The following is a 144179-nucleotide window of genomic DNA, read 5'->3' as shown; positions in this document are numbered from 1 at the left end:
CTTCTCTCTCTTAGAGGATATCTCCGTTCCGGAGCTTCGGTAACCGGTTCTTTCGATTCTTCTTCATCCGAATCCATTTCGGGATCGGGGCCGGTTCCGGTATCATTTTCATCTTCCTCGGCCGGTTCTCTTTCTTCACCGTCTTCGGCCGGATCCTCGAGTGCTAACCGGTCCCTTGCCGGTCGGGACTGCTCCTCGTAGAGTTTATCCTCACCGGTCGACTTGGAGCTCTTCATCTTCTTCTCCGACTCCAAGTCGGCGAGTGTCTTGTCCTCCATGAAGATGATGTCTCGACTCCTGAATATCTTCTTGTCGACCGGGTCCCATACTCGGTAGCCGAACTCGTCGTCGCCGTAACCGAGGAATATGCATGGCCGGGTCTTTGGATCTAGCTTCCCTCTCCGGTCCTTTGCCACATGCACGTATGCGAGACACCCGAACACCTTCAGATGCCGGTAGGATACTTCCCTACCGGTCCACACTCTCTGCGGCGTGTCTCCGTCCAAAGGTACTGAGGGTGATCTGTTTATCACATATGTCGCCGTCGACATTGCCTCAGCCCAAAATCCCTTGGGTAATTTCGCATGCGCCAGCATACTCCGGACCCTCTCCATTATGGTCCGGTTCATCCTCTCGGCCAGCCCGTTCAGTTCCGGCGTCTTCGGCACAGTAAACTCGAGCCGGATTCCCTTCGAGCGACAGTACTCCTGGAACTGCCCCCGGTATTCCCCTCCGTTATCCGCTCGTATCGCTTTCAGCTTCTTGCCGGATTCCCTTTCCACTCTCGCGTGGAGTTCTTTGAAGACGGACAGTACTTGGTCCTTTGTCTTCAACGGTGCCGTCCACAGCTTCCGGCTGTGGTCATCAATGAATGTCACGAAGTACTGGGCTCCGCCATGTGACTTCGTTTCTACTTGACACACGTCTGTGTGCACCAGCTCCAATGGTCCGCTACGTCTCGTCGGTGGCCTTGAGTGGAAGGAGGTCCGGTTTTGCTTACCGGCCAGACAGTCGGTGCACTTCTCCAGGTGCACATGCTTCACTGGAATAAGGTTGTCTTCTGCAAGCCTCTTCATCCCCTTCTCACTCATGTGGCACAGTCTCTTGTGCCACAGCTCACCGGCAGCGTCGGCTGCCACGTTCAGCTCCTCCGGACATAGCCGGGAATTCATCAGGTACAGTGTGTTGACCTTCCGGGCCCGAGCCACTATCAGGCTCCCTTTGCTGAACTTCATGACACCGTTCCGGATGCTACCCGTGTAGCCTTCATCGTCTAGCCTCCCGGCCGAAATCAGGTTCAATCGAACCTCCGGAACGTGTCGCACATCCTTCAACAGCATCTTGCATCTGGTTGATGTCATCAGCCACACGTCTCCTATGCCGGCTATCCGGCACGTACCTTCATTTCCCATCCGGACAAAGCCGTGCTCACCGGCTGTGTAGGATGAGAAGTATTTCTTCTCCGGGGTCAGGTGGAACGACGCTCCGGAATCGACCACCCAGGTCATCTCTACGCCGGCAATGTTCAGCTCCCTCTCTTCGGTAATGAGCATTATCTCTTCTTCACTTGCCGCGAGTGCCGTCGTTCCTTTCCGGTCCTGCCCTCACCGATCAGGACCTCTCCGGTCCGTGGCTCCCCGGTATGCGCCGTTTCTCTCCGGTGACTTCTTCGAATCAGTGTCGTCGGCTCCGTTGTCCTTTCGGTAATGCCGACAATTCTTCCGGAAGTGCCCCGGCTTCCCACAGTGGAAGCATGTGGGTCTTCCTCTTGACTGCGACCGGGTCCCCGACTTCTCCCGTCTTTGCGGACTCCGGTTCCATTGTCTTCCCCGTTCCGATTCGGTAAGCAGCGCCTTCGAGTCGGAGACCGGTTCTTTATCTCTCCGACGCGCTTCTTCGTTCAAAATACTTGTCTTTACCGTTTGTAGGGACAAGTTATCTTCGGCGCAGGAGGTGCTGAGAGTCACCACCAAGTTCTCCCAGCTGTCCGGCAATGTACACATCAGGATGATGGCTTGCATTGCATCCTCCAACGGGAACTTGATCGCCGCAAGCTGGTTCACGAATCCCATGAACGTGCTTACGTGTTCCACCATACTCTCGCCGTCCCGGTACTTGAGGTTCACTATCTTTCTCATCAGGGAGGTCCGGTTCAACGCATTCTTCCTCTCATAGAGGCCCGACAGCTTCTTCCACATCTCATAGGCGTTCGTATCGTTTGCCACATGTTGCAGGACACTTACATCGACATATTGCCGGATCGTCGCTACGGCTTTCCGGTTCAGGAGCTTCCACTCCGACTCTATTACCCCCTTGGGTATCTCGGCATTGTCGATCGGTTCGTACAGGTCTCGGACGATGAGAAGGTCTTCCATCTTTATCTTCCAGTCGGCGTAGTTCTGTGAGTTCAACACCATCATGCCCGGAGGCCCACTGCCGCCGCCTTCCATTTTCTGTGTTAACTCGCTCTGATACCAGTTTGTCGGACCAGTGCTCGGCCACAACCGAGGAATGGGATTAACTCACAGAAAACAGGAAATAGAAAAAGCACAAAACAATAGAGAGAAAGGTACACTGGATGTTTTACGTGGAAAACCCTAAATGGGAAAAACCACGGGAGTCCTCAACCTCCAACTATCACTATGAACAGGGATGTACAATGGTGAAGCTACAAGGCAACAACCTTGAGCTCACTGTCCTCGCCACAGGCGGCGGTAATACACAGAGGCAACGACCTCTTCGTCTCTCTCTCTCTCTCTCTCTCTCGGCTGCTCTCACTTCTCATGAAAAATAAGCAACAACATAAAACTGTTTGCCCTAAGTCATATTTATACATATATGACTTTCGGGATATTTACAAATATAGCCTCAAGGGCTCTTAGCAAACATATTCACAAATATGTCCCTGCATCCGGATCTCTCTCCGGGTACATTCGTCATCCGGCTCCGTAGCCGGGGTCTTCATCATCCGGATCCGTATCCGGGTACTCTTCATCCGGCTTCATGCCGGGTACTCTTCATCATCCGGTTCCGTAACCGCAACCGGGCTTGCCGTCATTCATCTCCGGACATCCCATCCGGAGGGACCGTAATCCCAACAACCTCATTATAATGAAATTGATAAATTGAAAATGAGTAGTTACGCCTCCCCCAAAGGACAATAATATACTTCAAGTACAACATTGCATCTTTGACCATGCATAATATGATATCTTTTTTTTCCCAAAAAAACATTGCTTCTTAGCAAACAAAATACAACAAACTTCAAACATTAAGATCCACAAGGCCTAAACTTAGAGGGATCGAAATATCCAACAACTCCAAAAACAGCAATAAATTCAACAAAACTCACGTTGTCCCAACAAAATTATCCCACCTACTCTTTTACAACAAAGTTATGCGGGTACTACAACTATGGTAACTTACTTGTATCGCAACGATACATATTTACGTCTCATGTCCACTAATGGGAGCCATTGGCAGAAACAATCACCTGAGTGCTTGGTAGTTCCATTAAGCTGTTGTCGAAGATTTGACCATCATAGGAAAACCACCCCATTTCAGTAGAAATTTGACCTTGCCATTTTTGCTTCGTCTGATCCCCCCTAAATCGAATCATACCATCCATGCAACCAGTATACCAGCTCGAACCAGATATTTACCAACACCTCACCACTTGGGAGCTTTTGCTGCTGAAAAACAAACTTACAACGCTTGGTCCAAATGTACTAGACCGATAAGCACACTACCATCATCCATATCTCCTCAAAAAATGCAAAGTTTGTGCCAAGTTTCACCCCAACATATTGGAACACGTTGCCACCCTACACTATAAATCCGTGACCTTGTGGGTTTAACTGTTCCGCCCAGCCTTCCCTTGTTAACTTTAGAAAGAGAAGATCAATTGCGATTGTTCTCAAAACTCATTAAATTTTTCCATAAAAAATATCCTCCATTGGTATTAAACTTAAAGTGGTCAAAGGCAATATACAAAACAATCCACTATTAAATATTTAACTAGAAAACTATTGAACACTCATGTAGCTTCAGCAATCCAGCCACATTTAGCATCCATATCAAGCAAGGAATTACCAACAACAGCACTGGGTGCAAAAAAACCCCTCTTTTTACAAGCTAATATGGATTTTTCGTCTTTATAATTGGATTCTATGCCACTGCAAAACTCATTAAATTACTAACCTTGGTGGTGTGAATGTGTGATCTTTCATAGAATGAGTGCATATACCATGCAACTCCATTGTAATTTGAACATGGCTAGTGTTGCTTAAGGTAGAGGGAGAATATTTACGTACAAGAATTTTTTAATCCTTTTAAAGTTTAGATGTATACATTTTGGGCTTTTTCTTAATATTTATGACATGTGGATTTTATTTTTTATAAGTACATACTATATGTATTTTTTGTTTCAATACATCAAGTACAACATTGAAAAAATAATGTGTATTTTGTCATGGCGACATTAATCAATAGTTCGTATAACACCATGCATGAGGTATACTATATACCTAAACATTAAATGTGCATACTTAAATAACCTAGCCTTACGCAACACAGAACCAAACTCATACATGGTTTTACTCCTCGGACCTCCGTCCATGAGTGGAATAAACAATAAAGATCATTTGGAGTAAAAAAGTTTGGGAGCATTGAGGAAAATAAGGTGTACGGGTGTTTTGGAGTTTTACAATAATAGGCTCAATTCACATATAACTATTGGCTTAAACATTTTAAAAGAAACTAGTGCATACTTTATCCTTCAAAACAACAAAGTTCATCCTGGAAATTAAGTTTTTAAGTTTATCTTATAAATCAGTCTATATGTGAGAACTAGGCACTAGCTAGTAGCAAATTAACACATTGTAAACTAGAAATAAAAATTACCCACATTTTGTTCCTCCCCAATATCAATGTCCTCAATATCTTCATGATTTGTTGTTACCCATGGTGCGAAACAATCTCTCCATTGATGAAGAGCTCCAATATCACAATAAGCGTTTAAATGGCTAATGCTTGTAGTTCCATGAACAATTCACCTTACCCTTTCTATTATGGACGAAGAGAGATATTTTAAATGTCCATGATAGACCAATTGTGATCTATTACGGCCTAACCCATGGTTAGAATCGAGCTTAGGTTCTCTCAAATTTATGTCTTTGACAATTTAAACCACCAAGCCAAAAGGTAAGGAGAAAATGTATGAGCAACATGTGTATGAGCTAAAACCCCCGCTTATGTATGATCTTCCAATGGAATAGTACAAAAGAAACATGTGCCAAATCCCAATCTTCTCTTTCTTACGGTTGAACCTAAATATATCCTCCCAATCATCACTCTTCAAATAAATACCTTTGTACAAAATGGTAATTGGGAATGCCAATTACGCTGTAACATTTTCCACCACCCCGAATTGAACTTTCATGCATTCCACTCCACATATCCTTTGAGATAAAAGACAGTGAAACCATGCAATGATTAACAATCGACAACTATTCGGTTTGAACCAAACCGAACCACGAAATCATGGCTTAACGGTTTCAACGGTTTGGTTTGGTTTCAACAGTTAGAAACCGCAATTTCAACAGTTTAAAAATTAAATATTAAAATTTTGAATTTGACCTAAGTTGAAAACCGAAACCGAACCACGAAACCACGGTTTAACGGGTTGAAAAATGTTTTAACGATTTCGTGGTTTGGTTTGATTTGATTCAGGTTCATGTTCCAAAATATTTTAACGGTTCAGTTCCAAACCAGTTTGGAGTCTCTCAAACCGAACCGAACCGTTGCCAATTGTTAGCAATGATGATAAAATATCTTCAGTCTCAATAAAGATACATACAATAAAGTTATGCTTGGCAATTATTCACAAACAAACCCATAAATTGGGGGAAGATACAATGAACTTTTAACATCTTCAAATCCAAAGAACCTTTGACATTTAGAATCAACCACATCACCCAACTCTATCACCTTTAATCGAAACATATGAATGACTTGAGATCTCAATTTCTTTTTTCCTTGCTACATTAAAGATACATGCAATAAAGTTCTATTATGAAATTATTCGCTTATAAACCCTTAATTGGTAGAAGATACAATGAACTTTTAGCATCTTCAAATTCTAAGAACCATTGGGATTACATCAACCACATCCCACAACAATATCACCCCTAATCAAAACAAACAATTGAATTGAGATGTCAATTTCTCTTTCTTTGCAAGTATAACAATCTAAGAGAAACAAGTAAGTCCTTTTGTGATGAATTATGTTGTTGACAGCTATTTGATGGTGGTCATTCAAAATATGACAAAGCTTCTTGCTAAGATCTTACTAACTATTGAGACATAGAATGTCGAATGGAGTTAATGCATATATTAGGATGTTGAAAGGCATTCTTATATAGCATTGTTGAGTGTTGAAGTATGCAAAGATTGTTTCTTGAAGTACATATTCAAGTTTTTTATGGTTTTAGAGGATGTCCCTCTACCTTCATAAAAAGAGTTAAACTATTGTAATTGTGATGTTTTTTTCATGCAATGAATATAATTGTATGCATTACTAAGATTTTATTATCATTATGGGAGTCAAATATGACCTATAGGACTAATGGGAAATATTTCCAAGTAGTCCATGTCAAGTTGATAAACGACTTTAGATGCTCACAAATTTTAGCAATGAATTTTGTAATGGACAATGCACATTATCGCCAATGGACAATGCACATGTGAATGTTTAGGATTCAAGGTTTTAAATGTTTAGGGCTTAAGGTAAAAAATGTGAGCAAATGTAGCTCAAATACAATCAAGACCACAGTATTGGAATATAGTGTGATAGACTTGTGAAGTTATTGGGGGAGAAACATGCATAGTCAATGAGCCTCATTCTCGTTGCCCTAATACCATGACTTTAAGGAGTGGTATGGACTATGGACAGAGGGATGGGATCTCACGTGTTTTGCTTAATGAAATTTAATTTTAAGGAGAAGAGGATCAAATTGTCATTTGTTGCAACATATGCAATATAAAGTGCAAAGTGTGAGCCTTAGATCTCTCCCAAGCCATGATATAGGAATTATACCCAAATGACTTTTTCTACGTTAGAATATTGTTTATTTGATTTAAATCTCCCACTTCATATAAATGTTTGATCCAATTTGTTCTTCAATTGTGGGGCACGTCATGTTACTATGCATGAAAAACATGCTTGGTCTCTTTGAAATTTATCACATGTACGTGTTTTTCCTTGGTCTAAAATTTAAATATCACAACTTAAAGTAGGGGTTAAATGCATGACCTTTTGGTGTTCATTGGATAACCTTACCAATTGAGCTACATTCATTGGGCTCTTTCCCTCCCCTCTTTACGTGTTTACAAACCTAACCCCAAGCAAGACTACATTGAATGTGGTGTGTGTTGTCGTGTATCAAGTATGCGAGCTTGCATGGAATATATTGAATGCCTAAACATGTAGGATCAAGTGGTAGGGGTAGGATTAACTTACACTAGATTTAACTACAAAATGGCATTAACAATGTATGAGTGCACAAAAACACATGCATATTCTCATGTGTTTATCACTAATCATATGTGGTTTTCCTATCCTCAACTCCCTTGCCAGTTCTAAAAGGGGTATTGTACCCCTCAAAATATCCACCCTCAAATAGGTTTGATTCCTTCTCATGAAGGGCGCGTGTAAATGTTTGGTGAGTCTATCCATCTTCAAAACTCCTTGTTAGTTTTTATTTACCTTTCTTGCCTATTTATTAGATTTCCCTCCCATCTCTTTCCTTGCTAACTATATTATGCTTTTGAGCAAACCCAATGTGAATTGTGTGCTATCAAGTTGCATATTAAATAAATCTCTAGAGCAACTGATTTGATGCGGAACCAATCAAACAATTACTTAAAGTGAAAAGAAAACACTATCAAAGCAATACAAAGAAGTCTTGATTCTAGTGGTATAAACCAACCTACAAAAGCGGATAACAACATGATGTATTGCTTAAAGAAAGGAAGCAAAAGAAAAATTGCCCCATTTTAAGAGTAATATGAGAAATACCCAATTAACTTTGAAAATATCGAATTTATCCTTACCACCTTGGTAAAAAGCTAAAGTAATTAGAAATAATCTCACATTGATGGATCAAATTTCTCAATCTCCATCTCCGTCTCTGTCTCTCTCTCAATGTATGTACACATATTGGTGGAATTGCATCAAAATAAGTGTTTGACTGAATGTCGAGGATGATACCCTCGAAAACAAAACCGTATGATGGAAGGCATAACTCTTATTTCAATCGGCTATTCATATATGTAAAGAGAGTTGAGAGGAAATGTTTGAATAGAAAGAAAGATAAGAAACAACGACATTCGCACCCATATTTGTGAAATGCCATGGTGATAAAAGACAAACTCAATGTGAAATGTTGTTGTCAATGTTTACTCTTGTGAACTAGACTTTGCTATGACATATGAGTATATACTATAGACCGAAGTATCTTAATTGTTTGTTTAGTGTTTCTTGGCCAATTGTTGCCACATTCGATCTTCACACTTATGTGTAACAACTATTCCCCCTTGGTGCTCGTGCGACCAACCAATTGGGGCAATATAATCCTGTGCATTATTCTAAGCTTTTGACAAACTAAATTGTATGAAAGTTGAAAGATTACCATGATATTTATAAGGTTTCGTGTATATTAATATACATGCACACACATATGTACATACATCATATGGATATATATAGTTCACTCAATCATTTAAACTTGCCAAGTCCTTCATAGTACATATCTCTTCACAATTTGGGCATCATACATTTCGTACTCAATGCTTTCATGAGTATTGTTAGACTTCACATTTTGCGTGTCAAACTTTCATTATATTTGAGTGTTTTTGTGTAGCCAAATTATGTCAGTTTCCTGCTTCAAATAGAAAATCACTCTCAATAAGGTCTAAAATAAGTCCACCACAATTCATGAGGTAGTGGCATGGACCTTTGAATCTAATGTACACAACTATGTCATCTGATTCCCGATGGTGCTAGAGAGAGAATGTATCTTTCACGTGTTGTAGCTTTCACGTTCAATATTGGTACAACCATTCAATTTTCAAACTTTACTCATCCTACCAGCTGTAGTGGAAAAGGCAAGGGAACTTCAAATTTACATCCTTGCTTAGTCTCACCATGCATAAATGTTACATTGCATTGGATCCTTTCAAAAGAACATGTAATAGAAACACAAAACGAGATACCATCACGTGCGGCGCTAGAGACATGCATCTATGTACCCGCAAAAGCAAATGTTGGGAAAACTACCCTTTCAAGCTCGACATTGTTCAACATACTAATGTTGAGAGCCTTCTTGTTGCATATACGTAAGATAGATTTTGAACTATGAAATGCTAGCTTCTCTAGTTTGTGTATACCTCTTTGTTCAAATGAATCACTCTAGATATTATCTACAATGCGTTTCTTCTTCCTTTAATAACTCATGGCATCGTTAATGTATTAACTATGAATGGTTCACACCTTGGTCCTCCTTAATTGAGAGGGCCCCATCAACAACTGATTGGACATCCATGCTTTTCATACGAGAGATTCTATTTGAATTGACTAAGCTTTCGAATAAAGAAATCCTTTTAAAATGAACTTACGTTGAGTGGTGTGACATACAACTTGGTTGGTTGCTTTTCCGTACGAGCTCCGTTCAGGTGTGAAATAAGGACCCCTCCGCCCTCCCTCCTAGGCATGTGTGAGTGAGCTTTCCAGTGAAGCGTGAAAACAAGACACATGGTTTCGTTCAATTGAGCTTCGGTCGAGCTTCATGGGCAAGAGATACGAGCGAGAGAGGGAAAACAAAGCACGAGGCTGTCGAGCATAGTGCAAATGAAAAAAGTGAGAAGAGGGCATGAGCTTGGTTTAGAGGAGGTACTGATAGGTGTGGACATATGGACAAGCAAGCTGGGACAAAATGAACTAAGAGGGCGTCCTGGAGCTTGACGAGTAGCATGTGGAATAATGGACCCCATGGCACTCAACCAATCTTTCGAGGTAGAGATACAGAGATGCTCCAAAACCTTAGTGAATAAGGTGAGATAGAGATATGATATATATGTACATACATACATACATGATACATACATGATACATACATACATACATACATACATGCTCACATACATACATATATCTTCCTTCTCTTACTAAAGGAAGAAAAATAAGGAAAAAAGGAACCCTCTCTGAAACCACACACACTCACACACGCACATTTCTTTTTTCTTTTGGAGCTTTTCAAGCTATGGAAGATCGTTGCAGGCCAACAACAATGGGATCAAACCCTCCCCATCCCTGAATAATCTCTTGTTTTCTTTCTTTCAGAAATTAGGGTTTTTTCTTTCGCACCCATTTGCTGGTATTGTAAGAGATCAGGGCGGAGGAAGGAAAGCATCGAATCAAGCAATGGTGGGCTTACAGTGGAAATGAAGAAGAAGAAGAAGAAGAAGAAGAAGAAGAAGAAGAGGTAAGTGAACAGATCGAAGACATATATTTGTTTTCATTTCAATACAAAACAGGAGAGAGAAAGAGACAGAAAGAGGGAGGGGAGAGGAGACAGAGGAAAAAAGAGAGATCGAGAGAGGATGGATGGAGATAATAGAAGTGATAGAGTGAAGGAATGGGAAGATGGTTTACCTAGTGTAGCAGAGCTAACCCCTCTATCACAGTGCCTCATATCCCCACAGCTTGCCTCAGCTTTTAGTATAACCTCAGACATACCTCCTTACCATATCCTTGCAGATGTAAACAAAGCTTCCCAGTCCATTGTTGCCATCCTCAGAGGCACCCACACCTCAGAAAGCCCTAACCCTAACAATCCAAATAACCATCCTTTTAACCTCAACCCTAGAAACCCTTCTAACTCTAACCCGAATAGCCTTGGCCCTAATTACCCTGTTAACCCCAATTTCCCAAAATCTAGAAACCCTAATCCCAACCATCCTGTAATAACGTCTGGTGATGTCAATGATGGTGAGTCCCGATACCCCTTCGATAGGGGTGTTCAGATGGGCATCAACCCCGGACATGACCAAGACCGAGACCGAGACCAAGATAGAGACCGAGACCGAGACCACGATCCCCAACCGGAGGAGGTGGATTCTTCAGTGCCCGAGGAAGCAAATCCAAATGATGACTCGTCGGCCCGGACACTCAAGCGGCCTCGTCTAGTGTGGACACCCGAGCTTCACAAACGGTTCATAGAGGCGGTCGGCCATCTCGGCATCCACAACGCCGTCCCGAAGACCATCATGCAGCTCATGAATGTGGAAGGGTTAACCCGAGAGAATGTCGCGAGTCATCTTCAAAAGTATAGGTTATATCTCAAAAGGATGCAAGGCCTCTCTAGTGAAGGCCCTTCATCTTCGGATTACATCTTTGCATCGGCACCAATGCCCCCCGGGTACTATGCTGGTATGGAAGATGTTGTGAAAGCTTCAATTAAGACATTAGCACCACCACAAGGGCCTCTTCCTATGGTTCGGGGTTCGAACCCTACCACACCCGCCATTGAGCCTTACCCTTACAATGTATTTGCCCCTCCACCACAAAGATTCATTCACCCCGACCCTCATCATATGCACGGTGCCACCAGACAACAACTTCAGAACCACCCGAATCCTCATCAAGTTCTTCGCTCATTCCCAACAGGAAAGTGAAAAATTTCCCTTTTTTTTTCTTTCTTTATCGCGTATTCATCGTATCGATGCATACATTCCGAGGTATCAATGGAATGGATAACTAAATAAAAGCAAAATTTGTTACTTGGGCTTCCAAATATATAGACTCAAAAAAGAAAGGTATATCAGGATTAGCTGGTTAGAGCCTCTTTTGAGTATTGTTATTATTATTGTAATGATAATAATTTTTTGAATAAAATGCTGACAAAAACATATCTTTATTCTGGTATCTTGCCCTCTCCTGAGATAGGATGGGCTTCAGCTCACTTCAAATTTGTTAGATTCATTGCTACACGACAGTGTTATCAAGGTTTGAAGAGAAGGCTTTTGTGCTCAAATCTGGTTTAGTCTGGATCAAGTTAGAAATATTTTGTTAGGAACAGAAGCTATGCAAAACTGGAGAGTGAATTTTGCTTTCATTGTGGGAATGGATCTAAAAGAATTGGGGTTAAACAAACCAAGCATTCAACTAAATGATTGAAACCGTTGTGGATTTATTGAAATTCAAGTGACTTGGTGATTCTATTCTCATGATAGGACTATGGTGGGAATTCCATACAGGTTTTATGTCAGAAATCTGCTTGTTGATTAGTTTTTCATGGCATTTTATAATCACTGATGAGTTTTACTTAGTATTAGTCATATATACGAGAATTTTCAATATGTAAGACCTAATATTTCCATCCCTTAATACCACAACTAGAGAGTGAGTGAATTAGAGAAAAAGAGAGAGGGAGAGACCAAAGAGGTCTTAATTAGTTCCTGTGGTTGCTTGGTAGACAATGAAGATAATATGCAATCTTCCTCTACATTCAGCATGTTCACATAGTTATATTATTGGGATTTGATCTCACGTTTCAAGTTCATTGCAATACAATGTAGTAGGCCATGGTATTAGTGAGAAAATTGATAAGATTTGAACGTGGAATCTATAAATGAATCAAACTAAACCTTAGGATTTATCACTTGAATGCATAAAAAATGAATAAAGAAAGTTCTTTTGTAAAATATGCACATGTTTGAGGAGTTCCTTGGGTACCCACCACTAAGCAAATGATAACATACCAAAGGGAAGGAAGTTAGTGTTGGAAAGAGAGACATGAGCCTTTCCATACCCTTGGTTTTCTTGTTTTAATCCAACAGCATAAACATCTCCATTGTTAGTGACAATGGAAGTGAAGAAAATCCAACAATAACATGTACAACCTTCACTCCCACTCCCACTATTGTAATCATTGAAACATGAACCGGGCCACTAGTAGCTGCTTGAACCAAGAAAGATGGGGTTGAAGATTACATCTTTAGAGTTTGTTAAAGTTGAAATTGAAGTTGAATTTAACAATGCCACCGAAGTCGACTTTGAGTTATTTTGTATTCAAGCACTCAAGCATTGTATTCTTCTACAACAATGAGCACTATTGTCCCCATGCAATAATGCTCTATCGCAAGCACTATTTGTTGTGACCCCTTTCCCCTCAACTATTATGCAAAAGTATGGCAGAACCCTCTAATTCTATCACGGATGACTAGCCATGATGAGATGGGTGTGTGTTCACACAATGACGAGCTCACCATGAGAGAATTCTTTAACCTCTCTCGTGCGGAGCTCAACACGTACTCATCACAAGAGCTCAACATAAGGTTTACATGAAGCAAGCATCACCCAACAAAAGGGGATTGGATTCGTAGATCTACAAATGCAGGTTCAAATCCGACAGCTTGCCAAATTTTGATAATAACCTGTCTTTATATAATTGTAGAAATTTACTACCTTCTTGTGGGTTTTGCACAATGAACATATCATTGGTTGGTTCTATAAGTTAATCTGATGTGCTTCTTTTGTAGACAATCCCATTTGTCACAACCATTGTGAGATTTGTTAATGTTGATGTATAAATCACCCAAATACCTTTGAATATGTGAGAGTATATAATATATTGGCAAGTTTTTCCATGTTTCCAACATACACAAGATTATTTATTTGAAAAACTTCAACATCCTAGGAGACGTTGATATTCTTTGTCGTGATCAACTAGGGAAACAAGTTGCTACAATGTTATTTAACTATATATCCTTACAATGTGATTTAACTATACATCCTCAACATTCTGTAGAAAATATTGGTCTTCTTGGGCATTATGACTATGTTTAGAAAGGCAAGTTGTGACATGTTTCATATTCTTAATGAAGAAAATTAACAATATATAATGTGATTAGCTAAGAAATCTTCCATCAAAGAGAAATGTTCTTTAAGTTCTTTGTCATTATGGCCTAATCTCAAGTTTGTAACCCACTTTATATTATTCCTTAACAAATTAGCAAAAAGTAATACAAATTGATTCAACAAGATAATTGAACATATGATGACATTTTAATTTCTCTCCCTATTTGATATGAAGTTCAAATACGACCATCCCAACAATGCTATAATCATAGTGTGATTGACAATGGTATACACAAACTTGAATATATCCCACATCAATACAATATTCCCACAACTTCTTGCAACTTCCAAAACCGACTTAAACAAATTAGTGCAATGTGTCTTGAAATATACCTTCTCAACATTATGCATGTGTATCATTTAAACATAAATCATATCATATATCTTTGTTCAAATTTTACGTGCAATCAAGTTCAAATACATATATGTGTACATAATACATACATATAAATGCACGCTTACACATACCTCAAAACATTCATCCATCCATACACACATACACAAATACACGTTATGTGTTCATGAATATTTACATGTATGCATGCTTTGTTTTTTGTATATGTATTTATGTATATGAACAACTACAAGAGCTTGAACTCAACAATGAACATCATTCTAAATCGATAATCATGAAAGTAAAGGAATGTACACATGGCTATGTAAGAACTCTCAAGTTCGATTCTGAGGGAGGAGGTCTACAAAAAGATCCATCCATCCAGATCGAGGGGAACATGCCATTCAGGAGGGCAATCTTGATGAATCACTGGCAAGAAGATGTTTGTGTAATAATTCGATAAACAGTCAGAGGGGGTTGATTCTAACTCATGTTGGGACTAAGGTTGGGATGTTCAACCAAGGGCTATTCTGAAATACTAGTAATTTGGGACCCTTTGTAATGGACATGGCGTGATCCTTATGCGGGTCAAGGAAGCAAAGTCATCCCTTTCTTCCAATTCACGACTAGATTGGGTCGCCACATTCTAGCCGCTCAAACCGCTCGAGAGTCGGCTGCTGCAAAGGTCTGGCACACATATCATGTTCCTCACACAATTATCACCATGTTTTGGCAGAAAATCTGGAAACAAGAACACACAAGGTGAATTACTACATTCCAATGGCTATTAATACATAAGCCACTACCGGTTGGAGTGTGGCAACCTTAGCTCTCCTAATTGTGTAGCGTACCCAAATGCAACAAAATCAATCCGACACGCTCTTTGGGATTGCCCAGAGACCAATCGAATATAGCGGGGGGTTGGCCGCCTATTGCAATTATGCTAGGTGCAAAGCGCAATCAAGTGGGAAAATGTATGTTGGTTATCATGGCAAGCCCCAATTGATAGGTACGAACATCAGGAGGAGGAGATGACTTTGGTGATAAGAACAAGAGGTTCTTTTTTCCACCATCGGCACTATCCACTCAGCTCTTATTAATGCCGAATCTCAAGTTGTGTTGGAATTGGTCAACCCAATAACTCTCTAGATTCTATGGAAACAATAGTGTAGACAGTTCTTCTCCAACCAAACCATGCATCCAATAATGTTAATGCAAGAGATATGGAGTGAAGTTGTAACCACTCTAAAGAGCCAATATGATAGCCTTAAAGGTGGCTCCAATGGAGTTAAAAGACAACGACTAGCCTTTATCCAACAACGGTCATCCTCTCCCTTTCTTGAGTCTGTGGGTATCCACATAAGATGGAACTATCGTGTCCCTACAGGGATTTGTATATAATACTCTCATCTGTAATATTTTATAAAATAATGGAAGAAGGTTTTTTTGGAAAAAGAAAAGAAAAGAAAAGGAATGTCCATATGTACATATGAGTGTATAATAGTATATAAAATATCGATATATTTGTGTATTTCCAATAAAACTTCATTCGTCTTCTAATTCCAACTCTAATATACATTTCCATTTGTAATTAGCCAAACTTATAGGAGAATGGTTTTTTAATTGTGGGTGTTCTTCTACCTACCTAGCCCTATGTAATGTGATAATGGTATGCGGCCTCTATTTATGAATAAATAAGTGTACCTCAACGACAGATAATTATGTGTATAATTCATGTGATTTTGAACAAGGCAAAAAGTTTTTTTTTCACCATTGTGTCCATGTCGAAAAGCGTACAAGTCATGATCTACATCAATCAGTTACAGCTCAAACATGTGAATCAAACAAAAGTTCTCAACTTATGCGAGTATGCCTACTGGGCTCTTCGATTTTCTCAAATCATGTTTGCATAATTGGCCCAAGTGAATTTTCACTTATTTTTAATAGCAAATATACATAGATAATTTGGCTATCACCCTTGGAGGCCAGATATGACTTATGGACCTGAAAGGAAACATTTCATGTGGTGTGTTGTATGATTTGATTAGTGACTCTCATGGCTCAACAATTTTATAAATGAACGTGGCAAATCGTGAGTGCAAATCGAGAGATATGTGTAGGGATAGGTTTGAGTTGACAACGTTGGGAAGCAATACCGAATATTATCAAAGGTGGAATGTTGTTGTAGAGAGTGATGCTCACACTTACAAACCTGTTTAGGACCCTCTATGCAAATTCAACGAACTTCCTCACTTGTGTGAGTTACATGTATTAAATGTTGGCAACGGTGGACAAAAGAGTATGGTTTTATAGGTTGGTACAATAAATATGCATATAATCTATATTAAGCATGAGCATCCCCATCTCTTTGAAGTTGTGACACATTGGTGTTACAAAAACAACCTTATTCATCGGTAAATATATTGAAATGATTGTAATACATCCCATTTTCCAAACCATTTCCTCGCATATTGTATCCGCCCATAACTTCATATTTTGCTTTTGTATGCCGTAAAAAGTTGCAAACATTAATTACTTCCTATGAAATTTAAGCAAGGGAATATGCGTTTTATCTTTTAAAAAATCTTAAGCATGTACATTATCTTAACGTAAAGTGATCTACTCTTGAGAAGTAGGAGAATGTACGTATGTCATCTATATATTGACCCGAAGAAACATCATAAGAAATCAGTTTTAGACATTTTCAAATTTGTTCTAAGTGGTGTTACATATGTTACCATCCCATACTTTACGCCATAAAAAGGCATTGATGTCACCAATATAACAAAGAGATATTTGTGGAGAACATATCATTCAATTGTCTTCCATTGCATATGTTCTCAAATGCACACCTAGCCAACCCTCCTTTGAGCTTCCAAGCAATGAGTAACACATTTATTTGATCTATGATTGGATGGAAGGTATTTGAAGCATTCTAATAATTCAAGTACTCCCTCATAATCAATGCATGATTTGTCCTTATTTTTTGTTTTCACAAGGATAACCTTAGTTGTATATCTATCGAGAGTCAACTAACTATGCATGCACAAGATTTCCAAGTCACCCATACGCTTTTGTGCATCTCTTTGGAGTGTTTGTTAAAAGCACCACATCAATCTAGTTGTAGCAAATGCATTGTAACTTTATTCCCAATGGCAGCCTATTTAGAGCCCTTTTTTGTGTAAAACCATTTGTTCCAATTTAATAGTTAAAAAATCAAAGAGAAATAATATAAATGCGAACGCTTTTAAAAGGTCAACCTAAGATACCAAACTAGAGTTACAAGAAAAACTATTGAAAGGAATGGGAATGGGGATAGTCTATTCCATATCCTACACTAAATCCAAAAGATTTTCAACAAGGACATTGTTTGCCACACACAAACATGGGCTGAATTCCAAGAACATGCACCAAGATGCACGCCCAACTAATTCTGAAATTGTTAGACCAACACATCTATCATGCCTTCAATTTGCATGGGCCATGCAGGGGTGCAAGCGTCCAAGAGTTGCAAGATGAAATGTTCGGCCCGTTGATGCGACGGGCCTGAAAGAATGCTCCCTTGCATGCATGCAATGCCATATATGTATACCCAATCTTCTGCACCACCCATCCTACACTTACTATGAGCAAATGGAATGGAACCGTTACAAAAAGCACACAGATCATTACCCCCAAATATAATTGCGTAGACCCATTAACAAGCAGCATCCGGTCCGGTCCGACGATTAGCATGTCATCCACATACAACAACAGTATCAGGAAATTGCCTTCGTCAAATTTCTTCACGAACACGCAGTGGTCGGCCTGTGTCTTGTGGTATCCTTGGTCTGTCATGATGGAGTCGACCTTTCGGTACCATTGTTGGGGAGCTTCCTTCAGTCCGTATAAGCTCTTCTTCAACCAACATACCAGGTGATCCTGACGAAACAAGGTATAAGGCACGAGAGTAGTAGATCAGATGCCCACTGGAACGTTTCTTTATTTCTGTGTGAATGCCCTTGGGGCCTTTTTTTCCATGGCCTTCGATGGTATTGTGCTATGTAGAGCGCTTTGGTAGCTCACATGATCTGCTCTGATACACCACACACACACACATTAGTTTTTTAGTTTCCTCCATTTTGTTTCATTATATGTGGATACACACATATACATAGACACATACATAGACACATACATAGACACATACATAGACACATACATAGACATATACATATACATATACATATACATATACATATACATATACATATACATATACATATACATATACATATACATACACATACACATACACATACACATACACATACACATACACATACACATACACATACACATACATACACAGATACATATACATATACATATACATACATACACATAATAACTCAGATAAAAAACAATGTAAAGAAAGAAGGGGATTCCTGTCTTCTCTTGTAAACCATCCTCCTCCCTCCTTCACACTCTGTTCCTCTGTTCCTTCCTCTGTTTCTTTCCTCTTTGAATCAATGGAAGCAGAGATTCATCATCACCACCACCACCACCACCATCAGCACCCACGTTCCCTCGAAGAGATTTTCAGAGATTTCAAAGGCCGTCGATCTGCTCTGCTCTCCGCTCTCACCAATGGTAACCAATTTTTTTTTTACAACTTAACTCTCTCTTTCTGTCTGTCTGTCTGTCTGTCTGTCTGTCTGTCTGTTTTCATCCCCACCTCTACTCTGTTTTTCTTTTCCCATTGTTTCGTTTTAATTCATCTCCTTCTCTCTTCTTCTCTGCAGATGTCGACGATTTCGTCAAGCAATGTGATCCAGGTGGGTGCTCTCTTCTCTTCTTCGTTTCCCCTGCGGAATTGGATCCTTATCCATCTTTTCCCTCAAGAATTTGTGTTCTCGATGTGGATTTCTCTTTTTCCTTTCTGGAGGATTTAGCTTGCCTGCTGATTGGGTTCTCTTTCTGTGGGATTTGAAAAGGGAGTGAGCAAGAAAGAGAACTTCATGGGTATATAGTAGCTCAGCTGGGAAGATTTTGCGGTGGAGGGAGGAAGGGGTTACGTGTTCAAGAATCAAAACCCTAAGTTTTGGATGTGTTGTCTGGTGAAATTGGTTTGTGGTTTGAGCTTTGAACCCCAGGTCTATGGTTTCATAAAGGATATGGCTTCTTTAGCCCTAGGGTACAACCCTTAAGAGCGAAAGGTGGTAATGGTGATGTATTCTCGTCCTCAAAACACCGGTAGAGCATGACCCTGTCTGTGTGTTTGAGAGAGAGAGATATATATAGATTTGTCCAAAGCAGTTGTAGCACGGTTGATAAGGTTATCTGGCAGAGCCTAGGTCATGTGTCAAAGCCCTGGCATTCCACAGTGGCTTGTGGTAGTTTGTCAGTTATTTATTTGATTTGGGAAATTGATATAACTCCGTCACACAGATTCTTTATCCTCTCTGCTGGACCAAGGAGCTGTTGTGTACATGAAGGTCATGCATTCAAAGCCTATGCTTTTTGCATTGTCATCTTGTAAAGTAGTGCTTTTAGTGAGATTTGAATATTGTAGATACCCTGATAGTTGAGAGAGAGAGAGAGAACGAGACCACACTTTGACAATAATGAATCAAGACAGACAACACTGCAATGAGAAGGTTATCATATGGTGACCCGAATGTCATGTGTTCAGCCTTCACATCGGTCAATGACATCTGGTAAAGTAGTACAAGGATAGTGAGATTTGAACCCAGGTGTATGCATTCATAGAAACTTCTTGGCTTACCACTAGGGTGTAGCCCTAATAAAAACTGGCTTATTACAAGGGTATATCCTAAGAGAGACAGAACGTACACGCTTGATTCACCACATTTTACTTCATTCATGTGTTTTTTTTGCAGGGAGAGAGAATTTATGCCTGTATGGTTTCCCAGATGCAAAATGGGTGGTGACTTTACCAGTAGAGGAGGTGCCCTCGGAGCTTCCAGAGCCTGTGTTAGGTATCAACTTCTCGCGTGATGGCATGGATCGACATGATTGGCTCTCACTTGTTGCAGTTCATAGTGATTCATGGCTCCTTGCAGTAGCCTTTTTCTATGCTGCAAGGTTTGACAAGGTTGAAAGGTATGTTGTGACAATTTTTCAAACTGTGGAGTTCTTATCGTTATGTCGTATCATGAGAAAGCTTGATCTAGTTCAATGATATCCAATAATCTAGTCATGTGTAATGATTTATTCATATGTAAACAATCAGATGAAAAGCAACTATCTAGCGGGAATGGTGAAATCACGACTTTTGATGTGTTTGGAAACAGGAAAAAGCTATTTGGGCTGATAAGTGATCTTCCCACGCTATATGATGTGATGATGGAACGGAAACCAGTTCGAGGCATGAGCAACACCAACAAGGCAAAGAGCTCCTCGGCGGTAAAACCGGTAATAAGATATATTTCTATGTTCTCACTACATTGCCCAATAGAAATGTTATCTGGTCAAAAGGTATCACATTCTCTTAATTACATGATTAACCTAATAAACATGGTTATAAGAATCTCATCATCAGACCAGGCCCATAACCAAACAAGTACTTAGTATTATTGTCGGAATTGCAGCAAAAGCCGATTCGACAACCTCCTCCGCCATCATCGAGAAAGACTGAAGAACCAGAAGAGGAAGAAGAAGAAGAAGAGGAGGAGGAAGAAGATGAGCATGAGAATGCCCTCTGTGGGAAATGTGGTGAGAATTATGCTTCAGATGAATTTTGGATATGTTGTGACGTTTGTGAGCAATGGTTCCATGGGAAATGTGTGAAGATAACGCCAGCAAGAGCTGAGCTCATCAAGCAATATAAGTGTCCATCATGCAGTACCAAAAAGCTGCGATTATGAAATGGGCTACTGTAGGTTTGAACATGTCCTATGAGGGTATAAGGTACACAGACCAAAGGTAGAAGAAAAACCCTAAAAAAGTATACACATCCCTTAGATCTTGGAGATTGAGAGAAAACAGATGGGTTTGCAAAAGGACTGGGACTGAAAGTGAAATTTCATGAAAGTGTGGAATGTCACCCAAAAAGGTTCACATTCACACATTTAGCCTTTTGGTCCTTTGGGATGAAACACAGTATGGTTAGTTGAAATGTATGGCTCTTTCTTTTACTCTTTTCTTCTTTCTTTCATATCACTTACATTGTTAACCAAGAGATGCTGGTGTATGTCCAATGATTGAAATTTCAAAGGATTTGTCAACAAAACAATAGTGCATTTGTGTTACAGGTATAATATACACATGTTTATATCCTTGTGCTGTGGTTAGTAATTGATAGCTTGGATAGTATGTCAGTTTTTCGAAGGGTAATAGAGGATTCAAAGTTATCTTTATGATGGCCTAATGATCTTAATCTTAGTTCTGATATTTTACTACCTGTTGCACTGATCTAGGTTTGTCACCTTAGCCAAAGTCTAGGATTGATTGCGCCATCAAAAGGATTTTGGTTTTTTTATGTATGGACTAAATGTTATCTCATGCATAGCCAAATTTGATTTATGAGAAGTAATATTGTTGAAATGGTTAGAAGGTAATAACACACACAATACTGTTAGATGATGTGATGTATACCCTCTTCAGTCTGTCTGAAGAATCATACATTCAAATATAGTGCTCTATATTGCAAATGCCTTAAATGTGATTGCTCATGTTTCACGATAATACATCAAATGAAATGCGATGAAAGTTTTACTTAATGATGTATTGGAAGAACGCGTGTGAAGTTTGAGAGATACTTTGGATATGCTTGAGCAAGTCAATTGCACATGGCAGAATAAAGGTTAGTAAGTGCAAAGTAATATGTATCTCAAAGTTTTTGAAAAGAGGAGCAGAAATATTATTTGGTGCTATAGACAAAGTGATTCTTGTGAGTTGACACCTTCCCTTGGAATTGGAATATTTTAGAACATCATGCAATATCATAGATTTAGAGGCTATATGGATAATGTTAAATAAGCTGATTGTACACCACCATAAGCGAGAGACAATTATAGTAATGCCAAACAAATGAGAGGAAACGATGGGAAATACATGGGTTTGACACTTCACTGAATGTTAAGGCCTCACACTTTAGGTTCTAGCTATATCACCTGTGGGTTCAGGTTTTCCCTCATTTCTTGCACCTTGACAATATCACTTAAAGACGAGAAAGAAAAAAGGTAAATGGAAGTAGAAGCTTTACTCTGCTCATGACTTTCTCCTTCGGCTTGTACCATTGATTTGCGCAATCTTTGATATAAAAATTTGATACATCATAATATCCTCTCCCTATCCCTTGGCACGTGACTTTGGCAAAGTTTTGTTCAACTATATGTAACTAGCCCACCAAACTTTCTTTGACTTTATTGAACTTTCAACTTGCTATAACTATTTTGCCCTCTCGGTGATGTTAGTATTATTTTCCAAGGGTTAGCACGCGACTCTTAGTATTCCTTTTCTATGGACTTCTTTTTACTCAAGATCCTTATAGGAGCTTTTTTTTGCGTTCAAATGTTTTCAAGACTCGAACCAATTTGATATAATAAATCCAACCTAGCACATAAGATCACATATGTTGATTGATTTATGGTAGACCTTGATCATCCCTTCTTTATGTGGTTATTCTTGCCTACTCTAAAGAGTCCAGGAGATTGCATTCCCCTTCTGTTAGTTGTGTATGTTCTCTGATGGGCCATAGTAGTTTTTAAAATAACTAAGTGTTGTGGTGGGAATAAGGGGCCATATTGCATCTCTATCTACTACTAATTTGTAATAGAGCAACTTTGTGTGCCCATAGTTGGTTACTTGAATTGTCGATTAAGTTTCAATGTTGCATAGTAAACTTTCTTTGCAACTACATCACAACTATTACGACAATATTTTTTATATTATTCTATGGTTTTTCAAAGACCATAGTATTGCATATATAGCGAGTTGTTCAATACATCCATGTAATGAGTTGTAGTTAATTGTTTACATAATGTTGTAATGATGATCTTGTAAGATTAACATTCTTTCCAATTGCATCAAAATGGTTAGGTTCATACTCGAATAAAATCACTTGATAATGTTATCTTATTGAATGTTTTGGATAATTCGAAAATGGTCCCATTATAAATTCAAAAAAGCTAGAAACATTCAAAAAACAATGTTCATTTTAACATGTTATATATACATCTGACATATTTGTGACACAGAAATATGGAGTTCCATTACATGGCATGTATATGTAATATCAATGAGTCTCTTGGAGGTTTTAACTACATTAAGCCAATACATTAAGACATGGTAAAGTTTTCTTTTCACAAATTATTGCCTGTATCCTCAAAAGATGGAATATTAACCATGATAACATGGTGGTCAAGTTTGTGCTTTGTAATTGAAGGATTGTGACTTCAAACCTCGATCAATGGGTTCAATATCATACATGTTATAGAATATTGTTACAAGTTTGGGTTGATATCAAGCAACTCCTTGTTTCTTTATTTCAAATTTTGCTCACAAAAAATGGCTTCACAACTTTGGAATTGTCACATTTTCAACATTAAAATGAGTAAAAACCATTGCATGGCCCTCTAAACAAAAATGCCTATATCGATAGAAATGGCTTAATACTACAATATGTATCCATCATGTTTCCAATTGAACGGAAATATGTTGAAGATGATATTGTGATAGTGGTTTAAAGGGTATGCACAGAGTAGCACCCATATTGGAACAAGACAAGTCGTTCAATGCTCTCCACCTTGTTTTATTATTGCAAAGATGGGATCCAAAAGACATAAGCAATAACCTGTTCAAAAGGAGGAGTACCTGTTCAAAAGGAGTATGGGTCCTTCTTGTTTCCTTTGGACTTCCATTGTTTTAATATATTGCTTCATATTATCAATTACCATGCTTGTTAGAACATATGATTTTGTTTGAATGTGTCACATGATTGTAACATATGTAGCATACCATACATCTATCATATGTGTTGGATCTTGACGTCTCTTTACACACTTTTATTACACCTTTGTGCCAAAGTGCACATTTAATTCAAGGGCTCGCTAGCAAAGTTCTTGAAATACTTTGATCAAATATATTGAGAAAGCATGGAGACTATGATGGCGAAGATAGATCACAATGCAAGTTGCAAAAAATCAAAGAAAAAGAAGCAAAAAGAGGAGGATTTAGACGGTTGTCTTGCCAAGAAAATGCCAATTATATTTTTTTCCCATCTTAAATATAAACCTACAAAAATGGGTCCAATATTTTGTTACTATACAAATGCAGTACTACAATATCAAATACGTGTGAGTATTAGAAATCCTTTTTAAATAACTATAATGTGGCATTAGTCATCAATTTTAGGTTCTTAATACTTACTAATTACATATATTTACAATTCAAAATTAAGGGTCTAGTGTATGGTCTTTTTAAAGTAGAGATGTGATAAAAATATCAAAATATGTTTGTACGCGACAACAATTTAAACTATCAAGTGTCTACGGACCATGACTATTTGGAACCTCTCTATTGACGTGATAAGAATAAGGTACATTGAGATTCAAAGCATTGCTAGTTTCTTGTGCCATTTACCTAGTCTTTGTACACTATTATATTTACGTAACTATCATATTATTTTAATAGTCAAACATACATATAATATGTAGTTAGTGCGAGGTTTAGTGTTTTTTTTTTCCAAAATAAAGCTACTTTCCCATTAGTTAGGAAGGATTATTACAAGGAGACTATACAAGGAAGCTTATACACAAAACGGGGAATCTCCCTCCGATCAAGATCAAGAAAATGAGACTACTTACATAGTATTTCAAACCGACGACCTAAAGTAAGTAGATACCTATAACTAAAAGCAGTGGCCTTTAGTGTCGGTCAGTATGAACAGACTCCATGAGGGCAATTGGACAAGGTTTACAACCACTCCAATGACGTGGCCACTGCCCGTTTGCGCTTTTGGCAAAAATGGCAGAACACACCTATGGTGATGCTAGGAGGAAGTGGCCAAAGGTGGAACTACCAACCCCCACGTTGGTTGTTTCCTTCTCACAGTGTGAGGTTTAGTGTTATTTTGTTAGGGTATACCGTATACCCATGGTTGTCAAAAACTTCTTGTTGTTTTTTTAAGTATTTATAATCGGGGAATTTGAATAGGTTACTAATTTGTCATGAACATTTGTGATGCCTTATATAAACCCATTCCAAATCAAAATGAAGCACACACAATGATGATGCTCAAGCCAGTATCATGGTAATTTTGTAATCTTTATCATCTTATTCTATTAAAGCCATGTTACATAGAGTGCACTTAGTCCTCCAGAATCATACAAAATTTGTGCCTTTTGTATATGCATCCAAATAACATACTCTTGTATCTGCAAATGAGATTCTTAGCACTTCCATTTGCATGTACTTGTCTACTGACCTCAAACACTATATCTCCTCGTGTGTTGATCTCCGTGGAGTGGGCCTCTATATCCTTCTTGAATTTTGACAACATAAATATCCTTTTACAATATACATTACATGAAGCACATGAGATAATCTAATTGTTAAGGAGTTTATCATGTTGTTCTACATTTGTAATTGTTTATATGCTTCTTTCTTTATATTGTTTGTTACCATTGGTTTATGCATCGTAATATTTTCAACCCTTGGGTCATGAAAAAAGTAAGTCCAGACCCAAGTTCGTAAAAGCAAACATTTGTGGGGATGTTGATAATATCTTACATTATGATTTAACACGTGATATCTTATTATATTCAATATTGCCACATCGTTCTTGCATACAATTGTCGTTATGTATCCAAGTTTTTGCATGGAAAATTACTCATTAAGGTGAAAATTAGTTCGTTTTCAATGTTTCATTAATCATTTTTAATATGAAATCCTTGTAACCGATTTAAGAGAAAAGCTCTTAGATACTTGAAGTACCAATTTGGCCAATTTAATGTGTTTGTATCTTTAGGATCTCATAAAAAAATGTTAGTGGTTTCTTCTCATTGATATAATGTAATCGCAAGCGTGTCAGTGTGAATGCATTTCAACTATACTAAAGAGCTCTACTTGGCCTTGAGCCTTGTTACAAGAAATAATGTCATTTTCTTTAGTTTTAACAAACCTTATATGGATTAATATTTCCAATATAAATTGGTCATGGACCAAATGAAGAGAAGAAACATGGTCATATTATAAAGAGCATTGCGATTTGAGATGGGGCGTTGGGGCACAAGTGATGAAAGTGGTTGACTATGCACACTTTGTGCTAAACAAGTTCAAGAGTTTGAGCATCACACTTTGATACAATTCTTTGCCTTTGATCATATTCGACCATGCTTTCCACACATCTTCGACCAAGCCCAATCCTTGCACAAATTTCTCTCACAATCACAATGTGCACTCTCGATTGCAACATTCATTTGTAAAGTTCTTGAACATTGAGAGTCGCGACTCACTTTCACACTTATCACATGAAATGTAATATTTTTGGTCTCATAGGTCATATTTTACCTCTGAAGACAATAAAATAATCTATCTATCTATATCTCAATACAAGTAAAAAATGTCAAAACATATCCAATCACACCTCACTACTCCCTTGACCCTTGGCTATGAAAGAGCCTTAACACTACTCCGAACTAGCTCGTGCAAGTTAGGTGTTCAGGTACGATCATGGCATCAACATGCAAACATGAAGGTATGGAATGAAAACCTAATGGAAGATGAATACAACTTAGTTATCGCATGCTCATCATATAAGTTAATTCGTGAAATATATGATGACTTGTTAAATGGGCATGATAATGTGAGTGTCATACTCAAACTTCCCCCAAGAATGGTGAGCACATAAGTCCATGCATTATTTTCACATGGAGATATTTTACTATATAGTCAAGATTCACATATAAGATGATATGTTGATTTGGTCCCATAGGTCAAATTTGACCTCATCATGGACGATAAAATTTCTATTCTATTATACTCTCTCTCTCTCTCTCAATCATTTTCCTAATTATAAGTTAAGACCCTAGTCATTGTATTATCAACAACTTGTAATTAACATTGCACTAATGAAAAATTACGTAAGTTGATAATTTTTTATTCCTTTGTTCTTTAACCCTTGTGTTCATTTTCTTGTTTTCTTCATCTTGCTAATTAGTCACAAGTCGTGATCTACTATTTTTATAATTCAAGAGTATAACGTTAATTCTAACCATGACTATTGATTAGTATTAGTTGGTAATTCAGGGTATTAACAATATTCTCTTCCCAACACAATCTAGTCCTTGGACAAAAAATATCAGTACGATTACGAGGCTCTAAGTGTACATTCCAAGGATTACAGTTTTAGGCTTGTTGAGAATCAAGCTCAACTTGGTCTAGTGTGTGAACTCACCTTAAGAGTGAATAGACACTCCAACGGTCAAGCGTCACCATTATGTCACCTCTTTGTATTCTAGCATTTAGTATGAGTCATAGAATCATATTCTATGACACATAACTTATGAGCTTTCACATTCCCCATGCTCCATGAATCTTGTAGTTAATGAAGAGAGAGGGTGACTATATAAAGCACCCTCCTCCCACCTTGTATTGTGTCAAGTCTTTCTCCTTTGTTAATATAATCTACCTTGCGTATACTCTGTGTCTCACTCCTTCTCTCTCTCTCTCTCTCTCTCTCTCTCTCTCTCTCTCTCTCTCTCTCATACACACAATTCACACCTATTCCGCTACACAAGAATCACACCCGATTCTTTACATGGTATTAGAGCGATTTGGTAGCTCGATCTAGCCCATTCGCCTCATCGTGATCGTGTGTTGTGTTCCATGCCGATGACCAAGAACTGGCTCATCGCTATAGTAGCTTCGCTACATAGCTCGCATTCAAAGAGAGAAGAAGAAGAAGAAGAAGAAGAATCGACATAATGAATACTCAAATGGGGAGCGCTCTCCCTACCGAGAAGTTGGATCGAACCAACTTCGCATCTTGGGAGTACAAGATGCACCAATACCTTGTTGGACAAGGCTATTGGAGCTACATCAAAGGAGCGCATGAAGATCGGCCCGCCGAAGCGGCTCCCGGATACGCGACATGGGAGCAAGCCGCAAGCTGTGTGATGTATTGCTTGGCGACATGTGTTCATGATCACATGCTCGGCTACATTCGCGGAGCCAAGACGTCGAAGGAGGCATGGGAGAATCTCCCTCCTTCTTCGAGCTCCAATCAATGCTATTGGTCGAAGAAAACCACGTGCGTACAATGAGCAATGAGTCGGAAGGCTACATGCTCTACACGCATTCGAACGGAGGAAGAGGACGCGGACGAGCGAGAGGCCAATTCGGCCAAGGACAAGGCGGACGAGATCCGACCTACGACAACAACTCCCAATTTCGGCCGCAAAATGGAAGCCAATGAGGAACCTTCGCAAGAAGGGGGAGCTTCCACTCCGGCCCGAGCCGTCAAAACGCAACTGAATGCGGATATTGCGGAAAGCTCGGCCACCACGAAGAAGAGTGCCGAAAGAAGATGCACGAATCGACTTCCACAAGCCGACAACTCACAAATTACACGCACAATTCCGACTACGAAGAGTATAGTGGAATGTACGGGCACAACTCTGACTATGAAGATCGTGGCGGAATGTATGCACGCAACTCCGACCGTGGCGGAATGTACGCGCACAATTCCGACTATGAAGAGTATAGCGGAATGTACGGGAACAACTCCGACTACGAAGATCGTGGCGGAATGTATGCACACAACTTCGACCGTGGCGGAATGTTCATAATGAAACCTCAACTAGTGCCCTCAATCCGGAGGACGTATGGTTTGTTGACTCCGGAGCCTCAAACCATATGACATCTGATAAAGAATGGTTTCTCGAACTTCGAGAGCCGGAGTGACCCAGTTATGTCGAAACCGGAGATGACACTACGCACCCGATTCGGCACATCGACAATGTTCCGTTTGGAAAAGAAGGTAAGCAAAATTACATTAAAAATGTCGGCCAAATTGTAGAGCAAGGGATGTAAGTTCGATTTAATCAAGTCGGTTGCTTCATCGAAAAAGAGGGCCGACTCATCGCACGCGGACGAAGAGAGGGCCGGATGTTCATTCTCGATTCACGCGAGATGAAGTCCGATCACGACCCGAATGAGCGGACCACAAGAGCCTTTGAGCAATTAAAGCACATCACGGCCTAGCCCGAAGATGGACAAAGGCAAGTCGAAAATGGCGGAATATGCAGACGATCACTTCGACGAGGATGAGTCGACTCAGTCATTCGACAGTGAGTTTGGCGGTTTCGAGGTACCAATCGGAGCTAAGAAAGCCCTCATCTCTGCAAATGAAGAGCTTCGCCGATCCACCCGTGAAAAGAACCCCGTAAGGAGATTCGGCTACAACGATTATATGGCGTACCATTACGCCTTTATGATGAAGGTAGCAACAGTACGAGAGCCGGAAACCTGTTCCGAAGCAGCCAAGGATTCGCGATGGATCGAAGCCATGAACAAGGAGATGCAGGCACTACGCAAGAACGAGACGTGGGATCTCGTTCCCACCTCACCACACAAAAAGGCGATCAGATGCAGATGGATATACAAAGTGAAGTACAACGCCTACAGCTCCGTCAACCGCTACAAAGCGCGTCTCGTAGTGAAAGGCTACACCAAATCGCACGGAGTTGACTACGAGGAGACCTTTGCTCACGAGCCGATTCGGCTACAACGATTATATGGCGTACCATTACGCCTTTATTATGAAGGTAGCAACAATACGGGAGCTGGAAACATTCTCCGAAGCAGCCAAGGATCCGCGATGGATCGAAGCCATGAACGATGAGATGCAGGTACTACGCAAGAACGAGACGTGGGATCTCGTTCCCATCTCACCACACAAAAAGGCGATCGGATGCAGATGGATCTACAAGGTGAAGTATAACGCCGATGGCTTCGTAAACCGCTACAAAACTCGACTCGTAGCGAAAGGATACGCTCAGACACATGGCGTTGACTACGAAGAAACCTGGTCCCCAGTGGCAAAGATGACGACGGTGTGGACCGTAATTGCGCTTGCCGCGGCGAAAGGGTGGCACCTCCATCAAATGGACGTCAAAGACGCCTTTCTACAAGGCGAATTAGAAGAAAAGGTGTACATGATACAACCACCCGGCTTCAACTCAAGCACCCTTCCGAAAGCTGTATGCCGACTCAAGAAGCCCCCCTACGGCCTCAAGCAAGCACCACGTGCTTGGCATTCGAAGATAACACAATATCTTCATCAAATCTATCTGGCTCGAAACCCGGTGTTCCACCCGCGGACAAAGCACATCGAAGTGCACTATCACTTGATCCGAGAGTGCATTCTAGCTGGCGATGTCGACCTACAACACATTAGCACAAATCTTCAAACGACCGACATCTTCACTAAAGCCTTAGGAGCTGACAAGTTGTGGCAATTCATGACCGATCTTGGATTGACGATCCTTGACCTGCCAAGCTTGAGGGGGAGTAGTGAAGACATTACACAATAACACGTGGATTCCGCAAGCCACGCACAATATGCAAGAACGCGTGGATTACGCAACCACGCAACGAAGCCGCGAAGAGCCGATCTACCGTGCAAAGCCGCGAAGAAAGACGCAAGCCGAAGCACAGACTTCGCAACTACGCACAACGCAAGCTGGAGCATGGTTTTAGCAACTCCGCATAAATGCGAGTCGACGCGGACTCTGGAACGCTAGTCAAAGCGGATTACGGATACAGTCTGAAACCGACCCGACTTGAGCTTGAGGGGGCATGTTGAGAATCAAGCTCAACTTGGTCTAGTGTGTGAACTCACCTTGAGAGTGAATAGACACTCCAACGGTCAAGAGTCACCCATTATGTCACCTCTTTGTATTCTAGCATTTAGTATGAGTCATAGAATCATATTCTATGACACATAACTTATGAGCTTTCACATTCCCCATGCTCCATGAGTCTTGTAGTTAATGAAGAGAGAGGGTGACTATATAAAGCACCGTCCTCCCACCTTGTATTGTGTCGAGTCTTTTTCCTTTGTTAATATAATCTACCTTGTGTATACTCTGTGTCTCACTCCTTGTCTCTCTCTCTCTCTCTCTCTCATACACACAGTTCACACCTATTCCGCTACACAAGAATCACACCCGATTCTTTACAAGGCCCTTCAAGGTTTTGGCAAGGACAAACATATAAAGATTGTGTTCAGGCTAAAAACCTTGACAAAAACCATATACCTCACAAGAGACCATCATTTTCAGGTTTTAAACCTCAATCGGAGCCATCATGTAAAGCTCACAATAAACCATTGTATTGAGGTTTTACATTTCAACACGAACCATCATGTAATGTATACCATCATTGTGTACGTTGTCGCGTTGTTACGCGCGTACGTGTAGAAAGGGGCGGGACCACGGGGGTCTTGGACCGAGGAGCGAGAGAGAGAGAGAGAGAAAGATTCACCAACACGTAGAAGCGAGAAGAGAGAAACAGAACACAACACTTAATTATAATGACAGAGATTACAGACTCTGACGATTACAACCGACAAAGCGGCGACGGGCCCGACACGGGGACCCTACTCACGCACACCGACGACAGTCATCGACTCAAGGAAACAAAGGGGAAGGGGAGCGACTCTGCTGGAAGCGCACGGGCTGTCCACGAAGCAGAGATAGCGACCTCCTGACACCCGTAGGGAGCGACGATTCGAGTCGTAGAGAGAGAGCTCCGCCTTCCGTTCTGCCGCAACCTCCTTCCTTCTGCTCGTGCGCGATATCATCCTTCTCTTCTCCTCTTGCCTTTATTCCCTGTCCCCCCCCCTTGACCGGGATACGCACAATCCCCTCTAATAAATGCGTGCGGCTTAGTAGTTACATCCACCAGTTCGCGTGCAAAGTATCCAGTCACGCGTTCATCCATGTAAGGGCCGGTTTACGCGCTTTCTCTCCAATTCCGCCTATGGCCGGTTTTCTTCACGACATCCACCCCCACCAAACCGCGCATCCACCGGCATGCGCCTACCCTAAACCGGCCTCACTCGTTGCTCTCCGGTTCTCCGCCGGACCCGAACTGATCGTCGTTGTCGCTCCCGCTCGCAGGCTCCGGCTCGTCTTCGAACCGCTTTTTGAAAGCTTTGATCCGCTTTCCGGCCACCAGCACCGCTAACCGTGTCCCGTTGAGTTCCGCGAGGTGGTACGTGCCGTTGCCGTTCGCGCTCGTCACCATGTAGGGCCCGAAGCATCTGCTAGCAAACTTTTGCACCGCCTTGTGCTGATTGTCGAGGCTGCTGTCGTATACCAAGACCTAGTCGCCTTCCTCGATCTTCTTTGGTCGCAATCGATGCGTTCGGTTGAACCGGATCTTGTTCCGCTCCCTTGCCGCTCGCAGCCTTTCGTTCGCCCGTATCACGTCCTCCGGCCTCCGCTCGAGTTGCCGAATCCGCGCTGCCAGCAACTCCTCCCGGCTCATTTCGTCCTTCCAATCTACCATCGCCCACGAAGAAACCATCCGCTCCACCGGCGTGATCGGCCTCTGTCCATACATTAGCTCCGCCGGCATGAACCCTATCACCCAACTGTGCGTAGTCCGGTCCGCCCATAGTGCGTTGTCGTGAAGAAAACCGCCCACAAGAGGAATCGGAGGAACAAGGCGTGGGAAACGGCTCTACACACACACGCGCGCCAAGAAGTACCTAAGGACGAAGTAGGTACATACGAGGATCCTAGGTGGGCAGATTCGGTTGGTATGCAGTTAATGCCAAACGGCCTCTTGACGGGCTATAAAAGGAAGAGGAAGAATAGAAGTCGGACATCTCCCGCGGAGAGGACAAAGTGCTGCCGAACCGATTTCGGAGCTTCTCTCTCACTCCTGCTCTCTCTGTCTTCTGCTCCATCGCGTACCTGTGCAGGTTTCGAGGAGGCTTGCGCTGTTCCGTGGAACGCCCCGAGTGCGTCCTGCAGCACCTCCGACCTGTTTTCCCCTTCTGTGCGTCGCGACATACAGGGGTCGGCAGCTGTTCGCCGCCCTGTTCGTTTCCGTTAGTATCTATTTTGTGCCCCACCGTGGGTTGTAATACTTTAGTCTGTTATTTTCTTGCGTTCATAAGCACATATCTCTCGTTGTTGCGTCCATCTGCGTCGGCGTCTATTTGTGATCTCTGTTTGTTGGGCCGTGTCCCTGTGCAATCGTCGGTTCTGCGCAATCGGATCTTCGGTTCTGTGTAATCGGGTCTCTCTCTCTTACTCCTCTCTCTCTTGCTCTTCGGTTCGAGACCCCCGTGGTCCCTCCTCCTTTCTACACGCAAGGGCGTAGCAACCCCGACATCTTGGTGAACCCGACGTGAAAGAGGCGGCAGAAGAGTAGGAAATGAAGGGGGCGGATCTTGCAGAGGCCATGGCTTCGGCCGTGGATCGGATAGTAAGCGCGCGCGAGGGCACCGGCGCCCTCGATAGAGCTATTGAGGCGGTCGTCGGAACGATCGGTCGATTCACTGGAAAAGATGCCACGAAGTACCTGGCGTCCTACGGTGCGGAAATGTTAATGCGGGACATTCCGGAAGACAGGCGTCTTGCCGGTTTTCCCCGAGTGGCGATGCCGAGCATTCACGCGGAGGTGCTCGAGGTGCGGGCGGAGAGCCGTACCTGGGAGGAGTTCGAAGGTCGGCTCCTGGAGAAATACGGACTGGACGACGCGCTCCGGCTTTCGAAGCGAAGCTTCATGGAGTGGGTGGAGTCTCCCGGGAAAGGAAGGAATGCGTCGGCACTCCTCCGGGAGTTCGAGGAGAACTTCGCGCGCCTTTCGGCGCTTGACAGGATGGTCCTGGATACAAGCCGGGTCCTGCTGTTCGTCAAATCGGTTGACGAGAGGGATCGGAGTCACGTGGGCGCCCTGCTAGAAACCGAAGACGGGCTGACAGCCGACTGGGCGGCGGTCAAGAGAGCCTGCGGCCGTTTCGACAAACGGCGAGAATGGGAGGATGACAGAGCAACCGGTTCGGGCTCAGTCGCGGCGAGGAAACTCGAGCCGGCGCAGCCGGTGCGAAGGGAAGAGACTCGGGAGTGGCTGGAATCCGGTTCAGCTCCGACCGGCGTGATCAGAGGCTCGACTGGAGGAGCTGCGTTGGAGGAACTGACGAGGGCGATAAAAGACCTCCAAATCGCACAGGCCCGCAGAGAAGACGGAGGACCTGCTCGTGACCGACGGCCGGCGGCAGGGAACAGGTGCATGTGGTGCGACGGGGTCGGCCACATCCGAAAAGACTGCGGCGATTTCGCAGAGGCGCTGAGGAACCGGGTGGTGTACCTATGGGAAGGCCGGGTTCACGCCAACGACACGAGAAGGGCCCTAAACCGAAACGACGGGCGAGGCGGAATGAAGAGGTTGATGGAAGAGGCGGCGGCCCGACATGCGGAAACCGTCCACTACTCGGCGTCGGCCGGTATTCGAGTCGGGGGCGGCGAGGCCCGAAAGGAAAGCAAAGCCGGATTCTGGCCGACGATGCTGGGAGGCCTTGCCGGTGCAGGGCTTAAAAGGGAGGAATCGGACCGTGCGGAGAAACGGGTACGGGAGATGACCGGGTGGAGCGACCCGGTCGAGGAAAAGACGGGCTTCGTGGAAGCCGCTTGCCGGAACTACGAGGCTCTGGTAGAAGAGAAGCGGGTGGGGAAACCCGGGACGACCGGGCCCTCACAACGATACGAGACCCGGTCCGGGCCACGACGGGACGAAGCCGGCGGGGCCGGTACGCAAGATAAACCCCAGAAGGGCGGGTACCGTCTGGGGACGGAGATAGAAAGAACCACGGACTTACGAAAGGTCCTGGAGGAACGGATCCTCGACAGCAAGGTGGAGTTGTCGCTACGGGAGGTGCTGGGAATCGCCAAGAAGGAGTTCCACGACTCCATCGTGGACTTGGTGAAACGGAAGAGGCTGTCAACGGAGACAGAACCGGAAAGACCGGTAGAGGTGCGGACGACGCACCTGGACGACATGGCGCTGAAAGACGAGTGGGCGGAGAGCCACTATTCGCGGCCACACTGGGCCCGAGCGACCACGGAAACCCCGGTAAAGATCGGCGATGTCCAGGAACCGGTAGTAGCTTTGGTGGACCACGGATCGGAAATCAACCTGATGTCCATGGACTTCTATAAGAAGGGCAAATGGCCGATCAACACCAAGCACGGGTGGAAGATAAGGGCGGCGACGCGCGCCACCGAGGAACTTCACGGGGCCTGCCCGAATGTACGGGTCAAGATCGGCGATGTCGAGATAGACCAGCACTTCTTCGTGCAGGAGTCGTCATCGCACCCCGTCATACTGGGAGAGCCGTACATCACGGCGGCTCGAATGGAGACCAAGGTGCTGGACAACGGTTCGGCCTATGCGCGGGTCAAGAGCCAGGACGGGCGCCATTCGGTCCAGTTTTTGACGGTTAGGCCGAACCACGAGCGTAACCGCGACTCCCTCGGTTCCGATAACCGAGAGGATTTTTAGAGAGGGCTGCCAAGGCGTGGGGCCGCGACAGTCCGGACACCCCGGGAAAACCCCACACCTGTACGATAAAACCGAAGAAACCTTGTACCATAGGTAGGGAATTTTTGTTCTCCGACAGCGGAGCGTGTACGATAGTCGGCATCGGCGGCCGAGAGAAGACAAAGGCGGAGGGGAGACTTCGAGCGTGCGGAGTTCTCGGCCCTGACGAGGAAATCAACGGAGCCGTGGAGGCGGTCTCATTCGACGACACCTTGGGAATGCTGGGAAAGGTAGTCGAAGAAGGCCTTAACGAAGACCGGACGATACCGGTGTGTTCCGAGGAGATGTACGAAGTCGTCGCGGACTTCGGTCGAGGGCTCGGGTCAGTTCGGACGGCCCACGTAAGCACCAAGTACAAGACTGTGGACCGGAAGGTAAGGCCAGTCGCGGCACCCTTACCGGAGGACAGCGCGTCGAGAATCAAAGGGGTTGCATCGGACCCTAGTCTACGAGATCCGGCCTGCATAGGGCACACCTTCACCGACGAGACGCTCCGAGAGCTCAAAATCGGTGGGGGCGGGTTCCTACTGCCGGCGGAGGAAGACCGGTTTCGGAGAATGCTCGGAAGGCACGGGAAAGCCTTCGCATTCTCGCCGGAGGAAATCGGGTGCGTTGACCCGACGATCGTGGAGCCGATGGTGATTTTCACGGTACCGCATGTACCATGGAATCTCAAGCCAATCCCGGTTCCGAGAGCTCACATCCCGAAGTTGATGGAGCTGCTGAGGCAGAAAGTTGATATGGGAATTCTCGAGCCGTCGAGCGCCCCATATTCGAATCGATGGTTTACCGTACCGAAGAAAAACGGTTCGTTGCGCTTCATCCAGGACCTGCAGCCGGTCAATCGAGTGACCATTCGGAACGCAGGGATCGGGCCGACCATAGACGAGTTCGCGGAGGCCTTCGCCGGAAGGTCAATTTACTCGGTCGGGGATCTATACTCAGGGTACGACCAGTTCCAGCTTGCCGTGGAGAGCAGAGACATTACGACGATGCGAACTCCCCTCGGCCTAGTTCGGATGTGTACACTGCCGCAAGGAGGGACCAACTCGGTGGCCCACATGGTGAATGCGATGAACAAGGTTCTGAGGGACTGCATCCCGGACATCACCATGCCATTTCTGGACGACATCCCGATCAAGGGATGCCCGGTGGAAGAAAAGGACGAGACGATCGGGCCGGACGGATGCCGGCGATTCGTGGCGACGCACATCGACGACTGCGAGAAGGTACTGCAAAGGCTAGAGGATGCGAGACTCACCTTCTCCGGGGAGAAGTCGGCCTTCGGGCAGTCAGAAATCATGGTGGTCGGACACCTGTGCGGACCATATGGCCGGAAACCGTCTCCGGCAAAGGTAGAAGCCATCTCCGCGATGAAGCCCGACTGCAGCTCGGTCACGGAAGTACGGAGATTCCTGGGGGCATGCGCGTTCTATCACATATGGATCCCGCATTACGCACACGTCGCGGAGCCACTGTACGGGTTGCTGAAAAAGGGGCGAAGGTTCGAATGGCTAGACAAGCACGCGGAATCGGTCCGGAAGCTGAAAGAGGCCCTTGCAGCGGCACCGGCACTCCGGAAGGCGGTTTACGGGAAGGGTACCCCGGTATTCATAACGGTGGATACCAGTCCGACCGGGATCGGATGGGTCGTGAACCAGGAAGACGAGGACGGCAATCGGTTTCCGATCCGATTCGGCGCGAAAGTCCTCAGTGAACGGCAGCGAGGGTACGCCCAGGTTAAACGCGAACTCTGGGGTATTGTTTCGGCGGTTAAGGCCGACAAAGACTACCTGATAGGGACGGAAGTGATCATCGAGACGGATTGCCTGCCGATTCTCGGTATGGTTTCCGGATGCGCGACTCCGGACCTGGCGATGCTCAGGTGGATAGCGTACATCAAGTCCCTGGACCCGGAAATACGACACATTTCCGGGAAAGACAACGCCATGGCCGACATGCTTTCGAGGGCGAGGTTCGACGACGAGGGCGGCATGGTTTCGGAAGACGAAGAAGTCGGCGTGGATTTCTTCGAGGCGGCATACATAACGACCGACGGGATGAGCACTCCGGCGCTTAACGAGTTCGACGCGAGCAAGTACGACGGGGAATGGCTGCAGATCGGCGGGTTTTTGAAGACAATGACGCCCGATGCGTCATGGACGAAGGACGAGGCCAACCGGATCCGGAAGAAAGCATATCGATTCCTTCTCCGAGATGGGCATTTGTGGAAGCACCCGAAGAAGAGGAACGGCGTCCCGCTCCGGGTGGTGGCGATGAAGGAAGAACAGGAGGAGCTACTGGCGGCCTACCACGACAGCCCTTGGGCTGGACACCGTGGAACGTGGGCGACGTTTGAGAAGCTGAAGGGGAAGTACTGGTGGCCGGGATTGTACCGGGACGTGCATCGGTTCGTGTCAACTTGCGAGAGTTGTCAGATGCACTCGATAGTCCGACACCGGGACGGGCTTCACCCTACGTACCCTCCGACTATCCACTTCAAATGGATGGTAGATCTGGTGACGATGCCGATGGGGGTAGGACAGATGCGGTATCTGGTCCTAGCGCGGGAAGACCTGACGAACCAGGTGGAAGGCCGAGCCCTTCAGAACAAGACGACCGCGGCCGTGTGTCGGTTCCTAGTCGAGGACGTGATATGCCGGTACGGGTGCGTCGGGAAGATCGTGGCTGACCGAGGGGAGTTGGACGCCGAAGAGGCCGCGGAGCTGTTCGACCGGCTTGGAGTCAAGCTCTCGCTCACCACTGCGTACAATCCGGAGGCGAATGGCAAGGTGGAGCGCGGACACGGACCGATCGTCAAGGCGTTGATTCGGGCATGCGGGGGCCGAGTCGGTAACTGGCCGCGGTTGCTACCTTATGCTTTGTGGGCAGACCGGACCACGCACAGTTCGGTAACCGGGTACATGCCGACGGAGCTCATGTTCGGCCAGAAGCCGATCATGCCGATTGAACGGACGATCTCCTCGTGGGCAACGGTCGACTGGAGGGACGAGATGAGCCGGGAGGAGTTGTTGGCCGCACGTATACGACAGCTCGAGCGGAGACCGGAGGACGTGGCACTGGCTACGGAGAAGCTCCGGGTGGCGAGGACAAAGAACAAAGCCCGGTTCGACCGAACGCACCGGCTACGACCGAAGAAAATCGACGAAGGTGACTGGGTGCTCGTCTACGACAGCAGCCTCGACAACCAGCACCGAGCAACGCGGAAGTTCGCACGGAGATGGTTCGGGCCGTACACGGTACAGAGCGCCAACGACAACGGGACGTATCATCTGGCGGAACTCGACGGAACGAGAATAGCGATACCCGTGGCCGGGAAGAGGATCAAAGCTTTCAAGAAGCGGCACGACGACGAACCTGACCCGATTCTCCTGGATAGCAGCGACGACCGATCCGAGGCCGAGGAAGGGCCGGCAGGCGAAGAGTAAAGGCGGGCCGGTTTTCTCCGTGCCAACTCAATTTGGCGCATGCCGGCGGATGCGCGGTTAGGTGGGGGCGGATGTCGTGAAGAAAACCGCCCACAAGAGGAATCGGAGGAACAAGGCGTGGGAAACGGCTCTACACACACGCGCGCGCCAAGAAGTACCTAAGGACGAAGTAGGTACATACGAGGATCCTAGGTGGGCAGATTCGGTTGGTATGCAGTTAATGCCAAACGGCCTCTTGACGGGCTATAAAAGGAAGAGGAAGAATAGAAGTCGGACATCTCCCGCGGAGAGGACAAAGTGCTGCCGAACCGATTTCGGAGCTTCTCTCTCACTCCTGCTCTCTCTGTCTTCTGCTCCATCGCGTACCTGTGCAGGTTTCGAGGAGGCTTGCGCTGTTCCGTGGAACGCCCCGAGTGCGTCCTGCAGCACCTCCGACCTGTTTTCCCCTTCTGTGCGTCGCGACATACAGGGGTCGGCAGCTGTTCGCCGCCCTGTTCGTTTCCGTTAGTATCTATTTTGTGCCCCACCGTGGGTTGTAATACTTTAGTCTGTTATTTTCTTGCGTTCATAAGCACATATCTCTCGTTGTTGCGTCCATCTGCGTCGGCGTCTATTTGTGATCTCTGTTTGTTGGGCCGTGTCCCTGTGCAATCGTCGGTTCTGCGCAATCGGATCTTCGGTTCTGTGTAATCGGGTCTCTCTCTCTTACTCCTCTCTCTCTTGCTCTTCGGTTCGAGACCCCCGTGGTCCCTCCTCCTTTCTACACGCAAGGGCGTAGCAACCCCGACAGCGTAAGGAAGGAGTCGCGGCCAATTCCCGACCTGCCCACCGCATGCACGCACCAACGCCTTTACAATCGGTCCATGCCCACGTTCCACCTTTCCATTCGCCTCCGGATTGTACACCGTGGTGAGGGAGAGTTTGACGCCTTGCCGGTCGAACAACTCCTCGGCCTCCCGCGCATCCAGCTCTCCTCGGTCCGCCACGATCCTCCCAACGCACCCCCTACCAACACACTACTTCTTCGATTAGGAACCGACATACCGCCGCGGTTGTCTTGCTTTGCAGTGCACGGCCTTCGACCTGGTTCGTTAAGTCTTCCCGTGCAAGCACCAGGCATCACATCTATCCTACCCCCATCGGCATCGTCACCAAGTCCACCATCCACTTGAAATGGACAGTAGGCGGGTAGGTCGGGTGTAGCTTGTCCTAGTGTCGGACTATGGAGTGCACCTAACAGCTTTCGCAGGTCGTTACGAACCGATGCACGTCCTGGTATAGCCCCATCCACCAGTACTTCTCCTTCAGCTTCTCGAACGTGGCCCACGTTCCGCGGTGTCCGGCCCATGGGCTCTCGTGGAATGTCGGTAGTAGTTTCCCCTGTTCTTCTTTCTTTGCCACTACTCAGAGTGGGATGTCGCTTCTCTTCTTTGGGTGTTTCCATATGCACCCGTCCCGCAGGAAGAATCGGTACGCCTTCCTCCGTATCCGGCTCGCCTCCTCTCTCGCTCATGCTGTGTCCGACGTCATCGTCCGTAGGAACTCCCCGTTGTACCTGCTTTCGTCAAATTCGTTAAGCGCCGAAGTGTTCCCTTTCCTTCTTGTCATTACAGTAGCCGACCCGAAGAAGTCCTCACCGACTTCTTCGTCCTCCGAAACCATGCCGTCTTCGTCGTTGAACCTTGCCCTCGACAGCATGTCGGGCATGGCGTTGTCCTTTCTGGAGATGTGTCGTATCTCCGGGTTCAGGGACTTAATGTACGCTATCCACCGGAGCATTGCTAGGTCCGGCGTCGCGCATCCGGAAACCATGCTGAGTATCGGCAGGCAGTCCGTCTCAATAATCACCTTTGTCCCGATCAGATAATCCTTGTCGGCCTTGACTGCCGAAACGACACCCCAAAGTTCGCGCTTAACTTGGGCGTACCCCTGCTGCCGCTCACTCAATACCTTCGCCCCGAACCGGATCGGGAATCGTACCCCGCCCTTGTCCTCCTGACTGATTACCCACCCGATCCCGGTCGGGCTTGTGTCCACCGTTACGCAGATGGGAACATCCTTGCCGTAAACCGCTCTACGGGGAGCTGGCGCTGCCGTAAGTGCCTCCTTTAGTCTCCGAACCGACTCCGCGTGCTCCGTCCTCCACTCAAAGCTACACCCCTTTTTCAATAGTCCGTAGAGGGGTTCCGCGACATGTGCGTAGTGCGGGATCCAGATGTGGTAGAACGCGCATACCCCCAAGAATCTGCAGACCTCCGTGACCGACCCGCAAACGTTCCTCATCGCGGAGATGGCCTCTACCTTTGCCGGAGACGGTTTCCTACCGTAAGGCCCGCACAGGTGTTCGACCACCAAGATCTTTGACTGTCCGAAGGCTGACTTTTCCCCGGAGAAGGTGAGCCTCGCGCGCTCTAGTCTCAGCAGCACCTTCTCGTAGTCATCGATGTGGGACGCCACGAAATTCCAACATCCGTCCGGCCCGATTGCCTCATCCCTTTTATCCATTGGGCATCCCTTGATCGGGATGTCGTCTAAGAACGGGATGTTGATGTCCGAGATACAATCCCTGAGCACTTTGTTCATCGCGTTCACCATGTGAGCCACTGAGTTCGTCCCTCCTTGTGGCAGGGTACACATCCGCACTAGGCCAAGAGGAGTCCGCATCGTCGTAATGTCTCTGCTCTCCACGGCTAGTTGGAACTGATCGTACCCTGAGTACAGATCACCGACAGAATAGATCGACCTTCCAACGAAGGCCTCCACGAACTCGTCTATGGTCGGTCCGATCCCTACATTACGGATGGTCACCTTGTTGACCGGTTGTAGATCCTGGATGAAGCGCAGCGTGCCGTTCTTCTTCGGCACCGTAAACCACCGATTTGAATACGAGGCACTCGACGGTTCGAAGATGCCCATCTCCACCTTTTGCTTTAGGATCTCCATCAACTTCGGGATGTGAGCTCTTGGCACCGGAATCGGCTTGAGATTCCACGGTACATGCGGTACCGTGAAGATCACCATCGGTTCGACAACTGTCGGGTCTACGCACCCGATCTCCTCCGGTGAGAATGCGAAAGCCTTCCCGTGCCTTCCGAGCATTCTCCGAAACCGGTCCTCCTCCGCCGGTAGTAGAAAGCCGCCCCCACCGACCTTGAGCTCCCGTCGCGTTATGTCAATGAATCGGTGCCCTATGCCAGCTGGATTTCGTAAACTTGGGTCCGACGCGACCCCCTTTATCCGCTCCTCGCTGCCCTCCGGCAAGGGTGCCGCGACTGGTCTCACCATCCGGTCCACAGTCTTGTATTTCGTATCCACGCGGGCCGTCCGATCCGACCCGATCCTTTTCCCAAAGTCTGCGATGACTTCGTACATTCCCATCGACCCTATCGGAATGGTCCGGTCTTCTCTAAGGTCTTCATCGATCACCTTTCGTAGTTCGCCCAAGGTGTCGTCAAAAGAGACCGCCTCCATGGCGCCGCTGATGTCTTCGTCAGGGAAGAGGACTCCGCATCCCTTGAGCCGCTCCTCCGCTCGCTTCCTCTCCCGGCCGCTGACGTTGGTTATAGTACAACCTCCGTTGTCGGAGAACCAAAACTTCCTACCCATGGTACAAGTCTTCTTCCGTACTGTACATTTGTGGGGTTGTTCCCGGGAGTCCAGACTATCGCGGCACCACCCCTTGATAGCCCTCTCTTAAAATCCCCTCGGGTTTCGTTGCCGAGGGCCTCGCGGTTACGCTCGTGGTTTGGTCGCACCGTTAGGAACTGGACCGAGTGACGCCCGTCCTGGCTCTTGACTCTTGCATAGGCTGAACCATTGTCCAACACCTTGGTCTCCATTCGTGCCGCCGTGATATATGTCTCTCCTAGTATAACCGGATGCGAGGACGTCTCCTGCACGAAGAAGTGCTGGTCGATCTTGACATTGCCGATTTTCACCCGTACGTTCGGACATGCCCCATGTAGTTCTTCCGTGGCGCGTGTCGCTGCCCGTATCTTCGAGCCGTGCTTGGTGTTGATCGGCCATTTACCCTTCTTGTAGAAATCCATGGACATCAGGTTGATTTCGGATCCATGGTCTACCAATGCCACCACCGGTTCCAGAACGTTGTCGATCCGTACATGGGTTTCCGTAGTCACCCTGGCCCAATGCGGCTTCGTGTAGTGGCTTCTCGCCAACTCATCTTCCAAGGCTCCGTCTTCCAGGTGCGTGGTCCTCACTTCCACCGGCTTCTCCGGTTCCGGCTCTGTCGAGAGCCTCTTCCGCTTCACCAAGTCTACGATAGAGTCATGGAACTCCCTCTTGGCGATTCCCAGCACCTCCCGCAACGACAACTCCACTTTACTGTCGAGGATTCGCTCTTCCAGGACCCTTCGCAGGTCTGTGGTCCTTTTGATCTCTGTGCTCAACCGAAACCCCGCCTGCTTCTTTCCGTCCGGTGCGCTCGGGTTGCCGGCACCGGTCGGTTTCGGTCCGAACCGGGTCTCATACCTCGGGGGGGCGACCCCTCCGGCCTTTCCTACCCGTTTGTCCTCCACCAAAACCTCGTAGTTCTGGTAAGTGGCTTCTACGAAGCCCGTTTTCTCTTCCACCGGATTGTCCCAACCGGTGACCTCCTGGACCCGCTGTTCCGCGCGGTCCGCCTCTTCTTCCCCAGCCAGTTAACGGCTTCGATGTGCCGTGTCACGGCCTCTTCCATTTGTTGGGAGACAGGTCCCTCCGGATGGGAAGAGAGAAGAACAGTGCCGACGAACAGAAACGGTATGAGGAATACCCGGCTACGGAGAGCCGGATGGTGCAGACCCGGTATGAACCGGACGAGGATTACCCGGCTACGGAGAGCCGGATGGTGCAGACCCGGTATGAACCGGATGAGGAGTACCCGGCTACGGAGAGCCGGATGGTGCAGGCCTGGTATGAACCGGATGAGGAGTACCCGGCTACGGAGAGCCGGATGGTGCAGGCTTGGTATGAACCGGATGAGGAGTACCCGGCTACGGAGAACTGGATGGTGCAAGCCCGGTACGAACCGGAGGAAGAGACATATTCGTAAATATGTTTCTGAGAGCCCATCGAGGCTACATTTGTAAATAGCCGAAAAGTCATATTAGTATAAATATGACTTAGGGCAAACTTTTAGTTACTGTTGTTGTTGTTACTTTTCTTGTTGGTGCAAGAAGAAGTGAGAGTACGTAATAGTGTACAGAGAGAGAGAGAGAGAACGAGGTCGTTGCCTCTGTTGTAACCGCCGCCTGTGGCGAAGAGCGTGAGTCCGAGGTCGTTGCCTCTGAGAACTCACTGTTTTGTACATTCATACATAGTGACAGTTTGCAGCATGTGAGCTGCCGTGGTTTTTCCTCCAGTTTGGGGTTTTCCACGTTAACCTCCTGTGTAGTGTGTGTGTATCTTCCTCTCCTTTGTATCGTGTTGTATTTCCCGTTTTTCTGTGTATGAAAAGAATCTCGGTTGTGGCCGAGCATTGCGCATAAGGAACATAGGTTCCCATCACCATCAACCTCTTCATTCCGCCGCGCCCCGTATTCCAGGGCTCTCCAGGTCTCGCTCGCGTGCACCCGCCCGTTCCAGAGGTACACCACGTTGGTCCTGAGCGCGTCGGCGAAATCCGCGCAGTCCTTCCGAATGTGACCGATCGCGTCACACCACATGCACCGTTGCCCAGTCGACAGCCTCCGGTCGCGAGGTTGTTCACTGCTGTGTCTTCGGGCCTGTGCGATCTGCAGGTCGCGCACCATCTGTGATAGCTCCTCCAGAGCCGCTCCTCCGGACGGGCCTCTGACCATGTCATTCGATGCCGACCCCGATTTCGGCTAGATTCGGGTCTCTTCCTTCCTCCCAGCCGGCACCGAAACCGGCTCCTCGAGCCTCCTCCCCGGGACCGGCTCCGACCCCGATGTGCTTCCGTTGCTCCAATCGCGCCGTTTGTCGAAACGGCTGCAAACCCGTTTTACCACGGCCCAATCCGTTGTGAGCCCTTCATCCGTTTCCAGTAGGGGACCCACCTTTTCCCTGTCGAGCGCATCCACCGACTTGACAAACAACAGCACTCGACTCGTCTTGAGCACCGTCCGGTCCAGCGTCGACAGCCGCGCGAACCGTTTTTCGAACTCCTGGAGGAGCACCAACGTGTTCCTCGCTTTTTTGGGGCTTTCCACCCACGCCATGAAGTCCCGCCTCGACAGCCGGAGCGAGTCGTCAAACCCGTACTTCTCGAGGAGCTACAGCTCGAACTCCTCCCATGTCTGGCATCCGGCCAACACCTCGAGCACCTTCGCATGGATGCCCGGCGTCACCACCCGAGGGAATCCGGACAGCCGCCTGTACACTGGGATATCCCTCATGATCATTTCGGCCCGGTAAGCCTCCAAATAACTTGTGGCCGTCTTTCCCTCCGAAACGGCCTATAGAGCCGACGATCGATTCAATGGCTCTGTCGAGGGTACCCGTTCCCTCACGAGCGCTCACCAGCCGGTCGACGGCCACCGCCATTGCCTCTGCTAGCTCCGATCCCCTCATCTTTCGACTCCTTTGCCGCCCTTTCACGTCGGGTTCACGAATATATGTCGCGTTGTTACGCGCGTACGTGTAGAAAGGGGCGGGACCACGAGGGTCTTGGACCGAGGAGCGAGAGAGAGAGAGAGAGAGAGAGAGAGAGAGAGAAAGATTCACCAACACGTAGAAGCGAGAAGAGAGAAACAGAACACAACACTTAATTATAATGACAGAGATTACAGACTCTGACGATTACAACCGACAAAGTGGCGACGGGCCCGACACGAGGACCCTACTCACGCACACCGACTACAGTCAACGACTCAAGGAAACAAAGGGGAAGGGGAGCGACTCTGCTGGAAGCACACGGGTTGTCCACGAATCAGAGGCAGCGACCTCCCGACACCCGCAGGGAGCGACGATTCGAGTCGTAGAGAGAGAGCTCCGCCTTCCGTTCTGCCGCAACCTCCTTCCTTCTCCTCGCGCGCGATATCGTCCTTCTCTTCTCCTCTTGCCTTTATTCCCTGTCCCCCCCCCCCCCCCCAACCGGGATACGCACAATCCCCTCTAATAAATGCGTGCGGCTTAGTAGTTACATCCACCGGTTCGCGTGCAAAGTATCCAGTCACGCGTTCATCCGTGTAAGGGCCGGTTTACGCGCTTTCTCTCCAATTCCGCCTATGGCTGGTTTTCTTCACGACAACGTGTTGAATTTCCAAAATAATGTAGGGGGCCATCAACAACTCTTACCATGGTAAACTATTTTCGTGAGCCATCATGGTGAATTCTCATGATGAGTCATTGCAATGACTAAAAAATAGTGTTCAAGTATGTTTTGCTCAGCTAGTCCTCTCAAAGCTTCATTCTTGATTTCAAAATCAGCACTAAGTGTGTAGAGGAAAGTGATATTTGGTGATAAATATGGAGATGTGATGGCTTTCCACATTGGCTTTTAAATGGCACATTATTATAGTTGACGACATTGTCAATGCCTAAATTATATTTGATGGAGCTCAGACATTTGAGCTTACATCCTTTATGTAAAGAATCGGATATGATTCTTGTGAAGCGGAAGAGATGTGAGTTATGTGTGTGTATGAGAGAGAGAGAGTGAGAGAGAGAGACAAGGAATAACACAGATGTTGGGATTACGGTCCCTTTCGGATGGGATGGTCGGATGTCAGAGATGAATGCCGACAAGCCCGGTTGCGGTTTCGGAACCGGATGATGAAGACCCCGGCTTCGGAGCCGGATGACGAATGTACCCGGTGTCGAGATATTACGCAAGTGCGTGTGGAATAGAGGCGGGACCGCGGGGGTCTCGAACCAAAGAGCAAGCGAGGGAGGAGAAAGAGAGAGAACCGGCTACGCAGGACCGGGGATACACAGGGACACGGCCCTTCAGCACGGAGAACGCGAACAGACACCGACACAGACGGATGCGAATGACTAAATATGTGTATTAACAAAATGGCTAACACGACTACAACCCCCGATGGGGCACAGGTTGGTTGCAACCGAACAGGCCGGCGAACAGATGCCGATGCCTGTTCGCTTCGACGCACAAACGGGGAAATGGGGGGGGGGGTAGCAGGTCGGAGGTGCTGCCGGAAGCACTCGGGCGTTCCTCGAAACAGCGCGAGCCTCCCCGGAACCCTGCACAGAAAGCTTTGGAGCTCAAGAAGGAAGGAAACAGAGAGAGCGAAGCGTCCAGAAACGGTCCGACAGCACTTCGTCCTCTCCGCGCCAGATCCCTGCAACAGCTCTTTCCCGCTCCTTATATAGGCCGACGAACAGGCCGTCGTGTCAGCTTTATTCCCTGTCCCTTTTGGACAGGGATCCGCTCCGTTTTTCACGGATCCGCGTAGTTACGCCGCCGACTCGTACAGTTCGCGCGCGCGACCGAAAAGACTGTTCGCGCGGTCTTTGTCTCCACTTGAGTTAGGGCCCGTTCCTGCCGATTATCCTCTCAATTCGTTTCTATGTACAACTCGGAGCGTGCGCGCGTGAAGAACCGGTTCCCACGCCTTGGTGCGCCGATTCCGCCTATGGACGGTTTTCTTCACGACATCCGCCCCCACCTAACCGCGCATCCTCCGGTATGCGCCAAGAGAGTTGGGACGGAGAAAACCGGCCCGTCTTCATTCCTCGCCCGTCGGTTCTTCTTCATTTTCGGATCGTTCGTCACTGCCGACCAGGAGAGCCGGGTCTGGCTCGTCGTCGTGTCGCTTCTTGAACGCTTTGATCCGCTTCCCTGCAACCGGTATCGCCATTCTCGTGCCGTCAAGTTCCGCCAGGTGATATGTCCCGTTGTCATTGGCGCTCCGTACCACGTAAGGCCCGAACCACCTTCGTGCGAACTTCCGTGTGGCTCGGTGCTGGTTGTCGAGGCTGCTGTCGTAGACGAGCACCCAGTCACCTTCTTCGATTTTCTTCGGTCGTAGCCGGTGCGTTCGGTCGAACCGGGCTTTGTTCTTTGTCCTCGCCACCCGGAGCTTCTCCGTAGCCAGTGCCACGTCCTCCGGCCTCCGCTCGAGCTGTCGTATACGTGCGACCAACAACTCCTCCCGGCTCATCTCGTCCCTCCAGTCGACCGTTGCCCACGAGGAGATCGTCCGTTCAATCGGCATGATCGGCTTCTGGCCGAACATGAGCTCCGTCGGCATGTACCCGGTTACCGAACTGTGCGTGGTCCGGTCTGCCCACAAAGCATAAGGTAGCAGCCGCGGCCAGTTACCGACTTGGCCTCCGCATGCCCGAATCAACGCCTTGACGATCGGTCCGTGTCCGCGCTCCACCTTTCCATTCGCCTCCGGATTGTACGCAGTGGTGAGCGAGAGCTTGACTCCAAGCCGGTCGAACAGCTCCGCGGCCTCTTCGGCGTCCAACTCCCCTCGGTCAGCCACGATCTTCCCGACGCACCCGTACCGGCATATCACGTCCTCGACTAGGAACCGACACACGGCCGCGGTCGTCTTGTTCTGAAGGGCTCGGCCTTCCACCTGGTTCGTCAGGTCTTCCCGCGCTAGGACCAGATACCGCATCTGTCCTACCCCCATCGGCATCGTCACCAGATCTACCATCCATTTGAAGTGGATAGTCGGAGGGTACGTAGGGTGAAGCCCGTCCCGGTGTCGGACTATCGAGTGCATCTGACAACTCTCGCAAGTTGACACGAACCGATGCACGTCCCGGTACAATCCCGGCCACCAGTACTTTCCCTTCAGCTTCTCAAACGTCGCCCACGTTCCACGGTGTCCAGCCCAAGGGCTGTCGTGGTAGGCCGCCAGTAGCTCCTCCTGTTCTTCCTTCATCGCCACCACTCGGAGCGGGACGCCGTCCCTCTTCTTCGGGTGCTTCCATAGATGCCCATCTCGGAGAAAGAATCGATATGCTTTCTTCCGGATCCGGTTGGCCTCGTCCTTCGTCCATGACGCATCGGGCGTCATCGTCTTCAAAAACCCGCCGATCTGCAGCCATTCCCCGTCGGTCGTTATGTATGCCGCCTCGAAGAAATCCACGCCGACTTCTTCGTCTTCCGAAACCATGCCGCCCTCGTCGTCGAACCTCGCCCTCGAAAGCATGTCGGCCATGGCGTTGTCTTTCCCGGAAATGTGTCGTATTTCCGGGTCCAGGGACTTGATGTACGCTATCCACCTGAGCATCGCCAGGTCCGGAGTCGCGCATCCGGAAACCATACCGAGAATCGGCAGGCAATCCGTCTCGATGATCACTTCCGTCCCTATCAGGTAGTCTTTGTCGGCCTTAACCGCCGAAACAATACCCCAGAGTTCGCGTTTAACCTGGGCGTACCCTCGCTGCCGTTCACTGAGGACTTTCGCGCCGAATCGGATCGGAAACCGATTGCCGTCCTCGTCTTCCTGGTTCACGACCCATCCGATCCCGGTCGGACTGGTATCCACCGTTATGAATACCGGGGTACCCTTCCCGTAAACCGCCTTCCGGAGTGCCGGTGCCGCTGCAAGGGCCTCTTTCAGCTTCCGGACCGATTCCGCGTGCTTGTCTAGCCATTCGAACCTTCGCCCCTTTTTCAGCAACCCGTACAGTGGCTCCGCGACGTGTGCGTAATGCGGGATCCATATGTGGTAGAACGCGCATGCCCCCAGGAATCTCCGTACTTCCGTGACCGAGCTGCAGTCGGGCTTCATCGCGGAGATGGCTTCTACCTTCGCCGGAGACGGTTTCCGGCCATATGGTCCGCACAGGTGTCCGACCACCATGATTTCTGACTGCCCGAAGGCCGACTTCTCCCCGGAGAAGGTGAGTCTCGCATCCTCTAGCCTTTGCAGCACCTTCTCGCAGTCGTCGACGTGCGTCGCCACGAATCGCCGGCATCCGTCCGGCCCGATCGTCTCGTCCTTTTCTTCCACCGGGCATCCCTTGATCGGGATGTCGTCCAGAAACGGCATGGTAATGTCCGGGACACAGTCCCTCAGAACCTTGTTCATCGCATTCACCATGTGGGCCACCGAGTTGGTCCCTCCTTGCGGCAGTGTACACATCCGAACTAGGCCGAGGGGAGTTCGCATCGTCGTAAGGTCTCTGCTCTCCACGGCCAGCTGGAACTGGTCGTACCCTGAGTATAGATCCCCGACCGAGTAAATTGACCTTCCGGCGAAGGCCTCCGCGAACTCGTCTATGGTCGGTCCGATTCCTGCGTTCCGAATGGTCACTCGATTGACCGGCTGCAGGTCCTGGATGAAGCGCAGCGAACCGTTTTTCTTCGGTACGGTAAACCATCGATTCGAATATGGGGCGCTCGACGGCTCAAGAATTCCCATATCAACTTTCTGCCTCAGCAGCTCCATCAACTTCGGGATGTGAGCTCTCGGAACCGGGATTGGCTTGAGATTCCATGGTACATGCGGTACCGTGAATATCACCATCGGCTCCACGATCGTCGGGTCAACGCACCCGATTTCCTCCGGCGAGAATGCGAAGGCTTTCCCGTGCCTTCCGAGCATTCTCCGAAACCGGTCTTCCTCCGCCGGCAGTAGGAACCCGCCCCCACCGATTTTGAGCTCTCGGAGCGTCTCGTCAGTGAAGGTGTGCCCTATGCAGGCCGGATCTCGTAGACTAGGGTCTGATGCAACCCCTTTGATTCTCGACGCGCTGTCCTCCGGTAAGGGTGCCGCTACTGGCCTTACCTTCCGGTCCACAGTCTTGTACTTGGTGTTTACGTGGGCCGTCCGAACTGACTCGAGCCCTCGACCGAAGTCCGCGATGACTTCGTACATCTCCTCGGAACACACCGGTATCGTCCGGTCGTCGTTAAGGCCTTCTTCGACTACCTTTCCCAGCATTCCCAAGGTGTCGTCGAATGAGACCGCCTCCACGGCTCCGTTGATTTCCTCGTCCGGGCCGAGAACTCCGCACGCTCGAAGTCTCGCCTCCGTCTTTGTTTTCTCTCGGCCGGCGATGCCGACCATCGCACACGCTCCGTTGTCGGAGAACAAAAATTCCCTACCTATGGTACAAGGTTTCTTCGGTTTTATCGTACAGGTGTGGGGTTTTCCCGGGGTGTCCGGACTGTCGCGGCCCCACGCCTTGGCAGCCCTCTCTAAAAATCCTCTCGGTTATCGGAACCGAGGGAGTCGCGGTTACGCTCGTGGTTCGGCCTAACCGTCAAAAACTGGACCGAATGGCGCCCGTCCTGGCTCTTGACCCGCGCATAGGCCGAACCATTGTCCAGCACCTTGGTCTCCATTCGCGCCGCCGTGATGTACGGCTCTCCCAGTATGACCGGATGCGAAGACGTCTCCTGCACGAAGAAGTGCTGGTCAATCTCGACGTCGCCGATCTTGACTCGCACATTCGGACAGGCCCCGTGCAGTTCCTCGGTGGCGTGCGTTGCTGCCCTTATTTTCCACCCGTGCTTGGTGTTGATCGGCCATTTGCCCTTCTTATAGAAGTCCATGGACATCAAATTGATCTCCGATCCGTGGTCCACCAAAGCTATCACCGGTTCCTGGACATCGCCGATCTTCACCGGGGTTTCCGTGGTCGCTCGGGCCCAGTGCGGTCTCGAATAGTGGCTTTCCGCCCACTCGTCTCCCAGCGCCATGTCGTCTAGGTGCGTCGTCCGCACTTCCACCGGTCTTTCCGGTTCTGTCTCCGTTGACAGCCTCTTCCGTTTCACCAAGTCCACGATGGAGTCGTGGAACTCCTTCTTGGCGATTCCAAGCACCTCCCGTAGCGACAGCTCCACCTTGCTGTCGAGGATCCGTTCCTCCAGGACCTTTCGTAAGTCCGTGGTTCTTTCTATCTCCGTCCCCAGACGGTACCCGCCCTTCTGGGGTTTATCTTGCGTACCGGCCCTGCCGGCTTCGTCCCGTCGTGGCCCGGACCGGGTCTCGTATCGTTGTGAGGGCCCGGTCGTCCCGGGTTTTCCCACCCGCTTCTCTTCTACCAGAGCCTCGTAGTTCCGCCAAGCGGCTTCCACGAAGCCCGTCCTTTCCTCGACCGGGTCGCTCCACCCGGTCATCTCCCGTACCCGTTTCTCCGCACGGTCCGATTCCTCCCTTTTAAGCCCTGCACCGGCAAGGCCTTCCAGCATCGTCGGCCAGAATCCGGCTTTGCTTTCCTTTCGGGCCTCGCCGCCCCCGACTCGAATGCCGGCCGACGCCGAGTAGTGGACGGTTTCCGCGTGTCGGGCCGCCGCCTCTTCCATCAACCTTTTCATACCACCCTTTCCGTCGTTTCGGCTCAGGGCCCTTCGGGTGTCGCTGGCATGCACCCGTCCTTCCCACAGGTACACCACCCGGTCCCTCAGCGCCTCCGCGAAGTCGCCGCAGTCCTTCCGAACGTGGCCGACTTCATCGCACCACATGCACCTGTTTCCTGCCGCCGGCCGTCGGTCACGAGCCGGTTCGCCTCCTTCCCTTCGGGCCTGCGCGATTTGGAGGTCCTTTATCGCCTTCGTCAATTCCTCCAGCGCCGCTCCTCCGGTTGAGCCTCTGACTACGCCGGTCGAAGCCGAACCGGTTTCCAACCACTCCCGGGTCTCTTCCTTGCGCACCTGTGGCGCTGGTTCGAGCTTCCTTGCTGCGACCGAGCCCGACCCAGTCGCCCCGTTATCCGCCCATTCTCGCCGTTTGTCGAAACGGCCACAGACCTTCCTGACAGCCGCCCAGTCGGTAGTGAGCCCGTCTTCGGTTTCCAGCAAGAGGCCCACTTGCTCCCGATCCCGCTCGTCGACCGACTTGACAAACAGCAAGACCCGGCTCGTGTCCAGGATGGTTCGGTCGAGCGCCGAAAGGCGCGCAAAGTTTTCCTCGAACTCCCGGAGGAGTGCCGACGCGTTTCTTCCCTTCCCCGGGGACTCCACCCATTCCATGAACCTTCGCTTCGAAAGCCGGAGCGCGTCGTCCAGCCCGTATTTCTCTAGGAGCCGACCTTCGAACTCCTCCCAGGTACGGCTCTCCGCCCGCACCTCGAGCACCTCCGCATGGATGCTCGGCATTGCCACTCGGGGAAAACCGGCAAGACGCCTTTCTTCCGGAATGTCCCGCATCAACATTTCTGCACCGTAGGACGCCAGATACTTCGTGGCATCCCTCCCATCGAACCGGCCGATCGTGCCGACGACCGCCTCAATAGCTCTGTCGAGGGCACCGGTACCCTCGCGCGCGTTTACGATCCGATCCACGGCCGAAGCCATGGCCTCTGCGAGATCCGACCCCCTCATCTTCTGCTCTTCTGCCGCCTCTTTCACGTCGGGTTCACCAAAGATGTCGAGATATTACGCAAGTGCGTGTGGAATAGAGGCGGGACCGCGGGGGTCTCGAACCAAAGAGCAAGCGAGGGAGGAGAAAGAGAGAGAACCGGCTACGCAGGACCGGGGATACACAGGGACACGGCCCTTCAGCACGGAGAACGCGAACAGACACCGACACAGACGGATGCGAATGACTAAATATGTGTATTAACAAAATGGCTAACACGACTACAACCCCCGATGGGGCACAGGTTGGTTGCAACCGAACAGGCCGGCGAACAGATGCCGATGCCTGTTCGCTTCGACGCACAAACGGGGAAATGGGGGGGGGGTAGCAGGTCGGAGGTGCTGCCGGAAGCACTCGGGCGTTCCTCGAAACAGCGCGAGCCTCCCCGGAACCCTGCACAGAAAGCTTTGGAGCTCAAGAAGGAAGGAAACAGAGAGAGCGAAGCGTCCAGAAACGGTCCGACAGCACTTCGTCCTCTCCGCGCCAGATCCCTGCAACAGCTCTTTCCCGCTCCTTATATAGGCCGACGAACAGGCCGTCGTGTCAGCTTTATTCCCTGTCCCTTTTGGACAGGGATCCGCTCCGTTTTTCACGGATCCGCGTAGTTACGCCGCCGACTCGTACAGTTCGCGCGCGCGACCGAAAAGACTGTTCGCGCGGTCTTTGTCTCCACTTGAGTTAGGGCCCGTTCCTGCCGATTATCCTCTCAATTCGTTTCTATGTACAACTCGGAGCGTGCGCGCGTGAAGAACCGGTTCCCACGCCTTGGTGCGCCGATTCCGCCTATGGACGGTTTTCTTCACGACACCGGAGAGAGATCCGGATGCGGGGACATATCTGTGAATATGTTTGCCAAGGGCCCTTGAGGCTATAGTTGTAAATAGCCCCAAAGTCATATGTGTATAAATATGACTTAGGGCAAACAGTTTTAATGGGGCTACTCATTTTTCTGTTTTTCCACTCAAGAGGAGTGAAGAGAGAGCAGCTGTGAGAGAGATAGAGCGTGAGAGAGGAAGAGGTCGACGCCTCTGTGTATTTCCGCCGCCTGTGGCGAGGACAGCGAGCTCAAGGTCGTCGCTTTGCAGCTCGCCATTGTATACTTCTCTGTGCATAGTTTTGGTTCGGAGTCTTGTACTCCTGTGGTTTTTCCCGTACAGGGTTTTCCACGTTAAATCGTGTGTCCACTTATTTACTTCTACATTTCCCATTTTCTGCAACAACGATTCGTGTGTTTCCTTGGTTGTGGCCGAGAGGTGAAGTTTGGAAAGTGTCGATTGATTTTTTTCATCAATTTGGTATCAGAGCAGGCTGCTGCAGAAAATGGAAGGCGGCGGCAGCAGGCAGTCGGGGATGATGGTGCTGAATGCGCAGAATTACGCCGACTGGAAGATCAAGATGGAGGATCTTTTGATTGTTCGGGACCTGTACGAACCGATTGACAGGTCGGAAATACCGAAGGGAGTACTTTAGTCGGAATGGAGGCTTCTGAACCGGAAAGCCGTTGCAACCATTCGGCAATACGTGGACGTGAGCGTTCTACAACATGTGGCGAACGACACCAACGCATATGAGATGTGGCGGAAGCTGTCGGGCCTCTACGAGAGGAAGAACGCGTTGAACCGGACCTCCCTGATGAGGAAGATAGTGAACCTCAAGTACCGGGACCGCGAGAGTATGGTGGAACACGTAAGCACGTTCATGGGATTCGTGAACCAGCTTGCGGCGATCAAGTTCCCGTTGGAGGATGCAATGCAAGCCATCATTCTGATGTGTACATTGCCGGAAAGCTGGGAGAACTTGGTGGTGACTCTCAGCACCTCCTGCACGGAAGATAACTTGTCCCTACAAACGGTAAAGACAAGTATTTTGAATGAGGAAGCGCGTCGGAGAGATAAAGAACCGGCCTCCGACTCGAAGGCGCTGCTTACCGAATCGGAACGGGGAAGACAATGGAACCGGAGTCCGCAAAGACGGGAGAAGTCGGGGACCCGGTCGCAGTCAAGAGGAAGACCCACATGCTTCCACTGTGGGAAGCCGGGGCACTTCCGGAAGAATTGTCGGCATTACCGAAAGGACAACGGAGCCGACGACACCGATTCGAAGAAGCCACCGGAGAGAAACGGTGCATACCGGGGAGCCACGGACCGGAGAGGTCCGGATCGGCGAGGGCAGGACCGGAAAGGAACGACGGCACTCGCGGCAAGTGAGGAAGAAATCATGCTCATCACCGAAGAAGGTGAACTAAACATTGCCGGCGATGAGACGACCTGGGTGGTCGATTCCGGAGCATCGTTCCACCTGACCCCGGAGAGAAGATACTTCTCATCCTACACAGCCGGTGAGCATGGCTGTGTTCGGATGGGAAATGAAGGTACGTGCCGGATTGCCGGCATAGGAGACGTGTGGGTGACAACCTCGACCGGATGCAAAATGCTGCTGAAGGATGTCAGACACGTTCCGGAGGTTCGATTGAACCTGATTTCGGCCGGGAGGCTAGACGATGAAGGCTACACAGGTAGCATCCGGAACGGCGTAATGAAGTTCAGCAAGGGGAGCCTGATAGTGGCTCGGGCCCGGAAAGTCAACACACTGTACCTTATGAATGCCTGGTTGTGTCCGGAAGAGTTGAACGTGGCAGCCGACACTGCCGGTGAGCTGTGGCACAAGAGACTGTGCCACATGAGTGAGAAGGGGATGAAGAGGCTTGCAGAAGACAACCTTATTCCAGTGAAGCATGTGCACCTGGAGAAGTGCACCGATTGCCTGGCCGGTAAGCAGAACCGAACCTCCTTCCACTCAAGGCCACCGACGAGACGTAGCGCACCATTGGAGTTGGTGCACACTGATGTGTGTCAGGTAGAAACGAAGTCACATGGCGGAGCCCAGTACTTCATAACATTCATTGATGATCACAGCCGGAAGCTGTGGACGGCACCGTTGAAGACAAAGGACCAAGTGTTGTGCGTCTTCAAAGAACTCCACGCGAGAGTGGAAAGGGAATCCGGCAAGAAGCTGAAAGCGATACGAGCGGATAACGGAGGGGAATACCGGGGGCAGTTCGTGGAGTACTGTCGCTCGAAGGGAATCCGGCTCGAGTTTACTGTGCCGAAGACACCGGAACTGAACGGGCTGGCCGAGAGGATGAATCGGACCATAATGGAGAGGGTCCGGAGTATGCTGGCGCATGCGGAATTACCCAAGGGGTTTTGGGCTGAGGCGATGTCGACGGCGACATACGTGATAAACAGATCACCCTCAGTACCTTTGGACGGAGACACGCCGCAGAGAGTGTGGACCGGTAGGGAAGTATCCTACCGGCATCTGAAGGTGTTCGGGTGTCTCGCATACGTGCATGTGGCAAAGGACCGGAGAGGAAAGCTAGATCCAAAGACCCGGCCATGCATATTCCTCGGTTACGGCGATGACGAGTTCGGCTACCGAGTATGGGACCCGGTCGACAAGAAGATATTCCGGAGTCGTGATATCATCTTCATGGAGAACAAGACACTCGCCGACTGGGAGTCGGAGAAGAAGATGAAGAGCTCCAAGTCGACCGGTGAGGATCAACTCTACGAGGAGCAGTCCCGACCGGCAAGGGACCGGTTAGCACTCGAGGATCCGGCCGAAGACGGTGAAGAAACAGAACCGGCCGAAGAAGATGAAAATGATACCGGAACCGGCCCCGATCCCGAAATGGATTCGGATGAAGAAGAATCGGAAGAACCGGTTACCGAAGCTCCGGAACGGAGATATCCTCTAAGAGAGAGAAGGGCCCCCCGGAGATTTCCGGAACCAGAGCACGTGCTGCTAACCGACGAGGGGGAGCCGGAGAGCTTTGAAGAAGCAAAGCATGACACCCAAAGCCGCAGGTGGTTGAGTGCCATGCAGGACGAGATGGATTCCCTGCATGAGAACCACACATATGAACTTGTGGAGTTGCCGAAAGGAAAGCGGGCACTTCGAAACAAGTGGGTGTTCAAGCTGAAACCGGGAGATGCCGGAAACCCCCCGAGATACAAAGCCAGGATCGTGGTGAAGGGGTTTCAGCAGAAGAAGGGCGTCGACTTCGACGAGATATTTGCCCCGGTAGTGAAGATGACCTCCATCCGGACGGTGCTGAGCATAGCGGCAAGCATGGACCTCGAGGTAGAACAGATGGACGTGAAGACGACATTCCTTCACGGTGACCTCGAAGAAGAGATCTACATGCAGCAACCGGAAGGATTTGAGAAGAAAGGGAAGGAGCACCTGGTATGCCGGTTGAAGAAGAGCCTTTACGGACTGAAGCAGGCTCCCCGGCAATGGTACCGGAAGTTCGACTCCTTCATGACCGACGAAGGGTACCTCAAAACGCAGTCCGACCACTGCGTGTTTGTGAAGAAGTTCGAAGGAGGAGACTCTCTAATACTCCTCCTGTACGTGGACGACATGTTGATCGTCGGACGGGACCAGGTCAAGATACGGATGCTGAAGAAGGCTCTTCACCGAACCTTCTCAATGAAGGACTTGGGTCCGGCGAGACAAATACTAGGGATGCACATAATTCGGGACCGGAGCAAGAAGCAGTTGTGGTTGTCACAAGAGAAGTACGTGACAAAGGTGCTTAAACGGTTCAACATGTCGGAAGCAAGACCGGTCGGATCGACCCTCCCGGCAAACTGCAAGTTGTCCAGCAAGCAAAGCCCCAAGACAAAGGCTGAGAAGGAGGACATGATGAAAGTGCCATATGCCTCTGCCGTCGGAAGCTTGATGTACGCAATGGTGTGTACAAGACCGGACATTGGATACGCAGTCGGAGTGGTGAGCCGGTACATGAGCAATCCTGGCAAAGAGCATTGGAACGCGGCCAAGTGGATACTCCGATACCTGAAGGGCACGGCAAACGTGTGCCTCCGATTCGGCTCCGGTAAGCCCGAACTCGACGGCTTTACCGATTCGGATATGTCGGCTGATGCAGATACCAGCCGGTCCACATCAGGGTATGTGATGACGTATGCAGGGGGAGCTGTTTCATGGCAGTCGAGGCTGCAGAAGACGGTTGCGTTGTCAACCACGGAGGCGGATTACATGGCGGCTGTTGAAGCCGGCAAGGAAATAATATGGATGAAGGACTTCATTAGAGAGCTCGGTATCCAGCAGGAGGAGTACCGACTCTACTGCGACAGTCAGAGTGCCATCCACCTTGCGAAGAACGCGGCCTATCACTCCCGGACGAAGCACATCCAGCGAAGATATCACTGGATCCGGGAAAGGATAGAAGACAAGGAGTTCGCGCTGACAAAGGTCCATACGGTCGAGAACGGGTCGGATATGCTGACCAAGGTGCTCACACCCGACAAGCTGGAAGCATGCCGGAAGAGGATCGGATTGGAGAGACATCCCATGCCGAAGTGAAGGGGGAGTTTGTTGGGATTACGGTCCCTTTCGGATGGGATGGTCGGATGTCAGAGATGAATGCCGACAAGCCCGGTTGCGGTTTCGGAACCGGATGATGAAGACCCCGGCTTCGGAGCCGGATGACGAATGTACCCGGAGAGAGATCCGGATGCGGGGACATATCTGTGAATATGTTTGCCAAGGGCCCTTGAGGCTATAGTTGTAAATAGCCCCAAAGTCATATGTGTATAAATATGACTTAGGGCAAACAGTTTTAATGGGGCTACTCATTTTTCTGTTTTTCCACTCAAGAGGAGTGAAGAGAGAGCAGCTATGAGAGAGATAGAGCGTGAGAGAGGAAGAGGTCGACGCCTCTGTGTATTTCCGCCGCCTGTGGCGAGGACAGCGAGCTCAAGGTCGTCGCTTTGCAGCTCGCCATTGTATACTTCTCTGTGCATAGTTTTGGTTCGGAGTCTTGTACTCCCGTGGTTTTTCCCGTACAGGGTTTTCCACGTTAAATCGTGTGTCCACTTATTTACTTCTGCATTTCCCATTTTCTGCAACAACGATTCGTGTGTTTCCTTGGTTGTGGCCGAGAGGTGAAGTTTGGAAAGTGTCGATTGATTTTTTTTCATCAACAGAGAATACGCAAGGTAGATTGTATTAACAAAGGAGAAAGATTCAACTAAATACAAGGTGGGAGGACGGTGCTTTATATAGTCACCCTCTCTCTTCATTAACTACAAGACTCATGGAGCATGGGGAATGTGAAAGCTCATAAGTTATGTGTCATAGAATATGATTCTATGACTCATACTAAATGCTAGAATACAAAGAGGTGACATAATGGTGACTCTTGACCGTTGGAGTGTCTATTCACTCTCAAGGTGAGTTCACACACTAGACCAAGTTGAGCTTGATTCTCAACATGCCCCCTCAAGCTCAAGTCAAGTCGGTTTCAGACGATATCCGAAATCCGCTTCGACTCGCGTTCCGGAGTCCGCGTCAACTCGCATTTATGCGGAGTTGTGGAATCCGTGCTCCAGCTTGCGTTGTGCATAGTTGCGAAGTTTGTGCTTTGGCTTGTGTCTTTCTTCGTGGCTTTGCGTGGTAGATCGGCTCTTCGCGGCTTCGTTGCGTGGTTGCGTAATCCACACATTATTGCGTAGTGTCTTCAGTACTCCCCCTCAAGCTTGGCAAATCAGGGATCATCAATCCGAGATCGGTCATGAAATGCCATAGCTTGTCAGCTCCTAAGGCTTTAGTGAAGATGTCGGCCGTTTGAAGATTGGTGCTAATATGTTGTAGGTCGACATCGCCAACTAGAACGCGCTCTCGGATGAAGTGATAGTGCACTTCGATGTGCTTGTCCCCGCGTGGAACACCGGGTTCCGAGCCAGATAGATATTGCTCATGTTGTCGCAATAAAGGGAAGTCGGATCCTTGATGGGTACGCCCAGATCCTTCAAAATCCTCTTGAGCCATATGGCTTCACACGCAGCTACGGTTGTGCCCCTGTATTCCGCCTCCGTACTCGAAAGAGCGACGGTAGGTTGGTTCTTGCTACTCCAGTATATTGCTCCGATGCCGAGGGAGAAAACAAATACGGAGGCTGATCTTCTATCGGCTTTGTAGCCGGCCCAATCGGCGTCAGTGTACCCCTCGAGTCGTATTGGCATCACGGTCTTGTAGAGGATGTCGTAATCCATTGTGCCACTAATGTACCGTAGAACTCGCTTAGCGCAATCCAAGTGAGTATCACGCGGTGTTTGCATGAATTGACTAAGAAGACCGACCGGATAACTGAGATCGGGTCGAGTGATCGTGAAGTAGATGAGACTCGCGATGAGTTGCCGATACTGAGTTAGCTCACACGCTTTGGTGCCGGAGTTCGCATCTAGTTTGAGATTACGATCGAGCGGGGTTGCCACGGATTTACACTCAGCCATACCGAACTTGTATAACAAGTTGAGGATGTAGTGCCGTTGAGAAGAAATCATGATGACGGCCGGAGTCCGAATTACCTCGATGCCGAGGAAGTAGTGGAGTTCCTCCATGTCCGCCATCTCGAACTTGTCGGAAAGGAGGGATTTGACCTTATTGATTTCGACGAGATGCTCACCTCCAATGACTAGGTCATCCACATATAAGATGATGACGATAGGACTAGCGAAATTGCTTTGTATGTAGAGGGAGTTGTCCGATTTTGACATACGGAAGCCGATTTGATGAAGATATTGCGTTATCTTCGAATGCCAAGCACGCGGTGCTTGCTTAAGGCCGTAGGGGGGCTTCTTGAGTCGGCATACAACTTTCGGAAGGGTGCTTGAGTTGAAGCCGGGTGGTTGTATCATGTACACCTCCTCTTCTAATTCGCCTTGTAGAAAGGCGTTCTTGAAGTCCATTTGATGGAGGTGCCACCCTTTTGCCGCGGCTAGCGCAATTACGGTCCGCACCGTCGTCATCTTTGCCACCGGGGACTAGGTTTCTTCGTAGTCGACGCCATGCGTCTGAGCGTATCCTTTCGCTACGAGTCGAGCTTTGTAGCGGTTTACGAAGCCATCGGCGTTATACTTCACCTTGTAGATCCATCTGCATCCGATCGCCTTTTTGTGTGGTGAGATGAGAACGAGATCCCACGTCTCATTCTTGCGTAGTGCCTGCATCTCCTCGTTCATGGCTTCGATCCATCGCGGATCCTTGGTTGCTTCGGAGAATGTTTCCGGCTCCCGTACTGTTGCTACCTTCATAATAAAGGCGTAATGGTACGCCATATAATCGTTGTAGCCGAATCAGCTTACGAGGTTCTTTTCACAAGTGGATCGGCGGAGCTTTTCATTTGCAAAGATGACGGCTTTCTTAGGTCCGATAGGTACATCGAAGCTGCCGAACTCACTGTCGAGTGAGTGAGTCGATTCATCGTTGTCGAAGCGATCGTCTTCATATTCCGCCATTTTCGCTTTGCCTCTGTCCATCTTCGGGCTAGGCCGTGATGTGCTTTGATCGCTTAAAGGCCCTTGTGGTCCGCTTAGTCGGGTCGTGATCGGACTTTCTTCGATCTTGCGCATAGGGCGATCTTCATCCTCGATCTCTTGTTCGGCAAATTCCGGGTCGAGTGGAGTTGGAGGCGAAGTTGTCTCTGGTGCGTACCAGGATATGGACTCGTCAAAAAAGACGTCTCGACTTACTTGAGATTTTCAAGTTGAGGGGTTGTAGCACTTGTACCCCTTTTGTTCGAGTGAGTATCCTACGAGCATACATTTCTTCGACTTCGGGTGAAGCTTTTGACGCTTCTCGTCGAGGATGTGCACGTACGTTATCACTCAAGACATTTTTAATGTAATTTTGCTTACCTTCTTTTCCGAACGGAACATTGCCGATGTGTCGAATCGGGTGCGTAGTGTCATCTCCGGTTTCGACATAACTGGGTCGCTCCGGCTCTCGAAGTTCGAGAAACCATTCTTTATGAGATGTCATATGGTTTAGGGCATTAGTTGAGGTAGAGGCCGACATAGAGTTTGCTCTATGTTTCATTATGAACATTCCACCACGGTCGGAGTTGCGTGCATACATTCCGCCACGATCTTCGTAGTCGGAGTTGTTCCCGTACATTCCGCTATACATTTCGTAGTCGGAGTAATTCGTGAGTTGTCGGCTTGTGGAAGCCGATTCACGCATCTTCTTTCGGCACTCTTCTTCGTGGTGGCCGAGCTTTCCGCAATATCCGCATTCGGTTGCGTTTTGACGGCTCGGGCCGGAGTGGAAGCTCCCCCTTCTTGCGAAGGTTCTTCGTTGTGTATGGAATGAACAAAGCCGTCAATGCGGAAGAGATCCACAGTATGAATCTGTGAGGAAGAAAATACCTGAGTATGAGAGAGGCAAGAACAAAATACGTACATGGAGAGAGAGAGAGAGAGAGAGAGAGGCAAAAAGCATATATCTATATTCATAAAAGGGCAACCGTTACAACAACGAACAACAACTTTACAAAAGGTTACAAAGTCACTTTATATAGTGACTCACATAGGGCAACTGCCCTTTATGTTATTTACAGAAATAGCCCGAACTTGGGCTCTCTAAGAGAATAGTGTGAATACGTCCATTATAAATTTGTATTCGACACTCCCCCGTAATGGGCGTATACATGGGTTATCTAAAAAATACAGGTATAGGCATAGGTTCTCGAACAGGTCGGTTTTGTTCGAATCGGCCTGATCCGTAGACAGAAGACCGAACTAGTCGGGTCGAAAAAGCTGAAGCCGATCGTCAGTGAACCGATGTCTGTTGTCCGAAACCATCTTGCACTATGTCCGGCTTCAATCAGACCGATATGTTGTTATGCCCATCTGTTGCCGAAGAGACCGGAACCGGTCTGCCGAAAGACACTTGGTCATTCCATCTGCGACATTGTCGGTTGTGGATATCTTCTCTAAACCGATTTTCCCGGAAATGACGCAGTCCCGAACGAAGTGATATTGAACTTCGATATGCTTGGAGGTGTTGTGATGAAACGGATTTTTCGATAAAGCAACAACACTCTGACTGTCGTTGTAGACAACTGGAGCCGAGTCGGAGTCGACTTGTCGAAACGTGTGCGCCAGCCAATCGAGCCATAAAGCTTCTTTCGTTGCGTCGGAGGCAGCTACATATTCTACTTCGGTCGTTGAGGTGGTTGTGCACTCCTGAAGTTTCGACTTCCACGAGATTGCTCCATTGCCGAATTTAAAGCAATATCCGGTTGTTGACTTGCGACTGTCCACACAGCCGGCGAAGTCCGAGTCGGTGTAACCGGCTACGCCTGAAGTTGAGTTCGGACCGAAAAGGATGTCATGGTCTTTTGTGCCAGCTAAATATCTGAACACATGCTTGACTGCGTTCAAGTGCGATCGGCCGGGATTGTGCATAAATCTGCTGATGACTCCTACGACGTGAGAAATATCAGGCCGTGTCGTGACCATCACGTACATCAGAGAGCCTACTGCTGGTGCATACAGTACTGACTTCATGTCTTCCCTCTCCGGACCGGATGTCGAGCAGTCTCGCTGAGAAAGCTGAAGATGAACGGGGAGCGAGGGCGAAGCAGACTTGGCCGATTGCATGTTGAAGCGTTCCAAGACACGTCCGATGTAGTCGGTTTGAGACAGAAAAAGCTATCTTTTGGCGCAATTCCGACTAATCTTCATTCCGAGTATGTGTCTTGCCGGACCGAGGTCCTTCATGGCAAACTTCAATCGCAGTTTCCGAACGAGTTCGGTGAGCTCTCCGGTATGCCGACCGGAGAGTAGCATGTCGTCCACGTAGATGATGAGGAAGACGGGAGAACCGTCTTGAGCTGTTTTGGTGAAGAGGCAGTGGTCCTCATCGCTCTTGGAGAAGCCGACCAGCTGGATGAAATCGTCGAACTTCTTGTACCACTATCGGGGTGCCTGTTTCAGGCCGTAAAGACTCTTCTTGAGTCGGCAGACTAGATGTTCCTGACCGGTGGCCACAAAGCCTTTCGGTTGCTCCATGTAGATTTCCTCCTTTAGATCACCGTGGAGGAATGTCGTTTTCACATCTAGTTGAATCAGCTCCAAATTGTCGGCAACCACAACACCGAGCATGAAACGAAGGGTTGTCATTTTCACCACTGGTGAAAAGATTTCGTCGAACTCGACGCCATATTCCTGTTGAAATCCCTTCGCAACTAATCTGGCCTTGTACTTTGGGGTGGTCGAGTCGGACGTCTCCTTTAGTCTATAGACCCACTTGCAAGGAAGAGCACGTCGATTCTTCGGTAAGTCGACCAGATCCCAAGTCTTGTTGGCGCGGATGGAGTGCATTTCCGACTCCATTACCAGATGCCAGGTGGCTGAATCGGGAGCTGCCGATGCTTCTTCGTAGGACGTCGGTTCGCCGGCGTCGGTGAAGAAAATTCCGGGAGAGTACCTCTCCGGAGGTTGCGACAGTCTCTCGGATCTTCGAGGTATGACTGGACTGGTCGCACCGGGTGGCGATGTCGGATGGTCGGAAGCCGAGCCATTCGGCTGTGCTGAATCTGTGGATTCGGTGTGAGAGACGTCGGTTACCCGTGAAACCGGTCTCATGTTGTGTGTTGGGCCGTCATGAAGGGTTGGCACTTCGGAAAATATTACCCTTCGGACTTCAATAGGCCTTTCGGCCATTTTGTGCATAGTTGACTCGTTGAACACGACGTCCGAACTTCGGACGATTTTCCTGTGCTCGGGGTCCTAGAGTCGGTATCCGATCTCGCCGTCGGGTCCATACCCGAGGAAAACGCATTTCCTTGATCTTGGTTCAAGTTTTCGGCGGTCGTCTTTCGGTATGAGGGCGTATGCCTTGCAACTGAAAATCCTCAGCTTATCATAATTCGGCTTTCTGTTGGTCCATATTTCCTAAGGTATCTTAAGTCCTAGAGGTCTACTTGGCGACATATTGATTATGTGTACTGCCGTGAGTAGAGCCTCTGCCCAGAAGCCATCCGACAGTCCGGAGTGTTGGAGCATGCATACAACGCGTTCTTGAATCGTTCGATTCATGCGTTCTGCTCCGGACTATATGGTGCCGTATATTCACGTCTAATGCCGCGTTCTCGGCAAGATTTGACGAATTCATCATATTTGAACTCACCTCCATTGTCGGTTCGGAGACACTTTAGTTTCCGACCGGTCTGGTTTTCGACCATTGCGAGCCAATTTGAGAAGATTGAGAACACCCGATCTTTGGTTCTGATGGGGTAAGCCCACACCTTCCGAGTCGAGTCGTCAATGAAACTAACGAAGTACGAGGCACCACCGAGTGACTGATGTGGCATCGGGCCACAGACGTCCGAGTGGACCAAATCGAGCAGGCTCGACTCTCTTGGTGTTGATGTCGGGTGTGATGCGGCTACCTGTTTGCCGTATTGGCAATGCTCGCAAAACTGATGGTCCGAGAAGGAGAGTTTCGGGATGTATTCGGCTCTAGATAGGTGCGTGATGCCGGCCTTGCTGAGGTGTCCAAGTCGTCCATGCCATAAGGATGACACAGGGATATCTACCAGAAATAAGTCACCCTCTCTGAGTGTGACATACAAAGGGTACAATGAGTGTACCTTTGGTCCTCTAGCAAGCAGGAGGTTCCCTCTATGGAGTGTCCACCCTCCTGATGAGAAACCAGCACGGATGCCAGCTTCATCAAGTTGTCCGATTGAGATCAAGGGTCGTGAGAGCTCAGGAACGTGTCGGACGTTGTGTAGTACGAGTGTAGAGCCACCCGGAAGGTTGAGCTCTACGGTGCCGATTCCGATGATAGCACAGTGCTGCGAATTTCCGACTTGAACTGAGTCAGAGTGCCGGTCCGAATATTGCCGAAACTGTAATCGGTGAGGTGTCACGTGATACGACGCACCCGAGTCCAGAAGCCATGTGCTCGATTCCTCAGTCGTAAGCAGAACTTCTTATTCGACTGGATTCTCTATGGACAATATGTTCGGGTCGGTCGTCAATATCTCGGCTGAAGAGCCGACGTAGTTGACTACCTCATGCCGGTTACTCCTCTGATCAGCTCTCTGAGCTTTGTCTGTCTTTGACTTGAGTACCCGACAGTCGGCCTTGATGTGTCCTGGTTTCTTGCAGTAGTTGCAGATTCGGGTTTCTCGGGACTTGCTGCGGCTTCGTTGATTTGTCGGCGGTCGGGAAGAACTTCTTCCCCGGTTGTTCGATCGGTCGGTCGAACCTTGTACTAAATAGGCTTCTTCTGTCGAGTCTTTGGTGAAAGACTTTCTCCGAGCTGCTTCAGTCAGGATTGCACTTGTGACTTCGGAGTACTTGATGGCAGTCGTAGAAGCGTTGCACACAGTTGTAACGAAGGTTTCCCAAGAGGAGGGGAGATTGCTCATGAGTATCATAGCTCTGAGTTTATCCTCGATTGTCGTCCCCTGTGACGAGATTTGGGAGCTCAAACTTTCATACTTGTTAAGGTGTGCCTGAACCGAATCGGAGTCTTTCATCCGCAAGTTGTAGAGGCGCCGGATCAAATACATCTTCGTTGAGGCGACCTTTTCGTAGGTTTCCGACAGCTTCTTCCAAAGTTCGAAGGCTATCGTGCACGATAGCACTGTGAAGTACACTGACTCCGACAGGTGCATCCGAATCGTGGCGCAAACGATTCTGTCCAGCTTCTGCCACTCTTTTGCCTTGTATATTTCTGGAGCAGTTTCATTCTCAATCGAATCGATCTGACCCTTGACTATAAGATAGTCCTGCATTTGCTCCTTCCAAAAATTGAAGTTCGAACTCTCGAACCTCCTTAGACTCATTTCCAATGAGCCCGATGTTGATGCCATCAGATTTAGTTTCGGTTGACGAAGCTCGGTTCGGAGTTGACTACGAACCTTGTTGGAGTGTAGCCGGTCGGCTCACCCGATATCGTTCTAGTCGGATTTGAACCCGAGTCGGTTCGGCTTCGGATATATGTATTGTTGAACTTGCTCGAATTGACTCCGGTAACTTGAGGGACAGAACCGACTGGTCTTCCCGAATGTTGCCGAGTCGGAGTGAGCCCGGTTCACTTCCGAATATATATGCCAAATACTGATTATTGAAACCGATTGTCTGGACCGATTCTGCTTCAGGTGACTGCAGCGACGAGAGAGACGGATCCAATTGATCCTCCCGAATGTCAATCAGCCGGATGAAGCACGAATTGGGGTTGTTGTCTTGAGACCGATCTGCACCGAGTGGTTACAACGGGCGGCGAGCAGCGTTCGATGACCTGTTCGGATGCCGTTTAACGGAGTGGAGCACGATTGTGTCAATGTTGCACAGGGGGATTTCACCTCAAGCGGTTACGATCATAAGGAACAGAGTACAGCCGGTTGGCTTACTCCAAGCGAAGATGATCTAACGCGATGAGATGCAAGCCTCGTTTTTCTTCTTCTTCTCTCTTCTCTGTTTCTTCAAATACAAAGCAAAAAGAAACAAAATGTTGTGATCCAAAGATTCGAATGGCAGCCGGCAACGGGATGAAGGACATCCAAGCTCTGATACCAAATGTAGGGAATGAACAAAGCCGTCAGTGCGGAAGAGATCACACAATATGAATCTGTGAGGAAGAAAATACCTGAGTATGAGAGAGGCAAGAACAAAATACGTATATGGAGAGAGAGAGAGAGAGAGGCACAAAGCATATATCTATATTCATAAAAGGGCAACCGTTACAACAATGAACAACAACTTTACAAAAGGTTACAAAGTCACTTTATATAGTGACTCACATAGGGCAACTGCCCTTTATGTTATTTACAGAAATAGCCCGAACTTGGGCTCTCTAAGAGAATAGTGTGAATATGTCCATTATAAATTTGTATTCGACACGTTGGCTTCCGTTTTGCGGCCGAAATTGGGAATTGTTATCATAGGTCGGACCTCGTCCGCCTTGTCCTTAGCCGAATCGGCCTCTCGACTGTCTGTGTCCTCTTCCTCCGTTCGAGTGCTTGTAGAGCATGCGGCCTTCCGACTCATTGCTCCTTGTACGCACGTGGTTTTCTTCAACCAATAACATTGATTGGAGCTCGAAGAAGGAGAGAGATTTCTCCCGTGCTAGAACGGCGGTTCGCATCGCACCGAACTATGGTGCGAGGCCGCAGAGGCATATTTGAACCATCTCATCATCATCGATATTTACGCTTATTGAGCCGAGCGAATCGCAAAGCTCCTTGATCTTCGAGGTGTATGTGGTAATGGACATGTCCCTTTGTTGAATGTGGTTCAACTCTTGGCGGAGTTGAAGCCTTCTTGCGGTTGTGTTCGCCGCGAAAATCTTTCGTAGATTTTCCCATGCCTCCTTCGGCGTCTTGGCTTCGCGGATGTAGCCAAGCATGTGATCGTGAACACATGTCGCCAAGCAATACATCACGCGGCTTGCTCCCATGTCGCGTATCCGGGAGCCGCTTCAGCGGGTCGGTCTTCATGCGCTCCTTTGATGTAGCTCCAATAGCCTTGTCCGACAAGGTATTGGTGCATCTTGTACTCCCATGATACGAAGTTGTTTTGATCCAACTTCTTGGTAGGGAGAGCGCTCCCCATTTGAGTATTCATTATGTCGATTCTTCTTCTTCTTCTTCTCTCTTCGAATGCGAGCTATGTAGCGAAGTTACGATAGTATTGAGCCGGTTCTTAGTCGTCGGCGTGGAGCACAACACACGATCACGATGAGGCGAATGGGCTAGATCGAGCTAACAACCTCGCTCTGATACCATGTAAAGAATCAGATATGATTCTTGTGAAGCGGAAGAGATGTGAGTTATGTGTGTGTATGAGAGAGAGAGAGTGAGAGAGAGAGACAAAGAATAACACAAAGAATACGCAAGGTAGATTGTATTAACAAAGGAGAAAGACTCAACTAAATACAAGGTGGGAGGAGGGTGCTTTATATAGTCACCCTCTCTCTTCAGTAACTACAAGACTCATGGAGCATGGGGAATGTGAAAGCTCATAAGTTATGTGTCATAGAATATGATTCTATGACTCATACTAAATGCTAGAATACAAAGAGGTGACATAATGGTGACTCTTGACCGTTGGAGTGTCTATTCACTCTCAAGGTGAGTTCACACACTAGACTAAGTTGAGCTTGATTCTCAACACTTTAAGAAATGTGTTTTGCATGTACGGAGGCAATGTAACCAAAAATTTGGCCTAAGGTTGGTTTTGAATGTTGTTCACTTCGTGTTGATAATCGGTAGTGCTTGGCTCAATCTTGAACTAAACCATTAGACCATTTTAAACAGTTTGGCAGTCAGGTTTAAACTTGAGTTTCCTTAATTGGTTTGAGATAGGTTTCAGACAGCTCAAGCTAAATCAAACCGGTTAAAGCTTAATCGCTTGGCTAAACCGATTCCTTAAACCTAGTTAGCCTTAACTAGTTTAGGAACAAGTTCTGTTCAAGTTCGGAAACTCCCAAACTGGTTAAAGCTTAACCCGTTGTCGTGAAGAATTTCGGCCAGAGGCGGAAACCGGGAAACATTGGCTACATCGGCGGGGTGCAGCATGTGTGTGCTCACCCTTGTACATTTAGTGTGAATAACGAGGGCGCCTTTATGCGCCGAAGAGTAGTCAAGTCGGGACAGACGATCCCATGTAAGTTGGGATTTATCCCACATTGTAACGCATCCCTCTCCTTGTTCTATAAAAGGAAGGGAGCGCCCTTTGTGAAAGGGTTGCCCATTTTTCGTTAGAGGGTATACCGTTAGATTTAGGGTTAGTTATTCTTCTTCTTCTTCTTCTCCCCCTTCGTGTTCGCTTAGGGTTGGCTTCAGCTCGTCTCCTGCGCAAGACCCCGCTCGGCGCGACAAGCCCGTGAGCTCCCGACCTGCGGCTTGGCAGCCGACGACTACTGTAACCTACCTTGGTCCGGCTCGAAGCCGCGAGTGTATTCCTCCTTTTATATATATACATTTGCGTCTGTCTGTGTATATTGGTGTCTCTGTTGGTGTCGGGCACTTCCCCTTTTCCTGCGTTTCCTGTACATAAGGGCGTGAGTCGGGTCGGCCTGTGTGTGTGTGTGTGTGTGCGCATGAGTCGACGTCAAGTGCGCGCTCCTTCTCTTTCTCTCTCTCCCTTCGGTTGCTTCCGGTGTTCTTCTAGGATGCCCCGGAAACGGTGAAGCCACGACTTCCTACGCACCGTCACTCCCTAGTCCAAGACCCCCGTGGTCCCGCCTTTCTCCACGCACGCGCGTAGTAACACGACATCTTTGGTGAACCCGACGTGAAAGGCGGCAAGGGAGGATGAAGTCGGAAGACGACAACCTCGCGGAGATGGTGGCCGAAGTGGTGTTGGAGTCAGCACGAGTGGTGATGAGGCAAGAAGCAGCGCAACAAGCGATTGAGCGAGTGGTCAAAAGAGTCGGCCATTTCAACGGGGACAAAGTCCCATCTTACTTGGAAGCCTACAACGCGGAAATGGAGGAGCGCGGCGTAGACGAGGCGTTGAGGCTGGAGTTCTTCTATCGGGTCGTAGTTGTTCGGATGCATGCGGAAGTAAAAGAGCTCCGTGAGGCTCATAGTTCGTGGGAGGCCTTCGAAGAGGCGCTCCTGAAGGCATACAGAGACGGCGGAAGAACCGGGGATGACACAACTTCGACCAGCGGGTAGCATCGGTAAAGACCCACCGAGGCGCGACCAAGGCGTTCCGAGAGTTCGAGCGACGGCTTGCTCAGCTCCTGGAGCGGGAACAAGGTTTGGTGGGGGCGGACAAGGTCCTATTGTTCGTCAGGTCGATCGACCGAGCGGAACGGGAGGTCATCGGGATTGAGCTCGAAGACGATGACGAGGCGAATGGGCTTACGAAGGACTGGTCGAAGGTCAGAAGGGTGTGCCAACGGCTAGATGATGAGCGAGCCGAGAAGGCTAAGAGGAAGGCGCGCGATGGCATGCCATCACAGCAGGAAGAGGCGGAACGGCAAAGGGAGTTGGCAAGGGTCAGCGTTGAAGCCCGGATTGCGGAGGCGTACGCAGCTCTCGAGGCGATGCTCGAGGAAGAGGAAAGACCGAGGCCGCAAGCCGAGACTGAGGAGACGGACTTGCCCCACGCGATGGCGGAAGATTGGTACCACGGTACCACGGGAGAGGGTGCAGAACAAAACGCCCTCTCGACTTGCGGAGATAGAACGGCCAAGGACGAGGCTGAGATACAGATCGCGGAACCGGATAGTTGGGGCCAGCGGTTTCGGGCGTGTCAGCCCGAAACCCCGGAAATCGGGGAAGCAAGCCCAGGCGGGGCTTGCACGATCGGTAAGGAGACGACCGCCGACCGCGATCGGTGGCTACGGACAAGGGCGTAAAACGGATGGGCAAATCTTTGCGTCTTCTCACGCTTGCTCCCGAGACGACGACAGTCGGGCCCGAGTGCCCACATAAGTCCCAAGAGGAGGAAAGCGGCCGCGAGAGACCAAGAATCACCGGCGAGACGATACAGGGAAGGAGCGGACGAAAGCCCACGGACCCGATTCCGGAGAACTCGGCATTCGGGCCCGTATGCCCATGTAAGACCGAGGAGATGGATGGCAGTACCGAGGAGTCCTGGCACGATGCCAACGAAGATGGATGGGAGATGGCCAGCGAAAGGGTCGACGAGGAGACCAAGGAACGACCCGACCGGGTACCGAACCACGCGACGCTCCGATACGGGTGGAGCGTGATCCGGTCGTGGATAATTCGATCGGGGCCGGATTCGGCATAAAGGTGCCGATACGGGAGAGGGTGCAGGACGAGCTGCCCTCTTTTACATGGGGAGAAAGACCAACCGGGCGAAGGTCGAGAGTTGGAAGGAGGGTGATCAAAGGTTCGGAAAGAGTCTGGCAAGATCGGCATCAGAGCCGAAACTCCGGACATTGAAGAATCAAGCTCAGGCGGGCTTGATTGATCACAGAGCGGATGCTATCCACCGACACCACAAAAAGGGGCGGTGGCCCGGACGAGTCGTCGAAAGACGTTGTAAAATCGGTTACCCCACGTCCTATCTGGAGACTTTGGCAGTTTGGCCGACGTGGCAACATAAGACCGAGGGAGAGAGATGGAAGATGGAGGCGGGATCGCAACAAGGAGAGCGACGACGAGTTCGGGAGAAGTACAGGAGAATGGAAGCCGGTCCTATGGAGTTCCTTACACCGATCCGGCTGTCGGCCCGAGTGCCGGCGTGAGTCCTATAGGAGAGGTCGGTGGCGACAGGAGATCAAGACCCGGCAATCCGGTGAAGGACGAACGGACCCGGACGAGAACCGGGCGAAACGGACTTCCGGAAAACCGTTCCGGGAGGGAGGGAGAGAGCAGGCCTACGAAGAGGCCGGGAACACGGTACGTCGGTACCACAGGAGAGGGTGTGGGGCGAGCCACCCTCTCGACTTACGAAAGAAGGAAGACCCAGGATAAGGGTCAGAGATATGGCAAGCCCGAGGAGGATCCTTCACACCGGTTCTATAGAAACCGGCGGTCGGCCCGAGAGCCATCGGTCGGCCTAAAGTGACGAACGGTGGCGGCGAGGGGATGAAGGCAAAGGGCTACGGATAGGTGGTCTAGGGAGATCCTCACATCGATCCGACGGTCGGCCCGAGAGTCGACGTGAGTCCTATAGGAAAGGACGGTGGCGGCAGGTGAACGTGACCAACAGGAGAGGATGGCGAAGGCAGAGTGGTGCAGCTGTAACCTTACACACACCGATTCTAGAGACTCCGGCAGCCAACGACAAGAGGAGGCGTGAGACCTAGAGTAAGGAACGGTGGCGGCAGCAATGCGGGCAACCGAAGCCAGAAGGGGAAGTCCCACGAAGACACTCACACCGATCCGGCGATCGGCCCGAGAGCCAGCGTGAGTCCTATAGGGGAGATCGGTGGCGGTAGGAGAACGTGATCGGACGATAGGAGGTGAAAGATGGCAAGGAGGTATGAGGCCGGCAAGGCGGCTACGGACCATGTCAAACCTTCCGGCGGGTTGAGTGGGCGTAAGGAAGTCCGGACCTACGGGATCCCCACACCTAACCAGAGACTCCGGCAGTTCAGCCAACATGGCAACATGAGACCGAGAGAGAAGGTTGGTGGCTGCAGGAAACGGGACCCGACTACGCGGAAGACACGAGGAGAGTCCGGGAGGGACTCAAACAAAAGACACCCGGATTTCGGCAAGTGACGAAACGAAGACCGGTCCTATGGGATCTTCACACCGGTTCCGGATACTTCGGCTGTTCGGCCAACGTGGCAACATAAGACCAAGGGAGAAGGAAGGTGGCGGCAAGGGATGGGACCCGGCATCGACAAAGAAGCCGGTAAGACGGGCGGACGAAGTGCGAAACCCTCACCGGCCGGTTACGGTTTCGGAAGGAGCCGGTAGGGGCAAACACGGGGAGGTGTGTCACGTCGGAAAGGCACACCTGGGACGGAACAAGAGTCTCGCAAGTGGCCATCGCGGGCCAGATCGAAGCACGACTACGGGACGGTGTTCGGCACGGGTGGAGCCGAACAAAGGAAGCGGAAGGCGGCACAAGGGAGGTGCCGGGAACGAGGTGACGAGTGCATAGTGGACTGCACAGGGTCGGAGTCAAGGGATGACAAGGGAGTCCGGAGGAGGATCCTCCACACTCGCTTCGTAGATCTCGGTAGTCAGAGTAGCGAAGATTGACACGGCAAGCCCGAGATGATAAGCTGGTGGGGCGAGGGGATGACGACAAGCGGAAGACTCAGGACCTGATGCAGCAGCGCAAAACGGGAAAGGCAAAGCGGGCCACTACGGGCATTCCTCAAGCGGAGGACATCGGGCATACGACGGAGAGCGGGGCGTTCATATGGCCGAACAAGGGCCAGCGGAAGTACGCGTACTACGGAGATCGCGGTGAAGGACCCATCGACGGGTCGAACGAGCCTACGGGGAGGTAAGCGCAAAGGAAGAACCGAAGCCGACGGACCAAACCGGCAGCGAGCTGGAATGCGGATTACGGAAGACCGGTTTCTCACTGGCCAAAATCTCTCACCCTTCACCGGATTTGGCACGTACCGGTGGACGTGCGGTTTGGTGGGGGGCAGATGTCGTGAAGAATTTCGGCCAGAGGCGGAAACCGGGAAACATTGGCTACATCGGCGGGGGCAGCATGTGTGTGCTCACCCTTGTACATTTAGTGTGAATAACGAGGGCACCTTTATGGCGCCGAAGAGTAGTCAAGTCGGGACAGACGATCCCATGTAGTCGGGATTTATCCCACATTGTAACGCATCCCTCTCCTTGTTCTATAAAAGGAAGGGAGTGCCCTTTGTGAAAGGGTTGCCCATTTTTTGTTAGAGGGTATACCGTTAGATTTAGGGTTAGTTATTCTTCTTCTTCTTCTTCTTCTTCTCCCCCTTCGTGTTCGCTTAGGTTTGGCTTCAGCTCGTCTCCTGCGCAAGACCCCGCTCGGCGCGACAAGCCCGTGAGCTCCCGACCTGCGGCTTGGCAGTCGACGACTACTGTAACCTACCTTGGTCCGGCTCGAAGCCGCGAGTGTATTCCTCCTTTTATATATATACATTTGCGTCTGTCTGTGTATATTGGTGTCTTTGTTGGTGTCGGGTACTTCCCCTTTTCCTACGTTTCCTGTACATAAGGGCGTGAGTCGGGTCGGCCTGTGTGTGTGTGTGTGTGCGTGAGTCGGCGTCAAGCGCGCGCTCCCTCTCTTTCTCTCTCTCCCTTCGGTTGCTTCCGGTGTGCTTCTGGGATGCCCTGGAAACGATGAAGACACGACTTCCTACGCTCTGTCACTCCCTAGTCCAAGACCCCCGTGGTCCCGCCTTTCTCCACGCACGTGCATAATAACGCGACACCGTTTGGTTTGGACAAGGCCAAACGGGTTAAGCTGAAACTGAACTATTGTCAAATCCTACTTCGTGCTACTAGCATGATGAAATCTTCTAAGTGGTATATGCATAAATTGGTATAGGGAATGATAGGGACACTTGTTTTATGCCCCAATAATACTCTCAAAATCATTGGGAAAAACATATAGCATTCTTAACATTGAACTTGCTTATACATTCATAATAGTGTAGTTTGGAGTTCATTAGGTATGCCAAAGTTTTGTCATGTGTTCTCTATAGAGAGAGGGACTTGCAAAAAACAATTAATAATACCCTACATCCTACCACATGACACATGGGTGTTCTTGATCTCATTGTAAATCCAACCTTAGGATTGAAAATTAAAGACAAAGTATTGCCATGTCTATGGCTTACTAGGTCCACCTCCTCATTGGCCATCATTTTAAATATAAAGCTCCACCTCATGCTTCGTTGCCAATGAAACTCATTCACCCACCTCATCAAGAGATGGCTTTCTCTCTTGCTTCGTTGTGAATCCTTCCTTACCCACCTTCAATAAATCATGCACTTCACTAATATATGGTTTTCCTCTTGCTTCATGGTGAATCTACTCTTACCATTCAAAACTAAGTCATTTTATCACAATAGCTTCAACCTATAATTCGATGCCGTCAAATATGCCTTTTCCTCGTAATTGTTTTTGCAATATCTACAACATAGAAATCCACCTTTGCATTATTGGAAATCCAAACACCTCATCATACACTAATTTCCTTCTTGCTTCATTACACATCTAGCCACAATATCAAAACTTCAAACATTTTCTCCCGGCATATATATATGTATATTGTAAGGGACAACTTCCTCCATTTTGATTGTTGTGAATTTGAGTATATCATTGCCAACATGACTTTGCTTTGTGACTTCATTGCTAATCCATCTTTTTTGGCATTTTAAACATCTTTCCACTTGAAATTTTGAGTCCGACCTTAAAATAAAATTTTATGAGGTATTCTCTTACAAAATAATTAGAATACATGTATGTAAGCCCAACTAATCAATTACTAACTTTCCTTCTGTGTGCATGCAAGTCTAACCTTAACAAGGGTCTCCATAAACCTAATTTCAACTTATTGGCATGTGTGCCAATCCAAGTCTTCATATATATATGTAGAGATTTTTAATTAAGCTATTTTTATGGATATAGCTTTGGTTTGTTTTGGAAACACAAAAAAGTTTACCAATTTTGGTTTGAGAAAATATTTTTATCAAACTAAGAATTGAGACAAGATATTGTAGATCTTTCCAAGAGACAAATTGTAAGAGTAAAGTCTCTATTATTATCTAGAAACTCTAGAAGTCTAGATGTCATGTATGAAGATTCAAAAAGTATTTTCATGGACCACCATCTTTTGAATCATTTTTGTGTGTAATTCTCTCTCCCGACTTTGAAAGTTCATGTACCATAATTTCGTCTAATGTTGTCCCTCTAAAGTCTTCTAACTCTTTTCTCGAAGAGTTTCTCTCTATTTACCTCTCTCAATGTGACCACTTAATAATAATATGTTATGTAAGACGTTGGGTGCCAACCAAAAAAACATCTACTCCAAATGAATTGCTTAACCACATTCTCTTTGAGTATAGAGTTTCCCCGGTGATGTTAGATGGATATACGAAAAACCTTAAAAGAAGTCGACTAACATTTGGACGAAGAGGTTGTTTGGTATTGAATTAGACTGTTTCGAAAACAACTCATTATCATCAACTTGAAACAAAATGGATGAATATGGTGACAAGGGAGTTGAGTCGGAAGACTATATTGTGGGCATATATAAACCCAACGAGACTAGAGTTTCCCTAGTGATGTTAGATGGATATACGAAGAACCATAAAAGAAGTCGACTAACATTTGGACGAAGAGGTTGTTTGGTATTGAATTAGACTCTTTTGAAAACAAAATGGATGAATACGGTGACAAAGGAGTCGAGCTGGAAGATTATATTGTGGGCATATATAAACCATGATGGGCAGGGAAATTATAGTTGGCTAAAACCCAAGCCACAAGCCTTACATTAGGATGTGTATGGAGGTGCACGTCCACAACATATATTGCCCGATTCCACATTATCTCCTTTGGTCCCATTGGTTGAATCCCCCCCCCCCTAGAAACAGAAACTCCTCTGTCATCCTTGTATTTTCCCTGATTTTCTAAACACTCTTCATTTTCTCGAATTCTCGATGCTCTCCTGCTAGAGCTCTCTCCGTCTCTGTCTCTCTTTGTGGTTCAAACTTCACATAGTAGACAATAGTGTCCGAAGTCATAGAATCTAGAGAACCTGAGCAACTCTAGTGCTACTTCTACAATTGCAAGTGGTCATCTTACCAAACTGTGCTACATCTTATTGCAAGTGTCCAGACACCTAACCAGCTCTGCACCACGTGGACCCGTGGCCGAGACATGAACATGAACCTTGCATAGAGAGAGACTCTCTCCCTCTCTCTCTCTCTCTCTCACACACACACACACACAACTCTCCAATGCCTTCTTCATCTTCTTCTTTCTTTCTTGTCTTATGATGATGAAGATTAAGGAGGGGAGGAGTTTCATGAAAACCAGCAAAAAGGGTCTTCTTCTGGTTAAATAAATAGATTAAAATCAAATCTTCCTCTTCTCTCTCTTTCTTTCTCTCTCTTTCTTTCTCTCTCTCTCTCTCTGTGCCTTCTTCTTCTTCTTCTTCTTCTTCTTTCTCCTTCATTTCTTCTTCTTCTTCTTCTTCTTCTTCTTCTTTATCCCCACCCCTTCTGTCTGTCTCTTTATCTTTCTGTCTCTCTCCACCTCTCCTTCTTCTTCTCCGACAATCAAGGTGCATTTTTCCCGTCGTTTCCTTTTCCTCGCCATATTCTCTCCGCATTCTGCCTTCGTTGTCATTCATCTTCATCTTCATCGTCATCGTCATCTTCTTCTCTTCTCTTGTTTTCGCGGATCAGATCTACGAAATTCTCATTCAAGCTATATATGCACTAGCGCCGGCGGATCTCTTCCATGATAGAACATAGGTAAGTAATTTTGATCTCACATAATGATACTGATCTCTCCGCTTCTGATGTTCATCATGCCATGGTAACGGTTCTGTGTCCTTAGCTCCCGATCCATTCATTACATCAATTAATGATCATTTTCCAATTCAATTCAAAGTCTGATGTTGCTTCCATTCATTCCTGTATAGGAACGATTCTTTCAAAACTAGCTGATTTTCGTTTTCTTCTATTTAATCCATTTCTTGATCTTTCAATGCATTAAATTTCCATATGGTTCTTGCGTTAAAAAAACAAGCAGTTCCAATTTACTCATAGGAGTTTGTTTCTATTCCATTCGCATTCCGGTTTTTATTTCTTCTTTAGTAAATTTGCTTCCATTTCTTGTTTTTTTTTTTTTGAAATATTAAACTCATGTGCGTCTATGTGGAACCGATTTTTGTAGAGGTTATGATCGTTTTTATTTCAAAGAAAAATTGATATGTGTTCTTTTTCTTCTAATGCAATCTGGTGCTTCATTTTCCTGTATACTATCTAGGACTTAATCCTTGTTTTCCTTAAGAGAACTGGTTTTGAAGGGTTTCTTGAGTGTAATCAGTTCCCATGTCCTCATGTATCCATGTATTGTTTCACATGGAGAATAATGGTATAATTTTATGCTTCGCTTCCATTTCTTCTTCATCTTTACGATGCAGTCTTAATATTGCTTCCATGAATGCCTGTACACTGATATGATTCTTCAAAAACCGTCTTTTTGTGCATGTTTTTAGCATTTACTTTTGATTCTCTCTGTTCTTCATCTTTTTGATGCAATATTGATGTTGATTCTTTTTATTCTTGTTCATTATTTAGATTATTCCATGATTTGATTTCCATCAATTAAAGGTATACAATTGCTTGTTTCTTTACTTTCTTTCCATCTCTTTTTCATGTGTTCAATGCAACCTATAGATTTCTTCCATTAATTTCCTGCACAATAATGTAATACTTTGAAACTGTCTCTTCATAATTCAATTCAAGGCGAAAAATGTGTAATTGTTTCCATCTTTTGTATTTTCCTTCATAACATTAGTCTTTTCTCATCACGACAAAAGTTCCGTAAATTAGTTTCTCATGGAAATCTGATGCTTATATTTTCAGTACTTAAATAAGCTAGGGGTGGGTTGATTTCTAAAACAAACCAGGGCTTCCCTTATCACTAGCAGAAATTTTCTTTTCTTTGTTTTTAATCCATTCTGTGACTTTTCAGTGCAATCTGGTACTCTTATGACTTGTCATAGGAATTAGTGTTTCCTTCTTATTGTCAACACGTTACTCCTCTATTCTCAGGTTTTATTTCTCACAACATCCTTTTTTCTTGTTATAATCAATAAGTTTCCTACTAGGTTGCAATTTATATTATTTTCTTTGATAAACTAAATTGCTAATATTTATATGTTTATGTGGATGTTGTCATTGATACAGATGCTTCTTCCATGTATTATGATTTGTTTGTTTTCTTTAATAAGTGAAAGCTGCTAAATTTCTTTAGTAAGTGGGTTTCACCATTCATGCAGGTGTTTTTTCTTCACATTTGAGAGAGTTTGTTTCCAATCACACTAGACAATGGACACACTTCGTAGGCAAGCAACAAAAATCCGGGACCAAGTAGCCAAGCAACAACAGGTATGGTTGTATTAAAATTCATGTTGTTTTCCATCTCATACCATTATTTTTTACTGATCGATCTTTCTTTTCCATAAACTTTGATGTGAAGAAATACCTCACTATATATTTATGATGAAAAATGCACTCAGATGTAACAATCGGCAACGGTTCGGTTCGTTTTGAGAGGGTCCAAACCGAACTGTTAATTTTTTAAAAAACCTGAACCAAACCGAACCAAACCACAAAACCGTTAAACATTTTTCAAACCGTTAAACCATTAAACCGTAAAAACCGAGGTTTCATGGTTCAGTTTCAGTTTTCCATAGGTCAAATTTTTACTTTTTAATTTTTTTAAATTTTTAAGATGTTCCTAAAATGTGAGAATAAGGTCTAAAAATGAAAAGATTGTTTAAAAATAATTTTAAAGTTTTTTTAGATTTTTTTTAAAAAATTAAAATAAAAAATAAAAAACTGTTAAACCGCGGTTTTTGACTGTGGAAACCGAACCGAACCGTTAATAAAAACCTAAACCTGAACTGAACCGTTAAGTGTTAAACCTGAACCGAACCGTTTAGCGGTTCGGTTCGGTTCAAACCGAACCGTTGCCGATTGTTACTCAGATGCAGATTTTGAACCAGTGTATTTGTTCCATCCAATATGAATGCTTCCTTAGTTGATTCTCTCTCCACAAGCATTGGCATAAAAAAACCCTTGCTATATAAAAAAGGAAAATTTCCTTCAAAATGTGGATTCTGAACCATTTTTGTTCCATCTAATACTCGTAGTTGTTTTTAATTGATCATCTCTTCCTTCAACATTGACATGAAGGGATATCTCACTACATAATGATGGGAAATGCATTTAGATACTTGGTCTGAACCTTTGTTGCTCCATCTAATATTGGTAATTTCATTTGATCAATCTTCTCTTCCACAAACTTTGACATAAAGGACTGCCACATTATAGAAAGATGATAATCAAACTTGCTAGGAAGTATCTATGGGGCTATTACCGTTGACTAGATCTTCCAACCATTTGACAAATTCTTGAGGAAGGTCCCCATCCTAATGAAGTGCATGATGAATCAATGACATGACTACGTGGTTCATAGTTTGGTCTAATGACTACCTTGATTCATAGAGTTCAGGTTGTTCTAATGTCCATGATAGGTATGATGTTTTGTTACCATTCTATCTGCATGATTGTACAATTAGTTCTGCTTCATTTTTTTCCTGGCTAGCTGGATAAACTTTCTTTATATTTTACACATTAAAGCAAGTGTCACAAGGGTAGCTTGAAGCTTGGATGATTCGCAAAATTATAGTCCTTGACCTAATAAACATATGTTGGCATGCTGGGTAACATATGTAATGAGCAGAGATAACATTATGAATGTGCACTTGTAACCCTACAGTAAATTGCAAGGATGGAGGGAAGAATAGCTAATATGTCTACAAAGTCTGTCATAACATTATTATCATCAGACAGACTGTTATCTCTGGATAAGCAGTTACAAGCCTCCTTAACTCAAATAGTTTAAAGTGCTTCAGCAATAGCAGACTAGTATTATCAAACAGACACGTTATCTCTGGATAAACAGTTACAAGCCTCCGTAACTCAAATAGTTTAAAGTGCATCAGCAACAGTGGGCTAAATGGACCATTCTTTTGTATCTTTATATTTCCAAATTTGGTTTATTACAGATTGTCCATAAATTTGTATTCACAATGAGCTTCTATCTTCTTTCTTCTTAAATTGGAACTCATGGAAACATATTCCTTACGAAGAAAGAAGCAAGATTCTGTGTTTTTGGTTCCATTTGAAGTTTGAAGTGTAGTGCGTTGATATGGATCAGCATGGTATGTAAGTTTTTTTATTGTAGGTTGCCTCTATTTATTTGTTGTTTAGAGAAGATACTTTATTTCATCCCAAAATTAAAATAAATTTCACTTTCTCTTGTTTTCCATCTCTTGAAATTATAAATGTGACCAATTATGTACAGAGGATGAATATAAGGTTCCATTAGTACATTATAACATTCTTAAGAAAATCATTACTCTCTAAAACGGTTGCCAGTTTTATCACATTAGTGTATCATAAATGGTTGTGACATATGTAAAGCAAAGAATTATAATTCTCGTGAAGAAAAGATGTTCAAGGTATGCAGATGTATAGCTTCTATCCTTCTTTTGTTTTTAATTCTGACAACTTCCAAAAGAGGTGAAGAGGATGAATTGCTGAAAATAGTAATATTTGCTTGACATGGGGTTGGCCAATGGCATTTGGAGAAATAATAGAAACTCGAGGGAATTTGGGGAAATAAAGAAAGTTCAAAACTATTTGGAGTTGTTTTTTCTCCTCCTTATTTCTTATTTATGTCTCAATATGTAGTGCTATCTATGAAAGTTTGGATTCTACTATCATTTCACCTTTTGTGTTTTCTTGGGGTTTTTACTAAGACTAGAGTTCTTTTTGTCTTCAGGCTGTGTTCAAGCAGTTTTCTGGGCACACAACCTCACAGGATTCTGAAGTCTTTGCAGATGTAGCAGACCTTAAAAGACACCAACAACTAGAAAAACTCTACATATCAACACGAGCTGCAAAGGTATGTATTGCCATTTCACAGATTTAGCTGTTCACGACATTTTGTTCTTGCGTCATTCAGAAGCTAACAGTTCATTTCATTTCTTATTTTTGTTCGTTTTTCTCTTACTTAAGAACTGGAATGTTGCAGCATTTTCAAAAAGATGTCATCAGAGGCATTGACGGTTTCATCGCTTCAGGGACAAAACAACTGGATGTTTGTATGTGGTCACTTGCCTAACGTATTAGCATTTCATTTCCCTTATTCTCATCCCATGTATGCATTGCTGATGTTTGATGTGATCCCTTGGATATCATATTAATCTTTCAAGCCTTATTCTCATTACACGTACGATGGTGATGGTTGCATGCAATTACTTTCCTGTCATATAGGAACTTTATAACTCTTGTTTTTATCACATATATGCAAGATTGATGAAGTTGTATGTTGCCCTTTGCATACCATATTAGGACTCCATACCTCTCGTTTTTATTACATATATGCAGAATGATGAAATTGTAGGTGATCACTTGCCTATCATGTTAGGTCTTCATACCTCTTGTTTTTATCACTTGTATGCAAGATCGGTGAAGTTTGTGTTGTATTCGCTTGCCTATTATATTAATCTTTCATGCCTCATATAGGCTGATGCTTGCAGTAGATCATTTGCCTGTCATATCAGGCTTTCATACTCCTTATTTCTAACACATTTATTCAATGCCTGATATTTTTATATGATCACTTGCCTATTGTAAGGTTATTACTTCTTGTCTTTGTTATATTCGAAAAGCCCACCATCTTTAAATTGCTAGCTAGAGTAGTTCATTCTATTGGGTTTCTTATAATGGCTTTTCTTCAGGCATTAAGCTATCAGAAGACTGCCGCAAATATGCCACTGAAGGACCAAGTTCTACAGGAGCTCTTGCTCGAGCATCAAATATATTTGGCAATGCAATCCAGCAAATGGAGAAGGAAAGAGAGACTTTGCTACGTGCTCTTGGAACTCAGGTTAACTGGATCTGCATACCTTGTTTAAATGTCATGCAATATGCCTTCTCTAGCTTTCATGCAATTTCTATTTTTCTTTTTGTGATGCTTTGCATCATGATCTTATAATTGACTTTACAAACGTTGTGGATCTTCAAATGTTTTTATAAAATATGGCAGATTGAGTTTTTTGTTATTTACATATTAAACCACATATGCCAGGTAGCAGAACCTTTGAGAGCTATGGTGATGGGTGCTCCTCTTGAAGACGCAAGACATTTGTGCCAAAGATATGATCGGCTACGGCAAGAAGCAGAAACTCAGGTTACAATAGATCTAGCTTTGTTATGGCAGTTAGTTCTGTATTGTAATTAATGTTTTCTCTGCAAAGAAGAAGATAAGGGAGCCAGGGAGATCATACAATATAATGAATACAGTTATATAAATAAGAAATAGATGGCAAGAGTAAAAGTCTCATGAAGAGATATTTTACAGTGTCTATATATTATGATGAGTTATGATCAATGAACATCGTCAAGATGTATTACAAGTTGAGAATAGCTCTCATACTGAATATGTGTCACACATGCAGCCATGCAGCCATGCAAGCATACTAAACGTATGATAAAAAATACCTCTAAAGCATAATCATCATCTCATGTATTATATCAGAGTGGAACATATACCCATCTTAACTATAAGCCTGTTGTGACTTCAAATCCTAACAAAACCTTTTATTGATCAAATCAATCAGGCCATTGATGTTTCTAAGAAACAAGTAAAGTCCAAAGAGGTGGTTGGGAATGCAGAGAACATATACAGACTGCAAGTTGCAGAGACAAAGCTAGCAGAGCTTCAAGCAGCTATGTCAACACTTGGAAAGGAGGCAGTAGCTGCCATGGTTGCAGTTGAAGGTCAACAGCAACGTCTTACTCTTCAACGTCTCATTGCAATGGTAAGTATTCAAACTTCCATTACATGCCAGTTTTATGGAATGAGTTTTTGTTGCATTTTCCAGATTTTCCATGTCACATAAATTCCTGCCATTTTGTGGTATGGAAAACTACCAAACTACACCCTCCTCAGTTTTTCTTTATTTCAGCAAATGCCCATTATTTCAATTTTGCGCTGTTTGAACAAGTATATGGTCAATCATCCCCGTTTGCATGTGCCATTTGAGCCTTTATATGGTGAATTCATCTGTCACAAAGGGAGATTAGGGGAATAATGAAAACATATTCACATTTGGGGTTTAAATGCTCGGATATATTGTAGTTTTTCCTTACCAATATTTGAAGGTAACTTGCGCGAAAATTTTCAGCATTGTTGGAATCTATAACACAGTGATATCATGCAGGCATATCATTTTCATCCATCTCCATCAGATGTCTATCTGAGAAACAATAAAAAGATCCACATCCAAGAATTAAATAAAGCAGAAAGAATATATTCCCATCTACAGATCCTCATCCAAGTGTTGGCAAGTTAAGATCATGTTCTAGAAGGGTGCAAGACTTTGTTGATATGCTTGATTTTTCTTTCTTCCGTATTTGTATTTCAGAACATTTATTTCTATGACTAATGAACCTTTCCAGGATATCATGTTATCCTTATAGGGGGAGTGTATATATCTTGATTGGGATCGTATATGATTGATTGTTAACCCTCTGATTTCTTTGTTTTTCTTGTGTACGTAGCCCACATGATGTGAGGGCAAGACACCTTGTCAATTCATTGAAATAATTGAATCCCATTAGTCTGCTCTATGAAGCCAATTATAATTGAACACATCCATATAATGTCTATGGTATGAACAACTTTGCTGCCACATCTAGGCATGGAATTGTTTTGCATTCAGCTTGCGTAAAATGTCTCTTGATTCATTTTGACTTCTTTCCTATCTCTGAATTCATTGTTTAAACCTTAGCTGCTGCTTCTTGATAGAAATTGACCGAGATTCAATTGTAGCCTTTTTATGTAAAACATAGTCTCACCTAGGCATGGAAACGTTTTCTAGTCAGCTTCAGCTTGTGTGTGCACTTATCTTTATTTGGGTTTTCTTCACCTGATCTTTTCTTTCATCTATGGATTCAATTTCACAAACTTTCAGCATGTATGTGCTTAGAAATAATAAAATTAAACAAAGATTGAAATGTAGTTTCTTTATGTTTAATGTATTACCATTGCAAGTCTAAACATGTAGTTTTTATGTGAAACTACAGGTTGAAGCTGAACGTTTATATCATCAGCGAAGTGCAGAAGTTCTCGATCAGTTGCACGCCCAGGTGCCATAGATGCATTACTTGTTTATGAATCCTAGTATATACCAATTATCTGTTGTAGAAAATCCAGAATAGATTTGTCGATGAAAGATAGAAAGAAAGAAAGAAATATTAATGTCTTTTAAGAGATGCTTATAACTACCACCATGTTCTTTTAATGGAATATAGATGGTTGCTGAACGTCAACATAGTGAAGTTACACCATCAATCACTGCATCTGGAGAGTCTTATCTGGCACCACCATCATATGAAGAAATCAAAACAAATGAATCAGAATCTGCCATACAAAATGCTGAAGTGACTGAAACTCAGAAGACAATGTTCTTCTTTGCAGAGGTGATGATATATAACCTTGCTTTTTGATCCTGTACGTGGCAATCAATCCACATAATGTGTACGAGAGTTATTAATGATTTGAACTTCAATCATAAATCACATTTCTGTCATTTACAATTATTAGGCATCAAGCTTTCGTATGTTGTGATTGTGTCATGCATGTAGTTCTGTTATCAATGAAAACCAAAAGAAAAAATGCACAAAAAATGAGTGAAATGTGTTTGTACTCTTTTTAATAAACAAACATCTACATTGTGAAGGATTGTGTGCATGTGAATCTCAAACATCTGTAGGTATGTGAACTTTGATATTTTTTGGGAGTTTATCCAGAATGGTTGGAGCACAACATTTTAGCCTTGTTTTTTTTAAGCTCACATTTTTATTTCAAGCACCTTTCAAGTTAACGATCTATATAAGCATTCAAATAAAAGCATTTGTTTGCCGTAGCATCCCATTTAATTTTAATTTTTATATTCCTGTTATCAATGAAAACCAAAAGAACAAATGCACAAAAAATGAGTGAAATGTGCTTGTACTTTTTTTAATAAACAAACATCTATATTGTAAAGGATTGTGTGCTTGTGAATCTCAAACATCTGTAGGTATGTGAACTTTGACTTTTTTGGGGAGTTTATCCAGAATGGTTGCACAACATTTTAGCTCTGGTTTTTTTAGGTTCACATTTTTATTTCAAGCACCTTTCAAGTTAACAATCTATAAGAGCCATGCAAATAAAAGCATTTGTTTGCCATAGCATCCCTTTTAATTTTACTGTTTATATTCCTACAAATAGGTGCTACATCCATTTGAAGCAGAAGCTCCAGGCGAGATTTCCCTGACGGTAGGCGATTACGTTGTTGTTCGTCAGGTGAGCATTTTCTGTCATTTCTGTTTGTGCTTCAACGTAATTTTTACTTTGCTCCATTTCTATTTAAAGATTATGCAACGGAGGAGAAATTGAATGCTAGGAATTCCATCAAAATATGCATAATGATTTATATATAGCCTTATTAAAAAATGTTTCAATGTATTTTACTGGAATTTATGAAGTTTCAAAAAATGTGTCAGCATATTATGCATGCTGTGTCTTTCTCCATCTTTGCATCATTTTAATGATTTTTTTGTGTTTTATCTATGCTATGCTTGGTACATCATAACATTTTGTCCCCTAGAATTTGATGTTGTGGTTTCCTCCATCTTTGCATCATTTGTAACCAATGATTATCTACATGTGATTTGAGCAGTTATATTGAGCATACAGTGTGATTCACAGGTCTCCCCAAGTGGTTGGTCTGAAGGTGAATGTAAAGGAAACTGTGGATGGTTCCCAACATCACACGTGGAACGTCGGCAACGAGCACCTGCGAGTAAATTAGTAGAATCCGGCTCATTAATGTGAAGCTACGTATACACTCTGCATGTGTAGTGTATGTATTCTATCTAGATTGTCATGGCGTATCAGCATCCATGTGTTATGCAGAATGTTGAATGGATTCTTTGATGGGGGATCTTGTGAATTATCAATATTTGTTTATTTGTTTTTGTGCAATATGGTAAAAAGAAATAAGGATTAGGCGAGAGAATGGTGTACAACTGAGTTCATGCGAATGATCAAAAGCTGTTATTTTATTACATCTGTATTGACTCGTGTCTTGAAATCCATGTTAGACTCTCCATATGCAAGCGAGATTTCACTGAGAAGGAAGTTTAATAAGAAAATGCTCTAAAGACACGAAAAACATAATACTCTTGTACACGAAACTTTCTATTTCAGAAACAAATACATGTTCATGTAAAACACAAGAATTTGAGATTTGTTAAGTGCTCAGATAAATAATTGCTACAATGAGCTGAAAATGAAGGGAAAGATGATGAAATTTATTTATTTAATCCCAAATGGAATGTTGTTGGGGATTATTCGGTTGAGTTGAATTGTGGCAGTATTTTATGTGGGCTAATAGTTTGGAGAGGTATTAAAACATGCAGAATCCTACTTCACACCATCTTTTTAGACTATTTGGAATTCACTAGCTTGTATCATTTCAGTCCATATAGATCAGTCTATTATTTATAGAATAGTTTATATCCATTGAGAAATGGCCCTTCCACTCAGTACCATCAGAAGGGAAGGATTCTGTTGGTTGGTCCAAATGTTAGCACTTGTTGTAATCATGGGCATCCCTTTGTGCCCAATCCCTTCTTTATTGACATACCAAGGGATTCCAAGGGTATATATTGTATGCTTTCTACCTCCATAATTTTTCCAAATTCTTGCATAGATTGAACCAACATATTATAATAATCCTTAGGACCAATTGCATTGTTTTGAATGTACATGGTACCACAATCAAACGTCGTGTTTGTATTTGGTACTATGATCATGGAGCAACATACTAAAATTTGATTATCATCTAGATAAGAAATTGAGACTAGACAATAGTGTTAATGGGGAGAAGGGTGTGCCACCTTAACTGATAATTATCTGTAACATTGAAACTCGGTATTTAAGTTGTGATTTGTCTATGCATAGTTTATGAGTGTTTTCTATGTAGTTTGGATGCAGGTGTCCATAAAACTTTTTTATATTCTCGGTTTGCACATAATGAACTTTTAGTCACCCCCTTTGGATTAACAAATGCTTAAACTAAACCTTTAGATATCACTGGTAGAATTATCTTAGAAGATGATATTCTTGCATGTAGTAAAATGGATGATGGCTATCTTTAACACATGGGAAACTTTTTGATTTGTTCAAGTTGAGCCGATGCATCCTAATACTTATAACTTTATGTATGATTTTTTGTGCCAAAAAATCATTACTACCAACAATATCCAAATGGAACTCACCAAGGTCAAACCAATTATGGAGTGACCTTCACCTCCGGAAGTTCTATGTTACGAAGTTTTCTAGTTCTCATAAGCTATTATGGCAAATATATCCAGAATTATGCTGACTATTGTATATCAATGACAAAATAATTGGAGAATGGCAGGTATAATTCTATTAGAGGGATCCTCAACAACAAAGCTTGGTCTACTTGATATAGGGATTAGTACAACACCCACGTAATCAATTCGTATTGGAAAACATGTGAGTTCTTTTGCAATCTAGATCATCTTACCCAACATGGCAGACCTTTGCTAAAGTCGAGAATGAAAAGCTTGACAACACCCAATAGATTTTCTCCACATGCACACAACCTATTGCTATTGTGTGTGCTTTTAAGCAGTGGCATAGTTATTTACATGGTGCACGTTCAATGTTTTGTTCGATCAAGATAGTGAGTATCTAGGTTGTCAACGAAAAGGACGTGAGTAAGAAGGTCAAATGGAGACATCATTCATAATTGTGCATTACATTATTCTGGAAATGATCTTAGTCATATTCTGGAAATCAATGCCTTTTTAATTTACTGAAATTAAGGCTGATTTCCCACTCATTGGAGTTGACAATGGGCAAATGATATTGCCCTTTCTTGTCTGGTTTATAATACATCCTGTCTTGTTTCAAGAACTCTTGATATTGGGCTGAATTACAAGTACGTGGCCTTAAAGACCTTATGTAATATAAATCTTTCTAGTGAATTCTAGTGTACAATTTTGGCTGGTATCTGACACATTTTGGCTGCAAAACATGAGAAAGAAAAAAACGTAAGTTTGTAAAACATCTCTTAACATAGATGTATTACAATCATAAGGCAGATGAAATATCTCATCCATATGCTTGAGTTGACTATAAAAACTGCATTCGCACTTTCAAGTAAGACTCCCATACATATTCAGGCCTTTTAGTATCATGGAAATGTTTTTAACACCTTTCAAGTAAGTGAGGTTGAGGCTGAATTGAGGGTGGGTTTTCACTTGCATCCCACTTGTACTTTTCTTAATACTGGTCTCCATCCCATGGACACAGACAATTTACTGAATCATGTAAATTTCTTGTGTTCCCTCTTTCATTTTGTTTTGTTATGCTTTTAATTGACCAATATCAGATTTGCCAACGGATTGCCCACCACCGCAACAATTGGTATCAGAGCCATGGCAAATGCATAGTTCCACTTGGTGCCTTTGATGGGAAGATCAACTTCCATATTTTGCAGCAACGTACTGCCAAAGATGTGTGGGTACGACAGGGTCTATATACAGCTTTATTTGATGTAAAACCCCAACACATAGGAAATGATGTTTGGAATGCATGGCAAATGAAGATAGTGAGCATAACGCAGTTCACTCTTACTCAAGAAATCAGATTCAAAGCTTCTCTTGCGGAGCTGTGGGAGAAGCTGGGGAGCCTGTTTTACATGTCATACCCTTTGATGAATAGGTTCTACTTGAAGAAAGAGTTGTTTGCGTTGAAGTCTCCAATTCACATGAACAAGTGCATCACTCAAAACTACTTCGTGTTGAGATTAAAATGTACAAAGAAGATCAAGCCATTATTTTGTTGGCTTCTTTGACAAACTGTTATGTGACTTTGATGACCATGTCACTTGTATGCACTTCTTAGTGTTATGATCAAAACTGACAGAAAGATCAAGCCATTATTAAGTTGGCTTCTTTGGCAAATCATACTTGACTTTGATGACAATGTCATTTGTCAGGATACAAACTTTGACAATTGATGAAGTCATAACAGACCTTCTAGAGACGGAAAATCAAACAGCCAAGAAGTTTGTCTCAAACCGAAAGTCTTGTTGTGAAAGAAAATAACAAGATGAAATTAAGGCATGGTAGAAGTAAATCTTCTGGGCAAAATGGCCCAAGCAATTGATCCCAAGAGTCACGTCAGATGTCGCAACATTGCTGTCATAAGAAAAGACATACCAGACAATTCTGTCACAAATTGAAAAGAGACTTTGAAGAGAAGTAGAATCAAAAGGAAACAAAAACAAAGCCGATAAAGATGAAATTGTTAGTATATTCTTGGCATCATGGAATGGAGAATATCTGCCATATTCATGGATGCTTGCCTCAGGATGCACATATCATGTGTCCCAACCAGGAATGGATTTGTTGCAGCTTTGCAATGTTAGAACATGTTGGGAAAAACTGGTCCCTCCGGATGGGAAGGACATAAGTCAAATGAGAGTGAGAACAAGCCGAATCGGTCTATAGCAACTCGGCCGAGGCCGAAAAATCGACCGATTTCCAATTCGGTCGAGGCCGATAATCGAATGATAGTCGATTCAGCTAATAGCCGAATGGGTCAAAGCCGACTCGGGGCTATATTTGTAAATAGCTCATATTGTGTATGAGTATTAATACACCTAGGCAAATCATTGTGATTGTTATTGAACAATTGTTGCTGTTGATATAGACAGAGAGTAGTAGAGTATATCTCTGTGTGCGTAACCGTTATCAGACAAAGATGAGCTCAAGGTTGTTGCCTTAGTGTCTCCTGTTGTATTCCTTCCTACTATAGTGATATTTTGGAGTTTGTGGACTCCCGTGGTTTTTCCATCTCAGGGTTTTCCACGCTAAAATCTTGTGTCTTTGTGCTTTCTTTCTTTTGTCTGTTGTGTACTGTTGTCGTGTTCTCTGTGTCTCTCATTTGCACGTGTTGACCGGTTGTGGCTGGCTACATATTTATAACAGAACATTGGACATATTTTCCCCAGTTGAAGAAAATTTTGAATTCATCGGGAACTTCAGATTCTCTGGGCTGTGGTTCCTTAGCAAAAGGCAGTTTGCAAAAAAATCTCAAAAGGAGCTTTCCTTTGAGATGAAGGTTGACAAAATCAGAAACCTGCAGAGTCTGTTAAGAAATATTGTTTTTTAAGAGGAACCTTCTTCTCATGTAAAAAGTGATCTGTGTGTTTCCTTTCTCCGGTTGTGACATATATGTATATTCTTGAGAATAAGCGTGTTTTTCTCATTTTTCAATATGGTATCAGAGCCTAGATCCGCCCCTATGCCAAACCCTAGATCTTCCCCTCTGCCAAACCCTAGATCTGCCCCTCTGCTGGTGTAACAGTGAACGGAACAGAATTGAAAAGAAGATGGATGAGGTGTTGTCAAAATTGAACGAGGATCAGGTGAAAACATTGGTGAAATACATGCAGCAGGCTGAGATTGTAGCGTTTGGAGGTGTGACAAGAACACAACCACCACCTCGCCTTCCAGAATATGGAGGACGTGGACAAACTAGAGGTCGCGGTTGTGGGGGGCGAAGAGGCGGAAGAAGAGGTCACCAAGCAAACCTGATGGTAGCAGAAGAGGAGGACAGAGCTAAGATGATGTTCACCGAAGAGGATCAAGCTCTCTTAGAAAAACCGAGGAGGAAGCAAAGAGCCGCATTCATGCAAAGGGGTAACGTTGCTACCTATGCTTATTCCGCCAAAGGTACTAGTAACACACATACTCTTGCCTCTACACCAGAATGCATAATTGATTCTGGTGCATCTAGGAATGTGACGGGTAATGCTACCAAGTTATCCTCGTATACTCACTTAGCAATATCAGAGAGCATTCAAACTGCTGACGGTACAACACAACCTGTAGTTGGTATAGGTACAATGAAATGTACCAACTCTATGACATTGTCTAATGTGTTGCATGCTCCTTCTTTCCCAGTAAACCTATTATCCATAAGTTCTATCATACTCCAACTAAAATGTGCTTCTTTTGATATTCCCAAGGTGACATTCCAAGAGAACGGGACAGGTCGGAGACTTGGGACTGGCACATGGCATAATGGACTATGGTATTTGGATCATGAAGGGCTGGATTCAGCATTAGCATCTATGGTAGAGGGAACAGATGTAAGGGGGTCTAAAATGAGTTGCGAGCGCTTGTTGATGCTTTATCACCATCGTATGGGACATACCTCTTATGGGGTTTTGAGTCGGGTGTATCCACACCTTTTTGAAAAAGCTGATAAATCGAAACTTGTTTGTGATGCATGTGAATTTGGTAAGCTTACTAAAAGCTCATATGTTAGTTCACGTCATAGGAGTCCCCATGCATTTGATGTTATACACTCTGATGTTTGGGGACCATGTTCCACAAGTTCTATTAATGGATATAGATATTTTGTCTCTTTCATTGACTGCTTCTCTCGTGTTACTTGGTTATATTTGATGAAAAATAAGAATAAAGTATTCACTTGCTTTAAAGATTTTCATAGAGCTGCTCAAACTCAATATGGTGCAGTAGTAAAGGTGTTGAGATCTGATAATGGAACAGAGTATGCTAACATTACGTTTAGGGCATACCTGTCAGATCAAGGAATACAACATCAAACGACATGCCCATATACACCGGCACAAAATGGAGCAGCAAAGAGGAAGAACAGACATCTTCTAGAGTTAACAAGAAGCATGATGATTTCTATGAATGTCCCAAAGCAGCTATGGGGACGGGCAGTTTTGATGGCTGCTGCATTGATCAATAGAATGCCCCCAAGAGTATTGGGGTGGAAGTCTCCCTGTGAGTTGTTGCAAGAAGATAACTCTGGGATCCTTCCTTTGAAGGTGTTTGGATGTGTGTGTTTTGTAAAGGACAGTAGAACATCTGTAGGAAAGCTTGATCCTAGAGCTGTGAAATGTGCATTTCTAGGATACTCTGCCACACAAAAGGGGTATGTTTGTTGGAGTTCAGTGGAGAAGAGTTTATTTGTGAGCATGGATGTGCATTTCCGAGAGCGGGAGCCATATTATAAACAAGAGGTAACTTCACCCTTTGATGACTTAGTTGAGACTGAAAATATGAGGGAAGGAGATAATGGTGAGATGTTGCTAAAAATAGGATCAATTCCTTTGTTGATCCCTACACCAGCTGAGAAACAAGTGAGCGTAGGAGATGAGGACGAAGGAAAAGAAGACGAGGAACCTGTATGTGTTGGGACTCAATCTGCGGGTGAGCTAAAGGTGTATACCCGAAGGAAGAGGCAAAAGGAAGGAAATATGAACGTCTACAATGTTACTTGTGCCATCAAGTCCCATGTCCCCACTTGCCTCGACTTCTGAAATACCTATAGAACTCCCAAACCCAGAAATCACAGGTGATATGATTTCCTCTCCTTCTCCTTTAGTGATTAGGAGGACCTCTCGCAGTAATGCAGGAGTCCCTCCTGATCTTTATGGTTTTCCTCATGATATTGCTCAGTTTATCTCTTATTCTAACATATCAGCTACACAGATCATTGCATCATTAGACTTTGTCACTTTACCCAAGTGTTGGCAGATTGCTAAAGAAGATCCAAAGTGGAAAGCAGCTATGCAAGAAGAACTTGGGGCTCTTGAGAAGAACAAAACTTGGGAGATTGTATCACTACCACCAAGAAAGAAGTCGGTTGGGTGCAAATGGGTATTTACAATTAAACAAACCCCAAAGGGCAAAATCGATCGTTACAAGGCATGATTAGTGGCTAAGGGATATAGTCAGACATATGGCATTGATTATGATGAGACTTTTGCACCTGTAGTGAAGATGAGCACTGTTAGAACGCTTATTTCCTTGACAATAAATAAGGATTGGAAATTCCATCAATTAGATGTAAAAAATGCATTCCTTCATGGAGAGTTGATGGACGAAGTGTACATGGATATCCCCCCAGGTTTTGGTACAATTCAAACAGTAGGCAAGGTGTGCAAACTAAGGAAGTCGCTTTATGGACTGAAGCAATCTCCTTGAGCCTGGTTCGACAAGTTAAGAAGGGCTATGGTGGGTATGGGCTACCAGCAGATCAATGCGGACCATACTGTGTTTTTCCGACAACAAAAGGAGCATACTACATTACTTGCTGTGTATGTGGATGATATAATTATCACAAATAACAATGAAGGAGAAATTGCCCAACTGAAGGTACAACTAGGTAAAGAGTTTGAGGTGAAAAATCTAGGGTTGCTACGATACTTTCTTGGAATTGAGGTAGCTCGTGGCGCAGAAGTTGTTCTATCTCAGCGAAAATATGTATTAGATCTTCTTACAGAAACTGGAATGTTGGGTTGTAGGCCTGTAGATTAAGATAATTGAACTTGCAGGAGAGAAAGTTGATCGTGAAAGGTATCAAAGATTGGTAGGTCGGCTGATTTATTTGACTCACACTTGTCCAGATATTTCATTTGCAGTAAGTGTGGTAAGTCGCAACATGCATGATCCGAGGAAAGATCATATGGATGCAGTGTACCAGATTCTAAGATATCTCAAAGGTGCCCCAAGGAAGGGATTGATCTTTAGAAAACATAGTCATTTTGACATTGAGGGCTATTGTGATTCCGATTGGGCTATTTGTGCTGATGATAGGAAATCCACATCAGGATACTGCATGTATGTTGGGGGCAATCTGGTATCTTGGAAGAGTAAGAAACAGTCGGTAGTAGCAACTCAACAGCGGAGTTGCGGAGATGTTGTGACTGAGAACTCTCCTAGTAGAACTAAAGATGAATCAAGAAAATCAGATGAAGTTGTGGTGTGACAATAAGTCAGCAATCAGCATTGCCAACACGGTACAGCATTATAGGACCAAGCACATTGAAATCGACAGAATCTTTACCAAGGAGAAGATTGATAGTGGAATATTAAAATTGAGTCATGTTTCTACTGAAGATCAAGTAGCAGATTGTCTTATGAAACGACTTGGGCCAGTAAGTCTTTCTAGATTGTGTGACAAGATGGGCTTAGTGGATTTCTTTCACCCATCTTAAGGGGGAGTGTTGAGAATGATTAAAGTTATAGCCAACCAGCTAGCCAACCCCAACGGCCAGATCTTGGCCTTTAAGAGGAACCTTCCTCTCATGTAAAAAGTGATCTGTGTGTTTCCTTTCTCCGGTTGTGACATATATGTATATTCTTGAGAATAAGGGTGTTTTCTCATTTTTCAATAAGCACCTGCCAAAAGGAGAGACAGGATGCAAATTGGAGTTCTCCAAATTTTGCATTATAGGAGAGCAGAAAACAGTAAGTTCTGGCACTTTGACCAGCATCAGCAAAGATCTTCTTGATTATGTCCATACTGATGTGTGGGAACTCTCTCCAACATAGAAGTTCTATTTATTTTATCTGATTTGCTGACATGATCGCTCTAAGAAGGTTTGGGTGAACAAAACTGCAACATTTCCAAACAAATAAAAGGCTGAGATTGAAAACCAGACAACCAGAAAATTGAAGTACAAAAAAGTGATGATGGATGGAACAAAAAAAACTGTCTAGAATTCTGCAAGAATAAAGATATCACTCGGCATCTGAAAGAGAATCAACATAAACACTATTTATCAGGTCAAGGAAAATGCTCAGTTTCTCCGAAAGAATGGATAAAGAGAGAGGAAAGTGATAACCTTACTTATAAGAGTTTCTTTTCTGGAAGTTTATAACATACATCAACAAGATCATTAAATTTTAACCCCCCGAGCATACAAAACCAAAACTAAAAGAAAATGACACAGATTGAGAACCAGATCTTGTGGACCTGATGTCCCCTGCAGAGGAATATGCATCATATCTGTTATGCTTAATTAAGAAGTCAGTATGCATATATTCACACTACTAAAACCTGGATGACAGATCCTTCTTAGTATTAGTACTAATCAAACCTCAAACTCATGAACGAGAGGGAATTGCAAAGAGGAATGGCAGAAACAAGAATATGAAGAATGGCACATATGAGGATGTACCTAGATATGAGAGGGTGAAAAGTGCACCAACACTAAGAGAGTTGCCGAATCAGAATCGACGAAGGATGTCATCATTATCAATGGTGTACACAATGAAACCAACATGTTGCAGAAGAAGTTAATAACCAAACTGTTATGAGGATCATGCAATGAAGCCCAACCACTCAGGTGGAGTTCAAAAAGATGTGAACTCTACCAACAGGTCCAACACAGGACGAAGAAAAGCCTTACTCATTTGGCATCAGAAGAGAAAGACAGATATGATGAGATGTATTATCAGAGCATCTTTGAGATATTGCAACATCATTGCTTTCTCTCTATTCATTGATGAAGAAAGTCTGTCCCGTTTTGAAGAGATTGATCACTCGGGCACTAAACGTGATCAACAGCAATCGCAAAAGACATGGAATTATTGCGGAAGAATCAAACTTGGAAATAGGTGATTTTGCCCAAGGAAAAAAAAGATGGTTGTATGTAAATGGCTTAACTGGGAAAAAAAAAAGCTATCACAGAATATAAGCAACAGAAGTTTAAATCCTCATTAGGCAAAGAATATTGTCAGAAAGAAGATTAATATTGTCGACTGTAGCAGCAAATAAACTGGAGTTCAAACAATTAGATGTGAGCAAGGGGTACATGGAAAATTAGATCAATACTAGAGGGATTCAAAGAGCCTCAGAAAGGGCTAGTATGTAGGCGGAAGAAATCATTGTGCACCTTGAAACAATCGCCCTGGCAATGGCTCAAGCATTTTGACATGTTTACTATGGTATTTTGTGTGTATGATGTTGCATTTATCCTAGAAGATTGAATGATGAATCTTTCATTTATTTCACTCTTTATGTTGATGGCATGTTGATTGCTGTGAAGAGCAACCCTCACACCTCTAAAGTTAAAGAGCAGGTTAGAATGGTGAGTACAAGATGAATAATCTTGAACCACTAAAAATATCTTTGGTGTTGAGATTTAAACAGATAGAGAAAATATCAAGTTGTTCTCACTAAACAAAACTATGTGAAGAAAGCTCTAGAGAGGGTTAGTACGCTCAAGCTAAACTTGTAAAGATTGCATTAATTAGCTTCACATTTTTGTTTGCCTTTAGAACTTTGCCAACAGCCAAAGATGAGGTGGAATACATGGTTTGAGTGTCTTATGCAAATGCCATATTATACCGAATGTGCACAATTGGGTGTATGGCACCAAGAAATTTGTTTGTTAAAGGTCCGCAGTTGATAGAATGACAAGGCCAATTTGAAATTTCAAGCATTGCTTGAACTTATTGTGAATCACCTTATATTGAGAACAGGTGCAAACACTGCTCCCCGAGAAAAGGGTTTACATTTCCACAAAAAACATTGCTTATTATTGCCAATCACTTTATATTGAGAATCAGTGAAGAGCACCACTACTTGCTATTGAATTTATTGTGAATCACTCTTGGATAAGGCATAATCTTAAGCCAAGGTGGAGATTGTTAGTTAATACAACTAACACAGCTTCAGTTAAGTCAAATGTTTATGATAGAGGTGATGAATCCTTGCATGCTATTACATGTTAAGCAAGTGTCTATTGCATTTTCATAACATGCAATGGTTCACCGCTTGTAATTATCTTTGTGTATCTCAAAAAACGTAGGGAAATTACTGAACCACAATAAATTCCTCGTGACACCACATTCATTATGTTTTGTTTTGTTTTGCTTTGTTTTGTTTTGTTTTCATTTTCCAGAATCATGTTTGCCAACAGGATCGTGATTACCCACTTCCACTAGCACACAGATTAAGAAAAAGAAGCAATAACTAAGACTACACTCATAAACATCAAAACATTGCATATTAAGGAGTTTCATTAATTGTAATATTTTTCTGTGTAGGGCATTTCTTTTACGGTTCTTAATACTTATGTTTCTATACATAAGAGCAATCCAATTAATCACATGTTCTTTTCTCGAATAGGACATTCAAGAGTTGTTAGTATTTTACATTTCCATAAATAGTTAGTCCAATCAATCATGAGTTCTTATTTTAAAATAGGTCATTTTAAGCATAGCTCATACTTACATTTGTATACAAAGAGCCATTCTGATCAATCAATCCTCATTTGCATACAACTGTGTCCACGCTTTTGCTGTATTTCATAAAGTGCCCGACATAGTAAGTGCCATGTCAATTAATCATATGTGAGATCTTGTTTGCACTATGAAAAACCCTCTTTACCTGTTACAGTTGCATCACTCTCATTACTCTTCCAATGTTTTGCAATATCTTCAGAGAGTGGGTCATCCGGATTGGGAGCACTCAATAATGCTTGAATGCTAGCAAGAAATTCAGATATAAGTAAAAAATGGCAGTCAAAACCCAATTTTCCATGAGATAACCATTGAACATGAATAAGCAAACCTAAGTAAAAGTGTCGCAATCCGCAATGCTGGGCTCCATTTGTCCTTCAAAATGTCTAGGCATATGCGCCCCAACTGCAAAAACAAAAGCAACCATAAAAAGATGTGATATATTTGACAATGAAAGACATTATTTACACAACTTTGGGTTTAGAACTTACCTTGTCAATGTTGGGATGATAAATCTTTGTCAAAAAACGAACCTGAAAATTTTCCAATTCTTTATGAGAAATGAAGTATTGTAATATTAAAAACTTCAAAATGCCAAAATTATCTCTGAGACCAAAACTTGCATTAAAGTGAATCTTATAGAAGTCATGGACTATTTATTGGTTAATCAAATTATTCACATAAACAATAGAGCTAGCGTTTACCCCAAAATGCAACTATCACAAAAGAATTGCAGTTGACAATAATAAAGAATAAGATCAACCACACATATGAGACAGCCAGTAATTTTATCTAAATGGCTATCTATATATATAATTGTGAGATTCTACATATATGATGATGAACCTACATGTCCTAGACAACTGCTTCTCTTGACACTAAACATGATTCTCAAATGAAAATTTTAGCCAACCAAAAAGGCTATCTTAAACATCTCACCTTGGGCGCAACCATTGGATACTCCTCTGGTAGAAAAAGTTCCAATTTAAACACACCACCTAGATTAAACATAAATGCCTATGTGTGAGATAATAAAGTAATTCCAAAAAATAATTACTAGAATTTTCAACATTTTGCTTGTGCATGAGATATATAATATATCATGGGAAAAAATCTCTAGTTTCTGGATCCTCAGAATTCGGTTTTATAGCACGCATAAAGGATCAATTAAAATTTCTAATCTCCCATTGACTTTTCAGAAGCTTTTAAGTTACATTTACTTTTCAACGGGTTTCTAGAATAATGTCCCAGCTAACTTATACAGAACTTTCTGGAATAATTTTAAATGAAAAATGGAATGTTAGGTTTGGACCTTTGGAGTTCCTTAGAATGTTCATGCAATTGATTTGTCATTGATACTTCGGATTGTCTTGTACCTCACTAGATGTCTCTGAGATATTTTTCTTGCCATAACTTTGACTTTCCTACGAGAAGCTTCTAGATCGACTTTGACTTTGACTTTAAAAGGTAATGTATCATTTATCATTATCGATTTTGCCATGAATTAGATTGCAACCCATGAATGGCATTGAGTTAAAAATATATTCATTTATTAAATTGAAAATTACTAGAAGGAAAATGTGGTCGATCTCAAAATTGCTGGATTTTTTCTGCCTTCAAGTTAAAAATGAAAAGACGATTTTCAAAAGACAGCTATCCGGAAAGAAAGAAAGAAGGATGTGGAGTATACCTTCATAAGGGGATTGCGCGGGTCCCATAATCATGACATTAAAGTAGCGCACGTTTTCCTCTGAAGGAGAACCACTGATACCAGGTTCTGAAAAGATCCAAGAAAATACATATATGTATATATACATAAAACTGTTGTAAGAAGTTGGTGCAATGAGAAATATGGCTAGTATTCACAAGTTCCACCATGAACATCTATTGTATGAACTTAATGCAACGAGACATATAGCTAATATTCACATGTTCTCACCAAGACGCAAAAGATCCAAGAGAAAGAAAATACAATAAAAAAAACTTATTGTATGGACTTCAATAGAATGCATTTTTTGGATGATGTATGGATAGCATTCAAAAGTACTGGATAGGATCTGAAAGATCTGTCGGAAAACAAAGTGCAAACATTGTGATGACAGATTGCCATTCCCCACAACTTTTGACTATGATTTGAATGGCCTGAGATAAATTTCAAAACAACCTGTTGTAAGCAACAAGGAACTGATTGACCTAAGAAGAAGGATCAGAAATATCATAAGAACTGAAGAAAATGCAAATGTGAAATCACAGCAAAAGTTTTTCTATCATTCATGAGTAGAGTAAGAACTTAACAAAATGTAAATGATGGGTGGAAATAGTTTGCTAGTGTTTCTCCACTAAAGAAATGAGAGCATGAGAGTATAGAAAGCTATTGTAAGAGCTTAGATTTCACACACAAAATAAGAGTTAAAATCAATTATTCATTCAAGAATTCGTTACCAATGTTAGAAACTTAAATTTCGCGATAAGGGAAAACGAAATTATGAACAAATTAAAGGAATGAATAAATCTTTAAATACCTGGTTTGTTCAGAAGCTCCCAAGTTTCCTGCCAGAAAGGAAAAGGAAGAGTTTTAATCGGATAGAGAATAGACTTGCGAATCCATTTTTTACAGGAAAGCTTTACTAATTAGATAGAAATATAACACTTTGTCAGTAGAAAATTCCCTTAAGATCGATGAACGCATATTGACATAAGAAAGGTCTCATTTTCAGAGAGAAGAAAAGCTTTTCTATTTGGAGAGAGATATAGAGCATAAAAGAACAAAAATTGCAATCTAATTTTCTTGCGAGAATGATCCCTTCTATGAAACTGTAGAGCAAATGGAACGGCAGGACGGGTCATTTGTTATTGAGATTGAGGATTCAAATTTCACCTTGTGGATACGAGAAGTGAGCAAAGGGTTTGCAGACATATCTTCTTCCTTTTCCTCTGTTTTCTTCCTTCTAACCCTAATCCTTTCTTCTGTTTACTTCCTTCTAATTTATATATGATTTCCTCTATTCTAGTCTCTTTCTTCTTTCTGTCTTGAAGAAGGAAGGATCGCGAAGGCGAAGAAGCCATGGCGCATTTAAATATATACATACATATGTACATACATACAGGCTTATTATAATACATACAAAAACATAAAGGGGCATTTGGGGAAATAGAGAAAATCACACCAAAAGGGTATTTTAGGAAATAAATAAATTGTTGAGAGAGAGTCGATTGTTGGGGGGGGGGGGGGAAGGGGGCATTTGGGGAAATAGAGAAAACCTCACAAGAAGGGTATTCTAGGAAATAAGCAAATTGTTGAGAGAGAGAGAGAGATGGTCCTAGGGGGCCATGCATGGTTTTGACGTGGTGGATCTGTCCTCTGTCACTCTGGATATGTAGAAATATATCATGTTTATGGCCCCCAAAGGCCCCGTAAGACAATACACACATATCCATCTCGTTGGTCATGTATGCATGAGAGTCCGAATGTCCATGAAGTGTGCCGAAAGACCCTCCATCCTACCCCGCTAGATCCGGATCATTCATATGTGTAGCATGCTCTTGATGTCCATGAGGGTGGGCCAAAACAACCCTCGCCCTGCCTCCCCCCCCCCCCCCCAAGTTTATAGATCCACGTCACTCAAATGTAGCATGTTCTCGACTATAGCAAGACGAGTTAGAGTTGACTTACTCAACAAATGCCACCACATTTTCTCGTTGTACGCAGAAGTATATGTGTTGACTTTTAAAATTAATCCTTGGAATCTTCGAGTAAGCCCCTTGCTCCCTCTCTTATTTTGATGGATTGTCAATGAGCCATGTTGTTTGGTAGCCATCTTGAAACCCGATAGGTGATTCGTGTTTAAATAATCATATTGTGTGTAGGAGAAGGAAGGGTTGACATAAGAAAGGTTACGATGCCACGATATCGAATCAATGGGACAATGAGTCAGAAAGGTAATATGTATGAATGATTAGTATGACTTCCGATGTGACTCAGTGATGAGTCTTCCACACAACTTTTGAGAGATCTTTCAAGCAATTGACGTTTGTAGGAAAAACAAGGAAGTTCCAAAAATAAGGATTCAAATGCGACTAGAGAATTGGCCTTGATGCATTTGTGGATGTGATGGAGATGGATGCTCTTATGAAGAATGGTAAGGCATGCGTAATTGGGGTAGATGGTTGTTCACATGTTTCTTTCACAGTGGCAATTTATTGTATACCTTTGTATTGTACACCCAATATATGTCATTGTTGCACAAGCAAATCCATTGCTCAAGGGAAAAGTTCAAAAGTGGCGAATGAGTGATAGTCAACCAACTTGTTGAGCATTGTTGTTGCTTAAGTCAAGGACCTTTTGTAGGAGTTTCTCATGGAAAATGAGCTTCACTAATATTGTGTTTTTGGTATCCTTGCAAATCAATGTGTTGAGAGTTCATCATCAAATTTGATGATTTGGATGACAACAATATTAGGTTTTATATAAGGATTTAATCAAGCTCAATTTAACGTCTAGACTATCTCTGAAAACTTTTGATGGCACAATCAAATGTACTCCATTATTATAATTATTCTTTGTCGCAATACTAGTTTTTGTGCAGGACACGAGCTTTCTCATTCCTAAGGGGAAATATAAAAATTGTGCTCTCTAACCAAGCTCAACATAACGTGGTTAAACTTGAATACTTGGGATTCAACTAACAAATTTTAGGAGTTTGTGGGAAGGATACATGACATGGTACTTCTATCTTTAGAATAACCCAAGTTTCACAACTGGATTTTGCCATTGCAAATAGTTGCATGTTTTCAATATTGTTGTCAACATGTGGTAACCATTCTCGTGGTCACATGATATTGTTCTAAATGTATGTGATACCAATAATAAACATCGTGTTCATATATTTTTCTAAATGACGGAGCAACACACAATTTCCCATGATCATTGGCTACTTAAGAATCGGTACTAGAGAATGGTAACTCACAAGGGAGGCAATGGGTGTGCCATCATCACTAATTACATGTAATCTTGAAATTCTATAATTATGTCATAAATTTTCAACAAATGATTCATGAGTGTTTCCGAGTTAGCATGGATAATCGTGTGCTAAAAATTTATTTTGTGTACTCATTTCGACCATTACAAACTTTTCTTCTTGCCCATTTGGGTTATCAAATGCTCCAATCACACTTATGCTCCGTTTATAATGGCCACAATTGCATGTTTAGATTGTCTCTCGAGAGATTGGTGGTGGTTTTCTTGGACGGTATACTTGAGTATAGTAAAACAAAAGAATAACATACTAGGGAGTCCTTGATCCGTTAAGCGTATGACGGCTTCTAAGTGTGACTTTTTAATGCACAATTTCCATATTTCAAGACTAACGTAGCTACTGAGGGCATCAAGTTAAACCTCGTTTTGGTCAAAGTTATCTTCAAATGAATTTTAGGGCAATAATTTGAGTTGCAATTTTTCTAGGTCTTGTTGGATATTATCACAAATTTATCCATTATGTTGAAAATATCATAGTAAAGGCAAAGTAGTCATAAAATGACAAATATATTTGGTGACAAAAAAGTTTGTTGTACTTAAATAACAATCATTACAACAGGAAACAATGTGAAAGTCCTTTTGCAATAAATGCCATTTTACTGAATATGGGATACTAATTGCATTCTAGAGTAAAAAGTTTGATGAGGCCCAATATTATTGCTACATTCTAGAGTACGAATATTGATTTGCTATGGTGCATTCTTCTAGGCACTCGTGCCATTATTTATTTTCTCGTGAGATTATCACATGGGCATATATCCTTATTGATTCTACGTACATTGTTGTAAAGACCGATATAATGTCGTTGTGGATGATGTTAGTTGTTTCCATAAATCAACTCTCTTTTAAGTGTTGACCACAAATTTGAAGAGCAAATTTCTAGAAGGTTTACATGAGAAGTGAGACTATGGCCCTGCCTATGAAAAGTTGTATTACAACTCCTTGCTTCGAAGACATGAAGTTTTGTGAATCCACATGTGACACATAAATCAACTCTCTTTTAAGTGTTGACCACAAATTTGAAGAGCAAATTTCTAGAAGGTTTACATGAGAAGTGAGACTATGGCCCTGCCTATGAAAAGTTGTATTACAACTCCTTGCTTCGAAGACATGAAGTTTTGTGAATCCACATGTGACACATAAATCAACTCTCTTTTAAGTGTTGACCACAAATTTGAAGAGCAAATTTCTAGAAGGTTTACATGAGAAGTGAGACTATGGCCCTGCCTATGAAAAGTTGTATTACAACTCCTTGCTTCGAAGACATGAAGTTTTGTGAATCCACATGTGACACAAGGTACTACTTAGATCTTCACAAACTAATACAAAAGAAGATTTTGGTGTAGTTAATGGGGTTTTACTTCATAATCCATTGGATTGTGCTCAAAACTTGGTATACCCTTAAAGAGTATCACGATAGTCCTCTAATGCATACTATGATATGTAAGGGATGTATGTCTCTTTTAGCCATCTAGTTTATTGGATGTGCTTACGTGTATGTTTATGGGCAACACTCAAACATATAAATTGTTATAGCAATGAAGTGAATGCCTAAATGTGGGTAGGTTGTTACATGTAATATTGATTATATCTCGTGCAAAATCGAAAAGTACCTGTATGGATTTTATTGTTGGTTAACCACCGATCTATAAAGTTCACAACTCTAGTTGGAGGTCATGGGCAAGTAAAATTATAACCACTAAAAGTACAATTATGATGTCATAAAGCAGTTGAAGTAGTCTTGGTTATGAGGAGTTTTTTTCCAATAGGAAAATACTTTGGTAGTTGGTATTAAGCAGTTGCATACAATCCGTTCACTTATTTTAGTTGAAGTCCTCAAATTGAGAGATATGGGCAAACTAAATGGGTAATTTACACATGGGATAATGTGTTGGATTATGTGTACATAAACAAAACACAAACTAATCGGGAAGGATTATTCGTACATTCTCGAGTTTCCAAGTAAAAGGAGTTAAACATGCTTCTATGATATTTAATACGTTCTATTTAACAAAACATTCAATGGTGGTAAGATAAATAAGGGCTTCGCAATAAACCTAAACACAAACATTATCTTGAGTATCTCAGACAAAGGATAGTCTAGAATCCATTGTTTACAACATCAGATGGTTTAGTGTTGGGTTCTAGACAATGGTTATCGTGGGGAAAAATGACTAAAGGTCTTGCAAAAACAGTTCAGACATGGCAACGTTTTTTATCACGTTTATGGGAAGAGCAAAAAGAAATCCTAGGTAGTATGCATGGTGACCAAATAATGTATCAACAAATTCAAGAAGCTATGAGTAGATTCCCCATTCCACCCAATAACTTCAACCACAGATGGGTTGGGGTTTATTCAAGATTGGAAGTACTCTTGGTTGTTAAGGGATATTCAGATGATAAGACCTACCGATCTTTTGAGGTGGATGAAGCAAACCAATTGACACAGTTAGGGGAAATGAGGATAGATTACCCTTATGGTATGGAACACAATATATGTTGACCTTAAATGGTATATTGACCCAATGATTGAGGAAATAAAGACACATTGGAAGTTGTGGGTGTTGGCTAAAAAACCGGAATTCAGATTAGAATGGGATCCAATTGATTATCAGTGGACAGATCTTTTTACGGGTAACAAGTTTAATTTCTTCCAATATTCTGTACAGTTAGGAAGACATGTGCTTTCATATACACGAGATGTGTTACCAGCTGCATTTCAAAATTGGAATCAACAAGGTATTACTCCCCGATTCCTTGCAAACTTCTGGGTTGTAAGAAAACAACCACATCAAATTTTGCATGTACAGTGGTTACTTGTACATTGAGCCTTGCCGGTTGGCACATGGCTACATAGGATGGGAGTAGATTCTACTTGTGCACGATGTCATTTACAAATGGAAACTCAAAAACATTGCCTATGGGAATGCACCGAGTTTCAACTGATATGGCAACGTCTCCTTAGAATTTTTGCTAACTATTTCCCCCCATTGGTTTTTGCTTGGGGCATGGTGGTTTGGACATCTCTTGTCCGTGATGCATTTCATTATGACATTGAATCTATGGACCATGGATTTTACACTAAATCTGGAAGTGTTCACACATTACCATTGTTGTCATTACAGTTTACAGGAACATGAAAGGAAGTCCAACCAGCATGGGAGATACTGAGTAGTACCACTATATATCACATTTGGAAGTTTAGGTGCTCTCTCATTTTCCATCAGCTTAAAAAACCACCGGCTGAATTGGTTTCAAATATTTGGTTAGACATAGTTCATACTTTGAAGGGACAATGGGATAGTATTGTTGGAGATTCTGATGCTAAAATTGCTCAACGGCATGAGTTTATCACTATATGGAAAAGGTACTCCATTCATGACAACCAAGTGTGATACTCCTTATTGGCATTTTCAACATCCGAAATGGTTGCTTCCCCCACCGATCACATAGAATTTAAAATCTTGTAAAAATGGTTACACTAATGACAAGATATATTTATTATTTTATTTTTAAAAAGGGCTTTTTTATGTCATGGATTTTATCTCAGAAGTTGAAACATTGTAGTATGTTGGTTGAAATTGCTAGACATAATAACAAGCTGGCTTGACACTCTTATAAGAAATATGTGGCTTGACAGTAAGGTAGCAAATATACTACATACAAAGTTTGGTCAATACCACGAGGGCGAATGAACAAAAAAGGAGCATTTTGGGACTTAAGGTGGCAATGTATAGCCTCGAACACAAGAGAGCATTCATTGATTGGGTGATGACAGGAGGGAGATGCTATCTATGGGGACACCTGGACCGCGAGATCGACACATAGAGAGCGGACCCGAATTGAAGATGATTTTGAGTGCAAAAACACGAGAGAGAGAGAGAGAGAGAGAGAGAGAGAGAGAGAGATAAGAAGTATATAATAGAGAGGTGAGGAAGTTGGGTTTCAAACCCACAATGCAATGCTTGTAGTGCAAATAACGTACCACTAGGGTAAGGTAATTACGATAAAAAGAGAGAGAGAGAGAGAGAGAGATCATCATCATCATAAGGGGGAACAAAAAGAAGAAGAAGACGAGTCCACACTCAGTTGGGCATTCCGAGGACATTATCAAGGCATTATGATCATCATGGCCCACTATCTTTCCAAGATCTTTATATACATATGTATGAAGGTTATGGGTGAACCTCAAAAAAGAGCCTCCAAAGTAAAGGATGTGTATGTGACCTATACATGTACATATATATATACATATGTACATATATATACATATATATATCTGTAATATATACATATATATATATGTATATATGTATATCCTACAAAATATGTACATATATATATCATATATGTATGTATGTATGCAGGGTATGGGTGAACCTCAAAAGTAAAGGATATGTATGTGACCTATACATGTACGTATATATATCAATATGTATATCCTACAAAAATATGTATATATATATTTATCCTCCAATATACCTATATATATTGTGTATTATTGCCAACAAAAAAGGTGAATGAATCTTCAAACAATGCTCTGCTTGATCTAATCCTAAAGTAACACCAACACAAGTAGGAAGGAGAGCATACAGATCAGAGTTTGCTTCTCTGCAATTGAACCATAAAATCATATATCCATTTAACAACAAGATCATGCCAAGGTAATGCATACATACATTTACATACATAGATACATATTAAGCATGCATACATACATTCATCCATTCATACAGTATATATCTTCTTCCCTTTCCTTTTTCCTTCTTCTTCTTTCCAGATGCATGGTGATGGGTCACAGTAATTCACGTGTAGAGAGACGAGGTCATAGTAATTCACGCCCGCTGATGAAGCATAGCTTCCATGGCTTCTTCAACAGCCTTGGAATATTCTCTGTCTTTTCTGCCATTGTATTGCTTTGTTGGATTTCAGTCTCTCTCATCTCTCGCATTCTTGAAGACATTAGATTGTTATCTGTTCCTCAGGTACTTACTACCGTCCATTATTTGTTTTTTTTTTCTTTTTAGCTAGATTTTAACTCATTATTTTATTGTCCCTTATTTATCATTACAGTTTACTTATTGAATTGATTCATATTTACTTGTCCCGTTTTGTTTTTTAAATACTTCGTGGTGCATTTGCCCACATAATTGTAATGAAAGTAGAGAGGATAGAAAGATGTAAAGTGAGATGGATCAAAATGTGGAGTTTTTTCAGGAATTAATACCTTTTTACAGAAATGTTTTGGAAAAGTAAGAAGCAGAGGAAGTGAATCAGATGTTATTCTTTAAGGATTTATATACACATACATATCACACATACGTAAAAAACCAAAAAGTGAATAAAGTATGGTATGGTTTTCAAGGACTAATGATAACGTTGTAGTGAATTAGTGAGAGTAGAAAGAGTTAAAGGCGACGGGTTAAAGGGATATTTTGAGGATGCATTACCTACATTAATATCTTGTAAGAGAATCTCTGACAGTAGAAAAAATTAACATGAGATGGATCAATATGCTTGACCTTTGAAGAAACCTTATATCAGAGATGGGCTGTTGATACATACTTATGCCTACATCACCAACTTCTCAATCTGAAGGTATATACATTGTAAAGAGATGGATCAAAGCCAGTCTTTTAAGGAATGTTTACTGTAGATGATGGTTTATTTAGGATCACTTATTATATAGCTTCCAATCTCAATGTGGAGGTAATATATCTTGTGACTCAGTGAGAACAGAAAGGGTTAAAAGGAGATAGATTGAAGTGATTACATTTTGAGGAATGCTGAGATATTTCTGAAAATGAAGAACCCAAAAGGTGAAGAAAGTATGTGTAACATGGGGGGGGGGCTGGATAAATGCTTATATAAACCAAAGAATTTCTGAAAATTAAGAAACTGGAAAGCAAATAAAATATATCACTGCCAGAGTTGGGGGTTTTGAGGAATGCTTATATAAATTAGAAAGCATCTGAAATTCTTTTAGTGAATACTGTATATCTTTGTCAAAGTGAGTTTTTAATGAATGCTTATTCTAGAGGATAGAGATGGATTTTCTGAGGAATGATTATATGAACCAAAGACCTTCTGAAAATAAAAAGCTAAAGAATGTGAATACAAATATGTTATTGTCAAATTGGGTTTCTCAGAAACTGAGAAAATTATGAAGCTAAAAGGTGAACGAACGTACTGTCAAAACTGAGTTTTTTAGGAATGCCTGAGGAACTTCTTGGTGTGTCTAGTAAAGTAGTACATATAGTGAGATTTGGATCTGAATGCAGGGGTTAGTAACTTACTAATAGAGTACGACCCTAATACAGAAAACAAAAAAGAGAGTAGCCAAGAAGGTGGCATATAGTACTACAGGAAATGCAATCAGAATGACAATGGAGCAAGAAGGCAACATACATGTGAATAAAGCTTCATCTACTATTAAATGATGCAGTTGGATTTCATTGATGTGAAAGTTTGGTTTGGATGGTAAATAGATTAATTTATGGTCATCATGTTTGATTTCTCATATACCTCTTTACCCACATCTCTATGTCGATGTACATCGCATAGCAAAAGCAGCGAGGACAGAGTTAATATGCAATGGATCAAATCGTCTTGTAACAAGACATTTCATGCAAAAAAAGTGAACCAATATATTGATACAAGAGAGTGTGGCTATATGAAAAGGAAAAAAACATATGAGTGGATAGTTAAAAAGAAAAATATAAAGTGAAAATAAAGAAGGGTGATGAACAAGGTTACATGACATTTCTTTGTTTGATGCCATCTTATAAAGGACCTACATATTCCACTGAGTAAGCATTGTTTGTGTGTAAACCTTTCAACTGTTTACTAATTCATGGATAGAAATTAAACATTTTGAGCACATATTCTTTTACAATATGTGATGAAGTTATACTTGTGGTTAAATATTTATTTATTTATTTGTAGATAGATACCAAAGAGCTTTGGGAAAGTCGTCCTTCAAATGGGTGGCGTCCATCGTCTATAGCTGAAGATGAATGGATATGTATGAATAAGCAGTCATATTCATAATATATATTGAAAATTTCTTTCAAGTAATTAACTGATGCTAATCCTGATCAAATAACTTGAAGTATGAAATTCTTTTAACTTGCAGTGCCATCAAGCGAAAATAATGGTTTTCTGCTCGTTCGTTGTAATGGAGGACTCAATGAGCACAGAATAGCTGTATGTGTCTAAATTTTGTTTTGAATAGTGCTTGGATTAACATTTTTAGTAGATGTTGTATTGCACACAAACAAGACTGATATGAGCCCTATAATCTGATATTTGATTTTGGTGTACAGATATCTAATGCTGTGCTTACAGCTAAGATAATGAATGCTACACTTGTTCTTCCTGAGCTGGATACAAACACACTATGGCCTGATGACAAGAGGTTATGTATGTTCTTGAATGTTTCCATGGTATGATGTAACTCATGTTGCTTTTTGTTTCAAAAATATTATTCTTACAATTGATGGTATTCCTTTGTTACAGTAGCTTTTCAGATATTTACGATGTCGAGCACTTTATTAAATCTCTCGAGAATGATGTAGAGATTGCGAGGACATCACCCCGTATTCGTACAGTTGGGTATAAGAGGAAACCACTCAGACCTTTCCAGGTACTTTCAATGTGATGTCCTTAGAAAGGAGTTTTGGACATGTATTTATTATTTGATCATACTTTGCAGTTACAACCCCCTAAGGACGCATCCCTAGATTGGTATCAAACTGTGGCGGTTGAGAAAATGAAGGAACATGGTGCAATATATCTCATGATGGATGTATCAAATCAATTATCAGAAGATGTTCCCATAGAAAGGCAATACCAAAAATTGAGGTGCCGTGTGAATTTTCATGCGCTAAGATTCAATGAAGAAGTGAGGCAGCTTAGCTCTCGAATTGTCACTCATCTTCGTTCAAATGGTTCCTTCATGGCAATACATTTCCCGTCAGACATGGAAATACTTTCTTCAGAAGGGTGCGTGTAAATGGCTTGCATATCCATTTCGGGGTTTTGGAAATTAAATTGAGATTAACATGATGATAAATCATGTTTTCTTGGAAATAATCAAGTTTCCTCACATGAATGTACATATAAACCATCACATGCATTGAGATATAATAAATGCTAGAGAATAATTTTTTAGTCATCAGCAGGTGCTTGTCAGTATTTACATCTCAGGAACAAGAGATATTAAAGAATTATGAAAACAACTTGAAAATGCCGCGTGCTTATGGGAAATCGAATAGGAGATGCCCTCTCACTCCACGGGAGGTATTTCTGTTTATATCTTGATGTTTTTTCCAAAATCTATGTGATAGTGCCCACTTTCTTCATCGTTGGATAGAAAGTAGAGAGATTAGATATAGTAGTCTGCACTGTAAAATTTCTTAAGGAATATATGAAATTGCACTTCAATGAATTTGTTGTATTTTAAAATTCTTTTGTGCTCGTATCTCATCCCAATACTAAAGTGTCACAGTAGCAATATAAGAAACACAAATAAACAAAATGTTGATTAGGCTTCGGTTAATTGGAATTGTAATTTTGTTTTTCCCTCAATGAACACGAGGTGTGTTGATCAGCATTCAAGATGTGCTCTTTTCATGGTTGATATGTGTTTTGGGTTCTTGACATTATTAGCTCATTTTGTGGGTTTGCTTATAATTACGTTGCAGGTTGGACTTATCTTGCAATCGATGGGTTTTAGCAACTCAACGATGATCTATGTTGCAGGAGGAGTCATTTTCAGGGAAGAAACATTTATGCAAACGCTACGTTCAAAGTTTCGTCTTCTCGAAACTCGTTCGTCGATAGTCACTGCTGTTGATGGGTTAGTGGAAATCAATACAAGTGAGAAGACTTTACTTGGAGCTGCTATAGATTATATGGTTTGCCTCATGGCTGACATTTTTATGCCCACGTATGAAGACTTTGGTATTAGTTTGATCGGTCATCGTTTATACAATGGTTTTAGAACAAGCATTCAGCTTAATTTGAAGGTTCTTGGTCCCAGAAATCCGAGAAACTTTGAAGCCAAGTTGAAATGGTTATTTCAAGGTTCTCAGTTTGGGGATCTACATAACCGTGGAGCTCGAGAATCATTCTACAGTAATCCTTGGCCACAGTGTTTTTGTAAGAAGGATTCAATATCTCAAGATGAGAGGTGCTTCCGGAGTAAAATGCTGGATCTTTTTAGTTGGGAATTGTCTGAAGATTCTGGAATGAGTAATGGAAGCCTAATATAGGGGGTGCATGAGTATATATAGAGATCGTTGAACCCCAAACCCCAAACCCTAAGCTCTAACTCTAGCCTTGATCCAACCCTAATCCTACCTAACCCTAACCCTAACCCTAACCCAACACTTAACTCCTATTCCTATCTTTACCCTTTCCCCAAAGCCTAAGTAAGCATAATCCCAAATCCTGAATCTCCAACAATAAACCCTAGAGCCAAATACACCGGGATTGAAAGACGAATTCAACCATCTAGCTTTATGAATGATTTTATTGATTCATTAGCGATGGGACATTGATGTAGGGGGGTCTGCTTTGCATTTATGGCAACAAAGATTGGGGGCATCCCGAGTGTAAAAAGTAACATTTTTGGAAGGCACAACAACTGTTTGGCTCTTCCTAATTTTTCCTACATAATTATATGTTCTTACTCTTGGTAATCATGTGTCTCAGCATTATATTGATGAAATACAATACACCTAGAACTTCAGAGGCATACTTCAAAATTTGGGCAATCAAAGAAATTCAAATTTGGGTTATTAGAGAAATTCAAATGTTTCAATCTGAAAGCTTTATTGGGTGCATCCTAAACTTTCTAGGCATATATTTACATGGAAAATGGTGTAATAAAAGCTTTCTTTTAGAAACTTTGTACACTGAATGTTCAATTTGATTAGGTATTTATGGCTACTTAGGTTAAACATTTAAAGTTACTTGGATGAGATAATTGTGTTCCTTGTGTGCATGTCAAGCTACATTAGTATTGCATATGGATGAGGGGTTTGAAGCTAACATGCTATAGCACAATTATTTGGAAGAGAGGCGTATACATGTGTTACCAAATTTCCTTTTCTCTGCCATTTAGATCCATTGTAATTATAAGCATTTCTAGAATTGTTACTAGATGACACAATTGTAGCCATAAAAGTAATGAAACTTGACACCATTGATTTCAAAGAATTCTCCAATTAGCATGAGTGTTTGCAAATATTTAATAATAAGAATTTCTAATTTAGTTTCTACGATGTCTAGGGTTAATGTATTATCTCTCTCCAATTTGCAAATATAGACAACTTTGTTTGATGAAGTGTGCATGGCTTCATCACATACACATCCTATTGACACAATCCCCATCCAATCTTTTGATGTCTTGCTTTTTATTGGGTAGGAACCAATTATCCTCAAAAGCCTTGTTATATCATGTGTAGTAGTTGTCATGTAACATCCTAAAATGGACCAAAGAAAGAAAGTGTAGTAGAGCTTTGGATCCTCAATTCAATTAGAAAATCATTCACCACAATGGAAAGAAGAGCATGGGACTTAAACATTCATCTTTTTTAAATGAGACATTAACATTTTGTTATGAAATTTTACTTAATGAGGATTGCAAGCACTAGTTGATGAGATTCTAGCACCTTAACCTTGTTAATGCTCATGTCCAAAAGCTCTAAGTACACCTATCTCTATTTATATACCTATTTATACCTATAGATAAAGACATTTTAGATGCCATGTGCATTGATACATGAAAGGATGATTTAATATGGGGTAGTGAAATAGTGCCTTTTGATAAGATATAAGAGTAAGGAGGCTTTGTAAGTGACTACATGAAATCTCCAATGAGTAGAGAGGATAATAGTACTTGACATAGGATATGATGATGACATCACCACTAGCAACATAAGAGATTGCTTGATGTTATCAAAAAATTTGAAAAATGGACTACTTTGCATAGATCATAATCATCATTATTATTAATATTTTTGCTTCCCTAATAATTGATTATATTAATATCATTCAATGTCATAGTTTTGCCTTGTTCACCATAATCGTTCGAGACATAATTGTTGCATTGTAAACCTCATGAATAGGTTTTCCTTGATCCCACATTAGTTTTTAATATTTATTCACTCAAGGAATGAATACAACTAGCCTCATGTGTAAGCTACCTTTATGGAGTCATGGTAATTCAATAAAAAGAAAATTTCTCGTTTATGATTATTGAAGCATCTATGATCTTATTCTTTAGTACTTAGCAAAAGCCCTAATCACTCCTATGCCAAATTGAACTTCACTTGTTTGTGTATGTTTTCTTCCAAGTTCCTATTTTGTCGAATGAACCCATCATTGGTAAGTTATGAATGGTAGACTTGACATAATGGAGAATAATGCATTCTTCAACTTTCTGACTTTTATCGAGTTTTTTTTTTCCAAAAAAGATCATTCGTATTATAAAACGTTGTAAGGCTATACATACAAGATATGCCACAAATACCTTTTTTTCTAAATTCTACCCATTAGCTTAAATAAATACGTTGGTGTCGAGTAAAACCACTCCACCTTATTAAACAACCGTCTATAAAATATACCTATGTCCCAAATGGCATGGAAATCCAATCGCTTAAGCTCTACTTGTTGCGTATTACCTTTTATACTATCCAACAAACCTTTGGGATTATGCACAATCTCTGTCCAAATCCCATAATTTATTTGGGTAGGTCTTTCAGTCACATTTTGAAATACCTTCAAACATCGAGCCTTCCAAATATACCAAATTGTAATACTACTTACCAATTGCCATATTTGAGGTTTATTCGTCTCTATTTGTGGATTCAACGGTATCACTTTTTTTCCCGTCAAACCATGTGTCATCACTACAACATTTGCAATCGAGTTTGCAATATGCCTTAAGTATTAACTCCACAATAGTCTCCCTCTTTCTCTTTTTCAATGATTTTATATCATGTATCGATTATGCCAACTTGACACAACTTCTCATTCTCACTTGAGCTATTCTCATTCTCACTTGAGCTAAGATGGCCTTAGCTTGAGTAACATCCTTCATGCACATTACATGGGAGATTGTTGGGGGTATCATAGGATAAGAGAGGTATAAGCTAAGAAGATAGGACGTGCCAAATTTTTAAAAAGAGAGATCTAGAGACAATTAAAGTGTCACATTATGAGACGTTGCTTCACCATAATTTTAAACCTTTTAGATTGAGTCATGGATTACTGTTATCAAAGATGCTTGGAACTCTTATCTACAAGAGATTTGTAGATATCTACTACCCATGGTAGATCATTGATTTCTTCCAAAATCTAATAATAGAAAATTAACATACAACTACTACCAATTGTGATTAGCGAATACCAACTAATAGCTAAAAGGCCCCTTATACCAACTACAAACATCTTATACTACCAATGAAAAGATAGACTACATCAACTTTTAGTAGCTAATACCAACTTATATTAGAAGTATCAACATTGGCCCAAAAATTATAAATGCTTAGAATTTACAATTGCAAAAGTCACTACAAGATGCAAGTAACTTATCATTAGATAATCTTTCATTCTACGCCCCAAATATTGAATATTTGTATATAAGGAACAAACACTTATATTTGAAGGTAAGAATTTTTTTTTTAAAAACTCATAACTATAAGAATTCTCTTTCTTTGAAGTCACCCATTGATTCAATCTTTTTAATCCATGCAAAAAACATGCTAATCTTAATTGGGCTTTAGAATGTTGGCAAAAGAACACTTGAGATTAACTTTTCAAAATGGAAACATTATGAGAACATTTTTCTCTTAACGCCATTGAAATCTCATGCTTGACCCATCCATAACATCCCAAAAATCAAAGTGCATTGTAAGCATCATGAGTGGAGGCTTGGTTGAGAAGACTATCAAATAAATTCAAAGTTGGCTTTGCATGTGAAGGCCTTATTCCACGTATCCTTGAGGAAGTATCATACCAAGCATTAGATTTATTTAAAAGACACGACATTTACTTGAGTATAGCATGTGAAGATTGTCATAATTGTGAACATACAATGAAAATTGGAGTCGTTGGAAAAGAGCCGGGTTTTGAACTCACCTAAAACCAGTCATAATGTCAAGATTTGTCTTGTTGTCCACCTAGTCATCCATCAATGGTGAACCCAATCATTGTATTTCTATTTCTTTTTTTACATTCAAGTGTTCACCATAAACAATTGGGCCTAAAATTGATTCCTTTGTGTCAATATAAAACAACCCATTACCCATAAAAGATAGTGATAGGTCCCGAGGGGCAAACAATTAATTCCATTATGAAGCACACATAGACAATAAGTATGGGCTCGGGGGATTCCATGTGTGATATCACCGGCCTTTCTAGTGCTATAAATTCAAGGTCGCCATTTGATTCCTCAATAGACGTAGCCGTAGTAATCTGTCCAAGAAGTTGTTTGATAGGCACCGACGAAATCGGATGAGGTTTTCACCCACACAATTTTTGCACATGTCAGATAGAGAGCGGTCGCCTTGAACCCCATCTACATCTTGAAGTAAAAGGACAAGACGAAAAGTAGGAGCCAAAGAGGATTTTTTGGGGGAGCCTTGAATTGAAGCGAGGCACTCAATTTTCTCCGCGCGATACATTTAAGTCATTGGAGTGTGGGAAGAGCCACGATTATGTGGATTGTCTTCCCACGATCATGTGGATTGCGACCCCCATTGAAATCGAAGCCTTCCACAACATCTACATGCCAAGATCGACATGCGTTGTGGATGGCGTGGAGATCCTCTCACACACACATGCACACACACACAAACATGCGTACATACATGCATACCATACATACTATACACATACATACATAGTACATAGTACATACATGCATACCATGCATAGTACATACTATAAACTTACATACATAGTACATAGTACATACATGCATACCATACATACTATACACATACATACATGCACACCATACATACTATACACATACATAACATACATAACATACATAACATACATACATGAAACATAACACACACATACATACACACATAACACACATACATTAAACATGTTACATAACACACACAACATAAACATCTCTCTCTCTCTCTCTCTCTCTCTCTCACACACACACACACACACACACATACATAACACACATACATACATAAGATACATACATACATTGCCTAAATAGATACATACATTTACATACGCCCACCAATATGTATAAAGAAGAACTTCTCGAAAAATTAAAATCTCGTTCTCTTTTCTTCTCTCTCTTCCTTCCCATTTATGCCCTCCCTCGTCCTCTCTCATGATCCAATCTCTGCAGATTTACATCGATCCTTCACAACCTCTCCGATCCTCTCAGAAACCCTCCCCCAAAATCTCTCTTAACCATCATCTGCTTGATTCGCTGAACCTCCTCCCCTCTTTCTCCTCCAATAATAATAATCTCTTGAAAACCAGACGGAAATCTCTGCCTCTTCTGAATCTCTCCATCCCTCACGTTCCGTCCCTGAATTCAATGGAAGGATTGATTCCGATGGCTTATCGTGCCCTCCGACATCATCGTCGCAAATCTGATTCCTACATCCGCCTCCCTTCTGTCTCTTCTTCTTCTTCTTCGTCAAAATCCTCCTGGAAATCCCTTTCTAGTTCTGCTAGATTTCCCTCTCATAAAACCAAGTAGTTCGTTCATCGATTGCCTTGCTTTGCAGTCAGTGCATTCATTTGTAAATTACTGCACATCCATCCACATACCGAACCTTCCGATTGCATCTGCCTTCCAAACAAATGCATCTGTAGTTGTTGTATTATAAATATATTAAGGTTCCATAAGCTTTATGGAACCCTAAAAACATCAACTTGCCTCCTTGGATCGGAAAGCTAGTCCCGGGGGCAACATTCATTCTTCTTGATGTCTCAGATTGGCGAGAATCAGTGCCGAAATTTCAACTCAGTGCCGAAATTCTATGTATTAGAAGAGGTCACAGGAGTTTGGATGTATCATGTAGGCGTCTGATGAAAGCCCTCATCATAATCACACCGTTGAAAGATTGTGAATTGATGATTGATTGTAAATTACCACAAATTAATGATGTGGTGCATGTAAAAGTACCATGTAAAGTTTGAATACCCCAAGGTATTATAGATTGCCCCAATAAATTTACATATAAACATTAGCTATGAATGAATGGTTACATGACAGTTAGGGCATTAAAGAAAAAACCTCAATGGAGGAGGAAGATTCCTATCATTATAACCATCAGAATGCACATATGCACCCATTGGTAAATAACTCTTCCACTTCATTGTTTGGACTTGGGTTCAAATCTACACAGATGGCACAATCACACCATTGAAAGATGATGAATTAATTATTGATTGTATTACCACAAATTAATGATGTGGCGCATGTAACCACTATGCAAAAAAGTTTGAATACCAAGGTATTATGGATTGCCCCAATAAATACATATTGATATAACATTAGCTATATGAATGGTTACATGATAGTTAGGGGCTTTAAAGAAACCCAATGGAGATTCTCATCATTATGTATGACCATCACACGCACATGCACACATTTGTAAATAACTCTTCCACTTACTTCATGTTTGGACTTGGGTTCAAATCTAAAGATGGCACAAGACCGTGGCAAGTTATTTAATAACCCATATACTCCTCCCAAGACTATGGCAAGTTATTTAATAACCCATATACTCCTCCCAAGACCATGCACAATGTCCTACACCTCTTTGAGAGTCGTAAAACATCCCCTACATTTTCAATCCCATAAGTTGTTTTGGATAGTGATTTGTAGAGGATTTTCTTACGATAAATGTAAACATGTCCTCGAAAAAGATAAGTGTTATAACCAACTTATGAAGCCATTGGGTTCAAATCTTCACATCACTATATACATTCTCCATAACACCGTTCTACCTTTATTTTTTCTTTCCTATATCTATTTAGAACTAATCGTGCCTGAACCAAAAAGAAACTCTCTTCGAGGTTCTTATGCTACGAGGCTACGACCAACACACAATCTCATGATCCCCATAAGCATCAATAGTCAACTCAATCATTGAACCATTATATTTACTATAAAAATGTCAAATGCTTTACTAGGTACCATACATTACCACAAAAGAACCAAACAGAGATTAAGGTCGATGTTAAACCTTAGGACTTCTATTGATATAATTACAAAGAGAAAGAGATATACAAAGAGGCAGAGAAGTGAAATGAAACCATGTATTAACACCTAGGTAAAATATCCTACAATGTCTCCTAACAAATTATCTATGAAACCAAAGAAATTACATCCATTTAGAATGCCTACAATGCATGTGTTTGATAACAAGGAAGAACAAAACTATGGACACAATAAACAAATAGTAAATTGATTCAATAATACATCAATGAACTTGTGATAACTTGTAGTTGTCCCTTAATAGTTGGTATACATTCCTTGATGGTTACTAGTTAGTGATAGTTAGGTTGGGCTCATATGTATGTTTTGTCTTCCTTATTAGCTTGCATTTTGGCATTGGCTAGTAAATGCTTATATTTTCTAAGCAAGATTGGTATAAGCTATACGTTATTTGTTTCTTAAGAATGAGCATACTTTGTATCTTAGTTATGGGTTTACTTTATAACTTAGTTATTAGTTGTTATGCGGTAGTATAAGTTGGTATTATCTATACACAAGTAATCTCGATGTCGTTGGATAAGTGCCTCTTAGTTGTTGGTATAACCTTTATCACACTTAATTGTTGTTGTTTGGTAAATTATCAATAACTAAAACCTATGAATGAATTCAAGGTGATGTTCACATACAACCTAGTATAAGTGCCTCTTAGTTGTCGGTATAACCTGTATCACACTTAATTGTTGGTGTTTGGTAAATTATCAATAACTAAAACCTATGAATGAATTCAAGGTGATGTTCACATACAACCTAGTATAAGTGCCTCTTAGTTGTCGGTATAACCTGTATCACACTTAATTGTTGGTGTTTGGTAAATTATCAATAACTAAAACCTATGAATGAATTCAAGGTGACGTTCACATACAACCTAATGCATTTGAGTTACTCAAATAGAAAGTATAAGGATAATACATGCTAATGTACCAAATGCAATCTCCTTACGAAACAATAAACCAAAATCCCATCATTACTTTGGTATTCACGACATTGCATGTAGTTCGAGGTGTCACATATTGTATGATGTAGACAAATGCAATGCATAATAAACATTAAGGAGCATCAATGAAGAAACCTCCAAGAACCAATGAAGGGAGTCAACATTATAAATGTATGATAAGAAAAACATAACTTCTAGTTCCATTGTAAATCCAAGGGTGTTAGGTTTTGATGACCTTGGACGAGGAAAGTTAAATGCAAATGAGGGAGTGCATGTTCTCTATGATGATAAAATTCAATGTAATAATTAGGAAGAAATTACTATAGTGAATGTTTAAAGGTTTTTGTTGAGCAACGCGAGGTTTTGCTTGTAGTGTTTGTTTGGAAAATGCGTCTAATTTATAAAAATTTGTCTCATTAAGATTACATATTGCCTTTTCTTGTGTACTCCTTTGGACAAGTGGAGATCTATATCATTAATTGGTGTGTAAGTTTTGCCAAGCATTTGCCCTACCCATGATCGAGTTACTATTGACAAAGACATCTTTAAAATATTTTGCATTTGATGATGGCGATGAATAATGATACCAAATTAAACAGAAAAATTGTAATGACATCATGAGACCATGTACATGTGTTCATGTCAATTGTTGAGTAAGACCATCGGGACCTTGAACTAGGGAAGATGGCTTGTCAATGAAGGGTTGTGAGAATTATGGAGTGGACACTTCTTTGGTCTTCTTCAAGATGAGCTTATTATCCCAATTAACCTTGTGAAAATATATCATGTGTGCAGTATGCTTGTGTTTGGCAATTGTGTGCATTGGGATGTAGTAATGCTTTTGATGAGCCATTGTCTAATTTGCATGAGAAAGGAATAGTTAGTTAAGTGTGTTCCCATATGCAAGTGGGTGGAGCTTAAGTGTGAAGCCTAAGCTACATGTCAAGCGTAGGCTTCGGATCTCTAGGTTGCAAGCTCTTTATCATGCATTCATGTTGAGCGGACAAACTCAACCGGATCTAGATCGGCCGAATAAGCCAAAACCGGATCGGTATCTGGAACCAAGAGCCGCATCGCATTGTAACCGGTAGGTTGTTAGAGGCCTACGATCTTAGCCTAGTACGTAGGCATAATTCTTGGAATTAGTGTCAGTCGCCAGTATGAGCATTGAAGTACATGTCAGTACTTCTACCAATCCTTTTAAGGAGTTGTACAAAAGTGCGCATTGAGCACATTGTATGAACATAGTGATATTTTTGAAATTGAGTTTATGTTGTTCTGCTCTCTCTGTCTCTCTCGTATATTCTCTGTGTGTTTTTAAGCTTCCATTAAACCTGTGTATATTTTCTGTTAACATCCGGTGAAGTCGGTTAGGTCTTCAAGCTTCCGCACACAGTTCTTTACAATTCACATGCTAACATTAACCTGCAACGATAACGATTGTAGAAGTAGAAATAACATTAGGGGAGCAACCCGTTGGCCGCTTCTTCTCCTTCCTCTTTCTTTATAGTTCCTCGCACAAGCAACAAGCAATTGTTTGTCATCCGTCCGTCTTTTCCATGCCCTCGACAAAATCAACCATAGTTCGGGGGGGTCCTAGGAATAAAGATGGGGTCTCTAGGTCTGAAAAGGGGACTAATGGGTAATTACTGGACCCTTAGGTCCGAAAAATGAATCTGGGGACACATTTTAACTCAACTTTGCCTTTGGTACTTGGAATTCTAAGCTAGAAATTTCGTTTCAATCACCAAGTAGAGCGGTAATCACTCGAAAGCATGGGTTTGGATCTCGTCTCATCAATTAGGGACAATTTTTAGTGAAATTTTACTTCTAGTGCTTAGATTTTCGAGCCAAACATTTTATCACAATCCTCGCAAGAGTGGCTCCGTGGTAGAGTGCCAATCACTTGGAAATGTGGGTTAAAATCCCATGTCATGTTGACTTATTGTTGAATGATCCAATATTTCTTGTAAGAGAGAAATAAATATTGTAATTTTCCTTGAGCAACCAAAGCAATCCTCGTTGAATTTGAATTGCGCAAAAAACACAATTTACAAATCCTTTTGAAATAGATGCAGATTAAAACATTGAGGCAGCCAACTGGTCATTTGTTGGTGAATTGATCCCACAAGGACACCTATTATTAAAGAGCTTTGTGAGGTGAACGCTTGGTTCAAAAGATAATTGAACCCAAAGAAATTAACATATGTACCACAAATAGAGGTAGACAACAAACCAATCAAGTGTAATTTTTGCTTCTTAGATCAAGATGTTGATAAGATATAATTTCCTCATATTATAATATACTCAAGTTGGGGCCCCAGGTGTTACACTACCAATTTGTTTTTGTGATTAGGGTGTATCTCCGATCGGACTCAAACTCGCGTGACCATGCCGCTCGATTGTGTGAAGGATTACTTAGCGAAAGAATTTGAACCTACAGAACCCTTGGCTTCAATTTTGAAAGACAAGACTCTTCACAGATTAGATAACTTGTTTGATTGATTAATTATATGATTTTCCCCTTTACATGCATCCCTTCCCTCTCTATATATAGGTGGTGACACGCATAAGAAAAGCATGCAAGACATGTGAATTCATATGAGTTCCCATGTATGAAAATAGACTTGAGGCATAAGTATGATGATGATAATATAATTATATGAAATAGTTGATTCTAATGGTTTGTACTTTGTACTTGATATACAAGGTTGTGAGTTTCGAAAGGTTTACAAATTTCATTTGATATAATATTTGAGTTTGTTTAGAATCCCACGACTCACACCTCAAGTCATGGGCGCCTTATCTACCTATCGAGAAGGCCCTCAACTCAATTCGTTGAGGTGGTGTGTTGTTTGGAATCCCTAAAACATCGGATGTGTTACAACAAGGGGGGGCGATCAACATCCAATAAGTTTTACAATAATTAACCATTTTACATAAAGTGAGAGAGATTAAGATAATGAAGAAATTTTGGAGAGATATCCTTGAGTTTCAACGTGGGGACCCTATGATTAACGACACATTGTATTATCATCCTCGGCCATCATAATTCACTACCTTGGAATTTCGTTCATTGATAAAACATGGGCATTCAACCCCCAAAATTTGTGAACTCAACAGAAAGCTCTCTTGTTTGATAAAAATAGTGGTGCATGACGTCAACAATGTATAGAATGTTGGACATAAGGCAACAATCTCAATGTATACGGTTAGTGTTTGACCACCTTTGCTATTCAACTCCATGCTATGAGGAGAGTACAAAAAATGGGTTCTTGTTTGATGATCTCCATGGATCCCTTCTTGCAATTGAGCTGCGAGCAACTTGCCATCGAAGGAGTTATGTATGTATATTCTACTTTTACATTAAATAAAAGAGAGGGATATTCTTATTCTTGAATATCGTCTCCATCATATCTCCATAGCTTCCGCAATTTCATGAATCATGAAATAGTACTAGAAACTTGTAGAAGTCGTTGGTTTAAAATTCCCCCAACCACTTTCATCATTGCATCTTACGATATTAAGTTCATTTAGGTGTGCCCCTCATTGAGAGCGTGGGAAGAAATGAAAATTGAATTTGCATTTTGTTTAGTTTGTTGTAAGGCAAAATGAACTCTCATATATATTTGGAAATTTGTTTATGATGAAGGCAAAGTAAATTTATGCTTATGTGTTGCATCGGAGGGTCAAAGCTAAGGTGTCACATTCATTATTTACATAAATACCCCTACTCGACCCTTAAGAATGAGGAAAGCAATGTAAATGGGCATTTAACAAGACATCTGGGTGTGAAACAAGGATGATTTACATGTATAATAATTGGAGATGAGCTTAGTCATTCATATTTGGGAAAACATAGAAAACTCAAGGTCAATTTACAGAATAGAATTTGAAGCATCTTTTAGAAGTATGATCCCAAACGACAAATACAAATGACTTTTACAATGAGTTTAATATCATGATTCATCATTAAACATTTGCTACATATGCCTTAGAATGCTTCCATTTGTATTGTGACAGTTGACAAAAACAAACTTCGAAAGGCATGGGAATATCTTTTTTTCTTTAATGTTCTCACTATAATTTGCTCAAGCTTTGGATCCATTTTTTAAACCTTGCCAATTACACGCTCTTTGATATCCAAAACATTTTGTTGCGAGAACATGTGCATATTGTGATTCCCCTAAATTAACACTAGTCATGCCGAAGGCAAGATATCGTAAGTGACATCCTCACCAATTTTGTCTCACTTTGATGAGGTCTTGCGATGGTTTGAAACTTCATATTTGTAACTGTTGTAAAGTGGCTTTTATTATAAAGCAATCACAATGCCCAAAAACGCTTGTGATGGCATTCCTTCGACTCATTTACATGGCATGTAGTTTAACAAAAGAAGAGAATGTGACATTAAGGGAAGGTCAAAATGACAATGTCAAGATCTTACATAAGTACTAATTAAATATTTTTGCACCACACGAACAAAATAACAACGTAACAACATTTTCATTTTGTAGCATTTGTAAGAATAACGTATCTTTCATGACTTACTAGATTTTGTGGCATTCCTTTCATGTCATCAACTCCTCCAACACCTGACTCTATGAAAGAAAAAGCTCATCAAAACATAATGTTCTAGATTTTATTGTTATGTTGCATTCATGCTAATGTTCTATTTGGAAAATAAATAATGCCCCTCATTAAGGCATAATACCAATACCACCCTTATTGATTTAAAGGAATGTATGTGTTTGGATGAATCGAGTGGATGGTTAGTGTCTTGATGTTTTGGATAGCTAGAGGTTAGAATTGGTGAATAGAGAAGTCTAGTTTGGAACTTGCGACCTAAGACTTGCCAAAGTAACAAGGAACAAAAAACATTTGTTTATGAGCAAATTCAAAGGCAGATTATTTGTTGATAGTTTTTTGAGCTGGTTTATTTTTGTCGCCAAGCTTTTTCAAGGGTGTGAGTTCTATCTTTAAAAAGGGGTATATTTTGAAGGGGATACTATGTGTTAAATGCATGTCAACATATCACAAGAAGACTGAAATTGTTGTGAGAGCTTAGTGATTGATGTGTTAAAAACCTTAAAAGTATTATATAACAAAGTGTAGCCTAATGAGAATTTCTAATCTTGTATATTATTTGCAATCATGCGGATTTGTGTACACATTTATTATGCATATTTAAGGGGAAAATAATCAAAAAGTGAGAAACGTGGTGAAAGAAAGCAACAATTTCATTGATTGTTTCATGATTTAATATAACTTTCAATACATTTTCTACTACCAAAAGTTAATGAAATTACGTGGATGTGCGCTAACTAGTGAATGTTGAGTATTCACGCTTATTCAACCCATATGGTCGTATAATAGTATTTTGCATTTTCTTAGCACAACTGATTCCTTTCTTTGCCATCTTTAGGCTACGATTCAAGCAATTGTTTTGAAAGAGTGAAATGCACACAAGTAGAGATTCTATTTGTCGATTCATTTATTTTATTAGAAATTTCAAAGGCACCTTCAATGGTAAGCCAAGGATAATTATATGTATTTTTCTAGATAATTTATATCCATTCTACCAAATGTTCATACTTGGCTTGTTGAGTAATGTATCATGTTTGGAGCTTTGGTGGTAAGTGTTTTATACATATTTCAAGTATAGAACAATCCAAATTCAATCAAGTTTAGACAAATTGGGTGAGAAACTTAATGTGGACAAACGCAACTGGGTAACCTTGACAATATTTTACTTAGACTTCTACAATCAATTATATATAACGTTGGTGTGGCATAATTGTAATTACCTACATGACATTTGCATGAATTGATTAAAAAACAATAATGTTGCAACATTTTCTCATAAATTTTGACAAATGATGTTTTCTGCAATATAAGTACTTATTGTTTTGAGATATTGAAGATTTAGCAACTTTGAGGAGGCTCAAGTATCTATGCATCCATAACATTATTAGTTCATTACCATGTTGTAGGTGCTCCATACAACATATGAAGTTTATTGTATGTGATCCAATGAACAAATGGCAATAGTTCTATGATCTCCATATGAAGGTTTTTTAGGACATCGTAAAAGAAGTGGGGAATGAAAAGATGATGGGACGATTTCATAAGATGACAAAAGAGTCATCGACAAACCGGAAAGGGATCATTTCGGAGAGAATGTTGGGGGTAACTAGTTTGATAATAATGGGATTGTGTGTGCCATTATTATGGGTGGGCATTTGGCAAGCTAAAAGACACCACCAAGATTGCCTCAAGTTCTTGGAGTTTCCAATATTGCTAGTGAGCACGTCCCTATTGATTGCAGCATTACTTGGTTTAGTGGGTGCAATGTATCGATATGGAGTGTTGGTGTGGGCTTACATGCTCCTAGTCCTCTTATTACTAGTTCTATTGCTAGCGTTCACTCTTTTTGCATGGTTTGTCACGAGGGGAGGTGGTGGTCATATTGTCTCGGGTGCTTCCTACGAAGAGTATCGCCTTGGTGATTTCACACTGTGGTTCCAACAACAAGTATCTCTTTCTCTCTCTCTTTATTTTTCCTTTTCTATTTGTTATTATATAAAATACATAGTCACAATAAAAGTATGAGACATGATTGCTTGATGCTAACATCACATTAGGGGCCCTAGAACCGGTGAATTATTGTAGAACCATAATTGATATATGGATTTCTTCACATGCCTTTCGATGAGAGTCCAAACAATATTGGAAAAATCACATACCTAACACCATCAACTCATATGTTGGATTTTATTTGGATTTACTAGATTTAGATGTGACATAAGTTTCAAGATTCTAATGTTGAGGTATAAAAAAATTCTAGACATATTTTCTAGGTATTTTTGGTCATCTCACTTGTGTGATCTAAATTCTAGTCCATGTAGAGTCTTCATACCTAGTTGGAAGTTACAAACAAATTTCTTTCAAACTATACAACTTTTTCACATAATGAATGTACTTTTCCATTATAAAATGAATCTTGCTCTTTATTTCGATTTTTGCTTTGCTATATGTCAAGATTTTTTATTGATGTAGCTTTTGTAGAATAGACACGAGATCCAACAAAATGGGCAGGCATGAGAAGTTGCATACAAGATAAGAAACCATGTCAAAAACTTGATAAAAAGTATCCTACAATTGAGGCCTTCAATAATGCAAAACTCTCATCAATCCAGGTAATGTTTACGTTGAATAGATGGTCATAGTTTGTCCTATGTAATGTATGTAATGAATGAATCAGATGGGATGTGGATAAATTTACTAGCTATCATTTTGTTTTTTGGTCTTGTAGTCAGGATGTTGTAAGCCACCAAAGGCTTGTGCTTTTACATTTGTTACTCCTACTCATTGGGAAAATGCGACACATGCAAATGCAACGGGTGATTGTGGTAGATGGGATAATAGTCCTTCCTTATTATGTTATGATTGTACATCATGTCGAGCTGGTCTTTCACAAAATGTAAAGGAAGATTGGATTCAAGTTGCTAAAGTATGCTCATATGTCTTACTTTTGCTAGCTCTTACATACATTGTAGCATGGGTGGGGTTTCTAAGAGCTTTATGGGATGATATCTATAATCAACAAGAGACCAAATCAAATGACACCTCCTCAACTAAAGAAAATGTTTGAGGTTTTATAACAGAGAAATGAGATCACACTCAAATTCAATTGTAAAGATAACCTCAACAAAACATATATTTTTGAGGTTTTATGGCAAAGAAGTGGCACTATACCACAAGCTGCATTCTCTTGCAAAATAAAATGTGGTGCCACAATATCATTTTTGCAAATAATGAAGAATCCGTGGTTTCCACGTGGCAATCTTTATTACACAAAGTGGTGACCTTGTGCCACACCCCATAGTGACCCCATATACTATTAGTAACTTAGCATATTTGCAAACTTATTGTTAGTTCTAAATAAGACATTACGACAGAGACATTAGTACAAGATGTATCATTATGTTACAACACAGTTTAAAAGTTAAGTTTATTTTGAAAGATTTTACGGCTTCATGTATGCATGAAAAAGCATTGAATCTGTTATACACATGTTTTTGAATAAGAACATTCTTAGAGATAGATGCCCCCCTTAATCTTATTAATCAATGATTTCACAGGCAAGCGTAAACGTTTTTAAAGTCAAGGGCACGTATGTGTGATCAAACCTTTCATTATAGAATATAATAAGACTTTTCTTCAACCACTTCACTAAAAATGTTAGATTCATTTTTTCGCCATGCATATGTATGCAAGGTATCTGTTTAAAGGTTTGTCCCCTGAACATTCTTACATTTTCCTATTATATGATGATCTATCAAGTATTTCTCCATCCCATACCTTGTGTGATCATGTTGTGCTCAACTATTACCTAGTCATCCCCTTGCATATTGATAATTTTTTTCTCTGTGCTTAGTGCTAGATTTATCATGATTCAATCCTAGCATTGATGTGAGTATCAGAGTTTATGTGATAAATTTGGTTTGACGGAGCTTAGCCTTGACAGCAAATTGGGACATGCCCCTGGGAAAGAGAGTTCATCGTTGGCTCTGATATCATCCCCATGTACAAATTTCTCTGGTAGTTTCAGAAATTAAAGCCTTGGCTTATAGCAGAATTCGCGGTAACTCTGTTTGTCTCGGTTGAACTTTTTCAAAGACTTGTTTTTATCACCTAAGATCAATATGCAATCCCATCTCATACCACATTTTTTGGCAGAGAAGAGTTTCCACCTATTGGGGAAGCATATGCCAAAGTTGATACATGGTTTGATCGCAAACACTACACAAAAACTTAATGTGTTGCAAGTTCATCCACCATTATGTGGTTGGGCTCTATGCTTTTAACCCCTCTTCCATACAAATTTGAAAGTAATATGTATGGTGCATCTTTATCAGCATTCACTTGAAACATGCGTGTTGCTGCCTCTATGGCTTGTTCCAGTTTACCATGTATGTTGTATGAACTCAACAAAGTTTGCCACATCTTTTCGTTCTTTTCAAATGGCATTATGTCTATCAATGCTTGTGCATCTTCAACACATCCTGCTCGACCGAGAAGATCGATCATGTACAAATAGTGTTCTGCACACTGTGTTATGCCATAATCCATTTTCATTGATGCAAAAAGTCGCTTTCCATCTTCAACCATTCCCATATGATTGCAAGCTGATAGGAGGCTTATGAAAGTGATTCCATCGGGTTTAACTAAATCTTTCTCCATTTCGTAAAATAAGGAAATAGCTTCTTTTCCATGACCATTTTGCGCACATGCAGCCATCATGGCATTCCAAGTAACCACATCCCGATGAGCCATTAGCAGAAAGACATACCTTGCACTACCCAAAAAACCACATTTACCATACATATCTACAAGGGAAGTTCCGACCTGAAGTTCCTTTTCATAGCCAAAGAAGATTAGCTCAGTATGTATCCTCAGGCCATCTTCAGATCTACAAGCATTGCTACATGAGTTAAGAGCAGCTACATAAGCAATTGGATCGGGCAACAAATTATTGATATATATCTGGTGAAATAAATGTAATGCCTCTTCGTTGCGACCATCACTTGCACATGCAGTGACAATTGCACTCCAGAGGGCAACATCTCTTTTCGGCATTTGATCGAATATCATCTTTGCATTATGAAAATCTCCACATTTTCCATACATATTCACAAGGGCAGTTCCAAGCATGATATCTCCCCGATACCAATCGCCAGTGATGGCTTTATCAACCTTCCTCCCTTCTTCCAAATCTCTCAAAGATGCACATACATCAAGAACACACAAGAATGTTATCTCGTCTGGCTTAATCCCAACCTTTTGTAACTCTTTGAAAAGATCTAAGGCTTTCTTGTTATGACCACTTTGGGCATAAGCAGAAATCATTGCATTCCATGTGACAACATTTGGGTGTTCAATCTGATCAAACATCTCTTTAGCACGCAGAAGACTTCCACATTTTCCATACATGCTTACAAGCGCATTCATAACACTTAACTCTTCTGAGTACTTGCTCCTTGCAATAATTGAATGTATTTTTTCCCCTTCTTCTAGCATTTTCCCACTTGCACATGCATCTATAACACATAGGAATGTCACTGAAGTGGGTTCGATCCCTTCTTTCTTCATCTTGTAGAAGTAACAGAGACCTTCTTCACAATATCCATTTTGCACACATATCGATATCATGGTACTCCATGATATCACATCTAGCTTGGGCATATTAGAGAAAACTTCCTTTGCATCTGTCAAACTCCCACATTTACCATACATATCTAGAAGAGCATTACCTATTATGATGTTTTCCATATATCCATTATGGATGATAGATTCATGAATTTCCTTTCCATCTCGTAAAGCTCCAAGGCTTGAACAAGCGTCGAGGGCACAAACAAAAGTGATGTGATTGGGATCAAATCCTTGACCCTTCATTGTATTGAAGAGGGCAAGGGCATCATCAAAACTTCCATTTTGTGTACAAGATGCAATTATAGCATTCCATGAAACGACATCTTTCACATGCATATCATTGAAAATGAGCTTTGCTTGATGCAAACCCCCCTTTTTGCTATATATGTTCATTAGGGATGTACACACGATTACGTCTTTCATCAACCCATGTTCGATAATGGAAGCATGAATCTCATGTACACCATGTATTGAGGAAGAAACACAAGCATTGAGGACAGATACAAAAGTATATGTATTGGGTGCAAGTTCATGATTTTGCATCTGGTGGTAAATGTCCAAGGCGGTTTCAAAGTGCTTATGTTTAGTGAAAGCATTCATAACGATATTCCATGAGTGAAGGTTAGGATTTGTAATGCGATGGAAGGAAGAGAGAGCTTCATCGAGTCTATCACAATTTGCATACATTTCAATGAGGCAATTGCCCAAGTAAGTGTCGTGGGAATTAAGGAATTTGCAGATATGTGTGTGAAGAGACATACCTTGCTGGATATCCTTCGTCTTCCCGCAGTCTTTCAAGAGGGAGGGGAGGTTATGGTGAATGGAAGATGTGGTCTTCTCCTTGATGTGAGGGGGAGAATCGAGCCATGGACCATTCATCGTTGGTTGTTGTTGGTATATGTCCATCTTCTTCGTTGAGGCTGATTAACTAAATCAGAAACCCATCAATGGAGACATTCTCTTTTCTGTGTTGGATCCATCAATCAGATCAGAGGGATAGACTGGATGGATGGCTTTCCATGGCTTCAGATCAAATGAATAGTTCTACAAAGCAAACTATAGACACACAAAACACCCCCCATGAAAACAAGTGTATAGGAAGGAATGAGTGTGCATCGGTATCTATCGGATTCTGGGGTCTTTCGGTGTGTGCCCAAAGTTTGAGATCCCCGGACACGACGAAAAAATGTCCACACATTGGAACGAGACTTCCGTATACAGATCCGCACTATGGTTTCCATTCCATACCTTTTTTTGATGGCCCACACAATCGAATCCAATCACGAGCTAATCCGTCGCATATTATGTTGCCAAGTAGTTTTGCCTGAGCTTCGCCCGCTTTCTGTATCAAGCACACACTCCCATCATTGATAGGTTTAAGAAAGTATGTGTTTTTGTATGAATCACGCATCACCATATATGTGGCCTCTTTTGGTTGACATAGCTTTAAGCCCCCCCTTTTGTCATCCTCTAGTTCCTCGTTCCCCACCTTAATAGGCTGATTATTTGTCATAGAATCTTCTTGGACTAGACATTGTATGATTGATCACAATTCAGGATGATAGTTCGGTTGGGGTTCGTTGAAGCCTTATAGGAGCATGCATGCAAAAAAAAGCTCAAAGTTTATCCCATCGACCATTACATGTTTACAATGCACTTCAAGGACTCAATCAATTGTCTTCATTTATCGTAAACATTTGCCTGTTAGACATGTCTTGTATCCTTTATTTATCTTCCAATATTTATATTATCATCAAAACATGACATCTTTCACCTACTAGCAATGATGAGAAAACAAAAAATGCACACATACTTTATTGTGGGCTACTATAATTAGAAATATACTAACTAATGACTCTTGACGCAACTTAATGATATTCTTGTCCAATTGATTCACATAATTGTAATATATTAACATATAACAATAATTGGTATGTACATTGCAATGCCACACCTATCAGATAGTAAATGTACTAAAGTGAGAGTTGTAGAATCCATCCATGATCATGATGCTAGCTCCTCTTGTGGCCATGTCTCTACCTTCAAAGACTTACCCAACATTCCATGTAAAGTTGATCACATGTCATTATATCTTCACAAAATCTTACAAGCTTCAAGTATGACCTTCAACATGTTGATATATGCTTAATCACATATATCCCCGTCAAGGGTGCATAAATCTCTCCCCTCAACACAAGACACAAACTTTAATCGATGTTTGCATTACAACACACAATCTGAAGCATATGGGCTTAAACAAGGATAGGTGGTTTCGTCTCGCACAACGTAGCATGGATGGGTGTGTGTTTGTTCCAAGTGGAGGTGCATGACTCCCCTATGTTGTGGATGTGAGGTGTCTTTCTTGGTGGCCACGATGGACAAATGATATGAACAAACATCTATGTACAACTATTTGATGTAAATGCAGACCACGCCAATGCACCACATCTTGTGACCCTATGACAAATGCTCTATAGAACGCAATAACCACATATTGTAACCCTATGACATATTCTCTATAGAATGCGATCACGACATATTGTGACCCTATGGCATATGCTCTATAGAATGCGATCACGACATATTGTGACCCTATGGCATATGCTCTATAGAATGTGATCACCACATGTTGTGACCCTATGGCATATGCTCCATAGAATGCGATCACCATATATTGTGACCCTTTGACATATGCTCTATCGAATGCGATCATGGCATACTATGAACTTGTGACATATGCTCTATAGAATGTGATATTGTGACCTAGTAGACCAATGAAGATTTGGTCTAGCCATTAGGAATCGGCAACGGTTCGATTTCAGCTTAATCGGCTTTGCCTTGTCCAAATCAAACCGGTTAAGCCTTCACCGATTTGGGATTTTCCAAACTTGAACCAAACCGGTTCCTAAACCAGTTAGCCAGAACCGGTTCAGTCAAGCCGATTAAGTCTTAACCGATTAACTTGTCCATTAGGTATGCTTATGCATGAATAGACTATGAGAACCCAAGTTTTGGTGTATTCTTGAGAAGAAGTATGGTCATGACAAATCCTCCACTCTGTGTGATGAACACATATTTGAAAACCCCCAAAATGGTCTAACCCTGTAATTCGCGAGAGCAGATAGTCGATTCTTGAGTTAGATGCACTAATCTCAAATGGGCCTTCCTGTCATGAAAGAGTTGAGAAGAAGAGGAATCAGAGACGTGAAGAATCACCATGATAACCTTAGATTTGTAGAATTACTCAAAGATTGCGTGACAAGTAATGATCTCCAGAAAGGCACCACATTACATGGAGAGATTGCGAGGAAAGGATTGCTTGAAAAGAACCCTTACATTGCGAGTGCTTTGATCACCATGTATGCCAAGTGTGGCTCTCTATTGAAAGCTCGGAAAGTGCTTGAAGAGCTTTCAATTCAAGATATAGTCTCTTGGAATGCTCTTATTGGAGGATATTCTCAGAGAGGTCAAGGTCATGAAGCGCTAAATTGTTTTGAAAAGATGCAAAAGGAGGGCCTTTCTCCCAATGAAGTCACTTTCACTTGCATTCTCAAAGCTTGCGGTAATACAAAGGCTATTGAGAAGGGGAAGCAAATTCATGAAGAGATCGTTTGTCGAGATATGTTAGAGAAGAATGTTGTGATTGGAAACGCTCTGGTTGATATGTATGCTAAATGTGGCATGTTAAAGAAAGCACGACAAGTGCTTGAGGAACTTCCTGTTCGCAATATAATCTCATGGTCAGCTTTGATTGCTGGATATGCACAAGAGGGACAAGGACATGAAGCACTTGATTGTTTTGAACAAATGCAAAGAGAGGGGTTTCGACCAGATTGGATCACATTCATTTCAATCCTGAAGGCATGTGGTAGCATCGGGGCGATTGACAAAGGACGGCAAATTCACAATGAGATTGCACGCCGAGACTTGCTGAAGAAAAACAGTGTGAACCTTGGTAACGCCCTGGTGAACATGTATGTGGAATGTGGTTTACTTAGAAGTGCACAAGAGACGTTGGGAGAGCTTCATGTTCGAGATTCGCTCACTTGGTCAACACTGATTGCAGGATATGCCCGAGATAGGCAAGGCCATGAAGCCCTAAAATGTTTTGAGGAGATGAAAAATGAGGGTTATACTCCAAATGAGGTTACATTTATTAGCATCCTCCAGTCATGTGGGGACATTGGTGCATTTGATGAGGGTAAGCATGTTCATGATGAGATTGTGAGTCGAGGATTATTAAAGAATAATCTGGTGCTTGCCACTGCTCTGGTAGATATGTATGCCAAATGTGGTGCACTCGTAACAGCAAAACAAGTCCTAGAACAGATTCCTATCCGAGATATAGTCTCTTGGTCAGCTCTAATTTCAGGATATGCCGAACAAGGGCAAGGTCAAGAAGCATTGACTTGCTTTTGGCAGATGCGAAAGGATGGGATCTCTCCAAATGAGGTCACTTTCCTTTGCATTTTGAAGGCTTGCAGCAATATAGGAGCCCTTGATGAAGGCAAACGAATTCATGATGAGATTATTGATAGGGGCTTGCTTAAGGATAATATTGTGCTTGGCAATGCTTTGGTGGACATGTATGCCAAATGTGGTGCACTTACACAAGCACAAGAAGTGCTCGACAACCTTCCCAGTCGAAACATAGTCACTTGGAATGCTTTAATAGCAGGATATGCTCAACAAGGGCAAGGTCATGAAGCACTCAATTGTTATGAAAAGATGCAAAGAGAGAATCTTGCTCCGAATGAGGTCACCTTCACTTGCATGCTTAAAGCATGTGGAAGCATAGGGGCTATTAACAAGGGCAGAGAAATTCACGACCAAATTATTGATGAGGGCTTGCTAGACAAGTCTATAGTTCTTGGCAATGCATTGGTGGATATGTATGCTAAATGTGGGGCACTTGCAAAAGCAAAGCAAGTGCTAGAGGAGCTTCCGGTTCGAGATACTATCTCTTGGTCCTCACTCATAGCAGGATATGCTCATGAAGGGCATTCTCATGAAGCATTGAACTGTTTTGACCAAATGCAAAAAGAATGTCACCAACCTACTGAAATAACCTTATTGTGTGTGCTAAATGCTTGTAGTCGTGCTGGAAAATTTGATGAAGCTCAAATGTATTATGAGAATATGAACTCAAGATATGGTATAAGACCCAAGCTAGAGCATCACACGTGCATGGTGGTTGTTTATGGGACTTCGGGGTGCTTTGACAAGGCAATATCAGTGATCAAGACCATACCATCTCCAGTCGATCCAACAGTTTGGATTGCTTTATTGGACGCTTGTAGGAAATGGGGTAATGTTAGGCTCGGGATGCTAGCTTTTGATCAAGCACTGCAACTTGATCCTAATCGTGCTGGTACATATGTTCTCATGGCAAGTATTTATGCAGGTGCAGGCATGCAGGAAGATGCCGAAAAAGTTGAAGCTATGCGAGTGAAATTTTGTTCCCCAGAAGAAGTCGTGAATAAGCATGTGAGTGGCTGAAATGTGAGAAAGTAGTTATATATTTCTCTATTTGGGATATGAACTCTTTCTTTGTCTTAGAAGTGATAGAATCCATGGGGAAAGAAAGAAAGGTGCGTTAATGTCTGAAAGGGACCAAAATGACATACTTTGCCCATCCAAGGATGCCAAAACTGAAAATGTTGTCACGTTGATGAAAAGAACAAAAGAAACTATAGAAGCGGGATGTTTTTACAATGAAAAGGGGATTTTGTTTCTTAGAATCCATGAAAGAGGAAGAACCAATGCAGTCGCATTAATGTTGTGAAGAGACCGAACGAATGTTCTATGAAATTCCAAAGAGCAATTAACAACTGAAAATGTTAATGTTGTGACTTGTACGAGAACACTAAATGAAATGAACGGAGAAGACTACCTAAACTTGACTTACAAAGTCATGGATAGAAAAATAACAAAATCTTCTCTATGAAAAGTGAAATCGATGTATTTAAGGATATACATCATAGCGCAAGTTCAAGATGGAGATGTCATGAGATTGGATTTTGCAGTTGCTTCAAAACCGTGTCTTCTGATATGAAGCAAGTAGGAACAACCTTCTTTGCACTCTATTTCAGGATGTTGACTTACGAAAGTCATGAATAGACAAATAACAATATCTTCTCTATGAAAAGTGAAATCGATGTATTTTAAAGATATACATCATAGCGCAAGTCCAAGATGGAGATGTCATGAGATTAGATTTTGCGGTTGCTTCAAAACTGTGATTTCTGATATGAAGCAAGTGGGAATAACCTTCTTTGCACTCTATTTGGGGATATTGACTTACAAAAGTCATGGATAGACAAATAACAATATCAACTCTATGAAAAGTGAAATCGATGTTTTTTAAAGATGTACATTATAGGGCTAGTCCAGTATGAAGATTTTGAGATTGCTTCAAAATCATGCCATCTGATATGAATCAAGTGAGAACAACCTTTGTTGCACTCTATTTGGGGATATTGATAAATATATGTCGATATGTCAAATTTACTTGTGAGGCCGTAATTTATTTCAAAACTAGTTATGAGGAGGTTGGCGAAGCTTATTGAAGGGGAGGCAATGGAAGGTTGAGTTATAACAATTTACAAATTCTTTGGCACTGAAAGGATGAAAAGCAAATCTTGCGAGTGACAATGTACTATGATCACACCCTTGCCTAGATTAAGAGATATATATATTGTGCACCAACCAATCATTTAGTGCACTTAGGCAATAAACATAATTTGTTAATGCAGATTGTCAAATTTGCTTGTGAGGCCGTAATTTATTTCAAGACTAGTTATGAGGAGGTTGGTGAAGCTTATTGAAGGGGAGGCAATGGAAGGTTGAGTTATAACAATTTACAAACTCTTTGGCACTAAATGGATGAAAAGCAATTCTTGCCAATGACAATGTACTATGATCACACCCTTGCCTAGATTAAGAGATATATATTGTGCACCAACCAATCATTTAGTGTGCTTAGGCGATAAACATCATTTGTTAATGCAGATATGTCAAATTTACTTGTGAGGCCGTAAGTTATTTCAAGACTAGTTATGAGGAGGTTGGCGAAGCTTATTGAAGGGGAGGCAATGGAAGGTTGAGTTATAACAATTTACAAACTCTTTGGCACTGAATGGATGAAAAGCAATTCTTGCCAGTGACAATGTACTATGATCACACCCTTGCCTAGATTAAGAGATATATATTGTGCACCAACCAATCATTTAGTGCGCTTAGGCGATAAACATAATTTGTTAATGCATATGTGAACTCTCATGACATGTATGTTTCCCTATCACCCCAATAGTCTTCAATATCCATTTTGTAACCTTAAAACATAAAAATCAATCTTTTCTATAGGTTCCGTTATATTTAATCATTCACAATTAGAATTGAAGTCAGAAGCGATAAATATTTGATGAGCTCTATAATTTATAAAGAGCAAATTCATAGTGTGCATGATCTCAATCTAAATGTATGGATCGTTCACAATCTATAGATATGAAGTTTTATAACAAGATTATTAGATATGGCTCAATGTGCCACTCAAGGCATCCAAATTGCCCTCTACAAAGTTTTTCTTTATTTGAGGCATCAAGTTTGTGTCAAAAAATGATTATTTAACTTTGAAATTCCCTTAGGTTATGTCACCATTTCACATGAATTTTACAAATGGTTGTGGCCCAATGGCAGCAACATCATTGACAATATTAGGATATTGGCATTGGTATTATGGTCGGTGGGTTTCCTTTGATGATGGCTTTAAAACAAAGACATATTTCGAATGCGACATGTTTTTTCTGTACAATGGTTGACGAAGATGCCAAACATAGGTTCATTACATGTTCGGCTGCTAAAGCCATTTGGGTGGCTATATCACAAATTTGGGCATCAATAACATGAAGTATTTTGTGACCTTTCCAGTGAGTTTTTATTGATGATGATAAAGTTATACCCGCGCCATCACATCAAGTCGTGTTTGACTATCTTAGGTATTTGGGGATATGGTTTAATTGCACCATGAGAAATGGGTTCTTGTTTGATTACTTCATGGGGTAATACAATTCCTTAGGATGAAAGGGAAATTGAAGTAGAGTTATGTCATTGAGCTAGAGTTATGTCATCTAGTTTTACAATACTTGAGCGGGTTTACCTTGCCATATCGTTACTATTGAAATAGTGGAGATAGCGAGAGTTGTTGTATTGTCACCTTGTTTTAATAACAAACATAGATTTTTGAAGAGAGAGAGAAGGTTTGGTTCGTAAGGTTACCCAATGGAGACCGAGAGGTCATGGGTTAAACCCCTACATTACACAATGCCATCTAGTAAATTAAGAAATATCTTTAGAGTAATAGAGAGTTGCGAAATTTGGGTATCAATCCCAATACATACTTATTTTTAAAAATAAACGAAATAGTCAAAAAGTTAGGACACATTAAGCATTTTTATAGGCATTTTTATATAAATATGACCATTATTCAAGTCATAATGACATGACAAAATTGTATAGGTGCGTCCATTACAAAGTCCTCAACTTAAATAAGGAGACATTTAGAACCTCAACTATTTTTACATCATGTGCTATAGATTTTGAAGTACATAAGCCATTTATAACACTTCACAACGCCATTGAGAACACTATTAAGGTCGAGCCAAGTTTGGTTAGATGTCTACGGTGAGCCCTTCTTAATGAGGTTAACGAAGTGCAAATCACTTCCGTGAACTACTCCATGAGTCCTTTTTTCACAAAATAATTTAACCAAAGATGCAACACACTTCCTTGATGAACTGAATACAACTATTTTAACTAAATAAAGAAGGAAATAATGAGGAATAAACCTCGCCTTTGATTAAGCTTACTTGATTAGGTATAAGAGATTGGTGTTGCCTAGATAAGGAGTGGAGGGAGGAGGTTCTTCACAAAATCAGGGTAGCAATCAGTAGAGTTCTACATGTTAACTCATCTACATTTAGGGACATTGTAGAAAAAGGAGGAGCTCTGTTTGTCAAGCTACTTTGCAAAAAAGATACAGTGTTACCTAATTGGATTCGTCTTCCAAAACTACAAGGTAATATGTGTAAAAAATTTAGAAACTGCTTTACTTCGGTTTGCCCAGCCGATGTTTTTCTTGTAAAAAAATTGGCCATTTGGCAAAAGATTGTTTGATTGCCCATGGGAAGCCTATTGCAGCTATGAATAAGCAAAATAATAGTGTTGTCACTACATTGTTGCCTCATGAAACTCAACAAGTATAAGGTTACAATACATTGTTAGATAAAGTGGGCAAGGGAAAAAGTGTTGATATGATTTGCTCCAATTTCCCTCAATATGCACTATCAGAATGTAGTATGGACACTTTGAGGCAAGATTTAGGAATGTCGGTTTCTACTCCATCTATGGAGATCATTCTAGCCATTCCTCCTCCCTTGGTATTGCTGGAATGTAGTATGGATGCTTTGCAAAAAGATGTAGTTATGTAGTTATGTCGCTTTGCAAAATAATAGTGTTGTCACTACATTGTTGCCTCATGAAACTCAACAAGTATAAGGTTACAATACATTGTTAGATAAAGTGGGCAAGGGAAAAAGTGTTGATATGATTTGCTCCAATTTCCCTCAATATGCACTATCAGAATGTAGTATGGACACTTTGAGGCAAGATTTAGGAATGTCGGTTTCTACTCCATCTATGGAGATCATTCCAGCCATTCCTCCTCCCTTGGTATTGCTGGAATGTAGTATGGACGCTTTGCAAAAAGATGTAGTTATGTCGGTTTCCATTTCCTCTTTGGAAATTGTTCTAGTCATTGACCCAATGCCAGAACAAGTTCCGACGAAAGTTAAAGCGCCAGTTCAAAAAATGATAACATCGTTTCAACATAATGATCCAAAGGTAGATGCTCGATCATATTCAACTGTTTTGCAGACAGGGGTCGGGCAATCACCATATGTTTTAGGATACTATAGAAGCGCTTGGGAATAGCAAAAATAGGGTATATAAAGATCATCGTGTTTTATTCAAGGATTCCCGTGTGGAAAAAAGAATAACAAGAGCAGTAACTTTGTCTCAAAAGGAGAGACAAGTGGTTTTGACTGATAAGAGGTCTTCTCCATCTCAATCCTGATATGGATTATTTTAATATTTTATCTTGGAACGGTGGCGAGAGCTTCACTTATTTTCAGATACAACTTCTGGTATGAAGTGTAATTATGCCATACCTTCTTTTTTATTGCATAGCTTGTGGATTGTGCTCCATCCGTTTCTTATATGATATCATCTATTTGATTAGATGTTGGTATTAGCTTTTGTATTACAATAGAGGTGAGACGAAATGTCTCCTTCTGTTTTCTATATGTACATTTCTCAAGTAATATACTAAGGTGTATCTTTCTTGAAAAAAAAGAGAGATTGGTGTCAGGTTTATTTCACGAGTTATAAGATATCAATGCAAGGCTTAGAATAACCATAGTTAATAGATGAAAATGAGAGAGAAGAAACTCTAGCCTATGTTTGAGAAAGTCAAGAGCCAAAATGTTGACTTTTATACGTTACATTTAAGTTATTTTGCTTTTGTTCCCTTTCACACTAGAGAAGACATGAGGTTTTACTTTTCCACTTCTATTGCCATCCTTTCTATATCCATACACTTTGTTGTTGGTACCAATGCTAATGTCAGAGGAAGCACAAGATCACAATAAAGTACACAATGGTATGTGTGTGTGTGTGCGCGCGCGCTGACACACATATATACACTCAACAAAACATGGAAGCACAATTATAATGGTCGCTAGAACGAGAGTTATGACTCATGTGCTCCTAAGTGAGCAAATACAAGTACAATTCACTTATAGGAATGAGAACTAACACTAGAATGCAATCAGGTTTGGTTATATACACTAGGTTAGGACATCCAACGGTTAACCCATGGATGTATAGTCATAAAACATTGAAAAGGTTTCCATTGAGAATGTACCCAACATGTAGTGCTAAGAATAAAAACTTTAAAAGATATAAAAAAACGCTCCTACTTCTAGATAGTGATGATGACTTCCCGTTAAGATTGTCGACACTAAGAGACATACGATAAATGCTAAGATGTTTATTAAACTTCATGTCTACTTAGAACTAGAACATTGGTGTAAAAAGTTCAAAAAACATGCAAAAGTAGAATATTGAGTTTATCGAAATTGCACTCACCCATGGATGTTAGAGGTCATTCCCCTTGTCTACCATCTACACCATTGATTCCCTATGACTTAGAGTGCATTCTCTGTTATATGAAAGAGGGAATTGGGTCATTGGCAAGGAGATTCATTGATTATTCATGTTTTGCCCAAACCAAATTCGAAAGTATCACACACTTGCATTTGCTTTCCACACATTTTCAACCTCAAACCATCCATACACAAATTCCTTTCTCATTTGTGTTCTCCATTGCAACAAAGATAAGTAAATGTTTTTGAGCATTGTGAGTTATGTTGGTTTCAAAATTTATATTTGGCATAATAAAAGGGAATTGGTAAATTCACAGTTTTTTCTATATTTTCACAGTTTTTTTTTTAGTTCAGAAATATGATTACAAATGATAGCCAGATTCCATCCCCCAAAAAAAACAGTGAAAATACGAAAAAAACTGTGAATTTACCAATTTCATAATAAAATCTATCTATATCAATATATATGTCTCTCTATGTAAAAATAGACTTTAAGATTATCTAGTGGACAAGTGATGATTGCATGAATCCATAAATTTCTCATTATTTATGAATACCCAATTGGTAATTCCAATTGTTTGTTGAATGCAAAAAAATTAGCTCCTTATCCTCATCATCTTTTTGTATTTATGACTTCAACCCTAAACCCTAAACCCTTTTATTTTATTTTATTCTCCAAAAACATTTCCTTCCATTAGTTATAAAATTTTACAGATGAAAGTGTTATATACAAATCCATGTAGGGACGCGATAGTTTCATCTTATGTGGATGGTCACTGACTCAAGAAAGGGAGAGATCGACCATTGCTGGATGAAGGTTAGTCGTTGTTGTTCAACTCCATCGGATCCGCCCGTGAGGCCATCATATTGGCTCTTTAGAGTGGCCACAACTTCACTCCATATCTCTTGCATTAACATTACTGGATGCATGGTTTGGTTGGAGAAGGCTCGTCTACACCATTGTTTCCATAGAATTCAAAGAGTTATTGGGCTGACCAATTCCAACACAACTTGAGATTTCACATTAGTAGGAGTTGAGTGGATATTGTCGACGGTGGAAAAGAAAACCTCTTGTGCTTTTATCACCAAAGTCATCCCCTCTTCCTGATGTTTGTACTTGTCAACTAGGGCCTGCTATGATAACCAACAAACATTTCCCCACTTAATTATGCCTTACCTATGACATAATTGCAATAGGCAACCAAACCCCCGCCATATTTGATGGGTCTCTAGGCAATCCCACGTCGCGTGTCGGATTGCTTTTGTTGCATTTGGGCGTGTTACACAATTAGAAGAGTTAAGGTTCCCACGCTACCATGCTCCAATAGGTAGTGACTTATGTATTAATAGTCATTGGAATGTGGTGATTCGCCTAGCGAGTTGAGTTTCCAAATTTTCTATCAAACCTTTGTGATAATTGTATGAGGAACATGATATGTGTGTCATACCTTTGCAGCACCCGTTGCTAGGGCGGTTTGAGTGGCTAGAATGTGGCGACCCAATCTAGTCATGAATTGGAAGAAAGGGATGACTTTGCTTCCTTGACCCGCGTAAGGATCGTTGTAAGCAAGCAATAACTTTTTATTCCATGAAGTTAGATAATGTTAGAAATAAACAAGTATGTTTTTATATACATGTAAAGCATAGTTAGTTCATTTCACT

General features: G+C 42.8%; 8 protein-coding genes across 16 annotated transcripts; 6 read left to right on the top strand and 2 right to left on the bottom strand.

The window, feature by feature from the left end:
- Positions 1–10273: 10273 nt before the first annotated feature.
- Positions 10274–12330, top strand: LOC147857963 (transcription factor LUX-like). Its single transcript, XM_087327639.1, has one exon. It carries the CDS (start codon positions 10660–10662, stop codon positions 11731–11733), a length of 1074 nt encoding a protein of 357 aa, XP_087183765.1. The 5' UTR covers positions 10274–10659; the 3' UTR covers positions 11734–12330.
- A 6448-nt stretch (positions 12331–18778) lies between these two features.
- Positions 18779–21451, top strand: LOC147857962 (PHD finger protein ALFIN-LIKE 2-like). The gene is made up of 5 exons (XM_087327208.1): positions 18779–18944; positions 19097–19129; positions 20195–20417; positions 20609–20729; positions 20906–21451. Exons 1-5 carry the CDS (start codon positions 18824–18826, stop codon positions 21179–21181), a joined length of 774 nt encoding a protein of 257 aa, XP_087183334.1. The 5' UTR covers positions 18779–18823; the 3' UTR covers positions 21182–21451.
- Positions 21452–78093: 56642 nt separating this feature from the next.
- Positions 78094–87697, top strand: LOC147857961 (SH3 domain-containing protein 2-like). Its single transcript, XM_087327217.1, has 11 exons — positions 78094–78333; positions 79869–79977; positions 82442–82564; positions 82694–82763; positions 83403–83551; positions 83753–83854; positions 84285–84485; positions 85753–85815; positions 85981–86148; positions 86942–87016; positions 87422–87697. Exons 2-11 carry the CDS (start codon positions 79918–79920, stop codon positions 87545–87547), a joined length of 1137 nt encoding a protein of 378 aa, XP_087183343.1. The 5' UTR covers positions 78094–78333; positions 79869–79917; the 3' UTR covers positions 87548–87697.
- A 1887-nt stretch (positions 87698–89584) lies between these two features.
- LOC147857960 (ubiquitin-conjugating enzyme E2 36-like) lies at positions 89585–101854 on the bottom strand. 6 transcript variants are annotated; one of them, XR_015530463.1, is made up of 10 exons: positions 101708–101854; positions 101352–101379; positions 100520–100606; positions 99769–99827; positions 99321–99362; positions 99161–99234; positions 98978–99075; positions 98822–98888; positions 95980–96332; positions 91748–91903 (listed from the first exon to the last, which is right to left on the bottom strand). XR_015530463.1 is itself a non-coding variant. In XM_087327178.1 (9 exons), exons 1-8 carry the CDS (start codon positions 101744–101746, stop codon positions 98851–98853), a joined length of 465 nt encoding a protein of 154 aa, XP_087183304.1. In that variant the 5' UTR covers positions 101747–101854; the 3' UTR covers positions 89585–89773; positions 98822–98850. The 6 variants fall into 6 exon arrangements, 4 of the variants coding, with proteins under 4 accessions (XP_087183304.1, XP_087183307.1, XP_087183305.1 ...); XR_015530464.1 differs by having other exon boundaries at positions 95980–96196; XM_087327178.1 differs by lacking the exons at positions 91748–91903; positions 95980–96332 and adding an exon at positions 89585–89773.
- Positions 101855–108380: 6526 nt separating this feature from the next.
- On the top strand, positions 108381–113568 carry LOC147857959 (O-fucosyltransferase 1-like). Of its 3 annotated transcripts, none has more exons than XM_087327442.1 (9): positions 108381–108528; positions 108645–108849; positions 110810–110888; positions 111000–111070; positions 111190–111281; positions 111386–111509; positions 111579–111868; positions 112048–112165; positions 112570–113568. In XM_087327442.1, the coding sequence occupies exons 1-9, from the start codon at positions 108521–108523 to the stop codon at positions 113137–113139; spliced, it is 1557 nt and encodes a 518-aa protein (XP_087183568.1). In that variant the 5' UTR covers positions 108381–108520; the 3' UTR covers positions 113140–113568. The 3 variants fall into 3 exon arrangements, with proteins under 3 accessions (XP_087183568.1, XP_087183567.1, XP_087183569.1); XM_087327441.1 differs by having other exon boundaries at positions 111383–111509; XM_087327443.1 differs by lacking the exons at positions 108381–108528; positions 108645–108849 and adding an exon at positions 110066–110274 and having other exon boundaries at positions 111383–111509.
- Positions 113569–127154: 13586 nt separating this feature from the next.
- LOC147857958 (tetraspanin-8-like) lies at positions 127155–129055 on the top strand. Its single transcript, XM_087327135.1, has 3 exons — positions 127155–127614; positions 128154–128279; positions 128396–129055. Exons 1-3 carry the CDS (start codon positions 127192–127194, stop codon positions 128732–128734), a joined length of 888 nt encoding a protein of 295 aa, XP_087183261.1. The 5' UTR covers positions 127155–127191; the 3' UTR covers positions 128735–129055.
- Positions 129056–129261: 206 nt separating this feature from the next.
- On the bottom strand, positions 129262–132301 carry LOC147857957 (pentatricopeptide repeat-containing protein At4g21300-like). 2 transcript variants are annotated; one of them, XR_015530462.1, is made up of 2 exons: positions 129765–132301; positions 129262–129733 (listed from the first exon to the last, which is right to left on the bottom strand). XR_015530462.1 is itself a non-coding variant. In XM_087327134.1 (2 exons), exon 2 carries the CDS (start codon positions 131893–131895, stop codon positions 129898–129900), a length of 1998 nt encoding a protein of 665 aa, XP_087183260.1. In that variant the 5' UTR covers positions 131896–131962; positions 132057–132301; the 3' UTR covers positions 129262–129897. The 2 variants fall into 2 exon arrangements, 1 of the variants encoding a protein (XP_087183260.1); XM_087327134.1 differs by having other exon boundaries at positions 129262–131962; positions 132057–132301.
- Positions 132302–134335: 2034 nt separating this feature from the next.
- Positions 134336–137762, top strand: LOC147857956 (pentatricopeptide repeat-containing protein At3g09040, mitochondrial-like). Its single transcript, XM_087327790.1, has one exon. It carries the CDS (start codon positions 134452–134454, stop codon positions 136792–136794), a length of 2343 nt encoding a protein of 780 aa, XP_087183916.1. The 5' UTR covers positions 134336–134451; the 3' UTR covers positions 136795–137762.
- Positions 137763–144179: the final 6417 nt, after the last annotated feature.

This window comes from Azolla caroliniana, unplaced genomic scaffold, assembly GCF_043228905.1.
Source record: "Azolla caroliniana isolate FFs.n. ecotype wild unplaced genomic scaffold, voAzoCaro1.0.p SCAF_11, whole genome shotgun sequence".
Taxonomy (NCBI): domain Eukaryota; kingdom Viridiplantae; phylum Streptophyta; class Polypodiopsida; order Salviniales; family Salviniaceae; genus Azolla; species Azolla caroliniana.
This window is presented reverse-complemented; position numbering and strand designations above follow the sequence as displayed.

Excerpts from the sequence above, each read along its gene's own strand:
- LOC147857963 (XM_087327639.1), top strand. The coding sequence starts at position 10,660 with ATGGATGGAGATAATAGAAGTGATAGAGTGAAGGAATGGGAAGATGGT.
- LOC147857962 (XM_087327208.1), top strand. The coding sequence starts at position 18,824 with ATGGAAGCAGAGATTCATCATCACCACCACCACCACCACCATCAGCAC. Across the intron at positions 18,945-19,096 it reads GCTCTCCGCTCTCACCAATG|ATGTCGACGATTTCGTCAAG; the intron begins GTAACCAATTTT and ends TCTTCTCTGCAG. Across the intron at positions 20,418-20,608 it reads AGGTTTGACAAGGTTGAAAG|GAAAAAGCTATTTGGGCTGA; the intron begins GTATGTTGTGAC and ends GTTTGGAAACAG.
- LOC147857961 (XM_087327217.1), top strand. The coding sequence starts at position 79,918 with ATGGACACACTTCGTAGGCAAGCAACAAAAATCCGGGACCAAGTAGCC. Across the intron at positions 83,552-83,752 it reads TACGTGCTCTTGGAACTCAG|GTAGCAGAACCTTTGAGAGC; the intron begins GTTAACTGGATC and ends CACATATGCCAG. Across the intron at positions 87,017-87,421 it reads ATTACGTTGTTGTTCGTCAG|GTCTCCCCAAGTGGTTGGTC; the intron begins GTGAGCATTTTC and ends TGTGATTCACAG.
- LOC147857960 (XM_087327178.1), bottom strand. The coding sequence starts at position 101,746 with ATGTCTGCAAACCCTTTGCTCACTTCTCGTATCCACAAG. Across the intron at positions 101,380-101,707 it reads TCACTTCTCGTATCCACAAG|GAAACTTGGGAGCTTCTGAA; the intron begins GTGAAATTTGAA and ends CCTTTCTGGCAG. Across the intron at positions 100,607-101,351 it reads GGAGCTTCTGAACAAACCAG|AACCTGGTATCAGTGGTTCT; the intron begins GTATTTAAAGAT and ends GGATCTTTTCAG.
- LOC147857959 (XM_087327441.1), top strand. Across the intron at positions 110,889-110,999 it reads AGCTGAAGATGAATGGATAT|TGCCATCAAGCGAAAATAAT; the intron begins GTATGAATAAGC and ends TTTAACTTGCAG. Across the intron at positions 112,166-112,569 it reads GCCCTCTCACTCCACGGGAG|GTTGGACTTATCTTGCAATC; the intron begins GTATTTCTGTTT and ends ATTACGTTGCAG.
- LOC147857958 (XM_087327135.1), top strand. The coding sequence starts at position 127,192 with ATGATGGGACGATTTCATAAGATGACAAAAGAGTCATCGACAAACCGG. Across the intron at positions 127,615-128,153 it reads CACTGTGGTTCCAACAACAA|ACACGAGATCCAACAAAATG; the intron begins GTATCTCTTTCT and ends TTTGTAGAATAG. Across the intron at positions 128,280-128,395 it reads CAAAACTCTCATCAATCCAG|TCAGGATGTTGTAAGCCACC; the intron begins GTAATGTTTACG and ends TTGGTCTTGTAG.
- LOC147857957 (XM_087327134.1), bottom strand. The coding sequence starts at position 131,895 with ATGAATGCTTTCACTAAACATAAGCACTTTGAAACCGCCTTGGACATT.
- LOC147857956 (XM_087327790.1), top strand. The coding sequence starts at position 134,452 with ATGGGCCTTCCTGTCATGAAAGAGTTGAGAAGAAGAGGAATCAGAGAC.